Source organism: Cololabis saira, chromosome 1, assembly GCF_033807715.1.
Source record: "Cololabis saira isolate AMF1-May2022 chromosome 1, fColSai1.1, whole genome shotgun sequence".
NCBI lineage: Eukaryota > Metazoa > Chordata > Actinopteri > Beloniformes > Belonidae > Cololabis > Cololabis saira.
In genome coordinates, this window is record NC_084587.1 from 512,022 (window position 1) to 656,200 (window position 144,179).

General features: G+C 44.4%; 4 protein-coding genes across 5 annotated transcripts; 2 read left to right on the plus strand and 2 right to left on the minus strand.

Moving 5' to 3' along the window:
• The first annotated feature begins 661 nt into the window (after positions 1-661).
• LOC133446185 (ras and Rab interactor 2-like) lies at positions 662-30,633 on the plus strand. 2 transcript variants are annotated; one of them, XM_061724150.1, is made up of 13 exons: positions 662-824; positions 4,070-4,191; positions 5,467-5,656; positions 6,733-6,847; positions 6,957-7,029; positions 11,417-11,508; positions 14,125-15,297; positions 19,492-19,574; positions 22,504-22,729; positions 23,304-23,435; positions 26,631-26,794; positions 29,961-30,263; positions 30,345-30,633. In XM_061724150.1, exons 1-13 carry the CDS (start codon positions 720-722, stop codon positions 30,447-30,449), a joined length of 2,883 nt encoding a protein of 960 aa, XP_061580134.1. In that variant the 5' UTR covers positions 662-719; the 3' UTR covers positions 30,450-30,633. The 2 variants fall into 2 exon arrangements, with proteins under 2 accessions (XP_061580134.1, XP_061580223.1); XM_061724239.1 differs by lacking the exon at positions 30,345-30,633 and having other exon boundaries at positions 26,631-26,833; positions 29,961-30,093.
• A 13,442-nt stretch (positions 30,634-44,075) lies between these two features.
• LOC133446136 (potassium voltage-gated channel subfamily KQT member 5-like) lies at positions 44,076-91,553 on the minus strand. Its single transcript, XM_061724012.1, has 14 exons — positions 91,148-91,553; positions 68,362-68,452; positions 66,348-66,474; positions 60,353-60,528; positions 59,042-59,167; positions 57,655-57,765; positions 55,314-55,409; positions 54,967-55,064; positions 54,429-54,464; positions 50,617-50,876; positions 50,265-50,370; positions 47,190-47,321; positions 45,832-45,958; positions 44,076-45,438 (listed from the first exon to the last, which is right to left on the minus strand). Exons 1-14 carry the CDS (start codon positions 91,537-91,539, stop codon positions 44,653-44,655), a joined length of 2,664 nt encoding a protein of 887 aa, XP_061579996.1. The 5' UTR covers positions 91,540-91,553; the 3' UTR covers positions 44,076-44,652.
• A 6,523-nt stretch (positions 91,554-98,076) lies between these two features.
• pgap4 (post-GPI attachment to proteins GalNAc transferase 4) lies at positions 98,077-102,097 on the minus strand (the record flags this gene model as incomplete). The annotated part of the gene is made up of 2 exons (XM_061728485.1): positions 98,077-99,104; positions 101,726-102,097. Coding segments are annotated over 2 exons (1,254 nt in total), but the record flags the coding sequence as incomplete, so codon positions are not given.
• Positions 102,098-116,862: 14,765 nt separating this feature from the next.
• LOC133450214 (myelin and lymphocyte protein-like) lies at positions 116,863-127,642 on the plus strand. Its single transcript, XM_061728824.1, has 4 exons — positions 116,863-117,137; positions 122,087-122,254; positions 126,567-126,701; positions 127,464-127,642. The coding sequence occupies exons 1-4, from the start codon at positions 117,048-117,050 to the stop codon at positions 127,536-127,538; spliced, it is 468 nt and encodes a 155-aa protein (XP_061584808.1). The 5' UTR covers positions 116,863-117,047; the 3' UTR covers positions 127,539-127,642.
• Positions 127,643-144,179: the final 16,537 nt, after the last annotated feature.

Consider the following 144,179-nt stretch of genomic DNA (forward strand, 5'->3'; position numbering starts at 1 on the left):
AAAAAACGACGCTGCAAACATAAAGAAACCCCGCTGCAAATATAAAGAAACCCTGCTGCAAATATAAAGAAACGCCGCTGCAATTAAAAGAAATTTTGCACATATAAACAAACACCGCTGCAAATAAAAGAGACCCCGCTGCAAATATAAAGAAACCCCGCTGCAAATATAAAGAAACCCCGCTGCAAATATAAAGAAACGCCGCTGCAAATAAAAGAAATGTTGCCAATATAAACAAACACCGCTGCAAATAAAATAAACGCTGAAAATATAAAAAAACGACGCTGCAAACATAAAGAAACCCCGCTGCAAATATAAAGAAACCCTGCTGCAAATATAAAGAAACGCCGCTGCAATTAAAAGAAATTTTGCACATATAAACAAACACCGCTGCAAATAAAAGAGACCCCGCTGCAAATATAAAGAAACCCCGCTGCAAATATAAAGAAACCCCGCTGCAAATATAAAGAAACTCTGCAAATAAAAAAAACTACGCAAATAAAAAAGCCACAACGGAAGTGAATTACCGGGGACTATTTTTGCCGATGCACCGGTGTTTTTACGTGAGTTTTTACGTGGGACCGGGACCGGGGGGGTTTAACCCTCTGATCCTTCAGATCCAGGTTCAGGTCTCAGGTTTGTCTCTCTGTCCCCGCAGGACTCCGGTCTCCAGCGACGCCGTCCCAGAACCACCAGGGTCCCCAGGATGGGGGGACGCCATGGAACCCCGAGACCAGGACCTGGACCTGGACCTGGACCGGGACCGGGACCTGGACCTGCACCCCCCCTGCGGTCTCACCAACCGGAGCGGCAGCTTCTTTAAGGTCAGGACCGGGTTTGAGGGTGAGGGGGTTTCTAGGGGGTCCGGGTCCAGATCCTAGTGGACCGTCTTCTCCTGGGGGGACCGTGAACCGGAGCTGGAACCCGGACCTGGAGGAGGACCCGGGTTCCGGTTCCCCCGGTTCATCTGGTCCTCGATTCTCCCTTGAGACAACCAAACAAACCGGGTCGCTGGTTTGTCCTGGTCCAGCTGGTCCAGGTCCTGGTCCTGGTTCTGGTCCAGCTGGTGCAGGACTGTGTGGATCTGGCTCCCCCCAGTGGTCCAACTGTGGAACTGCAGGTCTCAATATCAGACCTGGGGCCTCATTTATCAACCGTTCGTAAAGTGTGTGTAAGAACATTCCCACGCAAAGAATGAAATTTATCAACATGTACCTGTACCTGTACTTGTACTTGTACTTGTACCTGTACAAGTACAGTACTTAATGAGTACTGTACAGGTACATGTACCTGAGGATCTGACCGGTCCAAACGGGTTCTGGACCCTCCAGAATCCTCGTTGGCTACAGAAGAACCCCTTAGTTCCAGCTCGTCTTTCACCTCCAACCGGGCCAGAACCGACCCGTCTGAGCCCGGTCTGGTCCGGAGGACAGAACCGGGTCAGAACCGACCCGTCTGAGCCCGGTTTGGTCCGGAGGACAGAACCGGGTCAGAACCGACCCGTCTGAGCCCGGTCTGGCCCGGAGGACAGAACCGGGTCAGAACCGGGTCAGAACCGACCCGTCTGAGCCCGGTTTGGTCCGGAGGACAGAACCGGGTCAGAACCGACCCGTCTGAGCCCGGTCTGGTCCGGAAGACAGAACCGGGTCAGAACCGACCCGTCTGAGCCCGGTCTGGTCCGGAGGACAGAACCGGGTCAGAACCGATCCGTCTGAGCCCGGTCTGGTCCGGAAGACAGAACCGGGTCAGAACCGACCCGTCTGAGCCCGGTCTGGTCCGGAGGACAGAACCGGGTCGGAACCGACCCGTCTGAGCCCGGTCTGGTCCGGAGGACAGAACCGGGTCAGAACCGACCCGTTTAAGCCCGGTTTGGTCCGGAGGACAGAACCGGGTCAGAACCGACCCGTCTGAGCCCGGTCTGGCCCGGAGGACAGAACCGGGTCAGAACCGGGTCAGAACCGACCCGTTTAAGCCCGGTCTGGTCCGGAGGACAGAACCGGGTCAGAACCGACCCGTCTGAGCCCGGTCTGGTCCGGAAGACAGAACCGGGTCAGAACCGACCCGTCTGAGCCCGGTCTGGTCCGGAGGACAGAACCGGGTCAGAACCGACCCGTCTGAGCCCGGTCTGGTCCGGAGGACAGAACCGGGTCGGAACCGACCCGTCTGAGCCCGGTCTGGTCCGGAGGACAGAACCGGGTCGGAACCGACCCGTCTGAGCCCGGTCTGGTCCGGAGGACAGAACCGGGTCAGAACCGACCCGTTTAAGCCCGGTTTGGTCCGGAGGACAGAACCGGGTCAGAACCGACCCGTCTGAGCCCGGTCTGGCCCGGAGGACAGAACCGGGTCAGAACCGGGTCAGAACCGACCCGTTTAAGCCCGGTCTGGTCCGGAGGACAGAACCGGGTCAGAACCGACCCGTCTGAGCCCGGTCTGGTCCGGAGGACAGAACCGGGTCAGAACCGACCCGTCTGAGCCCGGTCTGGTCCGGAGGACAGAACCGGGTCAGAACCGACCCGTTTAAGCCCGGTCTGGTCCGGAGGACAGAACCGGGTCAGAACCGACCCGTCTGAGCCCGGTTTGGTCCGGAGGACAGAACCGGGTCAGAACCGACCCGTCTGAGCCCGGTCTGGCCCGGAGGACAGAACCGGGTCAGAACCGACCCGTCTGAGCCCGGTCTGGTCCGGAGGTCAGAACCGGGTCGGAACCGACCCGTCTGAGCCCGGTCTGGCCCGGAGGACAGAACCGGGTCAGAACCGACCCGTTTAAGCCCGGTTTGGTCCGGAGGACAGAACTATTTTAATCCTGACCTTGTAATTAACCTGATAGTTACCATGTTTTACCTGGTAATCCAGGTACTTACCTTGTAGTTTCTTGCCCAGTAATTCTATTTCCTAAGTATTTACCCAATAGGTACAGAAATAATTACCTGGCTTTTACTCAGTAATTAAAGCGTAACTGGACTGTAAAAGAAAGCATGTGTTGTTTCCATAATATTACCTGGTACTTGTAGATCATAATTATAAAGATTTGAACCGGGTCAGAATCCTGAAAGTAAAAGAGACGTTAGTCGTGTTGTTATTTCCTGCTGAGTTTCTGTTTCTGTGATTGTTTCTTCCCCCGTCAGCAGTTTGTTTTTATTCCACAGCTGTTTTTCTCTCAGTGACTCAGAATGTTTCCAGGGAAGTTCTGGTTCTGGTTCTGGTTCTGTTGCCGCCGGCTTTGTTTTGACTGCAGAGCAACGAGAAACGCAGAGTCGGCAGGATTAAAATAGTGTTTAAAATACTATATATAATACATAATAAACATAAATATATATATATATATTTATATATATATATATATATATATATATATATATATATATATATATATATATATATATATATATATATATATATATATATATATATATATATACATTGTCCCCATAACTTAAAGAAACTGTGGGGACAGCAGGCAGGTGGAAGCAGCAGCGGGATGACCAGAGGGGATGGGGGGACCGGGAACACAGGCCAGCAGCAGCTCCTGAGGCTCCGGCCTGCAAACATGCACAAAAGAGAAAAAAGGGGGGCCGGCACAAGAAACTACAGGAACGATGGACAAAAATGAGATATTTATAATAAATAAAAATGGAAATGGATACATTTAATACAGAAATCAGGATTATTGTTATCAAAGCGATGGAACAGAGTAATGTATGTGAGAATAATTCAGTTACATTTTAATAGTTTCAATCTGGTGTTGATAGACTGATGTTGTGCATCATGACAAACTGGTCCTGGTCCTGGTCCAGGTCCTGGTCCTGGTCCTGGTCCTGGTCCTAGTCCTGGTCCTGGTCCTGGTCCTGGTCCTGGTCCTGGACCAGGACCTGGTCCTGGTCCTGGTCCAGGACCTGGTCCTGGTCCAGGTCTAGTCCTGGGTTTCAGGGTGTCCAGTTTCCTGTCTGGAGGAAGTGAAGCTGCTCAGGAAACGTGACTCACTTCCTGCTCCAGATCCAGAGCTTGAGCAACAGAGACGCCGCCGGCTCCTCGTTCTTCTTCTTCACTCGTTTCTCCGTCTGTTCCTGCAGCTCATCGACTCGTTCGCCCTGGAGATCGGGGAGCTGAAGAAGGAGATGGTCCAGGACCCGGACCAGGACCAGGACCAGGACCAGGACCAGGACCAGGACCAGGAGCCCAGGGGGGCACCGGGGTAGGTCTGCACACCCACCGGGTCCAGGTCTGGATCAGGACTTGATCAGGTCTAGACTCATCTCAGGAAAGACTGAACGAGATCTGAACGTGATCGTAAACAACACAAAGATTTCTTTATTTATGATTAATTTGTTTATGATTCATTTATTTATGATTTATTAATGCTATATTTTTTTATTCATGACTTATTTATTGATGATTTACTTGTGTATTTATTTATAATTGATCTATTTATGATATATTTGATTTATTTAATTTATATTATGACTTATTTATTGATTGATTTATGATTTATTTATGTATTTTATTTATTTATTTTTTACTTATTTACCGTATTGTCCTGAATATAAGACAGTGTTTTTTGCATTGAAATCAGACTGAAAAAGTGGGGGTCGTCTTACATTCGGGGTCTAGACGTTATACCCATTTACAACACTAGATGGCGCCAGATATCTTTAAAGCCAATGCTGAACTAAACTCCCCAGGCCAAAGGAACCCCTGTCACGAAGAAGAAAAATAAAAAATAGTATAAGAAAGAAAAGAGAAGGAAATAAGAGAAGAGATAACAGAAAGTGGAGACAATCTGGAGAAAAGTGGGTGGAAGTTCTGCAGGTGAACCGGCAGCTGAGGAGAAGTTATGATGCAAACTTCAAGATAATGATTTAATGAGGCTAAATAACAAGCTTTTTCTCTCCAACATATAGTTATAATCATTTGTTTCAGATGTACTGTCATTATTTTCTGTATAAAAATTGAATTTGGTGTTCAAAAAGTCTTTCTTCAAACTTGAGTCTTGAAAAAGAGGGTCGTCTTATAATCGGGACAATACGGTATGATTTATTTATTTATTTATTGATTGATTTATTTATGACCAGAGGGGTGGGGGCCGCAGGCAGGTGGAAGCAGCATCATGATGACCGGGGGGTGGGGGGGGGGGGGGGGGGGGGGGGGGGGGGGGGGCGGTGGTGGCTGGCCAGTATTGATGAGCTAGTCATTATTGATGAGCTGATCATCAGATGTTTTGATCTTCTCTTGTGTGTTAACACAAGGCCAAGCAGGAAAGACGTCAGCAACAAACCTAGCGAAGGAGTTAATGCTCTTAAATCTGGTCTGATCCAATCAGAGATCAGGAATCTGCAGGAAACCAGGACGAGGATCCTCAAATCCTGGGGGTGTTAGGGGGAACTGAGAGTTCTGCCGGGTCCGGGTCGTTACGGGTCCGGGTCGGTACGGTTCCATGTGGTTCTGATCCGGTTTCCCCCCCCTCTTCCAGGCTGGACGGGGACGTGTACCTGCGGGACCCGCTGGACCCCCTGGTCGGCGGTGAAAGGGATTCTGGGTACGACTCCCTGAGGAGGAGGATGAGCGTGATGGACCGGCTGACCCGGACCCACCCGGTCTGGCTGCTGCTGGCGCTGGGGGACGAGGAGGCGGGCCGGATCCTGCTGGGCCAGCCCAAGGGGGTAGGTAGAGTCACCGTTAACCTGACCGGGCCGTCGCCCTGACCGGACCATTACCCTGACCGGGCCGTTACCCTGACCGTTACCCTGACCGGGCCGTTACCCTGACCGTTACCCTGACCGTTACCCTGACCGGGCCGTTACCCTGACCGGGCCGTTACCCTAACCGGGCCGTTACCCTGGCCGTTACCCTGACCGGGCCGTTACCCTGACCGGGCCGTTACCCTGACCGGGCCGTTACCCTGACCGGGCCGTTACCCTGACCGGGCCGTTACCCTGCCCCTCTCACTCCCACACTGCAGGATCCGGTGTTTTGCATTCAGAGATGCTCTTCTCCACCGGCAGTGGAGGCTGCACCATGTACAAAAGAGAAGAAAGAGAAGAGAAGGGAGGAGAAGGGGGGCCGGCACAAGAAACTACAGGAGCGACTCTAACACACTAGAGTTTACACTACCTAGAGATTTACCAACACCAGCTAGAGGTTTACTAAACACTAACTATAGGCTTTACTAAACAGAAAGGTTTTAAGTTTAGTTTTAAAGGTGGAGGTGGTGTCAGCCTCCTTAACCCAGATTGGAAGTTGGTTCCATAGTAATGTCCAGACCCCCCAGACCCGGTCCTGGTCCAGGTCCAGGTCCTGGTCCAGGTCCCCCCCCCCCCCCTAACCCTCTCCTCCCCCAGGTGTTCCTGGTCCTGGTCCTGGTCCAGGTCCTGGTCCTGGTCCAGGTCCAGGTCCTGGTCCTGGTCCAGGTCCAGGTCCTGGTCCTGGTCCAGGTCCAGGTCCCGGTCCTAACCCTCTCCTCCCCCCAGGTGGTCCTGGTCCAGACCCGGTCCAGGTCCTGGACCAGGTCCAGACCCCCCCTAACCGTCTCCTCCCCCCAGGTCTTCCTGGTCCTGGTCCTGGTGCTGGTCTTGGTCCTGGTCCAGGTCCCCCCTAGACCCGGTCCTGGTCCAGGTCTAACCCTCTCCTCCCCCAGGTCTTCCTGGTCCTGACCCGGTCCAGGTCCTGGTCCAGGTCCTGGTCCAGGTCCCCCCTAGACCTGGTCCAGGTCCCGGTCCTAACCGTCTCCTCCCTCCAGGTCTTCCTGGTCCGGAGGTCTTCAGTTCTGCAGAAGAAGGTTCTGTCGGTTCATCTGGACCAGAACCCGCCGGGAACTCCCATCAGCCACTTCCCCATCCGGGAGAGTCAGTACAGTAAGTGGACCCGGTTCTGGTTTGACCAGTTCTGACCCGGTTCTGACCCGGTTCTGGTTTGGACCAGTTCTGACCCGGTTCTCACCCGGTTGTCCTGGTTCTGTTCCAGCGTTCTCCGTGGAAGGATCCGGGATCAGCTTCGCCGACTTGTTCCGCCTGGTGGCGTTTTACTGCATCAGCAGGTAAGCCCCGCCCCCTGGTTGGTTAGCCCCGCCCCCGGCCTGTTAGCCCCGCCCCCTAGAAAAATGGAGAAACATATTTTCTCATCAATTACCGGGTAATATTATGGAAACAACACACGCTTTCTTTTACAGTCCAGTTTCACTTTAATTACTGAGTAAAATCCAGGTAAAAATGTCTGTACTTATTGGGTAAATACTTAGGAAATAGAATTACTGGGCAAGTAACTACAAGGTAAGTACCTGGATTACCAGGTAAAACATGGTAACTATCAGGTTAATTACAAGGTCAATAGAGTCATTTACACCCTCGGGGGTTCATGCACCAATCCATTGATAATACATTAATCAATAATGAATGGGTAAATACCCGGTAGTTATCCATGAAATGTAGAGTAAATACAAGGTAACTACATGGTCATTGAAGTGTAATTAGCTGGTAACTACCTCAAATATAGGTTATCATTTCCTGGTAGTTTGCAGAAAAATACTAAGTAATTACCTGGTACTTACTTAGAAATAATTCATGTAATTCCAGAGTAATTACATGGTAAATTGACTGGTAGTTACCAATATTAACCTAGTAAATACCTGTAATTTCCCTCATAGTTCCATCTAATGTCTTTGTAATTACCTAGTAATGTTTAGTTTAAACAACCAGGTATTTACCATGTAATTACATGATAAATACACATAATTACATGAAAATACATATTACCTAGTACCTACTTGGTAAATTACCCGGTAGTTACCATGTAATTACCATGTAAATACAAGGTACTACTAGGCAATTACAGTGTAATTACCATGGTATTACCTGGTTATTACTGTACTGTAAAAGAAAGGGTTACCAATATAACATGAATTACTCCTATGTGGGATCAATAAAGTTCTTATTTTTGCCATCTGAGAAAACTAAACATATTATATTTGGTGCCTAACTGTTTCCCAAGTATATTAGTGCGTGTGTGAATGAATAAATGAGACGTAAAACGTACATTTCTTTGTAGAAAGGTGCTTTATGAAAATAAGTCCATTTACTTGTATTAGTTTACAGTCTTGAACATCCAATATGGCGGATGTTGATGTACGGCTCAGCGCTCGATGGGGCGGATAAGTTTGTATGTCTATGCCGGCTCCAACTCTCACTTCCTGTTTGGCTGCGCGCCAGCAGCCCAGACAGGAAGTGACAGGAAGTGACAGGAAGTGCAGGTCCAGCTCGTCCTGGCCAGGGTTGAGTTTCGTTTCTGCGTTTCCGTGGAAACGGATCGGTATCACTTCTCCGGGAGCCGGACCCACAGTGCGTCAGAAATTCCATCCCTCCTCCCTAAACAATCCGAAACACTAGTACCATTAGTACTCCAGAATGAGTATGGATAGTATGTACTATCCATACTCTATAGTATGTACTATCCATACTCAATAGTATGTACTATCCATACTCAGTAGTATGTACTATCCATACTCAATAGTATGTACTATCCATACTCAGTAGTATGTACTATCCATACTCACTAGTATGTACTATCCATACTCATTAGTATGTACTATCCATACTCAATAGTATGTACTATCCATACTCAATAGTATGTACTATCCATACTCAGTAGTATGTACTATCCATACTCAATAGTGTGTACTATCCATACTCAATAGTGTGTACTATCCATACTCATTAGTATGTACTATCCATACTCAGTAGTATGTACTATCCATACTCAGTAGTATGTACTATCCATACTCAGTAGTATGTACTATCCATACTCAATAGTATGTACTATCCATACTCAATAGTATGTACTATCCATACTCAGTAGTATGTACTATCCATACTCAGTAGTATGTACTATCCATACTCAGTAGTATGTACTATCCATACTCAGTAGTATGTACTATCCATACTCAATAGTGTGTTCTATCCATACTCATTCTGGAGAAATGTATTAGTGTGGATTGATGGACACTACCCGAGCAGAAACTTTCCGTATATGTCATAAGTATAATATTAAGTACCGTATTGTCCCGGATATAAGACAGTGTTTTTTTAGTTAAAAATAATGTAAAAACTGGGGTGGTCTCATAAACAGGGTTTAACCAGAGACACATGCTGGTGTCCAACAGCAGAGGGCGCCAGTTATCTGTAAAGCAAGTGACCCCGCCATGACTCAGCTGTCAATCACAGCTCAACTGCAGTGACAAGGGATGAGAAATGGAGACACGGTGATCGTCCGGAGCAAAGTGGATCAAAAGTTGGTCAGGTTAGCAGACAGCTGAGGCGGAGTTATGACGCTAATTTTAAGATAATGGTAGTCAATGCAGCAGAGACGTTAAACAACTGTCAGGCAGCCATGAAATATGGGCTAACGGAGTGTAACGTCCGAAGATGGCGCACCGTAAAAGAAAAAAAAAGCTTATCGTGGTCCTCAAAGCAGCCGCTTCCACGAGATTGACCAGAGAGTGTGTGAGTTTGTTATTGAAAAACGTAACGAAGGCATGCCCATTACCAGAGCCATCATACAGGTGAAGGCCTTGGAAATTGCCAAACAGCTAAACATTCCCACCACCGAGTTTAAAGCCAGCATGGGCTGGTGTAGAAGGATGATGCGCCGTAACGGCCTGGCATTACGGTGCAGAACCAGCCTCGCCCTCAGACTTTGGTGAGAAGCTGCTGTCTTTTCAGCGCTATGTGATTGGCCTAAGGAAAAAACACTCCTACCCCCTGGATCAGATTGACAATGCCGACCAAACCCCCGTGTTTTTTGACATGCCCACACCTGTGAGAAGTCTATTATTGTGAAGACAGCTGGAAGTGAAAAGAGTGGCGTCACTGTCATGCTGGCGTGGACAAAGCTGCCCCCGTGTGTGATTTTAAAACGCAAAACTGTGCCGAAAGAGGCGATGCCTGCTGGCATTGTGGTGCGTGCCCAGGAAAAGGGCTGGATGGAAACGGAACTTGTGGTGGGCTGGTTGAAAGTGGTGTGGGGAGCACGGCGCGGGGCTCTCAGAAGAAAGAGAAACATGCTCGTCTTGGATGCCTTACGCGGACACCGGACTGATTCTGTCAAAACTCAGGTGAGGAAGATGAACGGCGACCTAGTCATCACACCAGGGGGGATGACAAGCCAACTACAGTGTTGGATGTGGTGGTTAACCAGCCATTTAAGGATAATCTACACAGAGTGGCTCCTGTCCAGTGATCACGCACTCACACCGTCTGGAAACATTCAAAAGGACCGCTGTACGTTGGCTTTGCGAATGGATCCTCCAGGCATGGGATGCAGTTTCACCTGCATCATCAGGGGATTTAAAAAATGCTGCATATCCGATGCATTGGACGGCAGCGAGGATGAGGTTCTGTGGGAGGAGACAGTGGGACCGGGAGGGACAGTGGGACCGGGAGGGACATCTGTGAGTAAAACTCTCATGTAGACTGATATCTCATGAGCCAAGTTGGGACAGTTTGCATTCTACTTGGACTGTTGCAATACCATTCTACATTAAATCTGTTTTTATTGTAGTGGTCTTTATTTTAATACTGTTACATTTAGTATTGTTTACTTGCACATCTGTTTCATTGCAATATTGTGTTTTCTATTAAGCTGCTTGAAAAGTTGACCTCACTGTGATAGTTGATGAATGATGAATTAGCAGTTTTTACTTTCTAAAATGCTAAGTGAGTTGTTTGTTTACACTTAGGAATTGCATTTAACGTACAGTATAACTTGTTTTAAAGGTTTTGAAAACATGGTTGTATTTATAGGCAAAAAAAGAAAGAGTCAATAATTATTCTTTCAATCATTTTCTAATAATTTCAATAAAAAATTGTTTCTTTAAAAAAACAATATTTGGTTATGAAAGAGTCTTTTTCTGAAGATAAGTCTTGAAAATGGTAATGGTAACATGGTAACAACTCCCCCTCCCAACGGTAGGAAGTGCTGCTGTTACCATGGTAACAACTCCCCCTCCCAACGGTAGGAAGTGCTGCTGTTACCATGGTAACAACTCCCCCTCCCAACGGTAGGAAGTGCTGCTGTTACCATGGTAACAACTCCCCCTCCCAACGGTAGGAAGTGCTGCTGTTACCATGGTAACAACTCCCGTCCCAACAGCAGGAAGTAGTACGTCTGAATTAATGCTACTACTGATATTTACTCTAAAGTGTGCCCAACTTAAGTATACTTTTTAGTACGGCATCGTACTAGCTAGACCTAGCTAGACCTAGCTAGGTCTAGCTAGGTCTAGCTAGTACGGCATCGTACTAGCTAGGTCTAGCTAGGTCTAGTTGGGTCCAGCAGGTCCAGGTCCAGCAGGTCCTGGTCCTGGTCCAGCAGGTCCTGGTCCAGCAGGTCCTGCAGGTCCAGGTCTAACCCCGCCCTCCTTGCCCCCCCAGAGACATCCTGCCGGCGACACTCCGACTCCCAGAAGCCATTGCGTCGGCCAAGACCCAGAAAGACCTGGAGGAGGTGGCTCAGCTGGGACCAGGTATTGATCAGTTCATCAGTTTTGATCAGTTCATCAGTATTGATCAGTTCATCAGTATTGATCAGTTCATCAGTATTGACCGAGAGTGGAGAGCTCTGCCAGGAACATAAGGCACTATCAGGTCTTGCAAATATTGGCGTTTTTGGCTTTATATGCAAGTAATACAATTTTAAATTGGATTCTGAATTTTACGGGTAGATCTTTTTTTTTTTTTTTTAAATCTCATCACATTTAAGACAAGACTCAAAAACAACAATTTTCACCTGTTTCAAGTAGATTTTCACTTGAAATAAGTAGAAAAATCTGCCAGTGGAACAAGCTTTTTTTGCTTGTAATAAGAAGATAAATCTTGTTCCACAGGCAGATTTTTCTACTTATTTCAAGTGAAAATTTACTTGAAACAGGTGAAAATTGTCAAATAAGTTATTTTTCTGGTAATGACTCTTGTTTTAAGTGTAATGAGATTATTTGACTAAAAATGAGACATTTTAACTAGAAATAAGACAAATATTCCTGGTAAGATGTAGAGTTTTTACAGTGAGCGAGACTGCATTGTAAGAAGTTCCAGTTTTCTTGACCACACAGATCAGATACATAAACTTCTGTGATGAGTATTTGCTGGACGTGTTGATTGATACTCTAGTTAATTATGTGACTCGTAACCTTTCCGTACTTTAGTAAGACTGAACTGACGCCACTGGTTCCTGGTGTAACTCGACTCCTGGGTCTGAAACAGTTAAACTTTTCCATTTCTGCTGCGGTGAGTCATCAGGAAGGGGGCGGGGCCTCGGTGAGTCATCAGGAGGGGGCGGGGCCTCCATGAGGGGGCGTGGCCTCGGTCGCCACGGAGACCTGATGACATCACTCCCGTGGGCGTCGGCCTGTTGAGTCTCTGTTTTCAGAGTTTGTTCAGTGAATGAGAGGGAAGGGGGGCGGGACCGGGTCCAGGTCCAGCCTGAGGGGGAGGGAGTGGCCTGAGGGGGGCAGGACCTGGACCGGGTCCAGGGGCTGGACCAGGTCCAGGTCCTGCCCCCCCCCCAGGCCACTCCCTCCCCCTGAGAGAAAAAACTCCGTCTCAGTCTCAGTCTGGATCAACGAGGAGTCAGAGACCGGATCCTCTTCTCTCTCTGGAGGTACGTGGACCTGGACCTGGACCGGTCTGGATCTGGAACCAGGACCGGGTCCTGTACCGGGTCCTGTACCGGGTCCAGAAACAGGGACCGGGTCCGGGGTTGTGGACTAGATCTGCCGGATCCTTTATGTCCTTTATGCTGTTTGTCTGTATCGGATCTGGATCTGGACCAGGACCTAGACCTGGACCAGGATTGGGACCCTGGATCTGGACCAGGACCTAGACCTGGACCAGGATTGGGACCCTGGATCTGGACCAGGACCAGGACTAGGATCTAGACCAGGACTCTCTCTTACAGCAGGACTAAACCCGGCCAGGATTCTGTTCCCGTAAACACCTGATCCCTGAGAAACCAAAGTCCCCGCTTCAGTTTTTCACTTCCTGCAGGTCCTGGTCCTGGTCCAGTTCTGGTTCAGTCCTGGTTCAGTTCTGGTTCAGTCCTGGTTCAGTTCTCACCAGACCAGACATGGAGTTCCCCGTTAGGGTCCGGCAAAACCCCCTCTGTGTTGGTAGGGGGACCGAAGGTCTGGATCTGGACCCTGGTGGTCTCCTCAGGTCTGGATCTGGACCCTGGTGGTCTCCTCAGGTCTGGATCTGGACCCTGGTGGTCTCCTCAGGTCTGGATCTGGACCCTGGTGGTCTCATCAGGTCTGGATCTGGACCCTGGTGGTCTCATCAGGTCTGGATCTGGACCCTGGGGGTCTCATCAGGTCTGGATCTGGACCCTGGGGGTCTCATCAGGTCTGGATCTGGACCCTGGTGAATATAATCGGGCGAGGGAACGAGCAGCAGAAAGACCGGAATTAATTTAAAGAGGAATGAGTGTATTTTAAAAAAAATGTAATGTTTTATTTTAAATTTTTTAAAATTTTTGTATTTATTTAATTTATTCATTTATTTATTTATTATTATTTTTCTTTGAATGAGTGAATATGATCATATATCCGGATTTAAAATCAGAATAAACCAGTCACTAACGGACCCTTGCTAACGGACCCATGCTAACGGACCCTTGCTAACAGCCCCTTGCTAACAGCCCCTTGCTAACGGACCCTTGCTAACGGACCCTTGCTAACAGCCCCTTGCTAACGGACCCTTGCTAACGGACCCTTGCTAACAGCCCCTTGCTAACGGACCCTTGCTAACGGACCCTTGCTAACGGACCCTTGCTAACGGACCCTTGCTAACAGCCCCTTGCTAACAGACCCTTGCTAACGGCCCCTTGCTAATGGACCTTTGCTAACGGACCCTTGCTAACAGACCCTTGCTAACGGTTAACGCTAACGGCCCCTGCTAACGGACCCTTGCTAACAGCTCCTTGCTAACGGCCCCCGCTAACGGCCCCCGCTAACGGACCCTTGCTAACAGCTCCTTGCTAACGGACCCTTGCTAACAGCCCCCGCTAACGGCCCCCGCTAACGGACCCTTGCTAACGGTTAAGGCTAACGTCCTCCGCTAACAGCCCTCTCTCTCTTGTGTTTCAGGTTTCTGGGACTCGGCCCTGAGCCGGCAGCAGCCGTCGCCCCCCCGGCCCCGCCGGCCCCTGAGCCGGACCCTGAGCCCCCAGCGGACCGGTTCTGATCGGCCCCGGGGGCCCGGCAGGTCCCAGTGCGACAGCGCCCCCCCCACCCTGCGGCCCCGCCCCCCCCCGTTGGCCCGCGGGCCCCTGTGCTTCATCAACCCGCTGTTCCTGCAGACGCACCGCCAGCCCGGCCCCCCGGATGCTGGTCCGGGGCCGCTAGCAGAGCTAGCCCCGCTAGCCGCTCCCCCCAGCGAGTCCCCCCCCAGACCCCCTCCCCCACCCCGGCCCCCCCCTCCCCGCTCCATGCCCCGCCGCCGGCCGGCTCCGCCCCCTCCCGGAGCCCCGACGACCTCCACGACCTCGGCCCGGCCCAAGAGCACGCCCGAGCCCCAGCCCGCCCCCCCGCGCCGCCGCCCGGCCCCGGCGCGGCCGTCCTCCGGGTCCAGGCCCCCCCCGCGGCCCCGCCGGCCGGACCTGGAGGCGCACCGCTGCCACGTGGCCCTGGACGACGAGACCATCGCCCGCGCGCTGTCGCAGGCGCGGCCCCCGCCCGGCCCCGCGGCCGCCGAGGGCCCGTCCGGGACCGGCCGGCGCCAGCGCCTCAGCGACATGAGCATGTCCACGTCGTCCTCCGACTCCCTGGAGTTCAACTTCCTGCCGCCGCGGCCGGCCGACGACTCCAGCGAGGAGGAAGACGAGGACGAGGAGGACGAGGAGGAGGAGGAGGAGGACTACGGCGTCGGCATGGAGGCCGACCTGGAGACGCGGCTGCGGCCGTCCTTCCGGGCGCGGCAGCGGCGGCGCGTGGCCGTTAGCCTCGGCGGCGGCTCCTTCATCCTGAACCGGGCGCTGCGCGGCCGGCTCAGCAAGGTGGGCGGCATGCTGAGCTCGCTGATGACGCCGGAGCGCCGCGCGGTGCGGCGCGTGGAGGAGCTAGCGCGCGACAAGAGCTCGTACTTCGGCGCGCTGGTGCAGGACTACGTGGGCTTCGTGCAGGAGAACCGCAGCTGCCACCCGTCCGGCGTGGACTTCCTGCAGACGCTGCGGCAGTTCATGACGCAGATGAAGTCGTACCTGCGGCAGAGCTCCGAGCTGGACCCGCCCATCGAGTCGCTCATCCCCGAGGAGCAGATCGGTGAGTGGCTGGGGGCTTATTTTTTTATTATTTGTTTTATTTTATTATTTGTTTTATTTATTTATTTCCTTTTTTCTTTTTTAATTTAATTTTAACTTTTTTTATTGTTTTTTTATTTTATCATTTGTTTTATCTATTTATTTCCTTTTTTCTTTTTTAATTTAATTTTAACTTTTTTTTATTGTTTTTTTATTTTATCATTTGTTTTATTTATTTATTTCCTTTTTTCTTTTTTAATTTAATTTTAACTTTTTTCATTGTTTTCACTTTTTTTAATATGTTTTATTTCAATTATTTAAATTTTTATTTGTATTTTTTAAATTGTTTTTATTTAATTTTTTATTTAATTTTATTATTTTTTATTTTATTTATTTTTATTTTTTTATTTTTATTTATTTTTTTTTTTTATTTATTTTATTTATTTTTTTTTTCTGAATGAGTATACATGTAGTATAAGTAAACATGATCGTGGAATTATTCTATTCGGATTTAAAATCAGAATAAACCAGCCACTTACTTTGGAAGATTTAATTTTAATTCTGAATTAAAGAGACTCAGTATAAGGTGGATGTAGGAGCTGTTGCATCATGGGACGTGGTGTTGAGGTCACAGCTGGTCCGGTTCGTCCGGATGACTTTAGGTTGTAGGAGCCGGCGTTGGACTGTAGTTTCTATTTCGGTCGGTGCGATGAGCCGATGAGGCGATGAGGCGTCGGGTTACGGACGCCAGATGCCCTGATCAGCTGTTCTGGTTCTGGGCCCCGTTTAGTCCGGGTCCCGCTGGACTCAGAGGACGACTGTGGAAATAAAAACAGTTCCTCCAGCGTCCGGGTCGGGTTTCAGCGGCGTTGAAATGTTTACTGCCCCGCCCACTTTGTGATGGCGTTTGTGGTGAAGCTGCTCGTGTCTGTAATTACTACATCTAACTGTGTTGATATCAACGCTCCTTAGTTACTGTTGCTAAGGGGGATGAAGTGGGAATCAGTATCATGAGTACTCTAGAATCAGTATCGCGATACTCTAGAATCAGTATCATGATATTCCAGAATCAGTATCATAATACTCCAGAATCAGTATCATGATACTCCAGAATCAGTATCACGATACTCCAGAATCAGTATCACGATACTCCAGAATCAGTGACGCGATACTCCAGAATCAGTATCATGATATTCCAGAATCAGTATCGTGATACTCCAGAATCAGTATCATGATACTCCAGAATCAGTATCGCGATACTCCAGAATCAGTATCATGATATTCCAGAATCTGTATCGCGATACTCCAGAATCAGTATCGCGATACTCCAGATACTCCAATTTTAAAGAAACTCCATAAAACGGAGCTTGGGACCTTCAGGTTCTTTTGTGGAGCTCAGAGCTACAAATGTCTGTGTTCTGGTCCTGGTCCTGGTCCAGGTTCTGCTGTGGAGCTCAGAGCTACAGATGTCTGAGTTCTGGTCCCTGTGGGACTGATACTCAACAGCCATTGGCTCAGCTGTGCTGGAGGGGCGGATTCTGGAGTATCACGATACTGATTCTGGAGTATCGTGATACTGATTCTGGAGTATCACGATACTGATTCTGGAGTATCGCGATACTGATTCTGGAGTATCATGATACTGATTCTGGAGTATCGCGATACTGATTCTGGAGTATCATGATACTGATTCTGGAGTATCGCGATACTGATTCTGGAGTATCGTGATACTGATTCTGGAGTATCGTGATACTGATTCTGGAGTATCGTGATACTGATTCTGGAGTATCGTGATACTGATTCTGGAGTATTCTTGATATTGATTCTGGAGTATCGCGATACTGATCCTGAAGTATCGCGATACTGATTCTGGAGTATCGTGATACTGATTCTGGAGTATCATGATACTGATTCTGGAGTATCGTGATACTGATTCTGGAGTATCGTGATACTGATTCTGGAGTATCGTGATACTGATTCTGGAGTATCGCGATACTGATTCTGGAGTATCGCGATACTGATTCTGCAGTATCGCGATACTGATTCTGGAGTATCGTGATACTGATTCTGGAGTATCGTGATACTGATTCTGGAGTATCGTGATACTGATTCTGGAGTATCGTGATACTGATTCTGGAGTATTCTTGATATTGATTCTGGAGTATCGCGATACTGATCCTGAAGTATCGCGATACTGATTCTGTAGTATCGCGATACTGATTCTGGAATACTCGTGATACGGATTCTGGATTACTCTTGATACTGATTCTGGAGTATCGCGATACTGATTCTGGAATACTCGCGATACTGATTCTGGTGTTTTGCCACATAGGGGCGCTGTTCAGTTATCAAGAACTATTAATAATTTTATTCAACAATTATTAATAATTAATAAGGTAGATTATTTATCAAATTGAAATATGAAAATGACTTGATTTTGAAGGGGCACCACCTGGGCCGTAACCAGGAAAAATGATAACTTTTAACAGCAGAAATCAGTCTCAGAGATTAGGGATTATTCCACCAGGGGCCTCATTTATAAAGCTTGCTTGCGCACAAAACAGGGCCGGAAAATGCGCAATTAAAAGTTGCATTCCGTATTGAACCAATACTGGGGGGAAGACCAGGACCAGGACCAGGACCAGGACCAGAACCAGGACCAGAACCAGGACCAGAACCAGGACCAGGACCAGGACCAGGACCAGGTCCAGAACCAGGTCCAGAACCAGGACCAGGACCAGGACCGGGCTGGGGGGACCGACAGATCCCTAGTTTGGACTCTGCATGAATATGCAGCGTCTCTGCACTCGTCTCTCGTCCCTCGGCCCTTGTTCTTTGTAAAACCAACAGCGAGTCCTTGTTCCCCGACAGAGAAGTGAATCTTTCTGAGCTCGGATGAACCCGGTCTGGAGGAGGAAGCAGAACCGGGCCGGGCGGAGCACAAAGAGCCGGCGGAGAGGAATCTCTCTCTCTCCTCGGGGGCGTCAGTGTCGTCACAGATTCATCCTCCCACAAACACTCGCTTATTTCTCTTTTCTAAAAAGCAGAAGCGGGTCAGCTGACGAGTGTTTACTCACAGAGCCGACGCTTCAATGGGCCGATTCATCGCTTGAGTCAACGAGAAACCGGTCCAGCGTTTCCCAGCGCTGCTGATTTCAGTGGGTTTGAATGAGCTCATCCTAGTAATCTGAGGTTTTTTACGCCTGCCGGTGTTTGTTCTGCAGAAACGACGCCCACGTTGAACCTCAGACTGGAGTGTTTGCAGAGACTCACACACGCGGGGCTTTAGTTCCCGCCCACGGACGTGTGACTGTACCGGTAATTCAGTCACTTCAGCAAAACATTCATTTACAGAGAAAAACAAAAGAACAAGCGCTCGGTTTAAAAACACTCAGAAATGAGAAGCTTTCCCGAGAAAAGACTCACGACACACTGAGAACCGGCCCAGTTCCCTTCTCTAAGACCACTGCTGATGTCTTTCCCTCCTGGCATTGTTGGTGGTGTATCCAGGTGTTTGTTTCATGTCCCGATGTTTTTGGTGAATCCTGATGTTTTCTGATCCATTTGAAACACTGATGAGTGTGAGACGTGTCTGTGAATCAGTGGAACCTGCAGTCAGGTGTTCCACCGATTCACCTGAAACCTTACTGGCACACCTGTGGGGGGGTGGCAGCGGGGACGCGTACCTGTGAACCGTCCAGGTGTCGGTATTGATTAATTGATTGATTGTTTGACGGCTGCTTTCATTGCTCAACAGACGCTGACGCAGTTTCGGCGGTAAAATGTGACTCATTAATAATAATAATAATAACTTGGATTTACATAGCTCCTTCTAGGCACCCGGAGCGCTTTACAGAAATCATTATTCATCCATACACATTCTCACTGGTGGTGGTAGCTACATTGTAGCCAGCTGCCCTGGGGCAGACTGACAGAAGCGTGGCTGCCATATTGCGCCCTCCGACCACCACCAACATTCATACACATTCACACGGGGCAAGGTGGGTAAGGTGTCTTGCCCAAGGACACTACAACAGCAAACTGGGACAGAGCGGGATTCGAACCGCCGACCTTGCGATCATTGGACGACCCACTCTGCCACCTGAGCTACTGCCGCCCCCATTAGTGAGAATGAAAGTTAGAAACGCCTTGTTTACCTCTGGTATATGTGTGTGTGTGTGTGTGTGTGTGTGTGTGTGTGTGTGTGTCTCCACAGACCAGGTTCTGGAGAAAGCCATGCACAAGTGTGTCCTGAAGCCTCTGAAGAGCGTGATCGAGGCGGCTCTGCACGACTTCCAGGTGACGTAGAACCCAGAGATGCTAGACCCTAAACCTACGTAACCTAGGTTACGTAGGGTTACCTAGGTTGCCCTACCACTGTGTGAAATACCCATCCATATTCGGGGGGTCCCTAACTCGCATTTCTTTTTTGTTTTTTGTTTTTTAAACAGTGTGGCCCTGTACAATAAACCAATACAACCAGCCTACTATAGCCTATGACAAATACACGCACACTTTTAACCATTTTAGATGCACGTTGTTTTACTAACAGGAGGCAAAATTGTGCATTACGATGCAGAATGTTATTTACAAATTAAATCTGATAATTAAAATAAATAAAAGACATTAATTGGCACCACACTGGTGCACTTAATGAATAAATGCCAGGTATAGGACACTGGTGCACGACCAGTGCATTGCAGAAACGAATAAACAAATAAAATAGGCTAATTTATTTTTTTAGATAAATAAAAGAAATACAATGAAAATGAATTGTGCATTCAAATAACAGTAATAACAACAAATGTCACTATCGGAGACGTCCAATCAGTGCACTTAAACAGATCCTCAGCCTGCACAATGTTGACTGGTTATGACTGGTTACAAATCACACTCATAACAGGTCACCACGCAAAATAAAAAAAAAACATGATGGCTCTCAACAGGTGGGTTCACGCAGCTTACACATAAATCACACTCATAACAGGCCATAACGCAAAATAATAATAACAAAAATTAAAAAGAAACATTAGCTCTCAGGTGGGTTCAGGCCATATTAAGCAGGCTGGCCTCTTACCTTAAGTTAAAATACACCAAATGTGCCTTTTCTCTTTTCTTTTTTTTTTTTTTTTTTTTTTTTTTTACCTTGTTTGCACGCATATTAATGGTTAATACCATGCTGGTAAAAACCTAAGGCATATACGGTATATGTGCATTGTTACTATATTTAATATATATACGCATACATACGCATAGACATACATACACATACAAACCCAGTTTTTTTTTTTGTTTTTTTTTGCCGGGGGGGAGGAGGGGTGGGACATTTCTCGACTTCTTGTGCTTTCCGTCCTGGTTTCCATTCCAGGAAGAAGAGAGGCGATGTCCCGCTTTAATCCAGCTTCTGACAAATGGAACCGGGTGGAATTTGTCCAGAGGAGGTCCGTTGAGGTCACAAACAGGAGTGCAGACAGGCTTTCTTTGCGCAACCTGTTGCGCGCCTGGCTGTCCGTGTTATTAACTGCGGAAATGGCTAATTTGCATACATAAAGGTGCAGGACTTGTATTAAACCAATAAAAGTTTTGAATTGTGAATACTTGATATGGCGATCTCTCAGGTCAAAAACAAACAGACTCAAAAACAGTTTTTTCCGCAAAGCCATAATTGCCCTGAACAACATGTGAATTATCTTCGTTACTGTTTTTTAACCGTGCAATACTTCTCCCGGACTCTGTGCAATATTCCACTACATGTGTATATACTATCATCTGTAAATAGAATCTCAGGTCTTCATTATTCAAATGCACCTTAACCTTTTTTATATTTTTTATATTATTTATATTTCTTATATTTCTTATTGTTTGCACTATTGTTCTTATTTGTTTTGCACTGGAGAGATGATGCTGCTTCCAATCTCACTGTACCCAGGTACACTGACAATAAAGTATATTCTATTCTATTCTATTCTATTCTATTCTATTCTATTCTATTCTATTCTATTCTATTAAACATATTTAATTGACCATTAGTGACAATCAAATTATCATATTATATTATATAGCCTAATTTATGTATTTTTTTGACAACATTGAGACCCCCCCCCTAAATTTGGCTTTTGAGTCCTTCAGGGGGGCTCAAGGTTACCCTAGGTTACCCAACCTGAGATCTCGGCGGGTCTTTCAGGACCAGAGTCTCATCCAGTCATCTGGAGATAAAACTGCTCCAAACCGGTTTTTCAGGGCCGGGCCGTTACCCTGGCCGGGCCGTTACCCTGACCGTTACCCTGCCCCTCTCACTCCCACGCTGCAGGTTCCGGTGTTGTGCATTCAGAGATGCATTTCACCACCGGCATGCTGGTGCTGCACCATGTACAAAAGGAGGATTGCTGCACCATGTACAAAAGGAGGATTGCTGCACCATGTACAAAAGAGAAAAGGGGGCCGGCACAAGAAACTACAGGAACGATGGACAAAAACGATAGCTATGAGATATTTATAATAAATAAAAATGGAAATGGAGAAGAGAGGCAGGGAAAAGGAGAGGAGAAGAAGGGTGAGAGGCACCGCCCAGCGGATCATGTCGGTCCCCCCTGCAGCATAAGCCTATAGCAGCATATCTACCACCAAGCTATATTTGAGACTAACTATTATAGTCTTGTTCTATAGCTGCAACTATGACTACTGACTCTAACACACTAGAGTTTACACTACCTAGAGATTTACCAACACCAGCTAGAGGTTTACTAAACACTAACTATAGGCTTTACTAAACAGAAAGGTTTTAAGTTTAGTTTTAAAGGTGGAGGTGGTGTCAGCCTCCTTAACCCAGATTGGAAGTTGGTTCCATAGTAATGGTGCCTGATAGCAGAACGCCCGCCCTCCAAATCTACATTTAGATACTCTAGGAACTACGAGTAAACCTGCACTCTGAGAGCGGAGAGCTCTGCCAGGAACATAAGGCTCTATCAGGTCTTGTAAATACTGCAGAGCTAAGCCGTTTTGGGCTTTATATGCAAGTAATAAAATTTTAAATTGGATTCTGAATTTTACAGGTAGCCAATGTAGCGACGCTAACACTGGAGAGACGTGGTCTCTCCTGCTGATTCCTGTCAGCACTCGTGCTGCTGCATTCTGGATCAGCTGGAGCCTAAAGCTGACGGAACAAAACATTGTGTGGTCTCCCAGGCCCGTCTGGTGTTTAACCCGGTCTTTCCTCCACCGTCTCCAGGTGAACAGCGGAGCCTGGCAGCAGCTCCAGGAGAACCTGGTTCTGGCCCGGACCCGGAGGCCCCAGGATCTGGGCGTGGACGGGGTGGTGCCGCCCGACCCGGTGGCCATCCAGAAGATCCGGCACAAGTTCCTGAGCATGAGGAAGACGTACTCGCCCGAGAAGAAGGTGTCGCTGCTGCTGCGGGTGTGCAAGCTCATCTACACCATCATGCAGGACAACTCAGGTACGGGTCTGGTCCTGGTCCTGGTTCTGGGTCTGGTTCTGGTTCTGGTTCTGGGTCTGGGTCTAACTAACTCTAGTGATGCACCGATTGTTCGGTAACCGAAATTGTTCGGCCGAAAATGGCAAAAAAACACTTTCGGTGTTCGGTGGAATAAGTGGGAAAAAAAACGAACAATTAATAACGGCGTTGTAAAATAAGGAAATAGACTGGCCGCTCCGTAACGGTTGCACCACAAACATAAATCGTTGGCCAACCAAAAACTAACCCCATAAGAATTTTACCAACATTCACCAGGAGGTGGAACCAAAACAACATAATGCTGGAAATTAAAACATGTTCAGTTTTTTAGGTTCAATAAATATTTTCTACCTTGTAATTTTGTAAAAGATTTTTTTCTTTGAAAAGCCTAAATCAAATGTATTTGATTTATGCAATGGTGAAAAAATTGGCAAAATAAATGAAAAACTGCAAAAAAAGATGTTCGGTATTCGGCCAAGTGTTTATTATTATTTTCGGTTTCGGTTTCGGCCACAAATTTTCATTTCTGTGCATCACTAAATAACTCCTCTTCCAGGGAGGATGTACGGCGCTGACGACTTCCTGCCGATGCTGACGTACGTGGTGGCTCAGTGTGACGTTCCTCAGCTGGACACGGAGATCCAGTACATGATGGAGCTGCTGGACCCGTCTCTGCTGCAGGGGGAAGGTGGGTTCTGGTTCTGGTTCTGGTCCTGGTTCTGGTCCTGGTTCTGGTTCTGGTCCTGGTTCTGGTCCTGGTTCTGGTCCTGGTTCTGGTTCTGGTCCTGGTTCTGGTTCTGGTTCTGGTCCTGGGTTCGGGGGGGCGCGTTCCCCCCCGGAAAATTTTTTGAGCATAATGCATTTAAATGCATCAATCTGGTGCACTTTGGAAAGCTAGAATAACAATAATAGGGTGTCTGCTGCCTTAACTTACCTTGGAAACATAGATATTCTCTCCGGAGCTTCTCTACCCGGCTAAACTTATTCTCCGCTCCTGTTTGTGTGAGCACAGAGCATGCACAGCCTTCACCGCTAATTGGCTGTTCCCGTGCTTGTCTCTGTGTGTAACCAATCAGACGGTTTGTGGGCGGGACATTGCTGGACACAGTGCAGTGACTGCAGGCAGAGAAGCGGCTGCATCAACCCCAAAATAACGCAGTTATTTAAAAAGTTACACTTTTTTATATTATTATTGTTTTATATATATATATACGAGAGGTGCCGGATCTGCCCACATTAGTCCCAGAACACAGGGAGGCCAAAATCGAGAGGTGCCGGATCCTGTTCCAGCAGGATCCAGCACAAATTAACCCCTGCTTATACCTCTTAAAGACGGATTCTTTATATCTTTTCTTGAATGTAGTCACACTTGAGCATTGTTTTATCTCCACATTGATACTATTCCATTGCTTTACTCCGCAGACTGAAATACAGAATGATTTTAAAGTTGTCCGGGCATTTGGAGTTTTCAAATTTAATTCCCTCCTTAAGTTATAAACCCCCTGGAAAACCTGCAGATTCCTGGAAACCGTGTCCAGGAGTGTTAGCGGCGTTGGGATCAACGGTCGGGTCACGGGTTCAAATCCTCCTTCTGGGGATCGGGGGGGGCGTTGTTTCTTAAAGGAGATGTATTCTTTTTTTTAACTTAGTTTTTATTTCAGTATCAGCACTTCATACATTCCTCTACAAACACATTTTCTACCGTTTTCATTTGGCCACTTTTTCTGGTGAAAGAACCTTTTAATTACCTTCCATTTGTATTTCCTCCAGTTATCTGAATTGGTGACTAAGTGCTGCTTCTGTGTGTATTTCCTCCCATACGTCCTGTAATATATCCGTATTCATTTCAATTTCCCACCTTCCTTTTATCCTTAATGTATTGTTTAAATCTCTTATTTCCTGCTTGAATTCTTATCCAGGGCAGTTCAAACGGACTTTGACCCAAACTTTATGTCCCGTTAAAAAGTTCCTTCATTGTAAATACCTGTAGAAGTAGAGTGTCTTAGGGAGCATAAATTCCTCTCTTAACTGTTCAAACGACTTACGGCTACTATTCTTATGAAATTGAAACCCCTTTCTAAATCCTACATCCAAATGAGGAGGTACAAAACCTTTTATGAAGCCAATATTGGTCAGTGTTGGTCAGTATTGGTCAGTATTGGTCAGTATTGGTCAGTATTGGTCAATATTGGTCAGTATTGGCCAAATGATTGCTTTATTTTTCTCAAGGAGACGTATTCTGACATGGAGTTCCTCGTAGCTCGGAGGTCAAAGGTCGTGGGCTCGTTGTCCAGGAGAATGTGACGGCAGGAAGTTACCGGTCGGAAATTCCATCTTGGATTTCCAGCTTCCATAAATTCAGGGGAAAAAAATGGAAGAACACAAAGAAAAGTGGTATTTCCTCCTGGTTCCGTCCAATAATAGACGTGTGTGACACAACACTCAGACTCTCTTAGTCTGGTCTGACAACAGGAAGTGAGACAGGAACCGTGACGAGCGTCAGCGTCGGTTTCTCCTGGACTAGTTTGAGTTTTAAAAGCAGCTCTGCAGCTGAAAACAGGAAGAACGTCCAGCCAGAAGCCGTGCAGGCGGAGGACGAGGCGCAGACGCAGGGCTGATAAAGGAACTGTTTACTTGTATCGTCCTTGAAAAGCCTGCACTTCCTCAGCGTGTCTCAGAATAAAACTCCTCCCAAACTTTCAGGAATCTTCCTGGAGTCCAAACCGAAGCCTGAGGCCCCGTTTCCACGTAGCCGGGTATTTACAAAAACGGATATTTCCCCCTCTACGTTTTGAAAAATTCCATCGTTTACACGAGATCGTTTTCAAAATCTCTTCGTTTACACGGATACGCATAAATACGCTGTTAACGTCATGCTAGCCAATCAGAATCCTGGAAAAAACATCAGCAAATGACACGTGTAACTTCCAGTTAAGGCTGATTTATGGTTCCTCGTTAAATCGACGCAGAGCCTACGGCGTAGGGTACGCCGCGACGCACACCGTATGGCGCATCGCCGCGTACCCTACGCCGTAGCTCTGTGTCGATTTAACGCGGGACGCTAATTCAGGCTTAACTTCCAAGATGAACGAAAGTCTTTGGTTTGGAGTGACAGAGAAGTGGAGTTACTTTTAAGTGTGACGTTAGAATATAAAACAGGTAAAATACAAGAAAATATTGACGGTTACAAACTAATTGTAACCACAGGTGTCACTCATGACGCTGGTGACGTTTCTGTCTCATAATGTGACGTTCTGAAGAATAAATGTCCGTTTCTCTCCGTTTACAAGCAAACGTGAAGACGGAGGTTTTAAAAATCTACACTTTGGCCGGAGTTTTCAGAAATGATGGTTTTTGGAGACTTTGAGCTTCGTTTTCGTGTAAACGAACGAACAAAACGCATGAAAACACCAGCGTTTTTGATACGTGGAAATGGGGACTAAGTCTCTTCTTCTTTTGTCTAAGATTTTTAGTCCTTTTTTATAAAGGGATTCAATTGGCTTGAACGGGCAAATGATCAGCTAGCTAGGCAATAGAGGATCATTGAATGGAAAAATATTATTGCTGCGCTGTCAGTCAATGATCAATCAAACATCTCACCTGTACCTGTGTTGTTGTTTCCAGGCGGCTACTACCTGACTAGCGCCTCACCTGTACCTGTTGTTTCTGTTTCCAGGTGGCTACTACCTGATTAGCGCCTCACCTGTACCTGTGTTGTGTATTTCCAGGTGGCTACTACCTGACTAGCGCCTCACCTGTACCTGTGTTGTGTATTTCCAGGTGGCTACTACCTGACTAGCGCCTCACCTGTACCTGTGTTGTGTATTTCCAGGCGGCTACTACCTGACTAGCGCCTCACCTGTACCTGTGTTGTTGTTTCCAGGTGGCTACTACCTGACTAGCGCCTACGGAGCCCTCGCCCTCATCAGGAACTTCCAGGAGGAGCAGGCGGCGCAGGTCCTGAGCTCCGAGGCCCGGAACACGCTGCACCAGTGGCACCGCCGCCGCACCGCCCAGCGCTCGGTGCCGTCCGTCGACGACTTCCAGGTATCAGCCTGACCTGACCTGAGCCGCGCTGACCGCCCAGTGAGTCCCAGTCGAGCCCAAACCCAGCCCGAGCCGGCACCGAGCATGAAGGTTTCCGCTCCACTACCACTAATCCCACGGCAGCATGCGGACCGCGGCACGGCGCCCCCCGGTGGAATAACTGCATGAACCCACGAGCCGGTCGGACCCGGATCTTTAGAGGAGGAACCGCCGCCAGAGGTCACTGGAACTTTACTGACGCCGTTGTGAAAGTTTCAGTGTCAAGTGTCGACTAAAAGTCTGACCATTTTAGTCTCATTTTGTTCGCTGACGATATTGCATTACCATAATGGCCCGAATATAAGACAAACCTCTTTTTCAAGACTCAAGTTTGAAAAATGTCTTTTTGAACAAAAATTCAATTTTTATACAGAAAATAATTACAGTACATCTGAAACAAATGATTATAACAATATATTGGAGAGAAAAAGCCTGTTATTTTGCCTCATTCAAATCATTATCTTGAAGTTTGCATCATAACTGGCCGATCTTCAACCAGCTTTTCTCCAGATTGTCGCTACGTTTCTCCATTTTCTGTTACCTCTTCTTTTATTTTCTTCTCTTTTCTTTTTTACTGCTGTTTTGATTTTTCTTCTTCGTGCCAGGGGTTCCTTTGGCCTGGGGAGTTAAGTTCAGCATTGGCTTTAAAGATATCTGGCGCCCTCTAGTGTTGTGAATGGGTATAACGTTTAGACCCCGAATGTAAGACGACCCCCACCTTTTCAGTCTTATTTCAATGCAAAAAACACCGTCTTATATTCGGGCCAATACAGTATATATTCAATTATCGTTATCGTCACATGACCAGCATTTAGTCTCGTTTTCCTCTGGTGATAAAGGTTCGTTGACGACGATATTTAGTCATAAATAAACCCGGTGGAGTCGGAGGTTGAGGAGTTTCAGTGACCTGGGGGCGGTTCCCTCTGTGGTGGGCGGGGCCAGTGACTGCATGGTGGGCGTGGCTCCTCTGAACGGCAGTATCTCAGGTGGTAGAGCGGGTCGTCCAATGATCGGAAGGTCGGCGGTTCGAATCCCGCTCCATCCCAGTTTACTGTTGTAGTGTCCTTGGGCAAGACACCACCTGCCCCGTGTGAATGTGTTTGAATGTTGGTGGTGGTCGGAGGGGCCGTTTGGCGCGATATGGCAGCCGTGGCTACAAACGTAGCAGCCGTGGCTACAAACGTAGCAGCTGTGGCTACAAACGTAGCAGCCGTGGCTACAAACGTAGCAGCCGTGGCTACTAACGTAGCAGCTGTGGCTACAAACGTAGCAGCCGTGGCTACAAATGTAGCAGCTGTGGCTACAAACGTAGCAGCCGTGGCTACAAACGTAGCAGCTGTGGCTACAAACATAGCAGCTGTGGCTACACACGTAGCAGCCGTGGCTACAAATGTAGCAGCTGTGGCTACAAACGTAGCAGCTGTGGCTAAACACGTAGCAGCCGTGGCTACTAACGTAGCAGCCGTGGCTACAAATGTAGCAGCTGTGGCTACAAACGTAGCAGCCGTGGCTACAAATGTAGCAGCTGTGGCTACAAACGTAGCAGCCGTGGCTACAAACGTAGCAGCCGTGGCTACAAACGTAGCAGCCGTGGCTACTAACGTAGCAGCTGTGGCTACACACGTAGCAGCCGTGGCTACAAACGTAGCAGCTGTGGCTACAAACGTAGCAGCCGTGGCTACAAACGTAGCAGCTGTGGCTACAAACGTAGCAGCTGTGGCTACAAATGTAGCAGCCGTGGCTACTAACGTAGCAGCTGTGGCTACACACGTAGCAGCTGTGGCTACAAACGTAGCAGCTGTGGCTACAAACGTAGCAGCTGTGGCTACAAACGTAGCAGCTGTGGCTACAAACGTAGCAGTTGTGGCTACAGACGTAGCAGCCGTGGCTACAGACGTAGCAGCCGTGGCTACTAACGTAGCAGCTGTGGCTACAAACGTAGCAGCTGTGGCTACAAACGTAGCAGCCGTGGCTACAAAGGTAGCAGCTGTGGCTACAAACGTAGCAGCTGTGGCTACAAACGTAGCAGCCGTGGCTACAGACGTAGCAACCGTGGCTACTAACGTAGCAGCTGTGGCTACAAACGTAGCAGCTGTGGCTACAAAGGTAGCAGCTGTGGCTACAAACGTAGCAGCCGTGGCTACAGACGTAGCAACCGTGGCTACTAACGTAGCAGCTGTGGCTACAAATGTAGCAGCTGTGGCTACAAACGTAGCAGCCGTGGCTACTAGTGTAACAGCTGTGGCTACAAACGTAGCAGCTGTGGCTACAAACGTAGCAGCCGTGGCTACAAACGTAGCAGCCGTGGCTACAAACGTAGCAGCCGTGGCTACAAACGTAGCAGCCGTGGCTACAAACGTAGCAGCTGTGGCTACAAACGTAGCAGCCGTGGCTACAAACGTAGCAGCCGTGGCTACAAACGTAGCAGCCGTGGCTACAAACGTAGCAGCTGTGGCTACAAACGTGGCAGCCGTGGCTACAAACGTAGCAGCTGTGGCTACAAACGTAGCAGCTGTGGCTACAAACGTAGCAGCCGTGGCTACAAACGTAGCAGCTGTGGCTACAAACGTGGCAGCTGTGGCTACAAACGTAGCAGCTGTGGCTACTAATGTAGCAGCTGTGGCTACAAACATAGCAGCTGTGGCTACTAACGTAGCAGCTGTGGCTACAAACGTAGCAGCCGTTGCTACAAACGTAGCAGCTGTGGCTACAAACATAGCAGCTGTGGCTACTAACGTAGCAGCCGTGGCTACAAACGTAGCTACCACCGGTGAGAATGAATGAATGAATGAATGAATGAATGAATGAATGAATGAATGAATGAATGAATGAATGAATGAATGAATGAATGAAAGCTCTGGGAGTCTTGAAGGAGCTAAATAAAACCAAGCCATTATTTTTATTATTATTATTATTAACTTCCTCCGGGGGCGTGTCCCTCTCTCTCTCTCTCCCCTGGTGGGCGTGTCTCCTGTAGCCCCGCCCCTCTAACCCTGCCCCCTCTAACCCCGCTCTCTCTCCCCCCAGAACTTCCTCCGGGGGCGTGTCCCTCTCGTAACTCCGTCCCTGGTGGGCGTGTCTCCTCTAACCCCGCACCCTCATAACTCCGCCCTCTCTCTCCCCCCAGAACTTCCTCCGGGTCGCCCTGCAGGAGGACTCGCCCGACTCGGGCGACGCCGGCTGCACGGCGAAGACGCTGCAGGTGCGTCCGTACGCCACGACGGAGGAAGTCTGCTCGCTCTGCGCGCTCAAGTTCCGGGTGCCCGACCCGGAGAACCACTTCCTGTTCCTGGTCACCGCGGAGACCAGCCAGCAGCTAGCGCCCGACACCGCGCCGCAGCGCATCAAGGCCGAGCTGCACAGCCGGCCGCTGGCCGGAGCCTTCCACTTCGTCTACCGCCGGGGAACCAACCGGAACCTGGACCAGAACCTGGGGCCCGCCGGGACCGCCGGCCAGAACCTCGGGCCCGCCGGCCAGAACCTCGGGCCCACCGGGCCCACCGGCCAGAACCTCGGGCCCGCCGGCCAGAACCTCGGGCCCACCGGCCAGAACCTCGGGCCCGCCGGCCAGAACCTCGGGCCCGAGAACGGGAACTGCCTCCAGGTCGGGCCCTGAGGGCCCGCGGGGCGACTTCTGCCACCACAGCAGAGCTCTACTCCCCCACATGGTTACTACATAGGGTGGCTTTAACCCCACACTGCAAAAACTCCAAATCTTACTAAGTCTTATTTCTAGTTAAAATATCTCATTTTAGTAAAAAAAAATGTCATTACACTTAAGACAAGACTCATTACCAGAAAAATAACTTATCTGACAATTTTCACCTGTTTCAAGTAGATTGTCACTTAAAATAAGTAGAACAATAGGAATATTCGTCTTATTTCTAGTTAAAATGTCTCATTTTTAGTTTTAAAAAATCTCATTACACTTAAAACAAGAGTCATCACTGGAAAAAACAACAGTTTCCACCTGTTTCAAGTAGATTTTCACTTAAAATAAGTAGAAGAATCTGCCAAAAAGGGTTTTTTTGCTTGTAATGAGAAGATTTTTCTACTTATTTCAAGTGAAAATTTACTTAAAACAGGTGAAAATTGTCCAATAACAAGTTATTTCTTGACTAAAAATGAGACATTTTAACTAGAAATGAGACAAATATTCCTGGTTAGAGTTTTTGCAGTGTCAGGACGGAACCTGAAGCCAGTAATTATCTGTAAATGTATGAATTAGTGAAAGTTCTGGTTCTGGTCCAGGAGGTCAGCGGGGAGGGGGCGTGGCCTAAGGGGAGGGGCGTGTCTAAGGGGGGGGGGGGCGGAGTCTACTAGAGGGGCGGAGTCTCGCACCTCCTTAACCAGGCAGAACCACCGAGTGACGGGTCCAGATGTGAACAAGTTTTTGATATTTGTCATGTTAGTTATGAACATACGGTTTTCAAAAACCACCGCAAACAAATGGTGACGCCCCCTAGTGGCCGGTTTGGTGACTCCTAGTGGCCGGTTTGGTGACGCCCCCTAGTGGCCGGTTTGCAGAACATTCCAAATGGAAAAGACTAAATGTCAAATCTCAGCTCTTAGTCCTAGATTGTTGTATATTGTCACTTTCTCTCCTTTCTTGGTGCTAGGAATTCAATTCTGAGATAAATTTCCATTTTCAAGGTCATGTTGAAGGTCAAATTTAATTTTCACGGTCATTTTTTGCCCAAAAAACTATATCTATAGAAGTAAGTCACATAGAAAGATTATAGAGGATCTAGATCAGGGGTCTTCAACCCGCGGCTCTTTAGCGCCGCCCTTGTGGCTCCTGGAGCTTTTTCAAAAATGTTTGACCTTTTTTTTTCCTTTTTTCTCTTTTTCTTTCTTTTTCTTTTTTTTCTTCCTTTTTTCTTCTTTTTGTCTTCCATTTTCCTTTCCTTTTTAATCTCGATATTTCGACTTTTTTCTCAACATTTCGACTTTTTTCTCAACATTTCGACTTTTTTCTCAACATTTCCATTTTCTCAAAGTGCATAATGAAAAAAAAAATCTCCCCCCAGTTATAACTAATATAGAAACATGCAACATGTGTTTCTTCATTCAAAGATGATACAAGACTTTTCATTTTTTGCGGCTCCAGACATATTTGTTTTTTGTGTTTTTGGTCCAATATGGATCTAAAACATGTTGGGTTGAGACCGCTGGACTAGATCCTATTTTCACCCCCAAGGAATGCAGTTTTCTGTTTATTGGACAGATCACTATCTCTGTAGTGAAATAATCTGATTGGATGAGAACAGTGGCTTCATTCATTCATTCATTCATTCATTCATTCATTCATTCATTCATTCATTCATTCATTCATTCATTCAGGCTTAAGATGAACAAAACCTCAGAACTAAGTCATAGTGAAAGAATAGGATTTGATTAAAATAACCCACATTTTAAATGTTCTGCAGACCGGCCACTAGGGGGCGTCCATGAAAACCTTATATAACACCAAATATCAGAAACTGGTAAACCCGAGAGGAAGTTTGGACGGTTCTGACCCGGTTCTGACCCGGTTCTGGACCACCTGAGACCAGAACCAGCTTTTTAAACATTTATTTAAATGTCTTTTGTCGCTCCACAATTGCAGGTCGATTGTTTTTCTTGTATCTCTGTGTAGAAATATTTTTATATCCCAAACGTGACAAAGATTTGCTGAATATTTCTGAATATTTCTGATCCTGGACGTGTCGGTACCAGTTCGGTCCATTTACTCCCCGGCACCGTTTGTTCTGAGACGTGGAAATAAATTCTCCTGAAATAAAATCTCCTGGAAATAAAATCTCCTGGAGATAAAATCTCCTGAAAGAGGCTTCGTCATTTCCTGAGGGTTTAACAGTTTACACACACACACACACACACACACACACACACACACACACACACACACACAGACACACACACATATATATATATATATATATATATATATATATATATATATATATATATATATATATATATATATATATATACATATATACGTTTGAAATTTAATCTGGACTAGGTTAATCTGGACTAGTAGAACCTGAAAGGGGGGCTGATAAGAGGGGGGGCCAGGAAGGCATTGAGTTGAGGGAGGTGTGGTTATCAATAAGTGTGTGTAGCGGTAAGTCGTAAACTTCTCTCAGAGCTGCTCTCAGCCAATGTCCTTGATGTTATCAGACGGCTCGGTCAATTCTGAAACAGGTCCACAGATGTTCCGGAGAGGGGAGGGTTAGTGGGGGCAGAGCATCTTGGTTACATTCCACCAGGGAGATTGTGACTTTACATTCCACCAGGGAGATTGTGACCAGAGCGATCGGCCAAACCGCCCTGTCAAGGCCAGATTATAGAATCAACAATTATATTGAAAAACAGACAGACTCAGTAATTCTCCGTCAGCCTTCAGTCTCTGGTTCATCAATGGCAACTCCAATTAATCTGGACTAGAATAATCTGGACTAGTTTAACCTGGACTAGTTTAATCTGGACTAGTTTAACCTGGACTAGTATAATCAGGACTAGTTTAATCTGGACTAGTATAATCTGGACTAGTATAACCTCGACTAGTTTAATCTGGATTAGTTTAACCTGGACTAGTATAATCTGGACTAGTTTAATCTGGACTACTATAATCTGGACTACTATAATCTGGACTAGTTTAATCTGGACTACTATAATCTGGACTAGTTTAATCTAGACTAGTTTAATCTGGACTACTATAATCTGGACTAGTTTAATCTGGACTAGTTTAATCTAGACTAGTTTAATCTGGACTAGTTTAATCTGGACTAGTTTAATCTGGACTAGTATAATCTGGACTAGTTTAATCTGGACTAGTTTAATCTGGACTAGTTTAATCTGGACTAGTTTAATCTAGACTAGTTTAATCTGGACTAGTTTAATCTGGAATACTATAATATGGACTAGTTTAATCTAGACTAGTTTAATCTGGACTAGTTTAATCTGGAATACTATAATATGGACTAGTTTAATCTGGAGTAGTTTAATCTGGATTAGTTTAATCTGGACTAGTTTAATCTGGACTAGTTTAATCTGGATTAGTTTAATCTGGACTAGTTTAATCTAGACTAGTTTAATCTGGACTAGTTTAATCTGGAATACTATAATATGGACTAGTTTAATCTGGAGTAGTTTAATCTGGATTAGTTTAATCTGGACTAGTTTAATCTGGACTAGTATAATCTGGACTAGTTTAATCTGGACTAGTTTAATCTGGACTAGTTTAATCTAGACTAGTTTAATCTGGACTAGTTTAATCTGGAATACTATAATATGGACTAGTTTAATCTAGACTAGTTTAATCTGGACTAGTTTAATCTGGAATACTATAATATGGACTAGTTTAATCTGGAGTAGTTTAATCTGGATTAGTTTAATCTGGACTAGTTTAATCTGGACTAGTATAATCTGGATTAGTTTAACCTGGACTAGTTTAATCTGGACTAGTTTAACCTGGACTAGTTTAATCTGGACTAGTTTAATCAGGACTAGTATAACCTCGACTAGAATAATCTGGACTAGTTTAACCTGGACTAGTATAATCTGGACTAGTTTAACCTGGACTAGTTTAATCTGGACTAGTATAATCTGGACTAGTATAATCTGGACTAGTATAATCTGGACTAGTTTAACCTGGACTAGTTTAATCAGGACTAGTATAATCTGGACTAGTTTAATCTGGGCTAGTTTAACCTCGACTAGAATAATCTGGACTAGTTTAACCTGGACTAGTATAATCTGGACTAGTATAATCTGGACTAGTATAACCTGGACTAGTTTAATCTGGACTAGTTTAATCAGGACTAGTATAATCTGGACTAGTATAACCTCGACTAGAATAATCTGGACTAGTTTAACCTGGACTAGTATAATCTGGACTAGTTTAACCTGGACTAGTTTAACCTGGACTAGTATAATCTGGACTAGTTTAATCTGGACTAGTTTAACCTGGACTAGTTTAATCTGGACTAGTTTAATCTGGACTAGTTTAATCTGGACTAGTTTAATCTGGACTAGTATAATCTGGATTAGTTTAATCTGGACTAGTTTAATCTGGACTAGTATAATCTGGATTAGTTTAACCTGGACTAGTTTAATCTGGACTAGTTTAATCTGGACTAGTATAATCTGGATTAGTTTAATCTGGACTAGTTTAATCTGGATTAGTTTAATCTGGATTAGTTTAATCTGGACTAGTTTAATCTGGACTAGTATAATCTGGATTAGTTTAATCTGGATTAGTTTAATCTGGACTAGTTTAATCTGGACTAGTTTAATCTGGATTAGTTTAATCTGGATTAGTTTAATCTGGACTAGTTTAATCTGGACTAGTATAATCTGGATTAGTTTAACCTGGACTAGTTTAATCTGGACTAGTATAATCTGGATAAGTTTAACCTGGACTAGTTTAATCTGGACTAGTATAATCTGGACTAGTATAATCTGGACTAGTATAATCTGGACTAGTATAATCTGGACTAGTATAATCTGGACTAGTTTAACCTGGACTAGTTTAATCTGGACTAGTTTAATCAGGACTAGTATAACCTCGACTAGAATAATCTGGACTAGTTTAACCTGGACTAGTATAATCTGGACTAGTTTAACCTGGACTAGTTTAACCTGGACTAGTATAATCTGGACTAGTTTAATCTGGACTAGTTTAACCTGGACTAGTTTAATCTGGACTAGTTTAATCTGGACTAGTTTAATCTGGACTAGTTTAATCTGGACTAGTATAATCTGGACTAGTATAATCTGGACTAGTATAATCTGGACTAGTTTAACCTGGACTAGTTTAATCTGGACTAGTTTAATCAGGACTAGTATAACCTCGACTAGAATAATCTGGACTAGTATAATCTGGACTAGTTTAATCTGGACTAGTTTAACCTGGACTAGTTTAATCTGGACTAGTTTAATCTGGACTAGTTTAATCTGGACTAGTTTAATCTGGACTAGTATAATCTGGATTAGTTTAATCTGGACTAGTTTAATCTGGACTAGTATAATCTGGACTAGTTTAACCTGGACTAGTTTAATCTGGATTAGTTTAACCTGGACTAGTTTAATCTGGACTAGTTTAACCTGGACTAGTTTAATCTGGATTAGTTTAACCTGGACTAGTTTAATCTGGACTAGTTTAATCTGGACTAGTATAGCCTGGACTAGTATAATCTGGACTAGTTTAATCTGGACTAGTATAGCCTGGACTAGTATAATCTGGACTAGTTTAATCTGGACTAGTTTAATCTGGACTAGTTTAACCTGGACTAGTTTAATCTGGACTAGTTTAATCTGGATTAGTTTAATCTGGACTAGTTTAATCTGGACTAGTTTAACCTGGACTAGTTTAATCTGGAATACTATAATATGGACTAGTTTAATCTGGACTAGTTTAATCTGGATTAGTTTAACCTGGACTAGTTTAATCTGGACTAGTTTAATCTGGATTAGTTTAATCTGGACTAGTTTAATCTGGACTAGTTTAATCTGGACTAGTTTAACCTGGACTAGTTTAATCTGGACTAGTTTAATCTGGACTAGTTTAACCTGGACTAGTTTAACCTGGACTAGTTTAATCTGGACTAGTTTAATCTGGATTAGTTTAATCTGGACTAGTTTAACCTGGACTAGTATAATCTGGACTAGTTTAATCTGGATTAGTTTAATCTGGACTAGTTTAATCTGGACTAGTTTAATCTGGACTAGTTTAACCTGGACTAGTTTAATCTGGACTAGTTTAATCTGGACTAGTTTAATCTGGACTAGTTTAACCTGGACTAGTATAATCTGGACTAGTTTAATCTGGACTAGTTTAACCTGGACTAGTATAATCTGGACTAGTTTAATCTGACTAGTTTAATCTGGACTAGTTTAAACTGGACTAGTTTAATCTGGATTAGTTTAATCTAGACAAGTATAATCTGGACTAGTATAATCTGGACTAGTTTAATCTGGACTAGTTTAACCTGGACTAGTTTAATCTGGATTAGTTTAATCTGGACTACTATAATATGGACTAGTTTAATCTGGACTAGTTTAATCTGGACTAGTATAATCTGGATTAGTTTAATCTGGACTAGTTTAATCTGGATTAGTTTAACCTGGACTATTTTAATCTGGACTAGTTTAATCTGGACTAGTTTAATCTGGACTAGTTTAATCTGGACTAGTATAATCTGGACTAGTTTAATCTGACTAGTTTAATCTGGACTAGTTTAATCTGGACTAGTTTAACCTGGACTAGTTTAATCTGGACTAGTTTAACCTGGACTAGTTTAATCTGGACTAGTTTAATCTGGACTAGTTTAATCTGGACTAGTATAATCTGGATTAGTTTAATCTGGACTAGTATAATCTGGATTAGTTTAACCTGGACTAGTTTAATCTGGACTAGTTTAATCTGGACTAGTATAGCCTGGACTAGTATAATCTGGACTAGTTTAATCTGGACTAGTAGAGCCTGGACTAGTATAATCTGGACTAGTTTAATCTGGACTAGTTTAATCTGGACTATCTTAATCTGGACTAGTTTAATCTGGATTAGTATAATCTGGATTAGTTTAATCTGGACTAGTTTAATCTGGACTAGTTTAATCTGACTAGTTTAATCTGGACTAGTTTAATCTGGACTAGTTTAACCTGGACTAGTATAATCTGGATTAGTTTAACCTGGACTAGTTTAATCTGGACTAGTTTAACCTGGACTAGTTTAATCTGGACTAGTTTAACCTGGACTAGTTTAACCTGGACTAGTTTAATCTGGACTAGTTTAATCTGAACTAGTTTAATCTGGACTAGTTTAACCTGGACTAGTTTAATCTGGACTAGTTTAACCTGGACTAGTTTAATCTGGACTAGTTTAATCTGGACTAGTTTAACCTGGACTAGTTTAATCTGGACTAGTATAATCTGGATTAGTTTAATCTGGACTAGTTTAATCTGGACTAGTTTAATCTGGACTAGTTTAATCTGGACTAGTTTAACCTGGACTAGTTTAATCTGACTAGTTTAATCTGGACTAGTTTAATCTGGACTAGTTTAACCTGGACTAGTTTAATCTGGACTAGTTTAATCTGGACTAGTTTAATCTGGACTAGTATAATCTGGACTAGTTTAATCCAGACTAGTTTAATCCGGACTAGTATAATCTGGACTAGTTTAATCTGGACTAGTATAATCTGGACTAGTTTAATCTGGACTAGTTTAATCTGGACTAGTTTAACCTGGACTAGTATAATCTGGACTAGTTTAATCTAGACTAGTTTAATCTGGACTAGTTTAATCTGGATTAGTTTAACCTGGACTAGTTTAATCTGGACTAGTTTAATCTGGACTAGTATAATCTGGATTAGTATAATCCGGACTAGTATAATCTGGACTAGTTTAATCTGGACTAGTTTAATCTGGACTAGTTTAATCTGGACTAGTTTAATCTGGATTAGTTTAACCTGGACTAGTTTAATCTGGACTAGTTTAATCTGGACTAGTTTAACCTGGACTAGTTTAATCTGGACTAGTTTAATCTGGATTAGTTTAACCTGGACTAGTTTAACCTGGACTAGTTTAACCTGGACTAGTTTAATCTGGACTAGTTTAATCTGGACTAGTTTAATGTGGACTAGTATAATCTGGACTAGTTTAATCTGGACTAGTTTAATCTGGATTAGTTTAACCTGGACTAGTTTAACCTGGACTAGTTTAACCTGGACTAGTTTAATCTGGACTAGTTTAATCTGGACTAGTTTAATCTGGATTAGTATAATCTGGATTAGTTTAATCTGGACTAGTTTAATCTGGACTAGTTTAACCTGGACTAGTTTAATCTGGACTAGTTTAATCTGGACTAGTTTAACCTGGACTAGTTTAATCTGGACTATCTTAATCTGGACTAGTTTAATCTGGACTAGTATAATCTGGATTAGTATAATCCGGACTAGTATAATCTGGACTAGTTTAATCTGGACTAGTTTAATCTGGACTAGTTTAATCTGGACTAGTTTAATCTGGATTAGTTTAACCTGGAATAGTTTAATCTGGACTAGTTTAATCTGGACTAGTTTAACCTGGACTAGTTTAATCTGGACTAGTTTAATGTGGACTAGTATAATCTGGACTAGTTTAATCTGGACTAGTTTAATCTGGATTAGTTTAACCTGGACTAGTTTAACCTGGACTAGTTTAACCTGGACTAGTTTAATCTGGACTAGTTTAATCTGGACTAGTTTAATCTGGATTAGTATAATCTGGATTAGTTTAATCTGGACTAGTTTAATCTGGACTAGTTTAACCTGGACTAGTTTAATCTGGACTAGTTTAATCTGGACTAGTTTAACCTGGACTAGTTTAATCTGGACTATCTTAATCTGGACTAGTTTAATCTGGATTAGTTTAATCTGGACTAGTTTAATCTGGACTAGTTTAATCTGGACTAATTTAACCTGGACTAGTTTAATCTGACTAGTTTAACCTGGACTAGTTTAATCTGGACTAGTATAACCTGGACTAGTTTAATCTGACTAGTTTAATCTGGACTAGTTTAATCTGGACTAGTTTAACCTGGACTAGTTTAACCTGGACTAGTTTAATCTGGACTAGTTTAACCTGGACTAGTTTAATCTGACTAGTTTAACCTGGACTAGTTTAATCTGGACTAGTTTAATCTGGACTAGTTTAATCTGGACTAGTATAACCTGGACTAGTTTAATCTGACTAGTTTAATCTGGACTAGTTTAATCTGGACTAGTTTAACCTGGACTATTTTAATCTGGACTAGTTTAATCTGACTAGTTTAATCTGGATTAGTTTAATCTGGACTAGTTTAACCTGGACTAGTTTAATCTGGACTAGTATAACCTGGACTAGTTTAATCTGACTAGTTTAATCTGGACTAGTTTAATCTGGACTAGTTTAACCTGGACTAGTTTAACCTGGACTAGTTTAATCTGGACTAGTTTAACCTGGACTAGTTTAATCTGACTAGTTTAACCTGGACTAGTTTAATCTGGACTAGTTTAATCTAGACTAGTATAATCTGGACTAGTATAATCTGACTAGTTTAATCTGGACTAGTTTAATCTGGACTAGTTTAACCTGGACTAGTTTAATCTGACTAGTTTAATCTGGACTAGTTTAATCTGGACTAGTTTAACCTGGACTATTTTAATCTGGACTAGTTTAATCTGACTAGTTTAATCTGGATTAGTTTAATCTGGACTAGTTTAACCTGGACTAGTTTAACCTGGACTAGTTTAATCTGGACTAGTTTACCCTAACCCTTGCACTGTGACAGTGTCAAGGTGCAAAAACACCTCAGCACACAAAGCAACAAACATCACAAGACTTGCATGTGGGTGTGTGGGGGGTTGGGGGGGGGGGGAGGGGGGGAGTCCCGGCACATCCAAGTGATCGCCGCGGCTTCGTAGCGCTCGAAACCCGGAGACTGTTGGGGGGCTGATAAGAGGGGGAGCAGAGGAAGGCGTTGAGTTGATGGAGGTGTGGTTATCAGTAAGTGTGTGAGCGGTAAGTCCGTGAACTTCGCTCAGAGCTGCTCCTCAGCCAATGTCCTTGATGTTATCAGACGGCTCGGTCAGTTCTGAAACAGGTCCACAGATGTTCCTGAGAGGGGAGGGTTAGTGGGGGCAGAGTCACCTTGTTTACATTCCACCAGGGAGATTGTGACTTTACATTCCACCAGGCAGATTGTGACTTTACATTCCACCAGAGAGATTGTGACTTTACATTCCACCAGAGAGATTGTGACCAGAGTGATCAGCCAAACCGCCCTGTCAAGGCCAGATTATAGAATCAACAATTATATTGCAAAAACAGACAGACTCAGTCATTTTCCGTCTGCCTTTAGTCTCTGGTTCATCAATGGCGACTCCAATTAATCTGGACTAGAATAATCTGGACTAGTTTAATCTGGACTAGTATAATCTGGACTAGTTTAATCTGGACTAGTTTAATCTGGTCTAGTATAAGACGCCGGCCAGAGTAATCAGAGTAGCTGCTCCTCGGATTGACAACAACAACAACAACAACAACAACAACAAACTCTTAATTTCCTTTATTGATAAATGAGAATAAACTTTATTTGTACGACAGGCTTCATTCCTCTAACTGAGTTTATCACTAGTGTAAATACGTGTTCATAATTTAAATAAATTAAAGGAAACCAGACAGAATGTTTAACATTTGATGCACCGCTAACAACATTAGCACCGCTAACAACATTAGCTCTGGACAAATAAAAACAGTTACGAAATGTAAAAATACCTCAAACCAGAGAAACAGAAGGAAACGATTTAAAGGAAAGTAAACGGAGAAGGTTGAGAACCAGAGAAACAGAAGAAGGCACCAGTACCGGTTTGGCCTAGAGGCCGGAGTCTCAACCGCTAACTTCCTGTTAGCTTCCTGTTAGCTTCCCGTTAGATTCCCGTTAGCTTCCTGGTGCAACAACAGACCCAAACGTCTAAGAAACCAGGATTTGGACTGTAAACTGATCCAGACTTCCTGGACCGGCGGTCCTGGTACCCCACCGGGGGAACCGGCGGTCCTGGTACCCCACCGGGGGAACCGGCGGTCCTGGTACCCCACTGGGGGAACCGGCGGTCCTGGTACCCCACCGGGGGGACCGGCGGGGTGGTCCTGGTACCCCACCAGGACTGTTTTAATGGGTGTGGTGGGAACCAGAGAGGCGTAGCACCTTAACAGCTATTTATGCAGGTTCCTGGAAATGATGGGATTTTTCAAAACGTACAGGGAAATATCCGTTTTTGTAAGTACCCGGATACGTGGAAGCGTGGCCTTAATCTCCTGTCTGTGAATCATTATGGATGCAGCGTCTACTTTGGTAAAGGATTGTGGGTAAAGTACATATCTAACGTCAGACTTGTCATGCTTTCTCATTTTCTACTTTTAATAATTGATTTAAGTGAGTTAACAGACGAGCAACCGAACAGAAATGATGTGGAAACGGCAGGAAGGATGAACGAAGACTAAAACCCTCCGAAGGTTCTTCCAGATGTTGCTAACGTTACATTCGTGAAGAGGATTAGCTCGTAAACTAGCGGCTAATGTTCGATGTTGTAACCGCCAGACAGGTTTCTGCTAGCAGGGGTCTGGACCGAAGACCTGGTCCTGGAAAAACCGAAGCAACGCTCCCACCAGCAGGTGGCGACGATACACGACTCTGGCTGGCTGTTGTTAAGCCCCGCCCCTCCAACGCAGATCAGCCAATGGCTGCCGAATATCAGCATAGACACATATCCGTATCCGCCCCATGGAGCTGCATCGATACGTCGACGACGCCGCCATATTGGATGTTCAAGACTGCGCTGTAAACTAATACAAGTAAATGGACTTATTTTCATAAAGCATCTTTTTACAAAGAAATTTACGTTTTACGTCTCATTTATTCATTCACACACGCACTAATATACTTGGGAACAGTTAGGCACCAGATATAATATATTTAATTTTCTCAGATGGCAAAAATAAGAACTGTCATGTTATATCAGCTATAGAGAACAAGGTAGTGCCGGAAAACAATATCCCCCCTCACAAAAATAAGAAAAATACAGAAAAATAGATCAACAAAACAAATTTACAATTTTTCAAATAACAAAATAACATATTTGAACCATTTTTCAGGGAATAAAATAATTGAAAAAAATCAGAAAAACAGTAAAAATATGTTACTTAAAAATTTAAAAATGTGTTTTGTTGATGAGAAAATATGTTTCTCTATTTTTCTTATTTTTGTGAGGGGGATATATATATAATATGTTTTATTATGCGTAGCTGCTACAGGACGCCGTCATTTTGTTTTACCCCCCACCGCTAGCAGAGACGCTATCATGCTATTGCGCGAGATGCCTCACTCCGTTGGAAAAACACGTCTGGCTTTTTGTCGACAACGTTGACGAATCGTTGCAGCCCTACTGGCTGCGGCCGTGGAAGCCGTCGGGCGAGTCGCCGCTGGTGCCTGCCCGAATTAAACATTTTTTTATTTCACCGTGCCGCGCTGTGACGACATCTCGGCACATCCAATAGGAGAGAAAAGAGAGAAAGTTGTGTCTAATAGGAGAGAAGGGGGCGGAGCCTCTGCGCCGACTCTTCTCGTTGCGCCGCGGTCGCGCATACACATGAATGGAGTTGTGTTGGCTGCTGTGTTCACATGTACCAAACTAATCGATCTTTAGGGGGAAACGCTCCCTGTTTTGGAACAACTGCTCCAAACGGGACAGAGGTGAAAGTACCCTTACATTATTTATGACACAAGTGTTACAGGTTGGATAGCCATGCCCTTATATGTAGTTTAAGATGTGTGTGCTTGAAACTGAAATGTGCACTTCCTGCTGTACACCAGGGCCAGGTACCGACCCACAAACGTTCCGGGCCGACACCAAGGAACGCCCCGACCCCGTCTTCTAATGCTGGATTCACACTGAATCCGTCAAAAATCACTGTCAAAATGGTTGGGACCATACAGCTCCTCAACCATCAGTTACGTTTTTCACATGACCAGTTCAGGTAAAAACGGCAGTCAGATCTAAAACATGTCAGTTTGCTGGATGAAATATATTAATTCCTGATAAAATAAGTGTGTTAGTGTTCTGCTCCTGTATGCATGTGAAAGAGTGAACGTTTGTGTGTACATGAAAGTACAATCTGCATTGAGGCTTCTCGCTTCAGGAATCCTGGACTGTGATTGGACGCTGCCTCGGCGTCCCCGCCGCTCATTTGCATAAAGTTGAGATTTTTCAACTTCAAATTGATGCTCTGGGCGGGCTGGTCCCGAAGCCTCCAACGCCTCCGACCCGTCTCGCAGCAGCTCTTATAGACAATGAACGGCTGCTGGACACCTGTGACACTTTCAGTGTGAATCCAGGGTAACTCTCGCTCTACGGAGCCAACGACGGTGGTCAACGATGTTGGCCACCATTAAATAGTACTAAAACTAATGATTTACACTGAAAACACATTAAAGCATGAATAACTGATTTAATATTTATGTTTTTTGGTAAGTGCCCGTGGTATAAGCGGATAATGCCCAACGCCGCTCCGCCCCCCCCACCTCCGCCGGGGTCCCGGCTACTAGCGCTGCAACTAACGACTATTTTAATAGTCGACTAGTCACCGACTATTGAAATTATTAGTCGACTGATCGGAAAATTAGTCATTTTTAAATTTAGTATTTAGTATTTTAAATTTAGTATGAGTTTGCTTTAATTATGTGGCAAATGATATTAAACACAAGAAAGATGGCGACTTCAGTGAAAAATAGATATTTTATTCAACTTCTTCGGACTGCATGCATTTCATTTAAAATACTTTTGTCAGGCACAGTCAGGCGTAACGTTAAAGCTCTTTTAAAGCCAAAATACGCTTAATATCTCACCAAGGTGAGTCCGTTTCGTTCAACTGTCCGACGTGCTTTCTCTTCAAATGCTCGTGCGTTAGCGACGTGCTCCCGTGATGAGCAAGGTCTGCTTTGCAAACCTTGCAAGTAATCTTTTTATTCGTCGTATCGAGGCTAAAAAGCTCCCGAACTTTTGAAGTATTATTACCCGCAGCTGCTCTACAGGACGCCGTCATTTTGTTTTACCCGCTACCGCTAGCAGAGACGCTATCGTGCTATTGCATGACTCTCGGCAGAGATTGTACTGAAGCGAGACGCCTCACTCCGTTGGAAAAACCCGTCTGGCGACAATTGTAGACAATGGAATTCATCGTCGACATTCTTGATTATCGATTTTTGTCGACAACGTCGACGAATCGTTGCGGCCCTACTGGCTCCGGCTGTGGAAGCCGACGGGCGAGTCGCCGCTGGTGCTCGGGCTCGGAGACGACAGGCTGTGGCGGGGTTCATGGACGGGGACGTGGGCCAGGTCCTGCGCTAGGTCCTGCGCTAGCAGGGACTTGGCCGGTCCCTGGGGTCCCAGGGGTACCAAGGGCTCCAGGGGTACCAGGGGCTCCAGCTCCAGGCTACAGGGTCTCCTCCAGGGGCCGTCCCCCTTTGCGTTAAGTCCGTCCTCCCTTCGTAGGTGCAGTCCCAGAGTCCCGAGGCCGCCGCCCCCCCCAATGAAGTCGTCCATCTCAGGGGCGAACACCTCATTCGAGTTTGTTCGCCCCAACAATTCGTTCGAGGTTGTTCGGCCGTAGCTAGCTAGGCCAGCGGTTTGGGAGGAAGGGGGTGGAGGAATCCGGGCCAGGAGAGGGAACCCCGCGTCCCCCCCTCGGTATCCAGAACTGCCGGTGCTGTTGGGGGTGAGGAGCGGCGGGGAGCTACCGATAACGTCCTCGGTGCCGCTCTCCGGCGTCGAGGCGTTGAGGTTGAGGTCTAGCTCGTCGGGCGGCGCCAGGATGAGGTGGAGTCCTCGTTGGGCCGAGGAGCGGTTGGCGAAGCCGCCGCCGGGCGGGTCGTTGCCGAAGACGGAGTTGTTGTAGTCGGACGTCGGCTCCGGCTGGAACGGCGGCAGCGAGGCTAGCGTGACGCCGGAGGACGAGCCGTTACGCAAAACCTGGCGGTAAATGTCCAGGAGGGAGTCCAGCTTGGACTCGATGGACTGGACCTGGAGGAGAAGGACACGAGTTAATGGTTACCGTGGAAACAAGTACCCTGGATACTAGTACCATGGATACTAGTACCATGGATGCTAGTACCATGGATACTAGTACCATGGATACTAGTACCATGGATACTAGTACCATGGATACTAGTAACATGGATACTAGTACCATGGATACTAGTAACATGGATACTAGTACCATGGATGCTAGTACCATGGATACTAGTACCATGGTACTAGTACCATGGATAATAGTATCCATGGTACTAGTATCCATGGTACTAGTACCCTTGATGTAAGTACACTGGATATTAGTACCCTGGATGTAAGTACCATGGATGCTAGTACCCTGGATATTAGTACCCTGGATGTACAGGAAGTACACTGGAGTCTCACCTGGCGCTCCACCTTGCAGACGCGACCTAGCATGCTAACGTCCTCCATCAGGTCTCCGTCCGACAGCAGCTTCTCCCGGATCTTCTTATCCAGAGGAATCTGGCCTTTACCGAGGATCTGGTCCACCCTGGAGACACAAGGTTAACGAGGTTAACGAGGTTAACGAGGTTAACGAGGACGAGGAGGAGAAACCACAGCAGCCTGTGCAGCCCGGGACCGCAGGAGGAAGGAAGATGGTTCTGGTGACGACGTCCCAGAGGAAACAGAAACCCCGAACAGATCCATGCGGGAAAAGTTTATATCTGGGAGGGAATTCCTGAAAAAGTTTTTGATATTTGGCATGTTAGTTATGGACAAAAGGTTTTCAAAAACCACCACAAACAAATTGGGACGGCCCCTATATCTCATTCCAATTTTAATTAATTAATGACACATTTAATTAATTAATGACATATTTAATTCAAATTTTAATCAATTAATTGTACATTTAATTAATTGATTAATTATGTATTTATCTATTTAATTTTGGCACAAAAAATCCTCTATAAGTCAGCACTTAATGTGACTTTAATTATTTTGTACTGGGCCAGAACTGTGTCTCTGTTCCGGGACTGGAGCGTGCAGCTCTTCAGCCTGACCAGCAGGGGGCAGCGTTGCAGCGCCGACTCTTCAACCCACAACTGAATTACAGAGTTTAGAGTTTAATTTCCGCATCAGCTCCAGCTAAACTGCAGCTATTTATCCTTCCTGGGTTCCGACACATAAAACACAGAACATTACAACAAAAAACTAAAAGCAAACCTAAGGAGGTAGCATATAAAAAAGAAATGAAGAACAGAAAATAAAGAAAAATTAAAAAGTCATTCCGTTTAACATTTAGATAGAAATAAAAACAATACATATTCATTCATTTTATAACATCAACAAATGCAAACAATGTAGAGTTATCATAGTTTGCACCAATAACCATTTTTAATGGTTATTGCTTTTGAATGGTTTCACATTGAGAGTCATGGTGGTGTCATCGGACTTGGTTTTGAGTCCTTGAACATAATTGGTGGAAATTGCACGTGCGAGGGCCGGATCATCGCTGCTGCAGCTTTAATTAATATTTAATTATTGTTATGAAAAGTTCAAAAAAAGGGGAAAACATTGATATTTCAATATTTATTGTAAATCTTTTTTTTTTATTGCCCTCAATAAATATATCTACAAAAAAAAAGATTTTGTTGATTTTAGTGACAAATATGTCCTGCATCTTCCAGGAGGGAAAGACCCGTGAAGGCACGGCAGTACCGCCCTGGTACCAGGGCAGTACTGGTACTGGTACTGGTACTGGTACCAGTACCGGGTCTCACCTGGTCTGCAGGATCTTGATCCGGGTCAGCATGTCCAGGTGTCCTGCTGAGTACTGCTCGATCACGTCCTTCACGTCGTACGGACGCAGCGTCTCCTTGAACTTCTTCTGGGCCACGTGGAACTTCATGATCCTGCAGGAGGAGAATGAACCGACATATAAACATGTACCGTATTTTCAATTCAATTCAATTCAATTCAATTCAATTCAATTCTGGTCTTCCACACTGCAGGATCCGGTGTTGTGCATTCAGAGATGCTCTTCACCACCGGCAGAGGATGCTGCACCATGTACAAAAGAGAAAAAAGAGAAGAGAAGGGGGGCCAGCACAAGAAACTACAGGAGCGACTCTGACACACTAGAGTTTACACTACCTAGAGATTTACCAACACCAGCTAGAGGTTTACTAAACACTAACTATAGGCTTTACTAAACAGAAATGTTTTAAGTTTAGTTTTAAAGGTGGAGGTGGTGTCAGCCTCCTTAACCCAGATTGGAAGTTGGTTTCATAGTAATGGTGCCTGATAGCAGAACGCCCGCCCTCCAAATCTACATTTAGATACTCTAGGAACTACGAGTAAACCTGCACTCTGAGAACGGAGAGCTCTGCCAGGAACATAAGGCACTATCAGGTCTTGTAAATACTGCAAAGCTAAGCCGTTTTGGGCTTTATATGCAAGTAATACAATTTTAAATTGGATTCTGAATTTTACGGGTAACCAATGGAGCGACGCTAACACTGGAGAGACGTGGTCTCTCCTGCTGATTCCTGTCAGTACTCGTGCTGCTGCATTCTGGATCAGCTGGAGCCTATTCAGCAAATTACTTGGACATCCTGCTAACAACACATTACAGTAATCTAGTCTAGAAGATACAAACGCATGAACTAGTTTTTCTGCATCACTCTGCGAGAGAATTTTCCTAATTTTTGCAATATTACGGAGATGGAAAAATGCAATTTTACAAACCTGATTAACATATGGTTTAAACGACAAATCCTGATGGAAAACAACACCAAGGTTTCTCACAGTTGCACTGGAAGCCATCGCAACACCATCTAGTCCCTTCCTAAGATGCTCTGGACCAAGAATGATAACCTCTGTTTTATCTGAATTTAGAAGCAGGAAATTTCTGGACATCCAGTCCTTGATGTCCCTAAGACATGCCTGAAGTTTAACTAACGGTTCTGTTTCATCCGGCTTCATAGACAAATAGAGCTGCGTATCATCAGCATAACAATGAAAGTGTATGCCGTGATTCTGGATTATACTTCCCAACGGCTGCATGTATAAACTAAACAAGATTGGCCCTAGCACTGAACCCTGCGGAACACCATAACAGACCCGATAACTGGCCCTGCCCCTTCTCAACCTTTCCCCGACCCTGCACCCCAACCTGGGACTTGATGATTGGGCCGGAGCTTCGGGAGCTGCATGCTGGCCTGCGGTCCCCACCCCCGGTCATCCCACTGCTGCTTTCACCTGCCTGCGGTCCCCACCCCCGGTCTGGCCTTCGGCAGGAGGGTCCCCCCTTATGATCCAGGTCCAGGTCCAGGTTTCTTCCTCCTAAAGGGGAGTTTTTTCTTGCCACTGTTTGGTTTAAGGTTTTTCTCCCACTATGGGAGTTTTTACCTCCATTGTTTATGTAATAATTGCTCGGGGGTGTTCATGTTTATGTTTATGTTCATGTTCTGGTTCTGGAAACATCCTGGAGACAACTATGTTGTATTAGACGCTATACAAATAAAATTTAATTGAATTGAATTATTTGTTATATTTTTGATCATTATGGCTCACAGTTTATGAAAAACAAATCTTAAAAAAATGACATTTTATTAAATCAATAAACAATTCAATCATCAAAATGATAACAAGTAAAGGTTTAACATATCTTGCTTTGCCTGTAATGAGACTATGTGATATATTAGTTTCACCTTTTAAGTTGAATTATTGAAATAAATTAACTTTTACACCATTTTCTTCACCTGTATCTTATTCTACATCTGGGCTGATGTGGACGTACGTAGCATAGCAGGCTAGTTCAGCTGCTAGCATAGCAGGCTAGTTCAGTTGCTAGCATGGTTGTCTGTCTGTACAGTCATGCTACTTCAAGCAGTGCCGATCCTGGCTCCCAGGGGGCCCTAAGCAGGAATCGTGGCAGCCGGCGATTTGGGGCAATTTGAGCACGATTTGGGCTGATTTGGACTGATTTTGGCCAGTGTTTTTTGCAGGGTTTCTCTCACCTTAAAAACAGTTAAAATCCATATTCAGAGTAGGTAGACAAACACATCAGAATGACACACACACACACACACACACACACACACACTTGGCATAGTAACAGAATGCAAGCTAATTTTATGCAAATTTGAAATTTATAATATAATATAATAATATAATATTATTATATATATTATATTATTATATATTAGCTAGGTTAATCCAAGTATAAAAATATCCGCCTAGGATAATAACTGTATATGGCCCACTGGGATAGATACCCCAAGGCTCTGGTCATAGTCATACAGATACAACTAACAAAGTTACAGCAAAACGACAAAAAATCATGCTGTAGATTGTGCATGATTTTCTTGTGTACAACACTGTGGCAAGTTCACCACAACAATGGGATGGAATTCCACCCATTTTCATTCATACCTCCATGGTGTCCCCCCACAGATTGGAGGTATGTCACTGTTTTATTATTATTTCCACAATTCAACTTCCAAAGTTCCACACCACCACACAACATCATTCTCTAAGCCAATATCTACCGTATCTTAATTACATGATGACATAGTAAAATATAAAAAAATTGTGGAATTCCTCTTTAAAAACAAAAACACGACATTGTCTGTAGTACTCAGATAGTGGGACAATCCTATAGTACGTTCTTTGCCTAAACTCCGCAAATTCGCTCAGGCAATTGGGGGCCGCTGGCCGTCGGGGGCCTTACGCAATGTGCATACTCTGCGTATAGGAAGGGGCGGGGCTGAGTTCAAGCATTTCTATTTTACAATTTTTCGTTCTGGAGGTTCTGAAAGTTCTAAAGGTTCTGAAGGTTCTCCCGGACTCACCGGACGGCCCGGATCACCGTCTTCACCGACGGCACCAGATCCTCCACCGAGATCCGGCAGTGGCAGAACTTTTCCTCTGACCCGTCTTCACCGGCGCCAGAGTCGGCTGGTCCAGAACCGGAGAGAAGAAGAAGATTATTCAGTCACTGGTGCAGGAACCGGACCCGGTCTGACCCGGTCTGACCTGGTCTGAACTGGCAGATACCACTACCCCCTTATTGATCCTGGATCTGTAACCATAGCAAGCCCCCCCTGATCTGTAACCATAGCAACCCCCCCCCCTGATCTGTAACCATAGCAACCCCCCCCCCCCCCCCCCGATCTGTAACCATAGCTGCCCCCGCTCCCCTACCGTCGGTGCCGGAGCGGTTCTGGCTTTGGCTCTTGAGCCGGAGCGACGGCCTGAACCGAGTCCGGTCGTTGAAGCTCCAGCTCTTCTGGACTTTAACCGGGCTGCTGCCGCCGCCGTCATGGCCGCCGTTGGCGCCGCCGTCATGGCCGCCGTCGGGCCCCGGGGAGCGCCGGTCGCTCATGGAGGACGTGTGGCGGTTCTTCAGGCTCTGGCCGCGAGGACTCGCCATCTTCACCCGGTTCCTGAAGCTCAGCTTCTGGCTGTGGGGGGGGGGTAACCGGTACAGGTTAGTTCCTGGGGGGGGAACCGGTACAGGTTAGTTCCTGGTAGAACCTAACCAGTAGTTCTGAGTCCTCACTAATTCCACATCATGAATGTTCAGAGCAGGAACGGGGGGAAAGCAGCAGCTAAACTTCGTCTCCGTCTGGAGAATAATAGTAAATAACTTCTCAGAAAAATGACAACAATCCAAAGTGGTGAATTCTCCACTGGCAGGTCCGAGACGCAAACATGAAATCAAACATGGATGTTTGGACAGATAAAAATCAAACATGGATGTTTGTAGTACGGAGTAAAAGCTTCCAAAAACATGTGTCCATGTTATAACTATTCGTAATGGTAAACATTTGTATGTAAATAAAAAGGTTGTATCCAAAATTCTGCTGTCACACATGAGTCTGATCAATTATTAGGGTTAGGATTGTTTTTATGTGAGTATGAATCTAAAAGCGGCTTCGTCTTCGACACACTGATCGGTCCATTTTGTAAATAACACCGACCGAGAACAGTCAGCAAAGAGGAATTGAAACCGAACTTATACAATTAACGTTATATATATTATAAATACATAAAATGGGCCGATCTATACGCACAAGTTATAACATTAAACCATTAAAAGACATATTTTGGTCAACATTGCATCTCAAAGTAGTTTTGTTTTTGTCTTCATTAGTGCTAATTAGCTAACTTAAGCCAACGTTTAATGCTAGTCGCTAATGCAAGCGCTAGCTGGCATTTCGTTAGCTTGTAAGCTAAATCAGTTTGTCTTTACGTCCATAAACTGTTTATTATTTAAAACAGTACAATTTCATGAAATAAATAACTAAATAAGAATAAATAAATGTTGGATGGTTATTTAGCTGTGACGTGGTTCCCCTGCGTTAGCGTTAGCGACAGTTAGCTCCGGGTTCGATTGCTTTCCCCTGTTTCTGCCTGTGACGTCATTTCAACAGTTTTTAAAATCGTACCTACAAACTGGAATTTGTGTTCACCTTGAAAACTCGTAGTCGTAGAAATTAGAGTTGTATTCACAAGACTCTTAGATTCATACTCACATAAAAACAATCCTAACCCTAATCATTGATCAGACTGGTGTGACAGCAGAATTCTGGGTACAACCTTTTTATTTACATACAAATGTTTACTAATACGAGCAGTTATAACATGGACACGTGTTTTAGAAAGCTATCTTATTTAAATCTATCTTATTTAGATCTATGTTCTCCTATTGCAGCGTCTGCAGAGACGTGTTATGTCACCGGCCTTGAGCCGACGTTATGAAACCACGAACGCAGGATTCTGTAACCGGAGGACGGAGGCGGTGGACGGAAATTAGCATCCGTTTGGTGACTCAGCTCCTCTTAGCTCCTCTCCTCCATCACTCCATCCCTCCCTCCCTCCATCCTCCTCCTCTCAGCTCCTCTCAGCTCCTCTCGTCCTCCTTCCCTCCATCACTCCATCCCTCCATCCCTCCTCCTTCTCTCAGCTCCTCTCAGCTCCTCTCCTCCATCCCTCCCTCCATCCCTCCTCTCCTCCTCCATCCATCCCTCCATCCCTCCTCCTCCTCTCAGCTCCTCTCAGCTCCTCTCCTCCTCCTTCCATCCCTCCATCCCTCCATCACTCCTCTCCTCCATCACTCCTCTCCTCCTCCTTCCCTCCATCCCTCCCTCCCTCCGCGGCGGGAAACGCTGCTGCCGCGGCAACAAGTGTGTGAATTCCTGCCTGACCTTTCTGAAGAGGCTCTTAGTTCCAGCAGCGACGGTTCCTCATGTTCCCTCATGTTTTCATCCTCCTGTTTTCATCCTCATGTTTTCATCCTCCTGTTTATGTTGTTTACGACAATCACATCCAACCTTTTCTGAACCGGGACCGGTTTAATGTCTGATAATATTTTCACGGTGTAGCTGATAAAAACTAAATAAAATGACAAGATCGGCTTAAAAACTGGTATTTTCTCTATATTAATAATAATAATAATAATAATAATAATAATAAAACATCATTTTCGAAAAAATAAAATAAAATAATGGAAATTGTAAATTACCTTTTAATATATTTCAATACGTGTGTGTTTATGTTTGTTTTCTCATTAACGTTATTTAAAGCCAGGCGTTTAATTTATTTGTCTCAGACTGTCTCAGATAATTAGAATATTGTGATAAAGTTATTTAAAACAAAAATGTCATCCATTCTGGATTCATTACAAATCAACTGAAATATTGCAAGCCTTTTATTATTTTAATATTGATGATCATGGTTTACAGTTTAAGATTTGTCAGTGTGTGACATTTCCCCCAGTTTGTTTCTGTTTTGCCGCCTGTGTCCCGTCTGCTCCTCGTATCCTGTGCTCCCCGTCAAGTTGAAGTTCCCCGCCAAGTCGTCCATGCCCCCCGCCAAGTCTTCCAGGCCCCCCGCCAAGTCTTCCAGGCCCCCCGCCAAGTCTTCCAGGCCCCCCACCAAGTCTTCCAGGCCCCCCGCCAAGTCTTCCAGGCCCCCCGCCAAGTGTTCCAGGCCCCCCGCCAAGTGTTCCAGGCCCCCCCCAAGTCTTCCAGGCCCCCCGACAAGTCTTCCAGGCCCCCCACCAAGTCTTCCAGGCCCCCCGCCAAGTGTTCCAGGCCCCCCGCCAAGTGTTCCAGGCCCCCCCCAAGTCTTCCAGGCCCCCCGACAAGTCATCCAGGCCCCCCGACAAGTCATCCAGGCCCCCCGACAAGTCATCCAGTCCCCCCGACAGGTCGTCAAGGCCCCACGCCAAGCCTAGGCCTCGTGGGTGACCCCCGGAACTGTCTCGCCGGTCTGCCCGGTCCCGAGGACGGCCCCCGGAACTTTGGCGTGTGTGGGCCTTTTGGTTTGGAAAATAAACCCTTTTTGTTGCGAACTCCTGCCTCGCTCTCCTGCATCTGGGTCCTCACCACATCAGCCTGACAAGATTAAGATTCCCAGAATATTCAAATTTTTTGAGATAGGATATTTGAGTTTTCTTAAGCTGTAAACCATGATCAGCAATATTAAAATAATAAAAGGCTTGAAATATTTCAGTTGATTTGTAATGAATCCAGAATGGATGACATTTTTGCATTACAGAAAATAAAGAACTTTATCACAATATTCTAATTTTCTGAGACAGTCCTGTATATTAAGGAGACCGATATTTAGTGCTTTTATTTTGAAGGCGTCTCTCCGAGACCTTGTAAACATCCGACGCTTCGGACTTTAACGGTAAAAGTTTAACGGCAGTAGAAAGTGTGTCTGAAAGACTAAACTAGTGTCAGGAATGCTAAAGTGGAGCCGAACTGACACAAAAAGCTCCTGCTGATCAGGATTTGTTTTCTTTACAAATGTTATGCTGTATTTATGTCCAGCTTGAGTTTGGTTGCCATGGTTACTCATGTATTGCGGTTAACGGTAGCCGAGCGAGCAGGACTAGAAGGATTAGAAGGACTAGACTAGTTCAAGTGTTTCTGGTCCCCTGCACCTTCGGTCGGCGGCTCAGAGACTAACAGCCGTGTAAACAGTGAAGAGTTCAGGTCACCAACCTGGTGGTGGATTCTCCCGGCTCTCCCGGCTCCTTCCTGCAGGGGGCGACAAACGGAGGAAAGACGGGTGAGAAAACTCTTTTAACGGGTCATTTACAGCCAACGCGCAGTTTCAAACACAATGATGCTCCTGCAGGTTTCAGCCCGGTTACCCGGTTACCTGGTAACATGGTTACCTGGTTACCAGGTTACCTGGTTACCCGGATACCTTGTTACCCGGTTACCTGGTTAACTGGCTACCTGGTTACTTGGTTACCTGGTTAGCCAGTTTTCCGGTTACCTTTCAACAAGGCACCAGAAGAATTTTGCTAATCTGACAAAATGGCAGCAATCTGAGCTCACATCCGTCACCGTGAGATAAAGTAGTAGTTTTAGTTCCTGAACCTAGCGAAGTGTTTTGGTTCCTAAACCTAACCGAGTGTTTTGGTTCCTAAACCTAACCAAGTGTTTTAGTTCCTAACCCTAACCACGTGTCTTGGTTCCTTAACCTAACCACGGCGACGGCGACACCAACACCAACCCTTCTCCGCGTTTGTACCTATTCGTGGGGCTGCAGGTGTGCAGCGCCTTCAGGTGAGGCTTCCAGGTCGCGATGGAAACCGAGTTCTCGTCGGCCGCGTAGCTGCGCCAAACGCACTGCACGCAGAAGACAGAAGAAGAAAAACACAATACATAAAAATAAAGAAGGCAAAACTGGTCGTCATGGTTACCCGGATCAGGTACATTAATCTGGTCGTCATGGTTACCTGGATCAGGTTGTCATGGTTACCCGGATCAGTTACAATAATCTGGTCGTCATGGTTACCTGGATCAGGTCGTCATGGTTACCTGTTCGTCATGGTTACCTGGTCGTCATAGTTACCTGGAACAGGTCGTCATGGTTACCTGGATCAGGTAGGCCGCCGGGTTCCTCCTCTTCTCAAAGTGCTTCTGTCGGTGCTGCTCCTGGACCTTCAGGGCGAAGCCGGAGCCCAGGATGCCCTGGAGAACAGGTTCCACCTTAAGAGGGGGTTCCACCTTAACAGGGGGTTCCACCTTAAGAGGGGTTCCACCTTAAGAGGGGGTTCCACCTTAACAGGGGGTTCCACCTTAAGAGGGGGTTCCACTGTGAGATTAATTAAACGATCTACTGCGTTCACCAGTTGCAGTGAAGGCTAGTGGGAAATGTTCCAGGCCCTGAGTAGGCTGGAAGCCGGACGGTATCAAAACCCTTGTCCGCTGAAAAACTCATCTGACGCCTACTCACCAGCCATGGCTTGAAGAAGATGACTAGCCCAAACTGACTGGCTACAACAAGCTGCAGAGGAGTCCGAGAGATTGAAGAGACTTTTTCACTACTGAGTCATGCTGACATAATGACTGAAATTATGATTCCGTTCATCACTGTCATTGTACTGTTCTGTGTTTTCATTACCTGTATCATTCTGTGTCTAAGTGCAAAGTTCCATTGCAGATTTCCTTAGCCAAGTATTGTGAGGTCTATTTACCGACAACTCCAACAAACTCTAATTGATGAGAAGGAATTTTTATGATGACACTGGAGTGTTTTATTTTGGTTGCTATGAAGTTTCATAAGAACAAACAGGAGGGAAATGTGAGATTAATTAAACTTATGAATTAGTTTGTCCTTATGAAACTATCAGAGTCAAGTCAGCTTGGAGAACTGCCTGTTTTCCACATGCCTATCACATGTTAACAGACGACAGGGCGGCACTTCCTGAGTTCTGTCAGGGGGGGTCGGCTGTCCCACAACTTTCCCATTGTCAGTTGGATCATCTGTTTCAAGACCCCCATGAAGTTTCCTGTTTTTAGTCAGGGAGCCATTCGACCCCTTGACCTTTGTGTTTTTTAAGGATGTCTGTTGCTCTGACGTTCCAGATTAAGTTCCTCTTTAACTGAAAATGTCAAATGTGTGTCTTGTAACCCCAACGTCTGTTCATTGTCTGTCTATTTAACTGCTGACTATCCTTATATGGTAATGTTCCTGTCACAGTTTCTCAATAAAAGCTGATGCAAAAGGAGGAGCCAGCAAGCATTTGGTCGAGAGCCAGAGAGAGCCATGTTGCTCTGCAAGGCTCCGACTTTGCTTCCCTTCTGCGCAGAAGGCCTTAAAAATCATTCCAACAGTCTCTTGTGTTTTCCTCGTTATGAATGTTGATTTGAGGACCTTAACACCACCTTAAGAGGAGGTTCCACCTTAACAGGGGGTTCCACCTTAATAAGAGGTACCACCTTAATAAGAGGTTTCACCTTAACAGTGGGTTCCACCTTAAGAGGAGGTTCCACCTTAACAGGGGGTTCCACCTTAACAGGGGGTTCCACCTTAATAAGAGGTTCCACCTTAATAAGAGGTTCCACCTTAAGAGGAGGTTCCACCTTAAGAGGAGGTTCCACCTTAATAAGAGGTTCCACCTTAAGAGGGGGTTCCACCTTAAGTGGGGGTTCCACCTTAAGAGGAGGTTCCACCTTAATAAGAGGTTCCACCTTAAGTGGGGGTTCCACCTTAAGAGGAGGTTCCACCTTAATAAGAGGTTCCACCTTAAGAGGGGGTTCCACCTTAAGAGGAGGTTCCACCTTAAGAGGGGGTTCCACCTTAATAAGAGGTTCCACCTTAAGAGGGGGTTCCACCTTAAGAGGAGGTTCCACCTTAAGAGGGGGTTCCACCTTAATAAGAGGTTCCACCTTAAGAGGGGGTTCCACCTTAAGTGGGGGTTCCACCTTAAGAGGAGGTTCCACCTTAAGAGGGGGTTCCACCTTAAGAGGAGGTTCCACCTTAAGAGGGGGTTCCACCTTAATAAGAGGTTCCACCTTAAGAGGGGGTTCCACCTTAAGTGGGGGTTCCACCTTAAGAGGAGGTTCCACCTTAATAAGATGTTCCACCTTAAGAGGGGGTTCCACCTTAAGAGGAGGTTCCACCTTAAGAGGGGGTTCTTTCTACCACATCATCTGCAAAAAGTGGCACTTTGTGAGGTTTTTAATAAACCAGCTTTGTGTCGGATCTGTGTAAAATAATCCAATATTTAACATTTTGTATTGATTTTTTCTGTTTTTTATTCTTAATTCTTTATTAATGTAAACATTCTCACCGCTGGTAAAGCGAAGAATGAAATCCCCAGCAGAGTTACTAGTTAGTTAGTTAGTTAGTTAGTTAGTTAGTTAGTTAGTTAGTTAGTTAGTTAGTTAGTTAGTTAGTTAGTTAGTTAGTTAGTTAGTTAGTTAAACTCACCGCTGGTAAAGCGAAGAATGAAATCCCCAGCAGAGCAAATCCGGCCGACAACATCCGACCAGTCCAGGTTTTTGGAGTTTTATCTCCGTAACCGATGGTTGTCAAGGTGATCTGAGGAGACAGTTCATCCATTCATCAGTTCATCAGTTCATCCTCCATCCATCCATCATCCATCCATCCATCATTCATCATCATCCATCCGTTCATCTCACCGTTCCCCACCATTCATCCGTTCATATCACCGTTCCCCACCGTTCATGCGTTCATCTCACCGTTCCCCACCATTCATGTGTTCATCTCACCGTTCCCCACCATTCATGTGTTCATCTCACCGTTCCCCACCACATCATTCATGTGTTCATCTCACCGTTCCCCACCATTCATCCGTTCATCTCACCGTTCCCCACCATTCATCCGTTCATCTCACCGTTCCCCACCATTCATGTGTTCATCTCACCGTTCCCCACCACATCATTCATGTGTTCATCTCACCGTTCCCCACCATTCATCCGTTCATCTCACCGTTCCCCACCATTCATCCGTTCATCTCACCGTTCCCCACCATTCATGTGTTCATCTCACCGTTCCCCACCACATCATTCATGTGTTCATCTCACCGTTCCCCACCATTCATCCGTTCATCTCACCGTTCCCCACCATTCATCCGTTCATCTCACCGTTCCCCACCATTCATGTGTTCATCTCACCGTTCCCCACCACATCATTCATGTGTTCATCTCACCGTTCCCCACCACATCATTCATGTGTTCATCTCACCGTTCCCCACCACATCATTCATGTGTTCATCTCACCGTTCCCCACCACATCATTCATGTGTTCATCTCACCGTTCCCCACCACATCATTCATGTGTTCATCTCACCGTTCCCCACCATTCATGTGTTCATCTCACCGTTCCCCACCATTCATGTGTTCATCTCACCGTTCCCCACCATTCATGTGTTCATCTCACCGTTCCCCACCACATCATTCATGTGTTCATCTCACCGTTCCCCACCATTCATGTGTTCATCTCACCGTTCCCCACCATTCATGTGTTCATCTCACCGTTCCCCACCATTCATGTGTTCATCTCACCGTTCCCCACCACATCATTCATGTGTTCATCTTACCGTTCCCCACCATTCATGTGTTCATCTCACCGTTCCCCACCATTCATGTGTTCATCTCACCGTTCCCCACCATTCATGTGTTCATCTCACCGTTCCCCACCACACCATTCATGTGTTCATCTCACCGTTCCCCACCACATCATTCATGTGTTCATCTCACCGTTCCCCTCCATTCATGCGTTCATCTCACCGTTCCCCACCATTCATCTGTTCATCTCACCGTTCCCCACCACATCATTCATGTGTTCATCTCACCGTTCCCCACCACAGAGCATCCGCGTACGTAGCAAAGTCCTTGTTGAACTTGTTTTCCACCAGATAAACCAGGAAGGACGAGAAGATCAGAACCAGGAACCCGATGTACCAGGCCGTCACCAGCTCCTGGGGAGATTCACCACTTCATCAGTTCATCACTTCATCAGATCAGCAGTTCATCAGTTCATTAGTTCATCACTTCATCCATTCATCCGTTCATCAGTTCATCAGTTCATCCATTCATCAGATCACCACTTCATCACTGCATCATTTCATCACTTCATCAGTTCATCTGGAAACAACAACTTGGAGGAGTGAAAAGGCTCTACCTGGTTCCAGGTCCAGCTAGTTAACGTAGCTAGCGTAGCTACCTACCTTGCTGTGCGCGTACACCACCGACCCCAGCAGCTTCCAGGTCCAGACCTAGCGTAGCTAGCGTAGCTAGCTTACCTTGCTGTGAGCGTACACCACCGACCCCAGCAGCTTCCAGGACCAGACCTAGCATAGCTAGCGTAGCTAGCTTACCTTGCTGTGAGCGTACACCACCGACCCCAGCAGCTTCCAGGACCAGACCTAGCGTAGCTAGCGTAGCTAGCTTACCTTGCTGTGAGCGTACACCACCGACCCCAGCAGCTTCCAGGACCAGACCTAGCGTAGCTAGCTACGCTAGCTTACCTTGCTATGCACGTACACCACCGACCCCAGCAGCTTCCAGGTCCAGACCTAGCGTAGCTAGCGTAGCTAGCGTAGCTAGCTTACCTTGCTGTGTGCGTACACCACCGACCCCAGCAGCTTCCAGGTCCAGACCTAGTGTAGCTAGCGTAGCTAGCATAGCTAGCTTACCTTGCTATGAGCGTACACCACCGACCCCAGCAGCTTCCAGGTCCAGACCTAGCGTAGCTAGCGTAGCTAGCGTAGCTAGCGTAGCTAGCTTACCTTGCTGTGAGCGTACACCACCGACCCCAGCAGCTTCCAGGTCCAGACCTAGTGTAGCTAGCGTAGCTAGCTTACCTTGCTATGCGCGTACACCACCGACCCCAGCAGCTTCCAGGTTCAGACCTAGTGTAGCTAGCGTAGCTAGCATAGCAAGCTTACCTTGCTATGCGCGTACACCACCGACCCCAGCAGCTTCCAGGTCCAGACCTAGCGTAGCTAGCGTAGCTAGCGTAGCTAGCTTACCTTGCTGTGAGCGTACACCACCGACCCCAGCAGCTTCCAGGTCCAGACCTAGCGTAGCTAGCTTACCTTGCTGTGCGCGTACACCACCGACCCCAGCAGCTTCCAGGTCCAGACCTAGCATAGCTAGCTTACCTTGCTGTGCGCGTACACCACCGACCCCAGCAGCTTCCAGGTCCCGCCCCGTCGGTCCATCCGGACCATCCGGAGAATCTGCAGGAACCGGAGACTCCGCAGGACGGACGTGGCGAAGATGTTTCCCTGAGAACCGGCGGAGACGACGGCTACGGACGCTATTAGCACGATGATGTCTGGGGGGACAGGAGGGGACAAGGGGGGACAGGAGGACACGGTTAGTCCTGCAGGACCGGAACCGCTTCGGTCTAAGAACCTGGAACGTCTACGCCAGGGGTGTCAAACTCATTTTTCTTGGCCGGCCGTATTTGACCAATTCTTTTCTCGCGGGCTGCACGCTCAAAATAACAAAAACGGTGCGAAATGTTTTTTTTCTAATTCTTTTTTTTTTACTATTGTTATCTAATCCAATATCAGTTTAGTTAATTTTAAAGGAAATATGCACTTGAAATTTCTCGTTTTTTTTTCAAATTATGTAAGATACTTTTAACAAGTATGTTTTTTTTATATTTAGCTTTTTTATAGGAAATTTAATTCAAAGCAAAATCTTTCTAATTACACCCGAGAGTGTTTCTTTGTGATTTAATGATTTTTCCAGTAAAATTAAGTGTATTTATTTTTAAAAATTGGCCCGGATATTTACGCCAGTGTGCCGAAAAAGTCAGCACTTCTTTTTTAACTGTTTTACTTTGTCACTATCCTCGTATTCAAAACTGAAATTCTCCCAATAAATATCTTCTATCATCTTTTTTAGCAGTGATATTTTTCCTGAGAAAATATATAATAGTAGTCAGTTAATAAAAATAAACAACCGTCTACAAAGAAATAAAATCAGCAAATACATTCTAAAAAACTAAAAAAATGTGGAAAACTGCTCTCTTTGTGGAATAACGATGGATTTCTAGAAGAAATATATATGGCAATTATTTATGCCTTCCTTTTTAGTTAATTAACATTTCGGTTTTTTGCGTTGGAAACTTCTCTCGGGCCGCATGAAAATCTCTCTCGGGCCGCATGAAAACCTCTCGGGGGCCACATGTGGCCCACGGGCCGCACATTTGACACCCCTGGTCTACGTGAAGAGACTCAAATGTACAAGGACGAGGACGAGGACGAGCAGACTCTCAACGCTCACGTTTACGGTCCAAGCTGCTGCACCTGAACGCACAGTCCAAGTGTTCGTCTCATTAAAGAACAAAATAAAAATAAAAGACATGAAACCAACTTTTTTTTTTTTTTCAGTTTCTTAAGTCAAAACTTTAATACTCCTAATTTTCCACTAGATGGCAGCAACGCCGGGCAGAAAGTTCTATTTACTACTCACCCATATAAAAGTTACTAAATAAATAATCAGAGAAAGATAAACAAAGGTTCTTTATTCACAATTACACTGTATTTATTGCAACATTTCCCTACGTTGCCCCTTGATACCCACAAAGCCTATTCTTTACGCTAATACTTAAGTATCATGATTAAAACAGACATGTATCAGGGAACTTATTCAATAGTTTTCCTTTACGTAACTACAGACCGAGAAATGTGGTTTTATTCTCCAGTGCAAATGTATTTTGGGGAGATCTAAAAACACATCCAGGATTAAAACCACGGATACTAAATTGGTTTCCGTCTAAGCACTTTTCTGTAGTGTATAGTGTGTGTATAGTATGGATACATATCAGTGTCAAAGAATAATATAAATTCAGTTGAGAAGTCCGCTGTGGTGTAGAGAGTTTTAGTCTGTGGTGTAGAGAGTTTTAGTCTGTGGTGTAGAGAGTTTTAGTCTGTGGTGTAGAGAGTTTTAGTCTGTGGTGTAGAGAGTTTTAGTCTGTGGTGTAGAGAGTTTTAGTCTGTGGTGTAGAGAGTTTATTCAGTAGCCGGCGGTGAGCAGACCTACAGAGCGTGTCTGGGTTGGTGTGCTGACCCAGAGTGGTTGGAATCATGACTTTTATACAGTAAGTTCAAAGTACAAAAGGCAAGAATCAAGAAGCCAAAGGTGAAAGACAAAAAGCAATCAAAGGGTATTTACAGTCAGATGTGATCTGTGGCCAAATGCCGCTATCGGGGCATTCGGCATGAATATCATTCAGTTGTAAACTACCCCATAGGGAGTTCCCGTGGTTGAAGTCTGTTCCAAGTAGGAATGGGAGATATTTTGCCGTTCACGATAAACCGTCAAAAAAATTCCTCACGGTTAGAATTTGTATCTCACGATAAAAACGATAAATTCCTGTTGATGACGTTTTTGTGTAAAACTGATTTATGGTTCTGCGTTAAATCCACGCACAACGTACGGGAAGGAAGGAAGGAAGGAAGGAAGGAAGGAAGGAAGGAAGGAAGGAAGGAAGGAAGGAGGAAGGGAAGAAGGAAGGAAAGAGCAGGAGGAAAGAAGGAAGGAAGGGAAAAAGGAAGGAAGGAAATGAGCCTGAAAGAAAGAAAGAAAGAAAGAAAGAAAGAAAGAAAGAAAGAAAGAAAGAAAGAAAGAAAGAAAGAAAGAAAGAAAGAAAGAAAGAAAGAAAGAAAGAAAGAAAGAAAGAAAGAAAGAAAGAAAGAAAGAAAGAATAAATTCCCGTTGATGAGGTTTTTGTGTAACAAACATGGTGGATCTGAGAGAGAGATAGATTTATAGTTACAAAGATGGAGTTGAATTGGTATTTTTTTTATCGTCATTTTTATCGTTATCGGGATAAATGCCAGAAATGATTGTGATACATTTTTTAGTCCGTACCGCCCATCCCTAGTTCCAAGGTGTCGGCCCTGCAGGGGGAGGAAGCTGGAGTTTCACGTCAGCCACGGGTTCACAAGCCTCATCAGTCAATAAATAAACCATCTTACAGTCATGGTTCAATGTCGATAACAGTGTGGCCACATTTTGTGGACAGGGTTTCTAGTGGACACTAAGTTCCCGGTGTGTGACCTCCATCAGTGCCGACGGCCAGCTGCCTTTAGCATCTGTTCCTCCACCAAGTCCTCCATTCTGCCAACCTCCACCTCGTCCACGCGTCCATAAAACCGGACCAATCTGTCCTCCGTGTGAACGCTGCGTGGTTTCCTGGGGGTTGGGGTTAACTGAGCCGTCATGATTGGTGGTCACACAGCTGTCGCAGACGCCCAAACGTCCTGGGGAAACGCTCGGTCCAGTGAAGGTTCGCCTGCAGCTCTTACACGACACCGGCCAGGAGTGTCTGTGGACACTACGGGTACGAAGGTGGACCATGAAACCGACTTTAAAAACACCTTTTTGAATTGAATTGAAACACCTTGAATTGCTGTGGACATGAACATGTTTTATGCTGATGAACCTGCCTTGTATCTACATGGGGGTACTTAGCGTTGTTCACATGATTTTAGCTTCTCTGAGACCTCTGCTGATGTCTTTCCCTCTTGGTGTTTCCACAGACCTGAATCACGTGGTTGAGTCACGAGGACAGCGAGGTCACGCTGGTGTTTGGGTGTCAGACGGACGGACGGATGCAGGAACATGAAAACATCTGACTCTGTTCCCACGGAAACCACCGAACCACAATTACAGTAACGAGCCGCCGCTAGTCGAGAGGAAACATCGGCCTCTCCGCTACTCCGGTTTCTGTGACGCACCTTCCATGAACACGGTGGGTGAGGAGAGAAACCTTTACTGAATCCGGAGTGATACAGGAGTGATACAGGAGTGATCCAGGAGTGATCCAGGAGTGATGCAGGAGTGATCCATGCAGCCACTCAGGCTGACGGGACACAGGTGTGGCCCGTCAGCCTCTCCACCCTGCCAGCCTTATCAGAGGAGAAGCTGCTGCTGAGACGGAGAAGCTGCTGATCGTGTGGTGCTTGTGCACGTGTGTCCTGGGTGTGAGGTTCCAGTGAAATAAAAGGTGCTAAACTCTGTGTCCTCTCTATCCTGTCGGTTGGGCCCCGTAGCGCTCGCCGTGCTACACGGTTGTTCCTGTTGTTCCGGGTCGGATGGAGGAGCAGAGACTGGTCTCTTCTCTCTTGTGTCCTTGGCTCTGCGTTATCTTGTTTAGTCTCTCGTTCCCGTCCGTAACCGTGGAAACGGCAGCAGCAGCAGCTGTACTTTCCTCCCCGTCGCCGCCGGCGACGCTTCCTTACAAGGTCTCTGCCGGAGAGACGGAGAGACGGAGAGACGGAGAGACGGAGAGACGGAGAGACGGAGAGACGGAGAGACGGAGAGACGGAGAGACGGAGAGACGGAGAGACGGAGAGACGGAGAGACGGAGTGTTGGGTTTCTGTGGTTTCACGTCCAACGCCAACGTTTCCCCCGACTCTGTTTTTCTGCTCACATTCCCTCCGGCAGGAACCGTGACCTCAAAACCTCCCGGTAACCCGGTCCTGGAACCGGCTGGAACCGGCTCCGGCTCTTTCCAGGAAACCCAGAGTCTAAACACTGGAAGGAAGAAACCAGACCGGGGTCGACGTGACCTCCTCGTGAGGATCCTGGTCCGGGTCGGCGGTCGGTGGTCGTGGTCGTGTTTCCACTCACAGACAGTGATGTGCATGAACCAGTTCATTGAACACATTAATTTCTAGAGGTGGGTGCAATTCATCGATGTGTCGATGCATCGCGATGCGTCACGTGACGATTTGGAATCAATGAATTATTTATTTATTTTTTTTAAGTTATCCTATCCAGATTCCAGACTGAATAAGCTGCTGAATCATTTCATTTTCAAGAATGCACATTTCTTATTGTTCACTTGAAATATGGCAGATATGTTTACACTAAGTACATATCTGGTTTACTTGAATTAATGAACTCATTAAATCCAGGGCTTGACCGTTTTCAGTGTTTTCCGCCAATAGAGGGCGCTCTCATGCAAGTGCAGCTTTCCCTGGTCAAAGTTAAGGAATTCAAAGAGACAATGTTTACATAGTCATAAAATAAAAAATACATGTCAAATGTTCAAAAAACCTTGTTATTTACTTAATGAGTGTTGTTAGAGGAACTGAGTTCATTGATTGGATATTTATTTACAAATGTAGCCACAGATGAAGACAAAATCAATCTTGTATGGAAAAAAGCATTAAAAATCACAATAATCCAAGAATCGTGGCACCAATAATCGAATCGAATCGACAATCGTTATAATCGAAGAATCGAAGAATCGAAGCTCCAATAATCGAAATCGAATCGTAAGGTACCCTTGTTTGCACAACCCTATTCATTTCTGTGAGAACGTTGAACTGAACGCAACATATTTGCAAATAAAGAACTAGAACATAAACTTGTTCATTCTGCAGATCAGGAACTGGAATCTTAACTTTCCAGATTATGTGAGTTTCAGCTTCAATGTTTAGGTCCAATTATTACGGAATACATTTCACTTAAAATACTGGACGAGACGACGACTTCACACTACATTACCCACAATGCAGCGCACACTCTCCTACCACGGGGCTCCGTCTCCGGGGCAACGGTGCAGCTTTACACGACCGGTGGAGAGAGAGACGTTGCAGACGCAGATGATGATCCTGATCTTTATCTGAGGGAATTTTACACATCGTCTCCCAAAGAGTCCGACGGTAAAAATCTGACCTTTCTGTGACAAAGATGTCTGAGAGAACTAGTCCGAGCGTCGGCCTCGTCAACTTCACATCTGAAACGTCATGTGGAGTTAAAGCATCCGTCCAGTGGGAGGAAATATCTGCAAGTCCTTGATAATCAAACAAAGTGATCAGGAAAGACCAAGACGACCCAACCGCCCCAAACCACCCCAGTCATTATTATTATTATTATTATTATCATTATTATTATTATTATTATTATTATTATTATTATTATTATTGTTATTATTATTATTATTATTATTATTATTATTATTATTATTATTATTATTATTGTTATTATTATTATTATTAGTCCCCCTGCTGCACCTAGTTCAAAATGAAAATGGTGAACTATGAACGTGAACGTGTTCATTTTTAAACGATGTGAACTGAACTCTGAACTAGTTCCTGAGAAGTAGGAACTTGTACGGCACAGCTCACCGATGACGCAGAAGGGCTTCCTGGCGAAGCGGAGCCGGCCCTGCCAACCCCGGTACCGGCAGCAGCAGCCGGCCGACCAGATCCGGACCAGGTACTCCATCCCGAAAACCACGATCATCACGAACTCCTGGAAGAGAGAGCAGAGAGGTCACGGTGGAGCTACAAGAGTCACGGTTTCTACTAGTCCTGGTTTCAGTTCTACTAGTCCTGGTTCCAGGTCTACAAGTCCTGGTTCCAGTCCTGGTTCCAGGTCTACTAGTGATGCAGCGATGTCTTCATCTTCATCTTCACCACCAGTTACTGCTGCTCCAGTTCCGCTCAGTCTCCGTTAGGTAATTAGAGCGCCGTCCTTTGTTCGGGCCGCCGGCCGACAAAAGAGGACGACCTCCTTTCAGTCCAGGCTTTTAAGAGTCGGCCGCTCCGTCTGCCGCAGATCCCCGACCCGGGGCGACTCTCAGACTCTCAGACCCATCACGGACCCGTCACGGACCCGTCTAAGACCCGCTCGCCCCTCACCAGAACTCAGAGGAGAAAGGAAGTCGCCGTCGGAGCCGACGCCCCAACAAAGGAGCCGCTGATGCAGAAGTCCCGGGGTCGGGGTCGGGGTCGGGTGGAATGGGACAGTTTGGCTTCAATATCTCAAAAGCTTTAAACAAAAGTCTAATGAAAACTTAATATGTTGTCGTCCACAGCAAGCCGAGTCTTTACACGTTGGATTAAAGTCTCTACATATCGCGTTGCCGAGCAACAAGCGTCCAAAGTTCCGTTAGCATCAAAATAAGCATAGTTGTATATAGGCCTGTGTTGAAAAAATTGATTTTCCGATTCTTAAATCGATTCTCATATTAATTCCTAAAAATCGATTCTTATGTCTAAAGATCGATTTTTTTCATCATTTTCACCAGGTGAACTTTAATCCCAGTAGTCGGACACACAGTTTGTCGTGACACTTCTGAAAAATGCAGGTGCTTCATGGCAACATGTGTGTGTGGTGACAGAATAAATTAGATAAGCTGAAATGATTTCTTTACTGCATGAACTGTTGCAATTTCTTTCTTTTTTGCACTTTAAATGGATATTGAAAGGCCTGTTTGAGTTATTTATTTCTTAGTTATTTCACAATAATTATTGTGAAATTATTATTTCACTAGTTATTTTACAGTCATATAATTCAGGCAACAGCTCAAAAAACATTTTAAATAACACTAAGCCAAATCAATATCGAATTGAATCGAATCGAATCATGATAATCGATTCTGAAAATTAAGAATCGGAATCGAATCGATTCTTGACATTTGAATCGATACCCAGCCCTAGTTGTATATCTCAAAAACCGTAGTGGCCAGCACCGTCAACGTTTTTCAACGTTGGAATGATGTCTGTACGATAACATGTTGCCTAGCAACAAGCGTCCAAAATAAAATGTATTTTTTTTTAAATTGAAAGTTAAATATCGCAAAACCTGTATTAATCGGCGTAATGAGGTTGTACGGACCTTTAGTAGCAATTGACACGAGTCTTTGTAAATTTGAATTGTCTCTACCTTAAAGTTCGGCCGAGCAATAAGTGCCGCAATTTTCACCATTTTGCGCAAGTGGGTTTTTAGCCACTTTAGCTTGTTAGCATGAAAGCTAGATAAATGGCTGTTCTGGTTTCAGATCGACTGGTCAAATATCTGTCTGTGATTGATGACATCACGGGGGCGTGGCCAGTTCTTGTTCTACGGTCTCATGTGTGAGAAAACACTAGGCTAGCAGGCTAGGCTAGCAGGCTAGGCTAGCAGGCTAGGCTAGCAGGCTAGGCTAGGCTACAGGCTAGGCTAGCAGGCTAGGCTAGCAGGCTAGGCTAGCAGGCTAGGCTAGCAGGCTATGCTAGCAGGCTAGGATAGGCTACAGGCTAGGCTAGCAGGCTAGGCTAGCAGGCTAGGCTAGGATGCTAGCAGGCTAGGCTAGCAGGCTAGGCTAGCAGGCTAGGCTACAGGCTAGGCTAGCAGGCTAGGCTAGGCGGTTCTCACCAGGATGAGCAGGCAGTGGGAGGAGAAGTCCTGGTGGGCCGGGATGGTGGAGAAGACAGAGAGAACCAGACAGCTGAAGACCAGGACGAACCTGCAGACAGAAACCAGGGATCAGGGATCAATACTGGTGATCAGCTGAACCTGCAGACAGAGAACAGGGATCTGTCAGAACAGAACGGTTCTGGGTCATGTGACGGGTATGCTGATCCAGTATAATTATCTGCTGAATCATTCATGAACAGAACATCAGCATCTGATGAATAAAACATCCTGTATTCCCCCAAATGTGGGACAGACTAGTTCCTGGAACCTCAGGGTCGTAAACCCGGCCAGATCTGGCCCAGTTCTGTTCCCCCCGACCTCAGGGTCATTAATCCGCGGTCCGCGGGCCAACGCCGCAGCTAAATATAGACGCTAACGAGGGCCGAGGCTAAAGCGGGCGGCGCCGCCGGAGCAGCTGAAATATTAACCAGAGACAGATGTGACACGGAATCCAACATGTGTCTCTGGTGGGACGGTTCTGAGCTAACGGGTTACTGTCTTATAGCTCATTATTATCATGAATACGCCCCCGGTCATCCCGCTGCTGCTTCCACCTGCCTGCGGTCCCCCCCCCCCTCTGGTCCAGGTTTCTTCCTCCTAAAGAGGAGTTTTTACCTCCAGTGTTTATGTAATAATTGCTCGGGGGTTTATGTTTATGTTCTGGTTCTGGAAACATCCTGGAGACAACTATGTTGGAATAGACGCTATATAAATAAAATTGAATTGAACTAATACACATGTATACACACACACATACATACACATGTTTTAGTTGTTTCCTGCATGTTTTAGTTGTTTCCTGCATCAACACACCTGATTCTAATTAACGGTCGTCACCACCTGGTCATCAAAGTCAGGATAGTTCTGTTGATGACACAGCTCCTTGTATCACGGTTTGATAAAAGAAGGGAAACATCTAACATGCAGGACAGCGGCCCTCGAGGACCCACTTTGGACAACCCTGGTCTAGTGGATTCTGGACCACATCTGGTCTACAAAACACTTGCCGAATCCTCCAGACCTCCACACCAACACCAGACCTACACACCAAGGGGCAGGGCCAGGGAGAGGAGTCACCCTGACCGGGCCGTCACCCTGACCGGGCCATCACCCTGACCGGGCCGTTACCCTGACCGGGCCGTCACCCTGACCGGGCCGTTACCCTGACCGGGCCGTTACCCTGACCGGGCCGTCACCCTGACCGGGCCGTTACCCTGACCGGGCCGTTACCCTGACCGGGCCGTTACCCTGCCCCTCTCACTCCCACACTGCAGGATCCGGTGTTGTGCATTCAGAGATGCTCTTCACCACCGGCAGAGGATGCTGCACACAACATCAGACCTCCACTCCACTGGTGTCAGATAAATGGCGGTTTAGAAAACCCGAATCAGCACTTTGAAAGTGGAGAAGATAAAACCAGCCGAGGGAGTTTCCTGGCCGTGTTTACCGCCACGGGCGGCGTGTTGTTGCTCCGCGGGCGGCGTATTGTTGCTCCGCGGGCGGCGTATTGTTGCTCCGCGGGCAGCGGTTCTTTCATGCGTCTCCTTGTGGGAATCAGACAAAAGTCCCGTATGAAGGTTGTCCTCGATCAGGACGAACTCAGCCGAGGGAAAGTCAACAGAGTCTGACGGAGAAGAAAAGAGGAGCCGAACAAAGGAGGGCAGAGCCCGGCGGGAGCAGCTAACGCACCTGGAGCAGCTGGGGCAGCTGGAGCAGGTGAGGCACCTGACGCACCTACAGGTGCTGCAGGTGCTGCCAGTGCGTGACCTCCGCTGACCCTGACTCACGACTATTTACCACCTCGGCCTGTTTGTTTTCGTACAGCCCGTCATCCAGGGATATCGCTGATCGTCTTGAAATGCCTTTTTACTTTCTTAACCTTTTCTTTTAATTCCCGTTCTGGAGTTGGTCTTCCATTTTTTTATTATTAGAATTTTTTCTGTGAAAGGCCGCCTTGAAAAAAGCGATGCTATCAAGCTAGCCAAAAAAGTCAAAATGTTTAGAATAATGTTGAAATACAATTTCAAGAATAAAGTTGAAATTTCGAGAATAAAGTTGAAATACATTTCGACTTTTTTCTCAAAGTGCATAATGAAAAAAAAATCTTCCTCTAAAATATTATTTTTATTTTTCTCCTGCCTGGCCCTGATTCTCTTCCGTAGACGATTCTGATTGGATAACAAGTTTTCAGGACATGAACTTGACAGTTAACTTAATTTTAGAACATAGATGAGAGAAAATCTGTTAAATATATTGTATTAAATTAAATGAGATGAATTTTGGTGGTCCCGGCGGAAACCGAGGTGCCTGATAATCACGTTACACTCTGGAGGGAAACGAGACGCATTTTGTAATAAACGTCCAAAATGTAATAACTTTGTCATTTCATTTTGTGATAAATTGCTGAATTTTGTAATAAACTGCCCCAACGCATTTTGTAATACATTTTGCCACATTATGTAATAAGTTATTACATTTTAAGAAGATTATTACAAAATGCACTTGCAACTTTTTTATTCTCTAAAATGTAATAACATGGTGCATTATGTAATAACAATTCTAAAGCAGAGTTTATTTGTTTGTTATTGGCCTATATAATTCCAAACTTCAAATAGGCAACTAAAGTTATATTTGGAGTTTTATATATAGATTTATTGGGCTACATAGCTCTAAGGGAAATTGCATAAAAAATAATAAGAAAAAAATAAATAAACCCGCAGGATAACATTAGTGCATTCCTCCTCCTTGCTATTGCATAGCTTTGGAGGAGGAGTGCCCCTTGCTGCAGCCGTGGCACTAACTAGACAAAAGTCACTCTTGTATAAATTCATTGTTAAACAAACAATAATATTAGGTATTATTACATAATGCACCATGTTATTACATTTCCTTGAAAATAAAAAAGTTGCAAGTGCATTTTATAATAATCTTAAAAATGCAATAAAAGTTAAAAAAATGTATTACAAAATGGGGCAGTTTATTACAAAATGAAATGAAAAAGTTATTACATTTTGGACGTTTATTACAAAAGGCACCGTTATTACAAAATGCGGCTCAACAGGGTAAGGAGACGCTGCTGCTGCTGCCGCTGCTGCTGCCGCTGCTGCTGCCGCTGCTGCTGCCGCTGCTGCTGACGAGGGTGACGGGGGTGAAAGGTCGCGCCGCCGCCGCTGCGGTGTAAATCAGCGGCAGACGGCCGAGTGGAAACACGACATAAATCTGAGACGCTGGAGGTTCGAGGTTCAGCTGGAAACTCTGAGAGGTTCTGGGGGGGTTTAGGGGGGACCAGAGGTCTAGTTCTGGTTTGGGGGGGGGGGGGGGGGGGGGGTTGGGGTGAAGTCTAATTCTGGTTCTGGGGGGGGGGAGGTCAGAACGGGAGGTATTTTCCGTCCATTAGTGGTGAAGCGACAAACACTTTATTCACTCCTACACCTCATTAACCATCCAGTTAAAAACACCGGACCAGAAGTCAGAGACCAGGTCCAAAACCTGGACCTGGACCAGGACCAGGACCAGGTCCAGGTCCTGGTCCTGATCCGGACCCGGAGGAACCCAATGTTCTGATCCGGGAGGACGAGCCGGGGCCACATGTGGGGCCCGGCAGAGGACCAGTGACCCGGTCCTCCAGGAGCCGGTCCTCAAAGAACAGAAACTACAGTCACCAAACAGAAACTACAGTCACCAAACATAAACTACAGTCACCAAACAGACACTACAGTCACCAAACAGAAACTACAGTCAAACAGAAACTACAGTCACCAAACAGAAACTACAGTCAAACAGAAACTACAGTGACCAAACAGAAACTACAGTGACCAAACAGAAACTACAGTCACCAAACAGAAACTACAGTCACCAAACAGAAACTACAGTCACCAAACAGAAACTACAGTCACCAAACAGAAACTACAGTCACCAAACAGACACTACAGTCACCAAACAGAAACTACAGTCACCAAACTTTAACTACAGTCATCAAACAGAAACTACAGTCACCAAACAGAAACTACAGTCACCAAACTTTAAATACAGTCACCAAACAGAAACTACAGTCACCAAACTTTAAATACAGTCACCAAACAGAAACTACAGTCACCAAACAGAAACTACAGTCACCAAACAGAAACTACAGTCACCAAACAGAAACTACAGTCACCAAACTTTAAATACAGTCACCAAACAGAAACTACAGTCACCAAACATTAACTACAGTCACCAAACAGAAACTACAGTCACCAAACAGAAACTACAGTCACCAAACATTAACTACAGTCACCAAACAGAAACTACAGTCACCAAACAGAAACTACAGTCACCAAACAGAAACTACAGCCACCAAACAGAAACTACAGTCACCAAACAGAAACTACAGTCACCAAACAGAAACTACAGTCAAACAGAAACTACAGTCACCAAACAGAAACTACAGCCACCAAACAGAAACTACAGTCACCAAACAGAAACTACAGTCAAACAGAAACTACAGTCACCAAACCGAAACTACAGCCACCAAACATAAACTACAGCCCCCAAACAGAAACTACAGTCACCAAACAGAAACTACAGTCACCAAACAGAAACTACAGTCACCAAACAGAAACTACAGTCAAACAGAAACTACAGTCAACATAAACTACAGTCACCAAACAGAAACTACAGTCACCAAACAGAAACTACAGTCACCAAACAGAAACTACAGTCACCAAACAGAAACTACAGTCACCAAACAGAAACTGGACCCGAGTGGTCGGGACGTCGGTACCTGGTTCTGGTTCCAACCGGTCTGGACTTGCTGGCCCCGCCCCTTTTTGGAGGAAGGAGAAAGTGGGCGGAGTCAGACGGGCCGTCGTTGTTAAGCTAAGACGCTAAACGCTGGTTGGACCAGATGAGTTTTGTTTTAAAAAATTACATCGTGGTTCTGATTCTCAGACTCAGGACCGTCATGTGGGCCGTTGCCAGCCCTGAAAGGCCCGCGGGCCGGTGCCGGGCCTCCTGGGAGCAGAAGAACCCCCTGAATAATTGAGACAAAGTTAAAATCCTTTCCCTGGAGAAGGTTCTGAATGTTTGATGACCCGTCAGGATGAGTCCATAGGACCGGTTCTGACGGCCCGGTTCCTGCAGAACCAGCACTTTTTCATCGGACTGGCGCCGCCGACCCGACTCAGGGAACGAGTTGTTCCTGACGACTCAGCAGGAAACGCTTGTCTGAAACGAGCTGATGTCAGCGGTTCTGGGGGACCGACCCGGCGGTTCTGAGGGGGGGGGGGGGGGTTCTGGTGGGCCGACCCGGAACCAGAACCAGAACCTCAGAAATCCTTGGTTAGAATTGCCACCAGCTCTTCCTATTTAGCCCCAACGGAGTCAGTATTTAAACAATTGCAACTTCTCCCCATTTATGAGTCAGGGTTAGGGTTCAAATAGGAGTTCTTATGTATAAAGTAATTCCTGCATTTTTACCCATTTTTTTTCAAAGTTACTTTGAGTTTAATTCCCATTACCATGAACATTTTACAAGAGGGAAGAATGACTTGCACATTCATTTCTGTAGAAAAGATTTAACAGAATCCTGTCTCTCTTTAAATACATTTAAGATTAAATTTAAAAAATCCTTACAGATGTTCTAATCACTTTTGTATCATTTGGTATTGCATATGTATCTCTATTTTTTATTATTTTTTAAATATATTTTTCTTTTCTTTCAAAACTATTGTTCTCTGCTGTTTAACACTTATTTGTATACGATGGAAATATGCACATGTGTGTGAGGAATTGTGGTAATTGTGTGTAAAGTGTTAATTGTAATTATAGGTTTAAGAAGGTTGGGCTTCATGATCTTTCCTGCACATTTTAACTTTGTTTTATTACTGCTTCTTTTCGATGCTTGTATGTTTGTAAGTGCAAACAAAGAAAATAAAATAAAAATAAATGAATAAAACCAGAACCTCAGAAACCCGGAGGAGTTGATCTGCGTTGCCGCGGCAACTGGAGGTCGGAAACGGGAGGTTTTAACAACATCCTGGACCCGAGACCCGAGTTACAAATACAAGATAAATTAAAGCTGCAAGCATTGTGCAAAAGCGAAGCAAAGCATGTGCAAAATTTGGTGAGTTTTCGAGCATATTAAGGCCTACAAAAAGGCAATTCATTTCTCGGAAGAATAATAATAATAATAATTAAAGCTGCAAGCAGCGATGAATGGGCCCTCGCACTCACGGCCACCGCCCCCCATAAGCATATCAGACATGACACCACCCACGACTTCCTATTTCAAACCATTCAAAAGTTATGGCAGAAAATAAGAACTATGAAATATCGACCAATCAGAAGAAGGGGCGGGGCTAATTTGCACCAATTATGGTCAAGGACTCAAAACAATGTCCGATGACGCCACCCACAAGTCTTTATGTCAAACCATTCAAAAGTTATGGCAGAGAAAAGTTTCCTAGGGGACGCTGTTGAGCCATCTTGCCACGCCCATTAATGCAAACCATGAAATATCAAATTTATTGATTAAACATCCGCTCATCGCGCTTGGAGTACAGATGCATACTAGAAGACATGACAGTTCCTGGTGCCAACAGGTGGCGCTACAACCGATCCTGAATATTTCACCATAGATGTCTTCAGGCTCAGTCTACAATCATGCACATACGTTTTCAACCACATCAAATAATGTATTGCTGAATTACAGCCAATTGATGTTTGATGGCGAGCCTTAGAAATGACCTCAAACTTCGCCGGATCACTACGATCACGCCCTCTGGTAAAAACTTAAAAGCTTCGTAATTTACCATCGTCCATGTGTCTAGATTGTACAAACCAAGTTGTGAGCCAATCCGATAAAATCTCTAGGAGGAGTTCCTTAAAGTACGAGGCCTGGAAATGACCAGAATTCATAAAAAATGACATTTTCTGTTCAAAATGCCGGACTTCCTGTGTAACTTAGAGCATGGGTCCAAGAGACTTTTTTGTAGGGCTTTGTCAGATATAATAGACACATAAAGGTCATTGCTGTAAGTCAAACCATATTGTGGGGCTCTTCAAAAAACATAAAATAGGTGATACAGAGCCCATTCTTGTGGACCCATGACCTGTCGCCCATAAAATACGTAATCTTTCACGACTCTGGAAGCGTGTGCAAAATTTGATGAGTTTTCGAGCATTTTAAGGCCTCCAAAAAGGCAATTTATTTCCAGCGGGAATAATAATAATAATAATAATAATTAGAATAGTAAACACCACAAATACATTAGGGTCCTCGCACCTTCAGTGCTCGGGCCCTAATAATAATAATAATAAATATAACTAGAGAATTTCCTCGCAGAAATTTCGAGAGTGCCACGGCGGGCTGCTGCACATTTGTGTACATTTTACAAGCAATAAAGGTGAAGGACTCAATACCGAGTCCAATGACACCACCCATGACTCTCTATTTCAAACCATTCAAAAGATATTGGACTATAACGTATCGGCTAATCAGAAGAAGGGGTGGGGCTAATTTGCACCAATTAGGGTCAAGGACTCGATACTGAATAATATGACATCACCCATGACTCTGTATGTCAAACCATTCAAAAGATATTGGACTATAACGTATCGGCCAATCAGAAGAAGGGGCGGGGCTAATTTGCACCAATGAGGGTCAAGGACTCGATACTGAGTAATATGACATCACCCATGACTCTGTATGTCAAACCATTCAAAAGATATTGGACTATAACGTATCGGCCAGTTGCAGATCTGAAGCAGAGCGGTGCTCTGTTATTAGACTTCTGTGCCAGTCACAGTTTTCCTTCCAGGACCTTCCAGGACCTGATTTTCAGGACCTTCCAGGACCTTTCAGGACCTTCCAGGACTTTCCAGGACCTTCCAGGACCTTCCAGGACCTGATTTTCAGGACCATCCAGGACCTTCCAGGACCGTCCAGGACTTTCCAGGACTTTCCAGGACCTTCCAGGACCTTCCAGGACCTTCCAGGACTTTCCAGGACCTTCCAGGACCTTCCAGGACTTTCCAGGACTTTCCAGGACCTTCCAGGACTTTCCAGGACTTTCCAGGAAGAGGAGGAGGAGGAGGAGGAGGAGGAAGAGGAGGAGGAGGAGGAGGAAGAGGAGGAGGAAGAGGAGGAAGAGGAGGAGGAGGAGGAGGAGGAGGAGGAGGAGGAAATGGAGGAAGAGGAGGAGGAGGCGGAAGAGGAGGAGGAGGAGGAAGAGGAGGAAGAGGAGGAAGAGGAGGGTCAAGGACTCAATACTGATTAATATGACATCATCCATGACTCTGTATGTCAAACCATTCAAAAGATATTTGACTATAACGTATCAGCCAATCAGAAGAAGGGGCGGGGCTAATGTGCATTGACTGGGTCATGTGACCAGTTCTGGGTCACATGACCCGGAAGCCTGCTACTGTATATGTATTGGAATGACTCAGCTAGATTTTCGGTTTTGACAAGCCTCAAATAACTCCACCTGGTGAACAAACCGTAGCTCTTAGCAGAAAAACGAAAACATTTTGAGAAACAGAGAATCTAGCAGGTTCTCTAAATGTTAGCTTTATTCAGATATTCCTTAAAATGTGTTAGTAACGGCAGTTTGAAAACAAAAATTATATTTTTTTGAAGAAAACTTGTTTTTACATTGCAGTCAATGGAGACCGTGGCAAGAATTGACCAAAAATTATCTTTCTAGCTTTTACGGTTTGGCCGTAAGCTCGAATTACAAATAAAAATGATGTTCATTTTTTGAAAGTTTCTTACACTCTAATCAATTAGAACCTCCACTCTAGATTTGACAAAAAAGTGATTTCCAGTCCTCGCTTAAGGGCTCATATCTTGAAAAGTGTACATTTTAGGAAAAAACAGTTCCAGGTTCAGAGAGAGAAGAGACGTTTTCCTCTGTTTTGAAGTTTGAATGACATTTCTACGTGCAAGTATGAGAAAGATACGTGACTCAGAAAAAAGGTGAATTTCGTCTTTTTTCTCCCATCCGCTTTGAATGGTGCCATAGGAATGCATGGGAAAATGATCTCCCCATTAGTTTGGAAATTTGAAAATGTTTTTGCACTTCGTGCAAAAACTATTTGTGCCATCGCTCTGAAAATCCAGAGGACTGTAGTTAAATTCAGGGCCTACAACTTTCTAATTTGGTTCAGAATTTTTCGAGTAACGGTGTGCGAGTGGTGAGGCCCCAAAGTTCTCCCAATGCATTCCGGATGGGTTTTAGCGCGCACGTTCGCCTCCGGCCAGAGGCATTCCTCCTCCTTGCTATTTCATAGCTTTGGAGGAGTCGTGCCCCTGGCTGGAGGCCGTGGCACTAATAATAAATAATAACAATAATAATAAATATAAAAAATATAATAAATAATAACATCCATCCATCTCTTCTCTCTTTCTTCCCTCAGTCAGACAAACAGGAATAAATAAATCATCTTCCTCCTTCGTTCATTATAAAAGATTTTTTTTTAATGGGAAGCTGAACATCTTCCTCCCTTCCTTTCTTCCTTCCTTCCTTCTCTTTTATTTTAGATTGATAAATGTGGAGTTTGTCTGTTTCCCTCAGGTCTCTAAACGCTGGAAATGATTCTGGTGACGACAGGAAGCAGCAGCCGTGTCCCGTCGCCGTGGCAACGCAGATTCTATTAGCTACGGCAGCAGTGCCGCTAATGAAGATGCATCACGGGCCAGAGACGAGGAGACGGCCTCGGCTCCGGGTCTCGCCTCATCACCTCATCACCTCATTACCCCGACCTCGACCCAGATCCAGGACCGGCCGGGCCAGACAGGTGGAGGCGGGAGATTAGGGGATGGGGGGAGATCCAGACATCCGTTTAGAGATAAACTTCTGTCCTGGAACTGATGGGATGGAACACGGATCATCACCGCGACGACGTCTCAACGTTTTCACCATCATTTATTCAACAGAAACCAGGACACGACAGGAACCAAGTGGAAACAGGAAGTTCCGGCAGCTGCAGCTGGACGAACCCGGATCTGTGTGTTTCAGGGCGAAGCTTTAACGCTGGTCAGTTTATCGTCTCATCGTCAGAGACGCCGCTTCGCTGGAAGTTCGTCCGAGCGAAGACGTCGTTAGTTCCTCCGAGAGCCGGCGGATCTTTCTCAAGTTCTGGAAGAAACTCGTTAGGAGGTGAAACGTTAAACTCGTTAGGAGGTGAAACTTCAGCCGCTGGAGTCGTCTCCTCCATCATCTCCATCACCCCCGAGGCCACGCAGGCCTGGATCTGGTTCTGGGTCCCCCGCCCCCCCGCTAACCTCCACGCCTGTCATGTTAGCCACTCGTCCTCCTCTGCTGAATCTCCATCCCTCCATCCCTCCGTTTCTTTGCTCCAGTTACTTCGTCCCCAGGGGGCAGATCCGGAGCAGCGAGGACGCTAGCAGGACATTAGCCTGCTAGCCGCCACGCTTGACCGCCGCCGTTAGCCTGTTAGCCTGTTAGCACACGAGGGGCTTTGCTTTCACACCGAAACTGGTCTGGGATCAGAGACGGGTCACGTGGAAAAGTGTTGGTCAATAAAACTTTAAACATCCAACACTAAACCAGCTCGTCTCCGCTGGCATCACCTTGTAGACCCTGAGTTAGCGCTAGGAAGCTACTGCTACCTGTTCTGCGTCGGTCTCAAAGGTTCCTGGGGGTCTGGGGTCTCTTTCCTCTCCCAGACATTATCAAGCCTGGGAACGTCTAGACCAGCGGTTAGGGTTAGCTTAGCCCAGCGGTCGGCAACCCCACATGTTTTACATCCATATTGGACCAAAAACACAAAAAAGAACTGGGTCCTCGGCTGCAAATGTAGCCTCTAATGTCTTTCCACATTATTGGCCAACTTCTCCCTACAGAGCAAACGTTCAGGCAATGAATGCAAATGTCCTCTGGGAGAGTTCTGCTTCAGCGTCTCGGTTAGAAGAGGAGCGGCCGTGGAATCGGACCAACGGCTCCGAGCCTCCAAGCTAATCAGTCTGATAGCAGAGACGCTAACGGACGACCAGCGACACGCAAACGGCAATGAAACCAGTTCCTCTGCTGGGATTGGTCCCGCCACCGAGTCTTGGTCGGACCAGGTCCCAGGACCAGGTCTCCCCACCGGTCCAGGACCCGACTCAACGCTGGAACCAGGAAAGTCTAGGAGCTCCACCTGATCTGACCTCTGACCCCCAGGAGGAGCAGCGCCGCCGCCGCGACAGCGTCTAATCCACGACTCCGTTCACACGCTAATGTTGCATCATCACCCCGTTGTCACGGCAATGAGCTGTCACTCAAAAAGCCCCTTTGTTGTGACAGAGACGGCGGCCGTCACTCGTCACCCAACGTGTTTATTATCATTATTATTCAGGCAAATAATATATCAAAACGTGCGGCTCGATCCGGAATAGTGTGCTATGACTTTTGGTGTTGAAATTCCCATTTTTCCCAAAGTTATTCCCAAAGAACCGACCAAAAAAACCCATTCAAAGTGGATGGGAAAAAGTTAAAAAAAAAGCCAAAATTCACCTTTTCTCTGAGTCACCTAACTTTCTCATACCAGCACGTAGAAATGTCATTCATTGTAACTCGAGCTCACGGCCAAACCGTAAAAAGGAGACAAATAATTTTTGGTCAGAATGTAGACATAGGTGTTGGGATTCATAAAATGTGACTTTGACAGGCGGGGTATGCACAAAATTTAAACAGGGGAGGATAAAGCGGCGCCAATACCTGTCCCAGTCCCCATTGACTGTAATGTAATCAAAAGTTTTCTTCAAAAGAATCTCACTCTGTCTTCACACTGAGCTTACTCACTCATTTTAAGGAATATCTGAATAAAATTAAGATTGTCAGAATCTGCCGGGTTCTGTGTCTCTCACGATGTTTTCGTTTTTCTGCTACGAGCTACAGTTTTATCACAAATCAGAGTTATTTGAGACCTTGTCAGAAGCCAAAATCTGGGTTTTTCTCACAGCCAAACCGGAAGGTTCTGAAGTCGAGGTTCTTGTTGCCGGGGCAACCAGAAGTCACTGCTGACTCATTCAGCCAGAACTGGTCACATGACTCAGTCACTAAAGTCTTCATATACTTTAACCTGTAAAATTCCTCTGAACCTGGTTATTTATCACCACGCCACTTAGCCGTAGCATTAGCTGCCTCATTAACGACTTTACTGGTGTAGTTAGCGGAAAAACATGGACACAGCTAATGCTACAACTAGCGTTAGCTGCCTCATTAACCGGCCAACTAGCTGAGCTAGCTCAGTTAGCAGCTAACAGTCCAAAAAGATTGTTTCTGTTTTAAAAAGAAACAACTCGTCTGTGGCGTTAGCGTTAGCAGCTTCACCTAGCCAGCTCACCGGTATGACTAGCTAAAACACAGCAAACACTTCAGTTAAGTTGTTTCTGTTTTTTCTGAAGAATCTGCTTGACGGTAGCGTTAGCTGGTCCTGGTCCTGGTTCAGGACCAGGAGGACCAGGACCAGGACCAGCTGGGACACTAATTCCTCTGCCGGTTCTCCGGGTCACGGAAACCACATTCCAGCAGAACCGGCTGCAGAAGCTGATGGGGGGGGGGGGGGGGTCTCCGGGTCTCCGGGTCGTGGGGGGCCCAGCGGTCCCGGGTCCCAAACACGGTCTCTGCTGAACCGGTTCACAGCAACGCCTTGATGTCACTCAGGTGCGTCTTGGGGAGCCAATCAGACGAGTCTCTGTGGGCGGGGCTAACGGGACAATCTGGATGTAAAGAGTGTTGAGGAGCAACGTGGGCGGTCTGAGGTCCAGGTTCTGGATCAGGACCTGGACCTGGTCCTGGACCAGGATCAGGTCCTGATCCTGGTCCTGATCCTGGTCCAGGTCCTGATCCTGGTCCTGGTCCAGGTCCTGGACCTGGTCCAGGTCCTGATCCTGATCCTGATCCTGATCCTGATCCTGGACCACAACAGGAAATTGGTTCTGGCTGGACGTGTTTAACAACCGTCTGCGGTGACGACGAGCTGCAGTTCTAAATATAAGTTAGGAATAAAGTCTCATTAAAACATATTTAATCCTCCAATAAAACCAGTGAGACGCTCCGTTTCCTCCGTTTCCACCTCAACGCTGCCAGAGCCGTAACTCAGTCTGCTCCCCCCGCTAACACCGCTAACGCTGCTGCAGGAACGAACCGTAACTCACTAACTCAGTCTGCTCCCACTAACGCTGCTGCCGCCGCCATCGAACCCCTGACCCCCCCGCTAACACCGCCGCCGCTAACGCTGCTGCTGCTGGAACGGACGTAAATCACTCTGACAAATATGTTTCGAACCTCAGTCACCGAGTTCAGCAGGGAGACCAGGGACAGGTCTGGGACCAAGTCTGGGTCCTGGTCCTGGACCAGGTCTGGGATCAGATCCAGGACCAGGTCTGGGTGATGAGACCAAACCAGTAGCATCCGTGGCCTACGTTAGCGGGTAAAGCCGAGACTGAACGTTGTATTATCTTAAAATATTGCATTTTCCAACAAAAATAAAATGAATGTCACCTGACACCGTGTTTAGTTACTTGTTATGTTACTATGTTACAACTTAACTATCTTAAAATAACGAGATAGAGTAACTTGACAAACTGACAGTAACAAACAGTAACTTGCGCGTCAAAAACTCATAATTTAGCCACTATAATAAAGAATAATATATAAATAATAATAATGTCATAATCCGTGTATATATCACGACAACGGATCCCATTGACTTCACATGGTACAATATCCGTGGTGTCACACGGATATTGTACCAGTGTTTTCCGTGTTGGAGCCACGGATAATAGCGGTGAGAGGTCGTGGACATTTCACGGATTTTTTGATTTTTATGATCAGGTTGTTCTAATGGGCCTGAAGAAGCGTCGTTTTGACGAGTCATTTTTTGATTAATTATTAACAACTATCGAAACACAGTTATTATTAATAAGCCCCCGGCTGCAGCTTGTTGTTGTTGCCGTGGGAACGGATGCTGCGTCGTCCAGCCGGAGTCAGTGGACGGAGATGAGTGTGTGAGGGGGGGGGGGGGGTCGTTGTAAACCAGACAGGTCATTAAGGGGGGGGTCAGAGGGGTCAGGGGGGGCCGTGTCTCCCAGAATCCCCGGCTGCTGCTGAGGTCGTGTTACCCAGAATCCCCGGCTGCTGCTGAGGTCGTTGCGTGTTCAGCTCCGTTTTTCTCTGTGATGTCACAGATGTCAGAGACCCGCCGGGGGGGGGGACGGAAATAGCAGCAGCCTGTCCTGCTGGGGGGTTGGTGGGGGGGGGGCAGCTCCAGCCGAACCCCCACCTCACCCCCCCCCCCTCATCCCGGCGGCCATCTTGGCTCAGGCCCGGTCCTGCTGCTGCTGCAGGTCCAGAGGAGCTGACCTCCCGTCTTACCCGGGGGGGGACGGGGGTCCAGCTGGACTGATGACCTCACAAGCCCCGCCCCCACGAGCCTCACGCCCCGCCCCCACGAGCATCAAGCCCCGCCCCCACAGGCTACAAGCCCCGCCCCCACGAGCTACAAGCCCCGCCCCCACACGTCCCTGAAACAGGGCCGGGCTGACAGGAAGTTCTCTGACGTCAGAGACGGAACTTCCTGAGACTCAGACCTGAAACCAAACCGTCGTCTCACCCCCGTATCCGGGCCTGGGGGGGAAAGTTCTGACTCTGATGAAACAGGAAGTGAAGCTTCTGGTTTCACATCATGACTTGGAAACAGAAAAGAGAAGCTTCAACGGCTGAGCCAGCTGTCAATCGGGGGGGGGGGGGGGTACAGACATTCAGGCGTGTTAACACAATGCCAATAGGGAATGACATCAGCAGTGGTCCTAGAGGAGAGACGACTGCTGCAGGTCGTCGGGGAAACTTACAGCTACACTACACCGTAACATTATAGTAACATTATTTATTATCATGTTTTGGCGTAAGCTAGGCTAGCCGAGTTAAACTCGCTAACTGTGACATAAAGTGGGCGTGTCCCCGCTCAATTAGCCCCGCCCACTCAAAACATGGCCCCGCCCACTAGGATGAAAAAGACGCGTCCAAAATGCCAAACTAAACAGTACATACTAAACAGTATATACTAAACAGTATATACTAAACAATATATACTAAACAGTATATACTAAACAGTATATACTAAACAGTTTATACTAAACAGTTTATACTAAACAGTTTATACTAAACAGTTTATACTAAACAGTATATACTAACCAGTATATACTAAACAGTTTATACTAAACAATATATACTAAACAGTATATACTAAACAGTATACTTAAGTTCGGCACACTTTTGAGTAAATATCAGTAGTGTGTATTAATTTGGACGTACTACTCAGAGACACACGGCACTTCCTGTATAACACCCAAGATGACATTATATAATATTATAATTTATGAATATTATAATATTAATATTATATGATATTAATATACTTAATATTATACTTATGACATATACGTATCACTTAGCAACCAAACACCGCTGCATTGCATTGTGGGAAGCTTCTGCTCAGCTAGTGTCCATCAATCCACACTAATACATTTCTCCAGAATCAGTATGGATAGTACATACTACCGAGTATGGATAGTACATACTACTGAGTATGGATAGTACATACTATTGTGTACGTTCTAATGTTTCGGACGCACTAAAAAATCTCCCATACTCATTTTGCTGCTCATTAGGAGGAAATGTGTGATTTCGGACGCAGCCCAAAAGCTTTATGCAAAAACCTGTGTCGTGACATCAGGGGGCGTCGCACATGGTCACAGAGAAACGTGGCCCCCCATCAGGAGGTTTTGAATGAATCTATAATTAATAAATGCTTAAAGGAGCTTGAGGCTCCTTTTAAGAAATGAGACTCTCTAGCGCCACCCTTCACCACGACGGCCGTTGGGGGTACTGCAGCCAACAGTGAAGCCGGCACGGGAGAACGGGGAGAACGGGGGAACGCTCATGCAGCGTCATGTGACGTCACATCTGCAGGACCGCGGGAAATTCCGGCCCGGAATTGCTGCACATTTTGCAGCAACAGCCTGTTCAAGGCAACGGAGGGTCTGGGTTTGGGTTTGGAACGCTTCATCTGACATCATTACTAGAAAACTTAAAACGGATAAGAATTTTTTTCATGAATCCTGCCTCAATCCTGACTCATGCTTTAAAAACAGATAAATAAAGTCAACGATACAGAAGACACAGAGTTACTTTCCAGGATCTTTGTGGTTTTCTCTGATTTCTTCCTCTGCTGCAGGACGTTGTTCTGACCCGGTTACGTCACAGCAGGACAGTTCATGTACGGCGGCGGTGGGGGGGGGTTGTGGGGGGGCCGGGGGCCCGATACGTCTCTCAGATCTGACCAGCACTTTAACGTGTCTGGGGGCCCGGCAGACGGGAACCAGCCCCCCCCCTGTAGGCCCCCCCCCCACCCCGAGTTTCCACCGCTGGACCAGGCTCGTTAATCCAGAGGTGAGATGAATGGATGAATGGCAGCACTGTATCGGTGCACCGGCAGGAAAGAGGGGCCCTGCCGCCCCCCCGGCCCACCGGGGCCCCCCGGCCCCCCCCGGCCCCGCACAAAGACGGCTCAGTGCTGCTGCCGTCACTCGCCGGCGGACAGAAATATTCTTTGTGCAGCGACTCGGGACCAGATTTCAGAATAAAAGGGAGCAAACAAACGTGAGAAGGCAGGCTTTTATTCTGAAAATCCTCCACTCACAGATAGTCTTATATTAATCTGAAATACAGCCGGAAGTAGGAACGTAACATTTATTAGTAACGTTTTTTAGTAACGTTTTTTAGTAACGTTTGTTAGTAACGTTTGTTAGTAACGTTTGTTAGTAACGTTTGTTAGTAACGTTTGTTAGTAACGTTTGTTAGTAACGTTTATTAGTAACGTTTGTTAGTAACGTTTGTTAGTAACGTTTATTAGTAACGTTTGTTAGTAACGTTTATTAGTAACGTTTATTAGTAACGTTTGTTAGTAACGTTTATTAGTAACGTTTGTTAGTAACGTTTGTTAGTAACGTTTATTAGTAACGTTTGTTAGTAACGTTTGTTAGTAACGTTTGTTAGTAACGTTTGTTAGTAACGTTTGTTAATAACGTTCGTTAGTCACGTTTGTTAGTAACGTTTTTTAGTAACGTTTTTTAGTAACGTTTGTTAGTAACGTTTGTTAGTAACGTTTGTTAGTAACGTTTATTAGTAACGTTTGTTAGTAACGTTTGTTAGTAACGTTTGTTAGTAACGTTTGTTAGTAACATTTGTTAGTAATGTTTGTTAGTAACGTTTATTAGTAACGTTTGTTAGTAACGTTTGTTAGTAACGTTTATTAGTAACGTTTGTTAGTAACGTTTATTAGTAACGTTTGTTAGTAACGTTTGTTAGTAACATTTGTTAGTAACGTTTGTTAGTAACGTTTGTTAGTAATGTTTATTAGTAACGTTTGTTAGTAACGTTTGTTAGTAACGTTTGTTAGTAACGTTTGTTAGTAACGTTTGTTAGTAACGTTTGTTAGTAACGTTTGTTAGTAACGTTTGTTAGTAACGTTTGTTAGTAACGTTTATTAGTAACGTTTTTTAGTAACGTTTTTTAGTAACGTTTGTAAGTAACGTTTGTTAGTAACGTTTATTAGTAACGTTTATTAGTAACGTTTGTTAGTAACGTTTTTTAGTAACGTTTATTAGTAACGTTTGTTAGTAACGTTTTTTTAGTAACGTTTATTAGTAACGTTTATTAGTAATGTTTATTAGTAACGTTTGTTAGTAACGTTTGTTAGTAACGTTTGTTAGCAACGTTTGTTAGTAACGTTTGTTAGTAACGTTTGTTAGTAACGTTTGTTAGTAACGTTTGTTAGTAACGTTTGTTAGTAACGTTTGTTAGTAACGTTTGTTAGCAACGTTTGTTAGTAACGTTTGTTAGTAACGTTTATTAGTAACGTTTGTTAGTAACGCTTATTAGTAACGTTTGTTAGTAACGTTTGTTAGTAACGTTTGTTAGTAACGTTTGTTAGTAACGTTTGTTAGTAACGTTTGTTAATAACGTTTGTTAGCAACGTTTGTTAGTAACGTTTGTTAGTAACGTTTGTTTGTAACGTTTGTTAGTAACGTTTGTTAGTAACGTTTGTTAGTAACGTTTGTTAGCAACGTTTGTTAGTAACGTTTGTTAGTAACGTTTATTAGTAACGTTTGTTAGTAACGCTTATTAGTAACGTTTGTTAGTAACGTTTGTTAGTAACGTTTGTTAGTAACGTTTGTTAGTAACGTTTGTTAGTAACGTTTGTTAATACATTAGTAACGTTTATTAGTAACGTTTGTTAGTAACGTTTGTTAGTAACGTTTGTTAATAACGTTAGTAACGTTTATTAGTAACGTTTGTTAGTAACGTTTGTTAGCAACGTTTGTTAGTAACGTTTGTTAGTAACGTTTATTAGTAACGTTTGTTAGTAACGCTTATTAGTAACATTTGTTAGTAACGTTTGTTAGTAACGTTTGTTAGCAACGTTTGTTAGTAACGTTTGTTAGTAACGTTTGTTTGTAACGTTTGTTAGTAACGTTTGTTAGTAACGTTTGTTAGTAACGTTTGTTAGCAACGTTTGTTAGTAACGTTTGTTAGTAACGTTTATTAGTAACGTTTGTTAGTAACGCTTATTAGTAACGTTTGTTAGTAACGTTTGTTAGTAACGTTTGTTAGTAACGTTTGTTAATAACGTTAGTAACGTTTATTAGTAACGTTTGTTAGTAACGTTTGTTAGCAACGTTTTTTGTAACGTTTGTTAGTAACGTTTGTTAGAACCCGGCTGGATAAATGCATCTGCCTCAGCGGTTATAATGATGTCATACTGATGTCATAAGGGGCGGGTCCCACTGAGGGGGCGGGGTCAGGTCTGGCCCCGCCCCTAACTCCAGCTGCCGTACCAGAACCCTGAAACCAGAACCCTGAAACCAGAACCCTGAACCAGAACCCTGAAACCAGAACCCTGAAACCCGTCGCAGTGATGTCGTTAAGACCTCATAATACCGTTAATGAGGGGGGCGGGGTCAAACAGGTGCTGACTCCGCCTCCAGAAGCCGTGAGGTTTCAAACTAAAACACTGTTTGAGTCAGATCTGAGAATCAGCAACCGCCGCGGAGCCGGCATGGGCGGCGCGGAGACGGCGCAGAGCCGGCGTGGGCGGCGCGGAGCCGGCATGGGCGGCGCGGAGCCGGCGTGGGCGGCGCGGAGCCGGCGTGGGCGGCGCGGAGCCGGCGTGGGCGGCGCGGAGCCGGCGTGGGCGGCGCGGAGCCGGCGTGGGCGGCGCGGAGCCGGCGTGGGCGGCGCTGAGACGCCGCCGAGACGGCGCAGAGACGCCGCGGAGGCGACGCGTAGACAGCGTGGGCAGCGCGGAGCCGGCGTGGGCGGGGCAGAGACGGCGTGGGCGGCGCGGAGCCGGCATGGGCGGGGCGGAGACGCCGTGGGCGGCGCGGAGCCGGCGTGGGAGGCGCAGAGCCGGCGTGGGCGGCGCGGAGCCGGCATGGGCGGCGCGGAGACGCGTGGGCGGTGCGGAGACGGCGTGGGCGGCGCGGAGACGGCGTGGGCGGCGCGGAGACGGCGCAGAGACGGCGTGGGCGGCGCGGAGGCGATGCGGAGACGGCGTGGGCGCCGTGACAACGCTCTCATCACAGCTGTCAATTTACATTCTTTGATTCAACTTTACAGGAAAAAGCTGCTGACAGACAGGAAGTAAACAGAGCTGAGCGTCTCTGATGAGAGAGGAGGACGATCACCAGGGGAGGATGGGTTCCCCCCCGAATTCTACAAAGAGTTTAAGGACTTGCTTATACCTCTTCTTATGGATGTAAATAACCTAGCATCTAAAACACAAAGCCTGCCTGATTCTTTTTCAATGGCTATAATTACAGTGATCCATAAAAGAACAAAGACCCCTTAAAATGCTCCTCTTTTCGGCCAATTTCACTCTTGAATGCGGATTTCAAGTTGATTTCTAAAGCTTTAGCAAATAGGTTGAGTAAATTCTTACCAAAATTGATAAACCTAGATCAGGTTGGTTTTATCCAGAAGTGATCCTCTGCCAGTAACATGTGTAGGTTACTTAATATTATTCATATGGCAACCTCGGGTGCTGAACCTAGTATAGCTGTCACCCTGGACGCTGAAAAGGCCTTTGATAGGCTTGAATGGGCCTATTTATTCAAGGTTCTATCTAAATTTGGATTGGGCTCTTATTTTATTATTTGGGTCAGAACGCTTTATAAGAAACCACAAGCCAAAATAATCACTAATGGACAAAAGTCCACTGCTTTCCCTTTGAGTAGATCGAGCAGACAAGGGTGTCCCTTATCCCCTGGGCTCTTTGTTATAGCTGAAGACACGGATACAAAACCTTCCAGAACCTTCCAGGACCAACACAGAACCTTCCAGGACCTTCCAGGACCAACACAGAACCTTCCAGAACCTTCCAGGACCTTCCAGAACCTCCCAGAACCTTCCAGGACCTTCCAGAACCTTCCAAGACCAACACAGAACCTTCCAGGACCAACACAGAACCTTCCAGGACCAACACAGAACCTTCCAAGACCAACACAGAACCTTCCAGGACCTTCCAGGACCAACACAGAACCTTCCAGGACCAACACAGAACCTTCCAGGACCAACACAGAACCTTCCAGGACCAACACAGAACCTTCCAAGACCAACACAGAACCTTCCAAGACCAACACAGAACCTTCCAGGACCAACACAGAACCTTCCAGGACCAACACAGAACCTTCCAGGACCAACACAGAACCTTCCAGGACCAACACAGAACCTTCCAGAACCTTCCAGGACCATCACAGAATTCCCACCTCGTTCACGGAGACCGCTGTTGGGAACACCGTTGGGAACACTGTTCCCAACCAGGAAGAGGACCAGAAACCAAACCAGGAACCGGACAAACCAAGAAGAGAGTAGACGACAACGATGGACCAACGCAGAGCTGTGATTGGTCCGTACCGATCTCTGCCCCCCCGGTTCATAATCCGGTTCAGAATCCGGTTCAGAATCTGGTTCAGAATCCGGTTCAAAATCCGGTTCAGAATCTGGTTCAGAATCTGGTTCAGAATCCGGTTCAGAATCTGGTTCAGAATCCGGTTCAGAATCCGGTTCAAAATCCGGTTCAAAATCCGGTTCAAAATCCGGTTCACAATCTGGTAAAATTCCAGCACTTTCAAGGGTCATTTTCAAAATCTTCCAGCACCTTAATCGCTGAGGTAAAATATCTACAGGAATATATAAACTCATAATTATTTTTTACGCTTTTTACCACAATTATGTTCATTGTATCGTGCTGTAAACATCTACTTATGTTTTATCTGACTGGTTTTATTTCTCCCTGTAATAACTAAACTACAGTCTGATCCCAGAGTTATAATTTCAAGCACTTAAACTAAAATTCAAGCACTTTCCAGGATCGAGGAAGGAGGATAAAGGGTAGAGATGTTTAAAAACCAAGATTCATCAGGACTAAACTGATGAACGTTGTGTTTCTGTGAAAGGAATCCGTTTATGGAACAATCTGAACAAAGAAAACAAAGAATCAAATCAAACATTACATTCAAAAGAACAATTAAAGCCAGTATGTTAAGAAATATAATGAATATGTTAGTTACGTTTGATTGCCCGGCATTTTATTTTATTTTAGTTTTTTATTTACTTAGTTGTTGTTTTTTAATTTTTTAATTTCTTTGTAAATTGATTTCTTGGGAAAAAGGAGCAGATTAAATAAGAAGTTTGTTGTTTTAATTAATCCATGAATGAAATAAAGAATAAATAAATAAATAAATAAATAAATAAAGAAATTAAATAAATAAATAAATAAATAAATAAATAAATAAATAAATAAATAAATAAATAAATAAATAAATGAATAAATGAATAAATAAAAAAAAATTAAAATACAGGACTGTCTCAGAATATTAGAATATTGTGATAAAGTCCTTTATTTTCTGTAATGCAAAAATGTCATACATTATGGATTCATTACAAATCAACTGAAATATTGCAAGCCTTTTATTATTTTAATATTACTGATCATGGTTTACAGTTTAAGAAAACTCAAATATCTTATCTCAAAAAATTAGAATATTCTGGGAATCTTAATCTTAAACTGTAAACCATGATCAGCAATATTAAAATAATAAAAGGCTTGCAATATTTCAGTTGATTTGTAATGAATCCAGAATGGATGACATTTTTGTTTTTTTAATTGCATTACAGAAAATAAAGAACTTTATCACAATATTCTAATTTTCTGAGACAGCCCTGTAAATGAATGAATGAATGAATGAATGAATGAATGAATGAATGAATGAATGAATGAATGAATGATTTCCAGCCCCCGTAGGAACCCAGAGTTATAATTTTATATAATTTCAAGCACTTAAACATAAATTCCAGCACTTCCCAGGCCTTGAAAACACAACATTGAAATTCACGCACTTTCCTCTCAAGAAAAGTTCTGTTTCAGGCGCGTGCGCGTGTTCCAGGCGCGTGCCCGTCACAGATCAACCACTTCCTTCCTCCGGACACGCAGACGCATCTAGCGCCCTAGGGTGTCAAGAAGGCGCTTTAGAAGAACAAGTTATTATCATTATTATCATTATTATCATTATTATTATTATCTGTAACCCCCGCGCACGCGCCTCGCGTGCCCGCTCCCTCCAGACCATCAGTGACCGTTTCTGTGTGCACGGCGCGCACACACACAGACACACACGCACGCGCACACTTACACGAGCGCGTGGTAGGTGAAGGCCCACGCGCGCGGCCGCTCCAGCACGTTGTACAGGTAGTTCTGCAGGCGGCGCGAGCGCGCGCTCCTGCGCCCCCCGTGCGCGCTGTAGAGCAGCGGCTTCCCCAGCAGGGACAGGCGCGCGCCCGGGGGCGCGCCCCCGACCATGGGGGGGGGCAGCAGCAGACCCTCCATCAGCAGCACCCCCCGGGGGGGCCGGGGGCCACACTCCAGGTCCCGGGTCCAGATCCCGGACCCGGGTCCTGGTCCTGGTGGTCCGGGTCCTGGTCCTGGTGGTCCAGGTCCTGGTCCGGGTCTCTGAAGTCCTGGTCCTGGTGGTCCCGGTCCCGGTCCGTCCCCGCTGCTGCTGCTGCTGCCGTGGTTCCGCGGCATCACCGGCGCGCGTGTCTCCGGCTGCGCGGAGTGGAAGTGGCTGCGCGTCTGAGCGCTCATGTCCGCCCCCCCCATCACTCCCCCCCTCCCCGACGCGCGCCTGTTGCTTCTGCAGAGGGGGGAGTCAGTCTCATGTACAGTACAGTGATCCCTCGTTTTTCGCGGGGATTACTTTCCAAAAAAGAACCCGTGATAGGTGAAATCCGTAGTAACCTTTAATTTTTTTATTTACAATTTTACAATTTTTTTTTTTTACAATTATTATACTTTCTGTTTATATTGTTCTTTCTGTTTATATTGTTCTTTCTGTTTATATTGTTCTTTCTGTTTATACATTTTATCTGTCATCTGTCATCCTACGTCACTTTTTGTAAAGATTCATATCCGGCACTTTTTAATCCTCATATTGTACATTTCTGTTTATTTCTGTTTATACATTTTATTTTATTCTATCTCTTATTTTATCTCTATATATTTGTTTGCTTTTATATTTTTATTTTTACTGTATTGCACCAATCACCACAACAAATTCCTTGTGTGTGTTAACAAACTTGGCAATAAACCCCTTTCTGATTCTGATTCTGATTCTGATTATTATTATACCCCCTAACTATTATACATTTATACATTGCTCATTTTTTATATTGCTCTTTTTTTTATTATTTAGCTATTTATTGATATTATTGATATATTTATTTCAATTTTTTTTGGATATACTTTTTTTTTTATACCTTTTCATACTTCGTGTGTATTTTGTAAAATTGTAAGAGTGTGTATGTTTGTGTGTGTGTGTGTGTGTGTGTGTGTGTGTGTGTGTGTGTGTGTGTGTGTGTGTGTGCGTGCGTGCGTGCGTGCGTGTGTGTGTGTTTGCTGCTGCACAAGTACATGTCTCCTCTGGGGGATCAATAAAGTTTATTCTATTCTAAAAAGAACCCGTGATAGGTGAAATCCGTTAATCTAATTTAATTTCCCCCAAAAAGTTGGAATGAGTTTAGGAACAGAAGAGGAGGAGGAGAGATCAGGTGACCCGGTTCTGGTTCTGGTTCTGGTTCTGGTTCCGGGAGGGTTTTCCACTCGCGGTTCCGCAGAAAAAACTGCGGAGAAAAAAAAAGACGCAACATCTGCAGAAAAACATCTGCAGAAAAACATCTGCAGAAAAACATGAGCAGCAGAGACGGAGTTCAGGTTCAGGTTTCTGGTCCCGGTCCTGGTCCTGGTCCAGGTCCAGGTTTCTGGTCCCGGTCCTGGTTCAGGTCCAGGTTTCTGGTCCCGGTCCTGGTTCTGGTTCTGCCTCAGTTCCGGGTCTGCAGCTGAAAGTGTTCTGTAGATTCAGTTGCGTCTTTATCATGAACTTCCTCCTCCTCGTTCACGCGCCGGTGCCGCGCACCCGCAGATCTGGGCCATAGACACACATATGTCTATGGTCTCGGTTTCCTGCAGGACGGCGCCCTCTAGCGGCGACCGCAGGACCGACAGACCGACAGGCCGAACTGATCAGTCTTTCTCCGTCCCAACGCGCGGCTGTTTGTGGCCGATCTGGATGTGAAAGGTTCGGGTCAGCCAGGGGGGGGATACGAACATCCCCAAACATCTCCAAACATCTCCAAAACACCTTCAAAACTCCACAAAGATCTGCAGAACAAGCCCAAACAGACCCTCAAACTTCCCTCAGGAGTTTCCAGCTCAACATTATTCTTGTCAACTCTCCAGATTAGTTTTAAAGGATCTGAAAACATTTAGATGGTTTTCAGTAAAATAACTTTTCAATCCTGTCAGAGACTTAATAGACTTAAAGAGACTAATACATAAATAAATAAATAAATAAATAAATAAATAAATAGGATCTTTGGGGTGTTTTGAGGATTTTTGAGGATGTTTGGGGATCTTTGGGGTCTGAGCTGGTCTCTGCTGGTCTCTGCTGCCCCCCTGTGGTGGCGGCAGGTACTGCACCAGTCTGGTGTAGTACCCGCCGCCACCACAGGGGGGCAGCAGAGACCAGATCAGACCAGATCAGACCAGCTCTGAATAAACGGTGGAAAAGGTTCATGTTTTTGTTGATCCCGGTTATTTTAATGGTTTTTTTTTTATTATATTTATCTTATTACCATCAGCCATCAGACGTGTAGCTGTCTTAATAAGCCAGAAATGGTAATTTGTTCTATTTTTATTTTATTGGGTTTCTAAAAATAATAATATGTACCATGTGTGTTTCTTTTGAGCAACATTGTATCCGTGTGTGTGTGTGTGTGTGTGTGTGTGTGTGTGTGTGTGTGTGTGTCCTTCAGTACTCCAGTGCTGCTGTAGGGGGCAGCAGAGCCACGCCTCCTCCTAATTGGTGCTGGGTAAATTGAGCACCTGATGAGCCGAGCTCATTCTGAACTGACTTCAGTAGCAGTTCTTGTGTTGAACAAGAGTTGCCGTAAAATAAATAAAACTACTTAACTATCCTAAAAACGTGGTAGAAGGCTTACACGGGACGTTGTTGTCTTTGTTTGTATACATTTATTTAATTTCATTGTTTGTTTAAAAATGTAAAGATTTCACTCAAGGTGTTAAAAATATATTTGTTTATGTTTGCAGTTTTTCACGTTGTCTGTGGGGAAATAAAATCCCTTCAGATGTCAGTGGAGCGTTGTCTTTATCTACCATTTTAAGAAGATTTAGGAGCAGTTACAAGACGGATGATGAAATAACGTTAAACCTGATGAGACAGGAAACAGACAAGGATGAATCTGGTGGAACTTTATTCACTTTATTAACTTTATTCACCTCAAAGACAAAGTCACATCAAACTCAGAGTTTTATTATTTAACCGTAGAAAACTGTGAAAGAGTCAGCTTGAAATCAAATCAAATTAAAGGTTCTTGAAAAACCTTAAAGATTCACAGTCAGAGTAAAACTGTGTTTATAGTTTAGATGCAGTTTATTCATTTATACAATTTAATTCAGTGTTTAAAGTTGTAAAACAGAAAAAAAGAACTGTACAGAAGTTCATCTAAACTTAAATATAAATCCCAGTAAACAGCAATAATTCATCACCTAAATATAAATGATATAGTTTGTAGGTCCGAGATCAAACGTAACAAACAAAGACACATTTATGATCAAGAATCTCAAACTTTCAGCAGAAAAACATCAGAAAGTTCAAATTCTCCTCATTTACTCGATTTCTCAGCTTATTAAACCAAAGTTTTTCACTTTCTGAAGAAGGCCGTTAGTGTTTAAAGGTCCAGCGTCTGGTTCTGGTTCTGATCTCAAGGTTCTGATCTGAAGGTTCTGATCTGAAGGTTCTGGTTCTGAAGGTTCTGGTTCTGAAGGTTCTGATCCGGCTGATAAAGTCCAGTGTAAAAAAAGTTTAGAGTCGTGAAAACGATTAGAACCGTCCGTGAAAACGTCTAGATCAGGGGTCGGCAACCCGACATGTTTTAGATCCATATTGGACCAAAAACACAAAAACAAATATGTCTGGAGCCTCAAAACATGAAAAGTCTTGTATCAGAATTAGATTGAAGAAACACATGCTGCATGTTTCTATATTAGTCAGAACTGGGGGAGATTTATTTATTCATTATGCACTTCGAGAAAAAAGTCGAAATTTCGAGAAAAAAGTTGAAATGTTGAAAAAAAAAGTCAAACTTTTGAGAAAAAAAGTTGAAATGTCGAGAGTAAAAGGCAAGGAAAAAGGAAGAAAAAAAGGGAAAAAAGAAGAAAAAGGAAAAAAAGGAATGAAAGAAAAAAGAAGAAAAAAAGGAATAAAAGAAAAAAAGGAAAAAAAAGGTCAAACATTTTTGAAGAAGCTCCAGGAGCCACTAGGGCGGCTTTAACCCTAACCCTGATCTAGAACCGTCCGGCTGCAGTTCCCCCTCCGGCCAGGGGGGGGCAGCACATTTCAAGACGCGTCAGCGGCCTTCATGACGGGACGAAGTTAGAAATTCACCTAAATCAACCGGCGACGCCCCGGAACAACCAGAACAACCGGAACAACCGGCGACGCCCCGGAAGCTCTCCTGTCGTCCGCTAGCTAGCTAGCTGTCGTGTCTCACGTGGACGTGTCAATAGTCAAGTCAATAGTCAATAGTCAACAAGTTTTTCAGCCGAACTGTATCGCGGCTCGTTGGCCGTCCGTGTGACGTGTTTGAACAAACCGAGCCGCGCGGCGTCGCATTCCAGCGTCCCGTCTGGGTTAGGTGAATGTCGTAAAACTAGCCGCTACTCGTTAGCCCTGGCGTTAGCTTCCGTCCGGTTACAGCTGACGCTAATACGAGCTTCGTGCAGCATTTTTTATGTACTTTCGGAGCAGCGGATGCGTCGCAGGCTACACATTCGTAGGCAATTCGTAATTCGTAGGTTCCCTTAAAATATATAAAGAATAAATATAATCTACGTGTTTACTGCATTTGTTTATCCGGAAAACATTCACAATAACCGTCATCAGAATATTTAATGATTGAAATGATTGTTCCCTAAAGTGTGATTGTGTTTTATCTCTGACTCCTCCCACCTGTGTCCTGTAGGTTTAACAACGAATGCTAACAATGCTAACAACGCTACGACGTGAAACTTAAAGTAAAAGAGGCACATCCGTGATTCCGAGGTCTCGTCTCGTAAATGGTCCGAACCTTCGGGAGAATCGGTTCTGTAAACGAGGACTGGTGGTTCTGGCCCAGACGAACCGGACGACCCGGACGACGGCGGGTACGGGGGCCGGTTCTGTCCTGGAGAAAACACTCCAGCTGGTTCTGTCCCCGTCCCGGGTCGCGGGTCAAATAGTTACCGGTGTAAACTGTGTACGAGCGAGGAACCGGTCCCAACGAGGAACCGGTTGGTCTAGAACCTCTGACCTCCGACCTTTACAGCGTAGAAAGGTCAAAGGAAACGGTTCGGTCCTCAGGAAGGCGTTTGGTCACGTCACTGGCCGCATGAACGTTTAGAGGCGGCAGGTACCGGCGTGGCAGCAACTGCGTCACGGCGTCATGGCAAACGGCGTCACAGCAACGGCGTGGCGGCAACAGCGTCGTGGTAACGCCGTCGCGGCAACAGGGTCGTGGCAACGGCGTCGTGGTAACGGCGTCGTGGTAACGCCGTCGCGGCAACGGCGTCGCGGCAACGGCGTCGCGGCAACGGCGTCGCGGCAACGGCGTCGCGGCAACGGCGTCGCGGCAACGGCTTCGTGGTAACGGCGTCACGGCAACGGCGTCGTGGTAACGGCGTCGTCATGGTAACGGCATCACGGCAACGGCGTCACGGCAACGGCATCGCGGCGACGCCGTCGCGGCGACGCCGTCGCGGCGACATGGCCGTCATGGCAACAGCAAAGTGGCAACGGCGTCGTGGCAACAGCAAAGTGGCAACGGCGTCGTGGCAACGGCGTCGTGGCAACGGCGTCGTGGCAACGGCGTCGTGGTAACGCCGTCGCGGCAACGGCTTCGTGGTAACGGCGTCGCGGCAACGGCGTCGTGGTAACGGCGTCGTCATGGTAACGGCATCATGGCAACGGCGTCGCGGCGACGCCGTCGTGGCGACGGCGTCACGGCGTCGTGGCGACGGCGTCACGGCGTCGTGGCGACGGCGTCACGGCGTCGTGGCGACGGCGTCACGGCGTCGCGGCGACATGGCCGTCATGGCAACAGCAAAGTGGCAACGGCGTCGTGGCAACGGCGTCGTGGCAACGGCGTCGTGGCAACGGCGTCGGCAACGGCATCGTGGTAACGGCGTCGTGGTAACAGCGTCACGGCAACGGCGTCACGGCAACGGCGTCGCGGCAACGGCGTCGCGGTAACGGCGTCGCGGCAACGGCTTCGTGGTAACGGCGTCGCGGCAACGGCGTCGTGGTAACGGCGTCGTCATGGTAACGGCATCATGGCAACGGCGTCACGGCAACGGCGTCACGGCAACGGCGTCGCGGCAACGGCTTCGTGGTAACGGCGTCGCGGCAACGGCGTCGTGGTAACGGCGTCGTCATGGTAACGGCATCATGGCAACGGCGTCACGGCAACGGCGTCGCGGCAACGGCGTCGCGGCGACGCCGTCGTGGCGACGCCGTCGTGGCGACGCGGCGACATGGCCGTCATGGCAACAGCAAAGTGGCAACGGCGTCGTGGTAACGGCGTCGTGGTAACGGCGTCGCGCCAACGGCTTCGTGGTAACGGCGTCGCGGCAACGGCGTCGTGGTAACGGCGTCGTCATGGTAACGGCATCATGGCAACGGCGTCACGGCAACGGCGTCGCGGCGACACGGCGTCGTGGCGACGGCGTCACGGCGTCGTGGCGACGGCGTCACGGCGTCGCGGCGACATGGCCGTCATGGCAACAGCAAAGTGGCAACGGCGTCGTGGCAACGGCGTCGTGGCAACGGCGTCGTGGCAACGGCGTCGTGGCAACGGCGTCGTGGCAACGGCATCGTGGTAACAGCGTCACGGCAACGGCGTCGCGGCAACGGCGTCGCGGCAACGGCGTCGCGGCAACGGCGTCGCGGCAACGGCGTCGCGGCAACGGCGTCGCGGCAACGGCGTCGCGGCAACGGCGTCGGCTCTGCGTTGGTTTAACGCGGGACCATAATTCAGGCGGCGGACGCTTCACCTGCAGATTTACCGCACCGGCGCTCACGTTGGCAGAGTCTGAAATATCCAGGAAGGACAAACGAGACGTGGCAGCTGAAGTTTGACCCGACTCCCCCGGTTCCGTCAGAGCAGTTTGGGCCGGGCCGGGTTGAGCCGGATGGAGGAGTAGGCCCCGATGTGGGTGATGAGGTTTGGCTCCACGCTGTGGGCCCGCTCCCCGGGAACCTCCCGCGCCATCCGGTACAGCACCATGTCCTTGGCGTTGCCCTTGAGGCAGACGGAGCCGTCCAAGTAGCGGGCGGCCCGGGCCGAGGCGTTGCCGGGGAACAGCATGGCCGGCGTGCAGCACTCGGTGGCCGGCGACACGGCGTACAGCTGCGGCGACACCCGCCGCGCCTCCAGCAGGTAGTGCCGGCCCAGCAGCTCCGCCGCCGCCATGAAGTAGAGCGTGAAGAAGAGGAGGTGTCCGGCCGACGGGCCGGAGGACGACGAGGACGAGGAGCAGGGGCCCGGGTTCCAGAGCGGCAGCGCTAGCACCGCGGCGGTGGAGCACACCACGCCCAGGCCCACCCACTCCAGCAGCCTGTATGGCTCCGGGTTCCAGTAGCGCTGCAGCCGCTCGGGGTGGTACAGCTTGACGTAGAGCGTCCGCAGGGCGAAGCGGCGCGACAGCAGGTCCTTCACCACGGCGAAGAAGTCGTGGCGCGGCAACGCGTCGTCCTCCAGCACCACCACGTTCCGCGGCCGCGCCAGCTCCCAACCGCGCCGCAGGCAGAACACGTAGTCCCGCTTCTCCCGCTCGAAGGTGTTGACGCGCTCGCGGGCGGCGGCGCGCCGGTCGCGGGCGGACCGCCGGATCACAGTGAAGTGTCGCTCCAGCAGACGGGCGTCCTGGTTCTCCAGGGGACCGCTCTCCACGTCGCACAGCAGCACCTCGGCGCAGCGACGCCGCCCGCCGTCGCCGTCATCGCAGCTGCTCAGGAGGGAACTCAGCCGCCGCATCACCTGCAGCAGGGAGTGGAGATAGATATATGGGTCAATGACGTGACACCTATATTTTCTTTTCAATTCAAAAAAGGTTTAAATGGATAAAAAAATACCAGATATATGACTGACATATAACTGTCCCACATATGGACTCACTTGAATTTTACAAAAAAATACTAGTTATTTGGGATTTTGTTGTTGTTTTAAGCGTCAAAATGTCATGTGGTGCGACCGTCCGACCAGGACTCTGGTTTGAAAACTTTTTTTGAAATCACTCTAAATGTTTTTAAATCAATCTTCTTCTATCTGGCATGATCCCCCCCCTGCAGCTACACCTCCACCATCCCCCCCCTCCCCCCCCACTGCCCACCTTTTCACACCTCACCTCAGCCAACCCCCCCCACCTCTAGTCTACCCCCCTCCCCCCACCCAAGACCCTGCCTGCACTGAAGATCTCTGTGGAAGACGTGTGCCGGCTGTTCAAAAGGCAGAAGATCAGGAAGGCTCCAGGCCCGGACGGCGTGTCGCCCTCCTGCCTGAGAGCCTGCGCCGAGCAGCTGCTCCCACCTTCACACGGATCTTCAACCGGTCCCTGGAGCTGTGTGAGGTGCCCTCATGCTTCAAACGCTCCACCATCATCCCAGTCCCCAAGAAACCCACCATCACAGGTCTAAATGACTACAGACCCGTCGCCCTGACGTCTGTGGTCATGAAGACCTTTGAGCGACTGGTGTTGAGCCACCTGAAGGACACCACAGGCTCCCTGCTCGACCCCCTGCAGTTTGCCTACCGGGCAAACAGGTCGGTGGATGACGCAGTCAACATCGGACTGCATTACATCCTGCGTCATCTCGACACCTCAGGGACTTATGCAAGGATCCTGTTTGTAGACTTCAGCTCGGCGTTCAACACGATCGCACCCGCAATCCTCCACCAGAAGCTCACCCAGCTCACCGTGCCTGCCCCCACCTGTCAGTGGATTACCAGCTTCCTGAGTGACAGGAGGCAGCAGGTGAGGCTGGGGAGCATCACATCCAGCACCCGCACCATCAGCACTGGCCCCTCCAGGGGTGCGTCCTCTCACCACTGCTCTTCTCCCTCTACACGAACGACTGCACCTCAGGGGACTCTTCTGTGAAGCTCCTGAAGTACGCGGACGACACCACCATCATCGGCCTGATCCGGGAAGGTGACGAGTCCGCGTACAGACGGGAGGTGGATCAGCTGGTCCACTGGTGCGGTCGGAACCACCTGGAACTGAACCCGCTCAAGACTGTGGAGTTGACAGTGGACTTCAGGTAAAACCCACTGCCACTCCTCCCCCTCACCATCCTCAACAGCACCGTCTCCTCCACAGACTCCTTCAAGTTCCTGGGGTCCACCATCTCCCGGGATCTGAAGTGGACCACCCACATCAACTCCGTCAGGAAGAAGCTCAGCAGAGGTTGTACTTCCTGCGGCAGCTCAGGAAGTTCAACCTGCCACAGCAGCTGCTGATCACGTTCTACTCTGCCATCATACAGTCTGTTCTCTGCTCCTCCATCACTGTCTGGTTTGCATCAGCCACCAAACTAGACAGGCACAGACTGCAACGGACCATCAGGACTGCAGAGAGGATAGTTGGGACTAACCTCCCATCTATCGACGACCTGTACCGGTCCAGGACCAGGAAACGGGCAGGTCGAATCTCTGCAGACCCCTCACACCCGGGACACCGCCTGTTCCAACTCCTCCCCTCTGGACGGCGCTACAGATCACTGTACGCCAAAACCTCCAGACACAAAGACAGTTTCTTCCCGCAAGCGGTTGCTCTGATGAACTCCCACAAATAATAAGTCTCAGAGTAACCAAACACGTGCAATAAAAATCATCCAGCACCCTCTTTAATAATCATGTCTGCCTCACTCTGCTGCACCTCTCACTGTTGTACTTCCTTTTGTATAATTTTTTGTATTTTTTGTAAAATTTGTCTGTTAAAATTGTATATAGGTTATACTTATACTTATTCTTATTTTTATTCAGAACTATCCTTCTTTTATCACTACCTCAAACTGCTGCCCCTTAAAATGTTAAAATGTTTATATGTATATAGTAATACCACATTTGTTTATTGTTTATTTGTTTATTGTTTATTTTTTATTTTTTTACTACCAAAGAGCGAAATAACCGAATCAAATTCCTTGTTGGACAATGTTCGAACCTGGCCAATAAAGCTGATTCTGATTCTGATTCTGATTCTGATTTCCGAACTGTTTTAAAGTGTGTAAGATTTATACACATTTATATTTATATTTCCATCATAATATACAAACAAAGTTTGACTAATGTCCATTTTATGAAATATCATGTGGCGCGACCATTAAAATAACAATTTTTGTACAATACTGAAAACTTGTTAAGGAAATTAATTTATTTTAATATGAATCATGGTTATTTTTAAGGCTAGTGCCAATTCATCTTGACAAAAAACTGACCTGTTGAAAATCCTTATTCGTCATTGACCCATATATATATAAATAAAAGTGCAGGATATGTAAAAAGAATAAAAATAAAATATATATACACATTCAGACGTCAACTCCGTCAGACGTCAACCCCGTCAGAGTAAAGTAAAGTAAAAAGAATAAGAAGAAAATCACCTGCAGCAGGTAGTGGGAGTCTCGGCCCTCGCGGCGCCGGGCCGTCACCACGGTGACCAGCAGCTCGGGGTTCTGGGCCACGTGGCTGAAGGCGGGCGAGGCGGGGCTAGCAGGGCTAGCAGGGCTAGCGGCGGGGCTAGCGGTGGGCCGGTCCCGCCAGAACCGCAGCGCCTCCTGGCCGCGCTCCACGCTCTGCCGCAGCACGTCCTCGCTCATGGAGTCCAGGTACACGGAGCGCAGGAAGTAGTAGGAGTACAGCAGGCGGTGGCAGCACAGCGGCAGCACCACCAGGAAGGTGAGGGCCACCAGGGCCAGCGGCTGGGCCAGGGCGGGCCACCGCGCCAGGGGGCCGGGCCACCGCGCCAGGGGGCACCGCAGGGACTGGCCCAGGTACGACCTCCATCGGGGCATCGGTGACGGAGGGACGAGGAATCAGTCAAGACCCAGGCTGCATCCAAACTCCTCACTTCCTCCCTAATGAGCAGCAAAAACAGTATGAGATTTTTTAGTGCACTCTGATTATTGCTCAGGGTTATTATTATTATTTATTATTTATTCTTCCGTATAAACTTCGGCGCGTAACTAGTCCCGCAGCTAGAAATGTGCGCCCTAATCGGGAATCGAGTGGTATGACTTTTATTAACGATTGGTACGCACATTTTCGCGCAACGTGCGAAAACGTGCGCTTTTGGCTCCATCCGGAACGCATTGGGAGAACTTTGGGGCCTCACCACTCGCACACCGTTACTCGAAAAATTCTGAACCGATTTAGAAAGTTGTAGGCCCCGAATTTAACTACAGTCCTGTGAATTTTCAGAGCGATCGCAGAAATTGTTTTCGCACATTTCCAAATTTCCAAACTAATGGGGAGATTTTCCCATGTATGTGTGTGGTGCGGAATGTCACACTGTGGATGGGAGGAGGTAAAAAAAAAAATTCACCTTTTTTCTGAGTCACCTAACTTTCTCATACCTGCACGTAGAAATGTCATTCAAACTTCAAAAACGGAGGAAAACTTCTCTTCTCTCAAAACCCCAAGTAGATTTTTCTTAAGATGTAAACTTTTCAAAATATGAGCACACAAGTGAGGACTGGAAATCACTTTTTTGTCAAATCTAGAGTGCGGGTGTCGGTTGCTAGAGTGGCAGAAACAGTAAAAAAAATAACCTGAAGTTTTATTTGTAACTCGAGCTCACGGCCAAACCGTAAAAATGAGACAAATAATTTTTGGTCAGAATGTAGACATAGGTGTTGGGATTCATAAAATGTGACTTTGACAGGCGGGGTATGCACAAAATTTAAACGGGGGGGGGGGGCTAGAGCGCCGCCAGTACCTGTCTAAGTCCCCATTGGCTGTAATGTAATCAAGTTTTCTTCAAAAGAATCTCACTCTGTCTACGCACTGAGCTTACTCACTCATTTTAAGGAATATCTGAATAAAATTGAGATCAGATGTCAGAATCTGCCGGGTTCTGTGTCTCTCACGATGTTTTCGTTTTTCTGCTACGAGCTACGGTTTTATCACAAATCAGAGTGATTTGAGACCTTGTCTGAAGCCAAAATCTGGGTTTTTCTCACAGCCAAACCGGAAGGTTCTGAAGTCGAGGTTCTTGTTGCCGGGGCAACCAGAGCTCAGCTGCTGACTCATTCAGCCAGAACTGGTCACATGACTCAGTCAGTACAGACTTCATATACTTTGACCTGGAAAATGGAGACGCCTCAAAGTATTCTGTGAAATCTGACCCCTGACCCCTGACCTTTGCCGACCCCCAGTCCTGCAGCCTCACGTTCATGGTATATATATATATATATATATATATATATATATATATATATATATATATATATACACATTGGACTCGGTATTGAGTCCTTGACCATAATTAGTGCAAATTAGCCCCACCGCTTCTTCTGATTGGTCGATATGTGATAGTTCCTATTTTCTGCAATAACTTTTGAATGGTTTGACATAGGAAATGTCATCAAAATCACAATCATCCAGCAGTAGTCCCATGGCACTTCAACATTTACAGGAATTTTGTGTCTAGTTTTATATAATGTCATCTTGTTTCGGCCAGGATAAGCGGGAAAGAGCCGAGTGGTGCTGCTACTGCTGTTACCATGGTAACAACTCCCCCTCCCAACGGCAGGAAGTGCTGCTGTTACCATGGTAACAACTCCCCCTCCCAACGGCAGGAAGTGCTGCTGTTACCATGGTAACAACTCCCCCTCCCAACGGCAGGAAGTGACGTGTGCGCTCTTAATAGTATGTCTGCATAATACTGATATTTACTCAAAAGTGGCCGAACTAAAGTATACTTTTTAGTAAATACTGTTTACGGCGTTTCGGACGCACTGCTGGTTCAGGTCACATGGGCCTCGGAAGCTCCGCCCCCCCAGTGATGTCACTGATGTCGCTCCTTGTTGCTATGACGCCGCAGAAAGAAACTTTATTAGTAATTATCATCAGACAAAAATGTCCCTTTAAGTTGTAACTTCAACTAGCTACTTTAGCTCAACCTAGCAGTTCAGCTTAACTTTCCACTATCTTTACGTTCCTTTGTTCCTTCGTTTTTATTTATTTTTATTATTTATATATGTATAACAAAAAAAGATAAGAAAAACAAATCCAGGTTCATTCCACCACATAAAGAAAAAAAAAACACATCAAAACACAACTAAACATAAATTATATCTGTATTTACTTTTTATACTATAAACTAATTAGTATAAATAAATATATATAATTTTTACGAAATGAACCTGTTTAATACCAAATGTAAGCTCTATCATAAATATAATATAAATATAATATAAATATAATACGTATATCTATACAAACATACAAAGACAACATGACCAAATATCAGAACACAAACAGCTGCTGATCTTTAAACACAGTCTTCACTTTTATACCTCAAATAAACCCTTTCTTTATATTTCTTCTTAAATTGTTTTATGTTTTCAACTTAAACACCTAAAAAACAAAAAAAAATGTTTCTGGTACTTCTGAAATTTCAGTTATTTTTGGTTCCTAGTTTGATAGGGATAGTTTGGTCACTTTTTATTCCTTAAAAGATATAATTTTACCAAATGACTTATTTCATGGCAAAATAAGAACAAGAAAAGACACATAACACGTAACACTTGTGTGTAGTTTAAACGAGCAAATAGTAACAAACAGCTACAGATCCTTCAAATCCATTATTCCTTCAGCTAAACTGCTGAAAGGTCTTGAATTAGTGGAACCACAGAATTCTGCAAATTATGCGGAAATAAGCTCATAAGAAGATTTTGCCAATCAATATACAGAAAAAAATTTTAAAAAGAGAAAATAAGTATAACTTAAAAACAGAAAAGCCACCTTACTTAACAATTATCATGATATTTCTTCATCAAACTGGCTTTTATTATTCTTTTAAATGTAATGTTTGATTTGCATTGTTCGGCTTCTGTATCCAGATTGTTCCATAAACTGTAAATATACGAGTTTTTCTTTGTATTTCCAGCAGAGAAACGTGCAGTTTCTTTTCACGTCTCAAAAGAGTAGAAAAACAAAAATGCAAGTAAAATAAGTCCAGACATTGCTCGTTATTTGTTATTCTAATTTAATAATTCCTCTCCGTTTCTATGCTCCATTATGTGAATTTAAATGCTTAATTTATTTTGTTATTCATATGCACCTTTTAATTCTTAGAGCGCCTTGTTTTTTTGTTTTTTTTTTGTATTCCTTACAAGAATCCCCATTTTTTTTAATTTGACTTTCTTTTCATATTGCATTTAAATAGATATTTGTCCATTATCGTCTTTGAGAGTTTGTACATTTTCAATAAAGTTTTGTTCCCAAGAACAACAATGACGATCTGTACAGAACTCTGAATATAATTATAATTATCATTTATTTGTTTTTACTTCCACTATCATTTTATATATTTTACTTTAAAGTCAATTCCAAATGTGCCTTGTATTTAACAGGTTGTTAATTGTTTTGAAGAAAAAAAAAGAAAAACCTTTGGATGACGTCACAGGGCTTGTCCCGTTCTTCTTCTTCAGTTTAAAAATACATTTCTTTTTTATTTTTGTTCTCCACTCTGACTAAACTAGGATATGAAATGACCACTAACTCTGTTTAATAAACTGAATAATCCTGACAAACATCTGCTTCAGGAAACCACGTCATAATTTACGTTTTCTTTATTGAATTAAATTAATGAGAATTAAGTCTTTTTTAGATTTAACCTTATTTCAGTTCTCTGTCTTTTACTGTCGCAAAGCCACGTGATGTTTCTGTTTTAATCATGTGATCAAAGTTATAAAAACACCAGAAACGTCCCGGTGTCAAATATTAACCTCCGCTGAGCAATAAACTCGTTTATTTCCATTCTTTTACCTCCGGATGAAGAATAAGGTTAAACTCCAGCCGCAGCTCCGGTTCAGGGTCGGGTTTCGGTCGTTTTTCTTCGTTTTTCCTCGTTTTTCCTCGTTTTTAACCGAAACCAGTCCGGTGTTTGACTTTTACTCTGACAGGTATCTCAGCACTTCCGGTGCGGCGGAGACCAAAGAGCAGGCTCGCGCCCGCGCGCGCGCTCGTGCCCGCGGCGGGAACTAGAGGGAACCGTCCCAGGCCGGGGTCTAAACGAGGTTTAAACGAGGTTTATATTAGGTTTAAAGGAGGTTTAATCGAGACTCACGGATCTCCGCGGATCTTTAGCAGCGCGTCGCTTCCGGACCCGGGTGTTCTGCCAATTTCTGCTACCTGCCGAGAAATGCCCCTTTGTGGTTCTGCGCATGCGCACAGTGGAAGTTTGATTGCCACCCATTTCATTTTTTTTTTCATTTTATTCTTTATTTCATTCAAAAAACAAAACAATTCAATACAAACACAAATACAAATGTTCTTAACTTGTGAATGAAAAGGGAGCAGAAAGAAGAAGAATCTTATCTAATCTGCCCCTTTCACAAACAACAAATTAAAAATAATAATAAAAAAACAACTAAGTGAATAAAAACAACTAAAATAAAATACAATTAAAATAACATTAAAATAAAATTACCGCCGCCTAGGGGGATGTCAATCAAACTCAACATTTTTCGTTATATTTCCTTAACATACAGGCTTTAATTGTTCTTTTGAATGTAATGTTTGATTTGGATTCTTTGTTTTCCCAAACATTTCTTGCACGATGTAAAATTGATAATATGGGATGTTGAGTATTTGATCCTTCAAAATAAACTATAAAGAAATAAAGAGGAACAAAATAGAAAAAAACTACAATTCAATCGCTTAATTTGATATTCATTCAGTCATTCGCCTTTATTTAAACAGGCAGGTCATTAATAACACATTCTTATTTACAATGACGACCTGGCAAGAGACAAGGAAGTGGTTTAGGGAGTAAAACACAGTAAAGGAAGTGGTTTAGGGAGTAAAGGAAGTGGTTTAGGGAGTAAAACGCAGTAAAGGAAGTGGTTTAGGGAGTAAAACACAGTAAAGGAAGTGGTTTAGGGAGTAAAACACAGTAAAGGAAGTGGTTTAGGGAGTAAAACGCAGTAAAGGAAGTGGTTTAGGGAGTAAAACACAGTAAAGGAAGTGGTTTAGGGAGTAAAACGCAGTAAAGGAAGTGGTTTAGGGAGTAAAACACAGTAAAACACAGTAAAGGAAGTGGTTTAGGGAGTAAAACGCAGTAAAGGAAGTGGTTTAGGGAGTAAAACACAGTAAAGGAAGTGGTTTAGGGAGTAAAACGCAGTAAAGGAAGTGGTTTAGGGAGTAAAACACAGTAAAGTGGTTTAGGGAGTAAAACGCAGTAAAGGAAGTGGTTTAGGGAGTAAAACGCAGTAAAGGAAGTGGTTTAGGGAGTAAAACACAGTAAAGGAAGTGGTTTAGGGAGTAAAACACAGTAAAGGAAGTGGTTTAGGGAGTAAAACACAGTAAAACGCAGTAAAGGAAGTGGTTTAGGGAGTAAAACACAGTAAAGGAAGTGGTTTAGGGAGTAAAACGCAGTAAAGGAAGTGGTTTAGGGAGTAAAACACAGTAAAGGAAGTGGTTTAGGGAGTAAAACACAGTAAAGGAAGTGGTTTAGGGAGTAAAACGCAGTAAAGGAAGTGGTTTAGGGAGTAAAACGCAGTAAAGGAAGTGGTTTAGGGAGTAAAACGCAGTAAAGGAAGTGGTTTAGGGAGTAAAACGCAGTAAAGGAAGTGGTTTAGGGAGTAAAACACAGTAAAGGAAGTGGTTTAGGGAGTAAAACGCAGTAAAGGAAGTGGTTTAGGGAGTAAAACGCAGTAAAGGAAGTGGTTTAGGGAGTAAAACGCAGTAAAGGAAGTGGTTTAGGGAGTAAAACACAGTAAAGGAAGTGGTTTAGGGAGTAAAACGCAGTAAAACACAGTAAAGGAAGTGGTTTAGGGAGTAAAACGCAGTAAAGGAAGTGGTTTAGGGAGTAAAACGCAGTAAAGGAAGTGGTTTAGGGAGTAAAACACAGTAAAGGAAGTGGTTTAGGGAGTAAAACACAGTAAAACACAGTAAAGGAAGTGGTTTAGGGAGTAAAACACAGTAAAACACAGTAAAGGAAGTGGTTTAGGGAGTAAAACGCAGTAAAGGAAGTGGTTTAGGGAGTAAAACGCAGTAAAGGAAGTGGTTTAGGGAGTAAAACGCAGTAAAGGAAGTGGTTTAGGGAGTAAAACACAGTAAAGGAAGTGGTTTAGGGAGTAAAACACAGTAAATTGGTTTAGGGAGTAAAACACAGTAAAGGAAGTGGTTTAGGGAGTAAATACATACTCCCGACATCACTGTACCTTAAAACTGTTAGCTCTATCGGCCCCTGCATTGTAGAGATTATAAATAAATCTCTCCAAACTGGTGTTGTCCCAGTGTCCTTTAAACAGGCAGCAGTGGAACCTAAATTAAAGAAACCAAACTTGGATCCTGCTGATTTAAAAAATTATAGGCCCATTTCAAAGCTCCCTCTTCTAGCTAAAATCCTGGAAAAGGTAGTAGCTGAACAATTAAATGCCTTGCTGGATGCAAATCTTATTTTTGACACCTTCCAATCAGGCTTTCGGAAAAAGCACTCCACTGAGACTGCTCTAACTCGAGTTTCAAGCGATGTCCTGATGGCAGCAGATTCTGGTCAATTTACAGTTCTGGTACTCTTAGATCTCACCGCTGCATTTGACACGGTGGATCATAAAATCTTACTAGATAGACTCAGAGACACTTTTGGGATTTCTGGTACCATCTTAAATTGGTTCCGGTCCTACTTGACTGACAGGAGTTTTTTGGTCCATGTCAATGAGTTCCTATCTGACCCAACAGAGTTAGCCTGTGGGGTCCCACAGGGATCAGTCCTTGGCCCTTTATTCTTTTTACTTTACATGACCCCTATTGGACAGATTATCAGTGATTTCAGTGATGTTTCTTATCATCTATATGCTGATGATATTCAGCTCTACTGCTCCTTCAAGCGGACAGAGCTACACAAATTAGATAACTTAATAGCCTGCTTGACTGCCATCAAAAAATGGCTAAATAACAATCTCCTTCAACTGAACTCCGCTAAAACGGAAACACTGATTATTGCCCCAGATGCCGCTATTCCCCTCATAAAACAGCATTTAGGTCATTTAGGTCCCTCTGCCCAACCTAGCGTACGTAACCTAGGAGTTGTGTTTGACAAGGACATGTCCCTGGATCACCACTGTAAACAGTTGGTGAAGAATTGCTTTTATCATCTCCGGAATATTGCTAAACTGAGGTCTATGATCTCAAAAACTGAAATTGAAATGATAATTCATGCCTTTGTGTCATCTCGCATTGATTATTGCAACTCTCTTTTTATGTGTTTTAACAAAAAGGCTGTAAATCGCCTTCAGACTGTGCAGAACGCGGCAGCAAGGATCGTAACTGGAACAAGGAAAAGGGATCATATCACCCCGATTTTATACTCTTTACATTGGCTACCAGTTAATTTTAGGATTCATTTTAAGATTTTAGTACTTACTTTTAGAGCCCTAAATAATCAAGCTCCCGTGTACATTGCTGAACTGCTGAGACCCTACTCTCCCTCACGTTCATTAAGGTCATCAGATCAAAAACTCTTGATGGTCCCCCGCACCCATTTTAAAACGCGAGGTGACTGCTCTTTCCAGGCCGGTGCCCCTCGCCTCTGGAATGCACTTCCACTGACCTTACGCAGCATTGAGTCCACTGACAGGTTTAAGAGAGAACTTAAAACATATCTCTTTAGACAGGCTTTCCCCTGATGTTGATGTTTCCCTGGGCATCTGTGAAGTTACCTGTTGTTGTGCTATTGTGTGTTTTATATTCTACTGCATTTTATCCCTGATGTAAAGCACTTTGTGATTGTATCTACGAAAAGTGCTATATAAATAAATTTGACTTACTTACTTACTTACTTTAGGGAGTAAAACACAGTAAAGGAAGTGGTTTAGGGAGTAAAACACAGTAAAACACAGTAAAGGAAGTGGTTTAGGGAGTAAAACACAGTAAAGGAAGTGGTTTAGGGAGTAAAACACAGTAAAGGAAGTGGTTTTGGGAGTAAAACAGTAAAGGAAGTGGTTTAGGGAGTAAAACGCAGTAAAGGAAGTGGTTTTGGGAGTAAAACGCAGTAAAGGAAGTGGTTTAGGGAGTAAAACGCAGTAAAGGAAGTGGTTTAGGGAGTAAAACGCAGTAAAGGAAGTGGTTTAGGGAGTAAAACACAGTAAAGGAATTGGTTTAGGGAGTAAAACACAGTAAAGGAAGTGGTTTAGGGAGTAAAACACAGTAAAGGAATTGGTTTAGGGAGTAAAACACAGTAAAGGAAGTGGTTTAGGGAGTAAAACACAGTAAAGGAATTGGTTTAGGGAGTAAAATGCAGTAAAGGAAGTGGTTTAGGGAGTAAAACACAGTAAAGGAAGTGGTTTAGAGGGTAAAACACAGTAAAGTGGTTTAGGGAGTAAAACACAGTAATCCTGATTGGTTGGTCCAGGTCATTCCTGCTCCTGATTGGTCCAGGTCATTCCTGCTCCTGATTGGTTGGTTTAGTCACATGGGGTCAGAAATAAGGAAGTTGTTGGTTGTCATGGTGATTTCTGATTTCTTCAGTAAAAGTTCTGCTGGAAAACTCTTATCGAACCCTCACATTACACTTATTATTATATTATTTATATTATACTTATATTATTGATTTTATTTGAGAACACGTTATATTGTTAGTATGTTGAATATGTTGCTTTTCAACGTTTGTGGAAGTGGCACACCCAGTCTTAGCTGGTTTAAACCCAACGTCTCTTTTCTGGCTCCGCCCCTGATCTGATCTCTGATTCTACGACACTGATCTGATCTGATCTCTGATCCTGGTGATGATTCCGCTCTGACGTCGGCGTGACGTCAACGCGGACCAGACGGAATGTTCTCCAGATTCTCCAGAAGTTTGTCAGGAATGTTGCAGCTGATCGATCTGACGACAACAAACCGGAGGAGCGGCCGTTAAAACTAAACTGATCTAAAGCTCTGCATTCCTGGACGAGAAGAAGAAGGTGTGACTGAGATGAAGGATAGAATGAGCTGGAGGAACCTGCCCTGACGGGGCGAGGCTCAACAAAGGAGTGTGTGGCAGGGTGGAGGAGCTACAGCCACTCAGGTGATGGGTCACAGGTGTGGCCCATCAACCTCTCCACTCTGCCAGCCTTGATAAAGAAGGAGCTGAAACACGTCGGGGGCTGATGCTGTGGGAGAAGGGTGTGCAGGTGTGTGGCGGTGTATGCTTTAATAAAAGGGTTCTGCACAAAACTCTGTGTCCTCTCTTCTCCATCCCGTCAGGCCCCACGTTGGGTGCCAGTGTAGCAGGGCGAGTGCTACGGGGCCCGACCGACAGGATAGAGAGGACACAGAGTTTAGTGCAGAACCCTTTTATTCACTCACACACGTGCACCAGCTTCAGCAGCCTCTCCAACATCACCAGTTTCAGCTTCAGTCTCTCCCTTATAAGGCTGGCAGGGTGGAGAGGCTGACGGGCCACACCTGTGTCCCGTCAGCCTGAGTGGCTGCAGCTCCTCCACCCTGCCACACAATCAAACAATGCTGCTGTTTTATTACCTAGTTGCTGTTGTTAATTGTTTTATTCTCTTTTCTGCCATGTCTTGACTTTTTATCCCTTTTATCTCTTATCTTGATCTTATTATTTCTGTTTCCTTTTAATTATCAAAATGTAGCACTTTGAGATTTTCAGTAATGTAAAGTGCATTATAAATAAAATGTATTATTATCAGGGCCCGAGCACTGACAGTGGGAAGGTTCTATTGTATCTGTAGGAATGGTTTTCCTCGTTTTTCTTCCGACGAAATGAGGGCCTTTTTCCCCCCTAAACGTGCCGCAAAAGTCACCAAATTTTGCACCAAGCCAGGCCTGGTGAAAAATGTGATATTTAATGGTTTGTATTAATGGGCGTGGCCTAACGGCTCAACAGCGCCCCCTAGAAAACTTTGTGCCTCAAGCCCCACAATACGGTTTGACGTACATGAACGAAAATCGGTACACACCTGTATCATGTCACAACTTAAAGAAAAGTCTCTTGGCGCCATGGCCCAAACCCAACAGGAAGTCGGCCATTTTGAACATTCTGAATTAATCGTGGATTTTGGCGCAATTTATGCCATTCCTTCGGCAGTTAATACGGCCCGAACCGTAACGTGCACCCAGGTGTGTTATACATCAAAATGTGCGTCTCCATCCTCCGACTACACGCATTACTTTTCTCTTTCAAAAGCGTTACCGTGGCGACGCTAGACACCAAAAAGTGCGCCCACCCTTCATCTAATTGGTCCATATTTGATAGTTCCCCAAAAGTCACAAATTTTGCACGCAAGCCAGACCTGGTGATAAATTTGATATTTCATAGTTTGTTTTAACTGTACTTCAACATTATTCTCGATATTTCAACTTTTTTCTCGAAGTGCACAATAAAAGAAAAATCTTTTTTATTATATTATTTTATTATATTTTTTCTCCTGCCTGGCCCTGATACTACCCTAATAAGTTATTTTCGTGTCCAACAAAACATTCCTTTTTTGGGCATAAACCAAAAAATACCAAAAGTTGAAATGTAATGATGAAAAAAATTTGATCTTTAGACATATGAATCTATTTTTATGTATTAATAGGAGAATCGATTTAGAATCGGAAAATCAATTTTTTTCAACACAGGCCAATAACTTTTGCACTGTTTCTTTTCTTTCTACTGTACATACTGCTCATATTTTTGTAATTATATATATCTTATATATATTTTTTTATTTTTTTACTTTTTAGTCTCTTTTTACCCCTCCCCTGCATGTGTGTGCTAAGTTACTGCTGCCAACAAAGTAAGTTTCCCCACTGAGGGAGAAATAAAGGATTATTTTATCTTATCTTATCTTATCTTAATAATATATATTATATTTTTTTTCAGTAATCGGACTAGTTTGCCTCGTGGACGAGGTGTCAGGCGTCTCCGAGTGTTTTCTTTGAGTGTTTTCTCTGAGTCTCCAGGCAGCAGCTCGGGTGACGGCGGGACACCCGATACACCTGATACGCCGCGCCGTTTACGGAGGTGTTTGTCCGCCGGCTCGCCGGCCAGGTGTGATCTCAGGTGTTTCCACGGTTCCGTTGTTTACAGACAGACGTGTGAAGAACCAGTGCAAGGTCACCGGCTAGCGGCACCTGAACCGGCGACTCGTCTCCGGTTACTACGGCAACCGGAAGGTAAGGAGTTTCAGCGCCGTCAACGTCGTTCATGTTGATCTGAGAAGTTTCATTTTGGGAAAATACGACTAAAATCCCAGGATGCAACAGTTTACTGATTTGGAATATTATTAATTATTTAATTATTAATAAGTCACACACATGCTACTTTCTTCATCCTCATCCTCACTTCTCCTCCTGAAGGATCTCATCAGGTGTCAAGGCCGACACATGGTCCAAGTTCGGGGGGCCGGGCCGACCGGTGAGACAGTTCAGGGGCGGGGGGGTCGCCCTCGAGGGGGGATAACAAGACACAGGGGATAACAAGACACGGGGGATAACGAGACACAGGGGATAATGAGACACGGAGGATAACGAGACACAGGGGATAACGAGACACAGGGGATAATGAGACACAGGGGATAATGAGACACGGAGGATAACGAGACACAGGGGATAACGAGACACAGGGGATAATGAGACACAGGGGATAACAAGCCACAGGGGATAACGAGACACAGGGGATAATGAGACACGGAGGATAACGAGACACAGGGGATAACGAGACACAGGGGATAACGAGACACGGGGGATAATGAGACACAGGGGATAACGAGACACGGAGGATAACGAGACACAGGGGATAACGAGACACAGGGGATAACGAGGCACGGGGGATAACGAGACACGGGGGATAACGAGACACAGGTGATAACGAGACACAGGGGATAACAAGACACAGGGGATAACTAGACACAGGGGATAATGAGACACAGGGGATAACGAGACACAGGGGATAACGAGACACGGGGGATAACGAGACACAGGTGATAACGAGACACAGGTGATAACGAGACACAGGGGATAACGAGACACAGGGGATAACGAGACACAGGGGATAACTAGACACAGGGGATAATGAGACACAGGGGATAACGAGACACAGGGGATAACGAGACACAGGGGATAACGAGACACAGGGGATAACGAGACACAGGGGATAACGAGACACAGGTGATAACGAGACACGGGATAACGAGACACAGGGGATAACGAGACAGGGGATAACGAGACACAGGGGATAACGAGACACTGGTGATAACGAGACACAGGTGATAACGAGACACAGGGGATAACGAGACACAGGGGATAATGAGACACAGGTGACGACAATCAGGGCAGATGAAAACAGGAGGGAAAGAACTGAAACACAAACTGGGGGAAATGTCAAAACCTGACAAGATGTATATTATGGATATAAATTTGTTATATGTAAGTATGTATATGGATATATTGAGTTGTATTATACGTACAGTATTTATATATCTATATCTTTAATAATATATATTAATGATGAATTGATTTATAGTTATATGTAGATATGTCGATATATAGATTTATAGTAATGTTTATGTATATAATTGGAGGTAAATATATGAACCAGTATATAAATCATATCTACTCTATTGTATATTGTATATTGTTATACCATTGCTGTCTATTGCTCTCTATTATATTGTAGTATTATAGTAAAGTAATGATAATGTAATACTATATATTATAATTACTTCTATTATTACATACATACATAGTAACAACTAAATGCTGGACGTTTGTGTTGTTTTCTTTTGGTTGCCTTGATTTATTTTGTTTTTGACTATATTTATATTTACATATAATTGAGTATTATATCACTATATAGAACAGTTATTAAAGTAGGTATGTGTGTTTTATAAGTAAGTGTATTGAAACTCTTATGTCAGATTCAGGGCTAGGACTGGATAACACAAGGTAATCAAAGTGCTTTACATCAACATTAAAAGCGGCAAGATACAATTAAACAGTAAATAACAAATAAAATGATAAAAAAGGGGTAAAATAATAAAAAGCACCAGTTGTTAATGTTAGGCAGTAAGGGCAGTAGATCCAGCAGGTTAGTATTTAATTTAAGAGTAGCTTCAGTAAACAGTAATGTTTTTATCCTGATTTAAAGGAGCTAAGACAAGTGCTTATGTATTTCCTTGTTTTGTTTTTTTGCATTGTATGAAGACACATCAGTAAGTGAATAAAATGCAGGTTTTTATTGTTTTTATTGAGATTCAGATTCAGGACGTGACGGTCAGTGTTTGTTGTTGCTGCTGCTGCTTTGACTGGAAACAGAGCTGCGTCTGGTTGCCATGGCGACCAGAGGCTTTGACTGGAAACAGAGCTGCGTCTGGTTGTCATGGCGACCAGCCCTGCGTCTGGTCGCCATGGCAACCACCCGTCAAACATTGATAAGTCTGTCCCCAGAGGTTTATAAAGTACTTGAAAAAAGTAACTAAGTAAAAGTTAAAGTTAAAGTCACCCATAAGAAAATGACTTGAGTAAAAGTCTTAAAGTAGCTCACATTAAATGTACTCAAGTATCAAAAGTATCTAATAATATACTCAACAAGTAGCCTACAAGTATTTTAGAAGCAACACAACCAAAAATGATCCTTCCCATCCGTTTTTTTATTTCACTTTCAGGTGAATGAAATGTGGTTTAGAATAAATACAACACCAAAAATAAACTAAAAATATAATGAAATAGTTACGTTTGATTGACAAACCCATTGTCATGAAAGGTTGTTTGTTGTTGTTGTTGACTGGGATTAACTGAATTGTAACTGAATTGTAACAGTTTCTGTCTGTGTCGCCGGCAGATATTTTATTTTAGTTTTTTATTTACTTTGTTGTTGTTTTTTAATTTTTTAATTTACGTTCTTTGTAAATTGATTTTTTGGGAAAAAAGGGGCAGATTAAATAAGATTCTTCTTCTTTCTGATCCTTTTCATTCACAATTTAGGAACGTTTGTGTTTATAGCCTATTAAATTGTCTATGTAGCCTATATTTATTTTATCAATGAATGAAATAAAGAATAAATAAAAAAAATAAAAAACTTAAGCAGTGTAACAACATCCATCTACTTCGTTACTATACACCTCTCTCTGTAACACCCCCCGGGCCCTGGTCGGACCCCCGGGACTCTGAACCGCGGGTCCCCGGACTCTGGCCCGGCGGGGCCGCTGCAGCGCCGCGGCCCCGCCGGACCCCCGGTCGGACCCTGCAGGGCGGGGGGTCCCCGGTCGGACCCCCGGGACTCTGGACCTCGTCCCCCGGGTCCCGGACCCTGCAGGGCGGCTGCTGCAGCGCCGCAGCCCCGCCGGCCCCCGGTCGGACCCTGCAGGGCGGGGGGTCCCCGGTCGGACCCCCGGGACTCTGGACCTCGTCCCCCGGACCCGGACCAGGCAGGGCGGCTGCAGCGCCGCGGCCCCGCCGGGCGTGTCCGTCCGTCCGTCCCTCCTGGTGGGGATTCCGGTTTTTCCGGTCGGCTCCTCCTGTTGAAGCCGCGGGAGGTCCGAGTGGCGTCAGTCTCGCAGTTAGAGCTGCAAGAGCAGGAGCGCAAGGAGCGGCTGGAGCTGCAGGTGCAGAGGGAGCGGGTTCAGGAGCGGGTTCAGGTGGATCAGAGGGATCAGGTGGAGCAGGTAGAGCAGAAGGAGCGGCTGGAGCTGCAGGTGCAGAGGGAGCGGGTTCAGGTGGAGCAGAGGGAGCAGCAGGTGCAGAGGGAGCAGAGGGAATACCGGGATGGCGTCCAACACGGCCACCATGGGGAACCTGCCCAGCGGGGTCGGGATTTGCACCACCATCCCCGACATTCTCTACGTCCCAGAACTGGTGAGAACCTGCAGCAGCGAGACCTTTACTTCATTCCTTCCTTCCTTCCTTCATTCCTTCCTTCCTTCCTTCTTTACTGACGGAGGAGAGCAGATACAGGACTGTCTCAGAAAACTAGAATATTGTGATAAAGTTCTGTATTTTCTGTAATGCAATTAAAAAAACAAAAATGTCCTACATTCTGGATTCATTACAAATCAACTGAAATATTGCAAGCCTTTTATTATTTTAATATTGCTGATTATGATTTACAGTTTAAGATTAAGATTCCCAGAATATTCTAATTTTTTGACATAGGATATTTGAGTTTTCTTAAGCTGTAAACCATGATCAGCAATATTAAAATAATAAAAGGCTTGCAATATTTCAGTTGATTTGTAATGAATCCAGAATGGATGACTTTTTTGTTTTTTAATTGCATTACAGAAAATAAAGAACTTTATCACCGTATTCTAATTTTCTGAGACAGTCCTGTACAGGGATTCTACCTGCGGATATAGTCACACCTGAGCAGGTGAGGGGCCACGGGGCCCGGGGCCCCGGCTCCTTCACCTGCTCAGCTCAGGTGAATCAGTCCGGTTTAATCTTTAATCTGGTTCCGGTTAGTTTGTTTCTGCTGCTGTTTCTGCTTTTAGGAAGAAAACAGAAACTCATTTGAAGTCAAACGGCTCAAAACTAGAAAACTGAAATGGTCATTTCCTGCATCGGGAGCATGTTGTGATTGTTGTGTTGCTGGTTGTGCAATTTGTGAGTTTACACAGGAAGTTGAATTCCTCTTTAATTCAGAATTAAAATTAAATCTGATTTTAAAATGAGTAAAAATTAATTCCGAATGAAAATGGCCATTCTGAATTAAACTTAATTCCGAAGTAAGTGTCTGGTTTATTCCGATTTTAAATCCCAATAGAATAATTCCGCGATCATGTATACACCCATTCAAAGAAAAATAAATAAATAAATAAATAAATAAATAAAAATGAAAGAAAAGAAAAAAAGAGAATAAAAGTAAAATAAATAAATAAATAATAATAATACAATAAAATAAAAATTCAATTAAAAAATTAAATTAAATAAATTTAAAAAAATAAAAATTTAAATAAAATAAAAAATAAAGAAAGAAAGAAAATTAAAATTAATAAATAAAAAAAGAAATGTAAACACTCATTCCTCTTTAAATTAATTCTGGTCTTTCTTTCTGCTCGTTCCCTCACCCGTCTGTCTCCATGATCTTATATTCCACTGGGCTGGTTTTCTAACAAAGTTTCAAAATGCAGCAGCAGTAAACGCTGGTCAAGAGCAGAGACATTTATTTAATAAATAGAAATCATTAAAAGAACACATGGAAACAGGAAACATCAGAATGGTGATCTTTTCAAAGTTGTAGCGGCTAAGTTAGTTTTTCTTCCGGTAGTTTAACTTCCGGTCCCCCCCCTATCCAATCAGAACCTTCCCAACCCCCAGACCTGGAGAGGAATTGGAGAAAGACCATCGAACGTGTTTCCATGGAAACCTCAATTCAGAATTACTATTTCCATGTAAACTCCAAGGAAAATAGCATCATGTAACCTTGGCCAATTATCATTAATGTAGTTTTAGTTAGTTTTATTTTGAAAGGACGTACTCCAGAACTTCTATATGTGGCGTTAGAGCTGGAAGGGCGAGGCCACGGATTAGTGACGGGAGAACCGGTCCGTGTGTTGAGATACGATCTCCAGAAACGCTCCAGAAACGTGCGTACGTGTCGGCGGCCGATAACGTTCCTGAGCTTCGTCCGGCCGGACGAACCGGCAGCTGCAGGAATGCTGCAGGTGAGTCCAGGTGAGTCCAGGTGAGTCCAGGTGAGTCCAGGTGAGTCCAGGTGAGTCCAGGTGAACTCTGGCTGCAGCTCAGGCGTGAACACACATGCACACGTGCACACGTGCAAACATGGCTGCGCGTAAATGGAGCGTGAAGCAGGTGGAACCCGGAGCAGGTGAATGAATAATGGATAATGAAAAATGCAGCCGTCAGTCAGCGGAGGTGTAGAGTGGACGGAGGAAACGGAGCGGTGGAAACCCGAGCTGTGGCAACGTGGAGGCTCCGACCAGGACCCCCGGGGCCCCCTGGAGCTCCAGGACCCCCGGGACCCCCGGGGCCCCCTGGAGGTCCAGGACCCCCGGGACCCCCTGGAGATCCAGGACCCCCTGGAGTTTTATTTTTAGTAACAGTTTCAATATATTTTTATATGACTGTTTTTAAAGGGACAGCTCTATGTTGGTTTAAATCATACCTATCTGACAGGTTCCAGTTTGTTCATGTACATGAGGTTTCTTCAGAACAGTCAAGGGTCTGTTATGGTGTTCCGCAGGGTTCAGTGCTAGGGCCAATCTTGTTCAGTTTATCCATGCAGCCGTTGGGAAGTATAATCCAGAATCACGGCATACACTTTCATTGTTATGCTGATGATACGCAGCTCTATTTGTCTATGAAGCCGGATGAAACAGAACCGTTAGTTAAACTTCAGGCGTGTCTTAGGGACATCAAGGACTGGATGTCCAGAAATTTCCTGCTTCTAAATTCAGATAAAACAGAGGTTATCATTCTTGGTCCAGAGCATCTTAGGAAGGGATTAGATGGTGTTGCGATGGCTTCCAGTGCAACTGTGAGAAATCTTGGTGTTATTTTCGATCAGGATTTGTCGTTTAAACCATATGTCAATCAGGTTTGTAAAATAGCCTTTTTCCATCTCCGTAATATTGCAAAGATTAGGAAAATCCTCTCACAGAGTGATGCAGAAAAACTAGTTCATGTGTTTGTATCTTCTAGACTAGATTACTGTAATGTGTTGTTAGCAGGATGTCCAAGTAATTTGCTGAATAGGCTCCAGCTGATCCAAAATGCAGCAGCACGAGTACTGACAGGAATTAGCAGGAGAGACCACGTCTCTCCAGTGTTAGCGTCGCTCCATTGGTTACCCGTAAAATTCAGAATCCAATTTAAAATTGTATTACTTGCATATAAAGCCCAAAACGGCTTAGCTCCGCATTATTTGCAAGACCTGATAGTGCCTTATGTTCCTGTCAGAGCTCTCCGTTCTCAGAGAGCAGGTTTACTTGTAGTTCCTAGAGTATCTAAATGTAGATTTGGAGGGCGGGCGTTCTGCTATCAGGCGCCACTACTATGGAACCAACTTCCAATCTGGGTTAAGGGGGCTGACACCACCTCCACCTTTAAAACTAAACTTAAAACATTTCTGTTTAGTAAAGCCTATAGTTAGTGTTTATTAAACCTCTAGCTGGTGTTGGTAAATCTCTAGGTAGTGTAAACTTTAGTGTGTCAGAGTCGCTCCTGTGGTTTCTTGTGCTGGCCCCCCCTTCTCCTCCCTTTTCTCTCTTTTGTCCATGTTGCAGCATCCTTTGCCGGACACCGGAACCTGCAGGTGGTCGTGGGTGGCTTGTAGCTTGCATTACGGAGCACAAGTCTTTCCCCGACCCTGCACCCCAACCTGGGACTTGCTGATTGGGCCGGAGCTTCGGGAGCTGCGTGCTGGCCTGCGGTCCCCACCCCTGGTCATCCCGTTGCTGGCCCCCCCTTCTCTTCCCTTTTCTCTCTTTTGTCCTGCAGGTGACCGTGGGTGGCTTGTAGCTTGCATTACGGAGCACAAGTCTTTTCCTGACCCTGCACCCCAACCTGGGACTTGCTGATTGGGCCGGAGCTTCGGGAGCTGTGTGCTGGCCTGCGGTCCCCACCCCCGGTCATCCCGTTGCTGCTTCCACCTGCCTGCTGTGCTGTTGCCGTCCCTGACCCACCAGTCTGGCCCTCGGCAGGAGGGTCCCCCCTGATGAGCCTGGTCCTGCTCAAGGTTTCTTCCCTCCTAAAGGGGAGTTTTTCCTTGCCACTGTTTGGCTTAAGGTTTTTCTCCCACTAGGGGAGTTTTTACCTGCCATTGTTTATGTAATAACTGCTCGGGGGTCATGTTCTGGGTATGGGTCTCTGTAAAGCGTTTAGAGACAACTCTGTTGTATTAGACGCTATATAAATAAAATTGAATTGAATTGAATTGATCTTGTGGCTGTTGTAAAAGACTCAGGAATCCATAAATGTGGCGTAACTGAAAGAAAATATTGAGATTTTTATCTTCAACGTATTTTATGTAACAAGGAAAAAGAAAGAAGGTTTGATTCTTATGATCTTCATATCTTTTGTCTCCTCCTCCTCACTGAAATCACATAAAACACAATGGAAGTAAACTAACAAAGAGTGAGTGCAAACACCATCATTGCTAATATATACCGCCCTCCTAAACCGAACGATCGATTCATCAGTGATTTTGCAACAGCAACCCCCCCCCTTTCCACATGGATTCTCCCACACACTCAAACGGCCACATCCTGGATCCTGATGACCTGGTTTTTCATGATAACACTGGACTCAGCAGCATCCGTAACCCTTGTACTGTCTCTGGGTCAACATTACCTAATTCTCGTGTTCCTTCTTTCCTCCCTCCCTCCCTTCCTTCCTTCCTTCTTAGGGAGCGCATTACTTTTCTCAGTCAAAAGCGTTACCGTGGCGACGATTGACACCAAAAAGCGCCCCCCCCCCCCCCCCCCCTCCTTCATCTGATTGGTCCATATTTGATAGTTCCTACTTTCTGCCATAACTTTCGAATGGTTTGATATAAAGACTCGTGGGTGGCGTCATCGGACTCAGTATTGAGTCCTTGAACATAATTGGTGCAAATTAGTCCTGCCCCTTCTTCTGATTGGTCGATATGTGATAAATCCTATTTTCTGCCATAACTTTTGAATGGCTTGATATAAAGAGTCATGGTGGTTCATCGGACTCGGTATTGAGTCCTTGACCTTTATTGGTGGAAATTGCACGCGCGAGGGCCCGTTCATCCGTTCATCACTGCTTGCAGCTTTAATTATTATTATTATTTTATTCCCGGATGTTTCTCTCCCCCCCAGATCTTTGGGGGTCTGGTCTGGATCCTGGTGGCCTGTACTCTGGTGGTTCCCCAGAACCCCCAGGGTTGGGTCATGTTCGTGTCCGTGTTCTGCTTCCTGCTGACGTTCATCTGGCTGGTTCTGTTCGCCTGCGGGGGACACCACAACAAGGGCAGCTGGGCGACCGCGGTGAGTAAAAAGCACCGTAAGGCCCAATCCCAATTCAACTTCACACGCCCTTCTTTTCTTCTCTAACCCCTAAAAAAGAAGGGGGAGATTTTAGGGCACTTGAAATCTAGGGCACTTGGCCCAGGTGCTGTCACAATTCTCCCTCTCGTTTTCATCCCTACCCTGATCAGGAAGCTGAGAGCCAAAAGCTGTTTTAATTTCCGCTGTAGCGCTGTTAATATGCCACTTTATTAAGTTTTAATATTTTTCCAGGCGTAAAAGTAACCGTTAAGATCCCCAACCTGGGCTCAGTTTATCCAAATAACGCCTGTTAAGAAATTTGCTCCGAAATTTCAAGATTTCTGCCTGCCGGCTCCGGAGCTTGGGTCGGCGTACATCGACGCAGAGCCTACGGCGTAGGGTATGGCGTACGGCGCGCGTCGCCGCGTACATCGACGCAGAGCTTAGGGCGTAGGTTACGTAACCGTCCATTGGGACGCAGCCTAAACCACCGCAACAAGGGCGGCTGGGCAGCCGCGGTGAATCAAAACTCTGATACTGAAAACCACCAGATTCTGTCACAGAAACTGAAATATTTGCATTTATGCTGTCTATTGTTTTTTTATGGTAATTGTATTACTGACTTTTTAATATGTGCTAAATAAAAAAATAAACCCCGTGCCGGCGGAGCTCGTCTCCAGAGGTCTGGTTGACCCGTTTAGGTCTCTCCAGAGCTGGACTAGGGGGAGGGGGGTCTGTTACCCCGGGGGAGGGGGGGGGGGGGTCTCAGGCCGCTGCCCCGTCTGTCATCAGCAGCAGACGGCGACTACACCCTCCAGAAACTAGAGCTGCGTTAGCTTTCACTCTGATGGATTACGGCCTGTCAGAGTGTTGGGGGGGGGGCTTTCCAGACCCCCCAGACGACCGTCAGGGACTTCAGATATGACTGACGTTTGAAGCTGTTACCGATTCCCCCAAATAAACAAAACAAAGTTTATGATTTTTGGGTAAAATAGATAAGGTAGTTAAATTGAGAATAGAAGATACAGAAATAGAAAGGGTGTTTGAAACAAAATTTTTAGGTGTCATCATGGACCATAAATTAAATTGGAAGACGCATATTAATCATATCAAATCTAAATTAGCTAAATCGATAGCCATATTATACAAGGTAAAACATATGTTGAACCAGCGTGCTTTATATATTTTGTATTGTACTATGTTTATTCCCTACATTACATACTGTTTAGAAATATGGGGGAGTGCATATTTTACCCATACTAAACCAATCTTTATTCTTCAAAAAAGAGCGGTAAGGATTATCACAAAATCAAATTATAGAGAACCATCAAATGAATTATTTATTAAATTAAAGCTGCAAGCAGCGATGAACGGGCCCTCGCACTCACGGCCACCGCCCCCCATAAGCATATCAAAAATGACACCACCCACAACTTCCTATGTCAAACCATTCAAAAGTTATAGCAGAAAAAAGGGACAACCAATCAGAAGAAGGGGCGGGGCTAATTCAGGCCAATGAAGGTCAAGGACTCCATACAGAATGTGATGACACCACCCACGACTCTCTATGTCAAACCATTCAAAAGTTATAGCAGAAAATCGGGACAACCAATCAGAAGAAGGGGCGGGGCTAATTTTCGCCAATTATGGTCAAGGACTCAATACCGAGTCCCATGATACCACCCACGACTCTTCATGTCAAACCTTTCAAAAGTTATGGCAGAGAAAAGTATTCTAGTGGGCGCTGTTGAGCCGTTAGGCCACGCCCATTAATGCAAACCATGAAAAATCTAATTTATCGCCAGGCCTGGCTTGCCCATAGGAAAAACAACACCAACCGCCGCTGAGTTTGTGTGCAGTTTCCCATTGAAACAATATCTCACACTACTGAGGTTAGATGAAAAACATTAATTAGATGAAGTTGGTAATTAAAGGAGCATAAGGCAGGATTGAGGCAGGATTTATGAAAAAAATGTGTATACGTTTTAAGTTTTCTAGTAATAATGTCAGATGAAGCGTTCCAAACCAAAAAGAATGAGCCCTCTAGTGTATCTCTCCGTTGCCTTGAACAGGCTGTGTGCTGCAAAATGTGCTGCAATTGTGCCCGGAATTTCCCGCGCTGTCCTGCGGATGTGACGTCACATGACGCTGCATGCGCGTTCTCCCCCTCTCCCGTGCCGGCTTCGCTGTTGGCTGCAGTACCCCCAACGTCCGTCGTGGCGAAGGGTGGCGCTAGAGAGTCTCATTTCTTGAAAGGAGCCTCAAGCTCCTTTAAAGATTACAATATTTAGATATCACTCATCACACCAGTAAACAGGAGAAACCACAATGGTCAATTCTCGCCAAATTGAGTAAATTCCAATTGTCCCTGAACGCACCAGTGGATGAAAGATGCAGTAGATGAAGAAATAATCATCAGTTTCCGAATTCCGACGGTGTATATTTTTATTTGCACCTTTTGCTATAAAAAAAAACAAAAAACAGTCAATGAAAAATGGAGAGGAATAGTAAGCCAAGAGGACTTATAATATTACAAAGTTCACTCTCACTCTCAAATAAATAAATAAATAAATATATATAAATAAATACAACAACACACCCCTCTCCCCTTCAAATAAATTCAAATGAACAATCAAACTTGTTTCTTTATACAATTAATTAATTTATACATTTATCAATATTCCATACCATGTCTTTGTAAAAGAGCATAAAAGTACGTATTTTTAATGTGTGACAGCGTCCTGTTTCATAACTAAATCTCTGCCAGCCTCTCCCATGGATGTATTAAAGAAAACTGGATGGGGCGTCAAAAATGGCCGCCCATTCATTTCAATGCATTCTGCTCAGCCAGCGCATCCGCTGAAAAAATCTCTGACTTCCGGGTTTACTTCCGCATACAGCGGCCCATAGAGCATGCGCAGTTGAGTCACCTCCCATGATGCTCTGGGGCCTCCCATCATGCCCCGGGGCAATGACGCGATTATTAATATAATATGTATTAATATAATATATAAATTAATGTATATTATTACATGTATAGTATTACATATATTATTAATGTATTAATATAATATAATTACATAATATATATTAATATAAACATCCGTGGAATGCACGGACACGGCTGTGACGTCAGCCGTGACGCCCAGAAAGAGACTTTTCTTTTACTTTTCTGGCCGTTATAAAACATTTTTGACGGATATAAAGTCCATGACTTAAAAATATAGAATACAAAGATTAGTAATTGCCGGTGATTACAGCTGGAGGTGTCCTGTGAACAGTTTTAGAGGCTTCTCTTTTACTATTGCGGTCTATGGGAAAAAAGCTTTCTGGGCCGCATGGGATTTTTGGTTGCAGTACCGCGGCTGGCCACTGGAAAAAATCGGCGCGCCTTCTGACTGCCAGACCCGGGGGCTGGCCTCTCCAAGATGGCCGTCGGTACCTTATCCAAGATGGCGGCCGCGCTGAACGTCAGCTCCAATGCCCCGCCCCCCCGCGGGAGATGCGCGCGCATAACAAGCCCCCGCCTCCCCCCTCTTCATGGGGCTCTTCAAAAACATAAAATAGGTGGCGCTATAGAGCCTAATCCTTTTTGACCCATGCCTGTCGCCCATAAAATACGTAATTTTACGCGACTCTGGAAGCGTGTGCAAAATTTGGTGAGTTTTGGAGCATTTTAAGGCCTCCAAAAAGGCAATTTATTTACGGCGAGAATAATAATAATAATAATAATAAACATCACAGATACAATAGGGTCCTCGCACTTTCAGTGCTCGGGCCCTAATTAAGGGCATTCAACAGATTGTTACCTAGTAAAATTGTAAGCATGTTTAAAATAAGGGTAAGTAGATATGAGCTTCGAGGGAAACGTATGATTGAAAAACCAAAGTCTAGGACTAAAATTAAAGATCATTGTATTACTGTAAGGGCTGTAAATACATGGAATGCACTTGATGAAAAATTGAAGATGTGCCAGTCGATTCATGCATTCAAACATTTGTTTAAGTTAATGTGTTTGAAAAATATGAGGGATTCAGTAGATGATACTATTACGGAATTATGTTCGGGATTGTGTAAACAATATGATTTTTTTGTATGATGTTTTGTATGTTTGATCTGAATAAGTTGATCATGTGAGAAGGGTAGGCGTAAATAAGCAATAGCTTCAGCCTATTCCTTTTCGGTTAGGTCTTTTTATTATGTGAACTAATGCTTTCTGTTGGAGTCTAAATTCTGAATGACCTGGCAAAATAAATATATTTTCATTCATTCATTCATAAACCCCGACCGTCTCTGTCCTTCTCCCCGTCAGGACTTTGCGTACCACGGCATCGCCGCCTTCTTCTACCTCAGCGCGTCGGTGGCGTTGGCCAAAGTGACGCTGGAGATGAAAAACGACACCACGGCCTCGGGTCAACAGAACTACAAGCTGGACATCGCAGCCGTGGTGAGTCGTTGAGGCTGAATTATTGGAATTTCCACAGCATTTCAGTGTCAACAGCGGTAGAACTATCAGATTCTGAGCACATAGTTGTAGTTTGTAAATGTCTGACAGGTTGATATTTTAGATTTCTTGTAAACCTGCCTTAAATGTAACCTAGGTTGGGCTGGTGGTGGAAAATGTCCTTTATTTTTAAATCTAAAATTTGACAGGTCTGGTATACATGCCGGAATAACTCGGATTAGGACGAATTATCTGGCACTAAAAGCTCCATCTCAAGAGCTTCAGTTCGGCTAAGGTGTAAACACGGCTGTTAAAACTTCTATCATCGGTCGGATTAAGGCAACAATTCCACTTCCTGTTAGTGGATGTAAACGTACCGACTGACAGGTGCTTGTTGGCCGGACGTAGGGCTGGGCGATTTGGACCAAAAGTCATATCTCGATATTTTCTAGCTGAATGTTGATACTCGATATATATGGATATTTTTTCTGTGCCATAATTGGGGTTTCCCCCAAAGCATTATAGCATAGCATCTCTGTTAGCATCTCTGTTAGCATCTCTGTTAGCTTCATTTCTTAAAAAAACAGTCAGTTTTAATACAAAGCCTCGTGCCACATGTCACACAAGTTCCTTTATTAACAGAGGTCTGCACAATACGTGATACGGGGAGTCCCCCCCCCCCCCCCCCCAGATCTGTGCTGGAGGACTCGGTACTAAACTCCTCAGATGAACAAGTTTCCTCTCCTGTTCTCTTTGTCTCTCCAGGTTTTCTCGTACGTGGCGACGCTCCTCTACTTCGTCCACGCTATACTCTCGGCTATCCGATGGAAATCTTTCTAGACGCCTCCTTCCTCCCGCAGACCTTTGTGAGCTGCTCCGGACCAGAACCCCCTTTTTATTTTTGTACACAAAGCTGCAGCGTTCTGACGTGAAGAGGAAGCTGATGAAGAGGAAGCAGATGATGAAGGAACCAGCCCATGATGAAGGAACCAGCCGACGATGAAGGAACCAGCCCATAATGAAGGAACCAGCCGATGATGAAGGAACCAGCCCATGATGAAGGAACCAGCCGATGATGAAGGAACCAGCCGATGATGAAGGAACTGGTGTAGCAGTTCCACCTCTGACCACATGGGGGGGCACGACTCACGAACGTCCCTCTAGACCAGGGGTGGCCAACCTTGAATGATAATATTTAAGCAAGTCATCAGGACCGGCCGTGGTATACGCTCATTTTATCACAGCTGAGCGGCGTCTCCAGCCCGACGCCAAGTAATGCTTTTATAAAACGGTTACCAATAATGTAAATATGAAAGAAGAATACACAATCTATTTATGTAGTTTTTAATTAATCATAAATACATATTATCCAGTAAAAATATCCCCACTGTGTAAAACAATAGTCCATCTCTCCAGATGTAGCTCCGCATGTCGGAGACAGGAACTCCTCCATCCATCCATCCATCGTTAGCTCCTCCCCGCTAACGTTAGCTCCTCCCCGGAGATCAACGTTTACCCTCAACATGCCTAATAATTGTTAACGAAAATAAAAACTAAACTTAACACCAGCTACTTTTTGCTACCTGCTGTAACCGTCATAAATCTGTAACAGTTGGTTGTTGTCATGGAAACATTGTTGCTTCCCTGACGTGGAATGATCTGCTGTGATGAGACTTTAGAATAGAAGCCGGGGTATAAACTCATTATACCACAGTTAACAACCAATCAGATCATTATACCACAGCTAACAACCAATCAGATCATTATACCACAGTTAACAACCAATCAGATCATTATACCACAGTTAACAACCAATCAGATCATTATACCACAGTTAACAACCAATCAGATCATTATACCACAGTTAACAACCAATCAGATCATTATACCACAGTTAACAACCAATCAGATCATTATACCACAGTTAACAACCAATCAGATCATTATACCACAGTTAACAACCAATCAGATCATTATATCACAGTTAACCAATCAGATCATTATACCACAGTTAACGACCAATCAGATCGTTATACCACCTCTGATTGGTCGGCCACCGCTGCTCTAGAGGAACTCAGCGGTACTGCAACGCCTGTCAACACCAATGACCAGTGTTCAGGTTCATCACAAACAGGCTAAAAAGCCTGAATCTTGATATTCTGTCACCTCGGATTCCTCGTGAGTTTAGTTTCCTACGACGCTCCGACCGGCGCCGCTAGGTTTTACGTCCTTTAATGAAACGCTGCGTTCCTCCTCTCTTCTGTTGATCACCGACGTCTCGTGTTGCTGGTTGGGTTTTTGTTTTTTTATCTTTGTAGAAATTACCGATGTTGGCCGGGTTTCCCAGATCAGTTAAGAAGCTCTTAACAGCAAAGAGCTTCTTTCAACCCTTCTTAAGGAGCCTGTGAAAGAAAAACGCGTTTCCCAGAGTTGCTCTTAGCTTAAGAAGCTTTCATTAAGAAGGAAATGTAAGATGCTGCTGACCCAGTCTTTACAGCCATCTTAGTGAACAAAGACTCACAGATCCAGCCGCGTCAGGCAAATCAATATCACACCAAGCAATGAGATATTACAACAATACACACTGCACAAATGTTGATCTATTTTATACTTTAGATTTATATTGTTTAGCATTCATTGGTGACAGCAAAGGGGGGGAAAAAAAGAAAAATAATGAATAACAAGTGTGTTCCTGAATATGCTTTATGCATTATGCAGAAATAAAACGATCATCATGACTGTCATTTATCATAATTTGTCTGCACACATCCCACATCTGGGTGCACATATGAGATAATGTACCACACTCAAAAATGCTTCAGGGCACATCAAAAACACACACATTTAACACATCAGGCAACTGACAGGTGTGACTGATTTCAGCTGGAACCTCATTATGGGAGAATTCATCCAATGCTCCATATAGACCCTTTTTCAGCCTACGTCAAATAATGTTGCATGTTGGCAACAGAAGTGGCGAAGCTCCCAGCATCAACATGTCTGGTTGTTGCGTATACGGTGGTACGAATCGCTATTCCACCGGCGGACTCAAGTTTTATAGGATTCCGACAGGAATCACGACCATTTCCGAGCAACCGGTGCTCCTGCGGCGCCTCGTACCTTCAGGGACAGCGGGACATCCAAGTCTCTGGCCCGCAGGAACTTGAGGAGGAAGCGGTCGGAGAAGCCGGCGGGGTCCGGCCCCGGGGACCTCTCCGGCCCCAGGGACCCCGCAGACCCGCTCCACCCGCCGCCGCAGGCTCTCCAGGGCCGGCCGGAGCCGCTCCGGATCCTCCGGGAGCTCGGGGATCCGCTGGCCGCTCATGACCCTCTCAGTCCGGGTTGGAAGCTCCGCAGCTCCACGGTGAGGGGGGAGGGACCGCCCCGGGACGACAACCCATTTGGCCACTGGCTAACGTCTTCAACCCAATCATTAATAGAACACGGATCTGGAAGTCGGACACATTGTTTACAAACACAAAAAGGGTCTATGAAGGCGTTGCCACATCACACGTGTGAGATACCATGGCTGCTATACAGCATATTCTCGCTGCAAATCAACCGCGTCGCCGTGCGCGAAGCAGAACGGTTTATATGAACGCTTTGGTGCGTCAGCACTTCAGTCCCCTGGACGTGCTGTCGGACCGGGCTGTCCAGATGAGGTACCGGCTTCCACGGGCTGAGATACAACGCCTCATCACGTTGGTGTCTCCACATATCCGGAGGGAAACCCGGTGCGACTTCGCCCTGAGCCCGGAGGTCCAGTTACTGCTGCACTGCGTTTTTACACGGTGGGGAGTTTCCTGGAGGTGGTGGGGGACAGTGGGGAGCTTCCTGGAGGTGGTGGGGACAGTGGGGAGCTTCCTGGAGGTGGTGGGGGACGGTGGGGAGCTTCCTGGAGGTGGTGGGGGACGGTGGGGAGCTTCCTGGAGGTGGTGGGGGACAGTGGGGAGCTTCCTGGAGGTGGTGGGGGACAGTGGGGAGCTTCCTGGAGGTGGTGGGGAACGGTGGGGAGCTTCCTGGAGGTGGTGGGGGACAGTGGGGAGCTTCCTGGAGGTGGTGGGGGACAGTGGGGAGCTTCCTGGAGGTGGTGGGGGACAGTGGGGAGCTTCCTGGTAGTGGTTGGGGACAGTGGGGAGCTTCCTGGAGGTGGTGGGGGACAGTGGGGAGCTTCCTGGAGATGGTGGGGAACGGTGGGGAGCTTCCTGGAGGTGGTGGGGGACAGTGGGGAGCTTCCTGGAGGTGGTGGGGGACAGTGGAGAGCTTCCTGGAGGTGGTGGGGGACAGTGGGGAGCTTCCTGGAGGTGGTGGGGACAGTGGGGAGCTTCCTGGAGGTGGTGGGGGACGGTGGGGAGCTTCCTGGAGGTGGTGGGGGACGGTGGGGAGCTTCCTGGAGGTGGTGGGGGACAGTGGGGAGCTTCCTGGAGGTGGTGGGGAACGGTGGGGAGCTTCCTGGAGGTGGTGGGGGACAGTGGGGAGCTTCCTGGAGGTGGTGGGGGACAGTGGGGAGCTTCCTGGAGGTGGTGGGGGACAGTGGGGAGCTTCCTGGTAGTGGTGGGGGACAGTGGGGAGCTTCCTGGAGGTGGTGGGGGACAGTGGGGAGCTTCCTGGAGATGGTGGGGAACGGTGGGGAGCTTCCTGGAGGTGGTGGGGGACAGTGGGGAGCTTCCTGGAGGTGGTGGGGGACAGTGGAGAGCTTCCTGGAGGTGGTGGGGGACAGTGGGGAGCTTCCTGGAGGTGGTGGGGGACGGCACCGGACTGAGCAAGGCGTCGGTGTCACGGAGTGCGGCAGCCGTGACACCGATCCTCCTGCAGCATCCCCGAGCGCAACGAACGCAACGTTGATGAATGCAAGATTCTGCTTAATAGTGGCGAGACAGTTCGGGGGGGGTCGCCCTCAGGGCCGGGCCGACCGGCGAGACAGTTCGGTAGTTAAAGTTCAAGCAGCTAAATAAACTTCAGAATATTTTTTTGAGGTGAAGGATTCTGTTTTACTAGAATACAATGTGGTCCAATATGCTGATCGTTAAGTTAATTTCTCCTTTTGTCCATCTTTCACATTTAATAAAAACAATACATTTCCTCATTATTCTCTTACCAAGACTACTTCTTATTTAGTTCCAGCCTTGTTTTCATCATGAAAAAAGGTAATTAAAGTAAATTTATCATCTTAGGTTTTCCTTATGACACACATAACGCACAGGCAGCAGGGATTTAGTGCGTTAGCTAGCAGTGCTGCTGATAGTGATCGGTGATCGATTTGCCTGGCATCGATTGATTTGGTTTCAGAACCGCGGTGGTGGACAGCTCCTCCAAAGAGCTTCTTAAAGAGCGGTCTCAAGAGCGGTCCTAAGAACGGTGTTAAGAAGTCATCTGGGAAACACCGTATCTTAGGGCCCCTTCTTAGTTGAACCCTTCTTAAGAGCCTTCTTAAATCCTTAAGAAGGGTCCGATCTGGGAAACCCGGCCATTTTATTTTTTTTTAACAATAAAGTTGCCATTTGTGAACATTCAGTGTTGTGATTTCTTTACAGTTAACATGATTCATCTGTCTTGTAACATAAGAAATGAAATGATGAGAAATCGGAGTAAAGAACTGGTGTACCTGTTTAGAATTCAAATAAATATTCCCGTGTGGGCCGCTCGGCGGCGCAGTGGGTTAAGCAGCGGCTCACATACTGAGGCTACAGTCCTCCTGCAGCGGTCGCAGGTTCGAATCCCGGCCTGCGCACCTTTGCTGCATGTCATCCCCGATCTCTGTCTCTACCCCCTTCCTGTCTGCAACTTGAATAAAGGGCCACTAGAGCCCAAAAAGAATCTTGAAAAAAAAAAAAGAATCTTCCTGTGTGAATGAGTGTGAAGACGAGGTGACCCGTTCCCTCTTCAGGGAACTAAAGGCTGATTTACGGTTCCGCATTTCACCAACACAGAGCCTACGGTGTAGGGTACACGTCGATTTAACGCAGAACTGTAAATCAGGCTTTAAGATCCCAGGGAGTCGTTTACACCGTGTCATAAATGCATTCAAGCGTAAGTAAGTAAGTAAGTAAGGCCCCGTTTACACGGAGCAAAAACGCTGGTGTTTTCATGCGTTTTGTTCGTTCGTTTACACGAAAAAGGAGCTCAAAGTCTCCAAAAACCATCATTTCTGAAAACTCCGGCCAAAGTGGAGATTTTCAAAAACTCAGTTTTCACGTTTGCGTCTAAACAGAGGAAAACGGAGATTTAGGCTTCAGAACGTCACATTATGAGACAGAAACGTCACCAGCGTCATGAGTGCGACCTGTGTTTACAATTAGTTTGTAACCGTCAATATTTTCTTGTATTTTACCTGTTTTATATTCTAACGTCACACTTAAAAGTAACTCCACTTCTCTGTCACTCCAAACCAAAGACTCTCGTTCCGTCTTGGAAGTAAAGCCTGAATTATGGTCCCGCGTTAAATCGATGCAGAGCCTACGGCGTAGGGTACGCGGCGATGCGCGCCGTACGGTGTGTGTCGCCGTGTACCCTACGCCGTAGCTCTGCGTTGGTGTAACGCGGAACCATAAATCAGCCTTAACTGGAAGTTACACGTGTCATTTGTTGATGTTTTTTCCAGGATTCTGATTGGCTGGCATGACGTTAACAGCGTATTTATGCGGATTTGTGTAAACTAAGAGATTTTGAAAACGATCTCGTGTAAACGATGGAATTTTTCAAAACGTAGAGGGGGAAATATCTGTTTTTGTAAATACCCGGCTATGTGCAAACGGGGCCTAAGTATTTTATTTGTACAGCTCCTTCAAAGACCATGGTCACAGAAGCTTCACAGTTACAATAAAAACACAGTTAAAAGATACATACAAATTTAAATTTAAAAGGCCAAGACAACACATTGACGATCATAACAGCCCCAGGAAAATTAGGCAAAAGCTGCAGGGGATCAACAGACTCCATGGAACCAGTATCTGGTACCATCAGCAGGTTCTGGTCCAGGCATTTTAAAGGCGTTTAAAGGCAATTTAAAGGCGTTTTAAAGGAATTTAAAGGCGTTAAAAGGCGCTAAAAGGCAATTTAAAGGTGTTTTAAAGGCGTTTTAAAGGTGTTTTAAAGGCGTTTAAAGGCAATTTAAAGGCGTTAAAAGACGTTAAAAGGCGTTTAAAGGCGTTAAAAAGCGTTTAAAGGCGTTTCAAGGCGTTTAAAGGCATTTTAAAGGCATTTAAAGGCGTTTAAAGGCGTTTTAAAGGCGTTTTAAGGCGTTAAAAAGGCGTTTAAACCAGTACCTGGTACCTCCAGCAGGTTCTGGTCCAGGCGTTTTAAAAGCGTTCAAAGGCATTTATTTGCCCTCTAGTGGACACAGAAATTACTGCATTTAAATGCATTATTTGCCCTCTAGTGGACACAGAAATTACTGCATTTAAATGCATTTATTTGCCCTCTAGTGGACATATAAATTACTGCAATTAAATTAATTATTTTGCCCTCTAGTGGACACATAAATTACTGCATTTAAATGCATTTATTTGCCCTTTAGTGGACATATAAGTTACTGCATTTAAATGTTTTTATTTGCCCTCTAGTGGACATATAAGTAACTGCATTTAAATGTTTTTATTTGCCCTCTAGTGGACATATACGTTACTGAATTTAAATGCATTTATTTGCCCTCTAGTGGACACATACATTACTGCATTTAAATACATGTATTTGCCCTCTAGTGGTCATATAAATTACTGCATTTAAATGCATTTATTTGCCCTCTAGTGGACACAGAAATTACTGCATTTAAATGCATTTATTTGCCCTCTAGTGGTCATATAAATTACTGCATTTAAATGCATTTATTTGCCCTCTAGTGGACATATAATTTACTGCATTTAAATGCATTTATTTGCCCTCTAGTGGACACATAAATTACTGCATTTAAAAGCATTTATTTGCCCTCTAGTGGACACATAAATTACTAAATTTAAAAACATTTATTTGCCCTCTAGTGGACATATAAGTTACTGCATTTAAATGCATTTATCTGCCCTCTAGTGGACACATAAATTACTGCATTTAAATGTATTTCTTTGCCCTCTAGTGGACATATAGGTTACTACATTTAAATGCGTTTATTTGCCCTCTGGTGGACACATAAATTATTGCATTTAAATGCATTTATTTGCTCTCTAGTGGACAAAGAAATTACTGCGTTAAAATGCATTTATTTGCCCTCTAGTGGACATATAATCTATTGCATTTAAATGCATTTATTTGCCCTCTAGTGGACATATAATTTACTGCATTTAAATGTTTTTATTTGCCCTCTATTGGAGATATAAATTACTGCATTTAAATGTTTTTATTTGCCCTCTAGTGGACATATAAGTTACTGCATTTAAATGCATTTATTTGCCCTCTAGTGGACATATAAGTAACTGCATTTAAATTATTTATTTGCCATCTAGTGGACATAGAAATTACTGCATTTAAATGCATTTATTTGCCCTCTAGTGGACACATAAATTATTGCATTTAAATTTATTTATTTGCCCTCTAGTGGACATATATGTTACTAAATTTAAATGCATTTATTTGCCCTCTAGTGGACATATAAGTCACTGCATTTAAATTATTTATTTGCCATCTAGTGGACACAGAAATTACTGCATTTAAATGCATTTATTTGCCCTCTAGTGGACACATAAATTATTGTATTTAAATGTATTTATTTGCCCTCTAGTGGACACATAAGTTACTGCATTTAAATGCATTTATTTGCCCTCTAGTGGACACAGAAATTACTGCATTTAAATGCATTTATTTGCCCTCTAGTGGACATATAAGTAACTGCATTTAAATGCATTTATTTGCCCTCTAGTGGACATATAAGTTACTGCATTTAAATGCATTTATTTGCCCTCTAGTGGACATATAAGTTACTGCATTTAAATGCATTTATTTGCCCTCTAGTGGACACATAAATTATTGCATTTAAATTTATTTATTTGCCCTCTAGTGGACATATATGTTACTACATTTAAATGCATTTATTTGCCCTCTAGTGGACATATAAGTTACTGCATTTAAATCCATTTATTTGCCCTCTAGTGGACACATAAGTTACTACATTTAAATGCATTTATTTGCCCTCTAGTGGACACAAAGATTACTGCATTTAAATGCATTTATTTGCCCTCTAGTGGACATATAAGTTACTGCATTTAAATGCATTTATTTTCCCTCTAGTGGACATATAAGTAACTGCATTTAAATGCATTTATTTGCCCTCTAGTGGACATATAAGTTACTGCATTTAAATGCATTTATTTGCCCTCTAGTGGACATATAAGTAACTGCATTTAAATGCATTTATTTGCCCTCTAGTGGACATATAAGTTACTGCATTTAAATGCATTTATTTGCCCTCTAGTGGACACATAGATTATTGCATTTAAATTTATTTATTTGCCCTCTAGTGGACATATATGTTACTACATTTAAATGCATTTATTTGCCCTCTAGTGGACATATAAGTTACTGCATTTAAATGCATTTATTTGCCCTCTAGTGGACATATAAATTATTGCATTTAAATTTATTTATTTGCCCTCTAGTGGACACATAAGTTACTACATTTAAATGCATTTATTTGCCCTCTAGTGGACACAAAGATTACTGCATTTAAATGCATTTATTTGCCCTCTAGTGGACATATAGGTTACTACATTTAAATGCGTTTATTTGCCCTCTGGTGGACACATAAATTATTGCATTTAAATGCATTTATTTGCTCTCTAGTGGACAAAGAAATTACTGCGTTTAAATGCATTTATTTGCCCTCTAGTGGACACATAAGTTACTGCATTTAAATGTTTTTATTTGCCCTCTAGTGGACATATAATTTACTGCATTTAAATGTTTTTATTTGCCCTCTAGTGGACATATAATTTACTGCATTTAAATGCATTTATTTGCCCTCTAGTGGACATATAATTTACTGCATTTAAATGTTTTTATTTGCCCTCTAGTGGACATATAATTTACTGCATTTAAATGTTTTTATTTTCCCTCTAGTGGACATATAAGTAACTGCATTTAAATGCATTTATTTGCCCTCTAGTGGACATATAAGTTACTGCATTTAAATGCATTTATTTGCCCTCTAGTGGACATATATGTTACTAAATCTAAATGCATTTATTTGCCCTCTAGTGGACATATAAGTTACTGCATTTAAATGCATTTATTTGCCCTCTAGTGGACATATATGTTACTAAATTTAAATGCATTTATTTGCCCTCTAGTGGACACATAAATTATTGCATTTAAATTTATTTATTTGCCCTCTAGTGGACATATATGTTACTGCATTTAAATTATTTATTTGCCCTCTAGTGGACACAGAAATTACTGCATTTAAATGCATTTATTTGCCCTCTAATGGACATATAAGTTACTGAATTTAAATCCATTTATTTGCCCTCTAGTGGACACATAAGTTACTACATTTAAATGCATTTATTTGCCCTCTAGTGGACACAAAGATTACTGCATTTAAATGCATTTATTTGCCCTCTAGTGGACACATAAGTTACTACTTTAAAATTATTTATTTGCCCTCTAGTGGACACATAAATTACTGCATTTAAATACATTTATTTGCCCTCTAGTGGACACAAATTACTGCATTTAAATGAATCTAGTGGACACATAAATTACTGCATTTAAAGGCATGTATTTGCCCTCTAGTGGACATATAAGTTACTGCATTTAAATATATTTATTTGCCCTCTAGTGGACACATAAATTACTGCATTTAAAGGCATTTATTTGCCCTCTAGTGGACACATAAATTATTGTTTTTAAAGGCATTTATTTGCCCTCTAGTGGACACATAAATTATTGCATTTAAAGGCATTTATTTGCCCTCTAGTGGACATATATGTTACTACATTTAAATGCATTTATTTGCCCTCTAGTGGGCATATATGTTACTACATTTAAATGCATTTATTTGCCCTCTAGTGGACATATAAGTCACTGCATTTAAAATATTTATTTGCCCTCTAGTGGACACAGAAATTACTGCATTTAAATGCATTTATTTGCCCTCTAGTGGACACATAAATTATTGCATGTAAATGTATTTATTTGCCCTCTATTGGACATATATGTTACTACATTTAAATTATTTATTTGCCCTCTAGTGGACATATAAGTTACTGCATTTAAATGCATTTATTTTCCCTCTAGTGGACATATAAGTAACTGCATTTAAATGCATTTATTTGCCCTCTAGTGGACATATAAGTTACTGCATTTAAATGCATTTATTTGCCCTCTAGTGGACATATAAGTAACTGCATTTAAATGCATTTATTTGCCCTCTAGTGGACATATAAGTTACTGCATTTAAATGCATTTATTTGCCCTCTAGTGGACACATAGATTATTGCATTTAAATTTATTTATTTGCCCTCTAGTGGACATATATGTTACTACATTTAAATGCATTTATTTGCCCTCTAGTGGACATATAAGTTACTGCATTTAAATGCATTTATTTGCCCTCTAGTGGACATATAAATTATTGCATTTAAATTTATTTATTTGCCCTCTAGTGGACACATAAGTTACTACATTCAAATGCATTTATTTGCCCTCTAGTGGACACAAAGATTACTGCATTTAAATGCATTTATTTGCCCTCTAGTGGACATATAGGTTACTACATTTAAATGCGTTTATTTGCCCTCTGGTGGACACATAAATTATTGCATTTAAATGCATTTATTTGCTCTCTAGTGGACAAAGAAATTACTGCGTTTAAATGCATTTATTTGCCCTCTAGTGGACACATAAGTTACTGCATTTAAATGTTTTTATTTGCCCTCTAGTGGACATATAATTTACTGCATTTAAATGTTTTTATTTGCCCTCTAGTGGACATATAATTTACTGCATTTAAATGCATTTATTTGCCCTCTAGTGGACATATAATTTACTGCATTTAAATGTTTTTATTTGCCCTCTAGTGGACATATAATTTACTGCATTTAAATGTTTTTATTTTCCCTCTAGTGGACATATAAGTAACTGCATTTAAATGCATTTATTTGCCCTCTAGTGGACATATAAGTTACTGCATTTAAATGCATTTATTTGCCCTCTAGTGGACATATATGTTACTAAATCTAAATGCATTTATTTGCCCTCTAGTGGACATATAAGTTACTGCATTTAAATGCATTTATTTGCCCTCTAGTGGACATATATGTTACTAAATTTAAATGCATTTATTTGCCCTCTAGTGGACACATAAATTATTGCATTTAAATTTATTTATTTGCCCTCTAGTGGACATATATGTTACTGCATTTAAATTATTTATTTGCCCTCTAGTGGACACAGAAATTACTGCATTTAAATGCATTTATTTGCCCTCTAATGGACATATAAGTTACTGAATTTAAATCCATTTATTTGCCCTCTAGTGGACACATAAGTTACTACATTTAAATGCATTTATTTGCCCTCTAGTGGACACAAAGATTACTGCATTTAAATGCATTTATTTGCCCTCTAGTGGACACATAAGTTACTACTTTAAAATTATTTATTTGCCCTCTAGTGGACACATAAATTACTGCATTTAAATACATTTATTTGCCCTCTAGTGGACACAAATTACTGCATTTAAATGAATCTAGTGGACACATAAATTACTGCATTTAAAGGCATGTATTTGCCCTCTAGTGGACATATAAGTTACTGCATTTAAATATATTTATTTGCCCTCTAGTGGACACATAAATTACTGCATTTAAAGGCATTTATTTGCCCTCTAGTGGACACATAAATTATTGTTTTTAAAGGCATTTATTTGCCCTCTAGTGGACACATAAATTATTGCATTTAAAGGCATTTATTTGCCCTCTAGTGGACATATATGTTACTACATTTAAATGCATTTATTTGCCCTCTAGTGGGCATATATGTTACTACATTTAAATGCATTTATTTGCCCTCTAGTGGACATATAAGTCACTGCATTTAAAATATTTATTTGCCCTCTAGTGGACACAGAAATTACTGCATTTAAATGCATTTATTTGCCCTCTAGTGGACACATAAATTATTGCATGTAAATGTATTTATTTGCCCTCTATTGGACATATATGTTACTACATTTAAATTATTTATTTGCCCTCTAGTGGACATATATGTTACTACATTTAAATGCATTTATTTGCCCTCTAGTGGACATATATGTTACTACATTTAAATGCATTTATTTGCCGTCTAGTGGACATATATGTTACTAAATTTAAATGCATTTATTTGCCCTCTAGTGGACATATAAATCACTGCATTTAAATTATGTATTTGCCCTCTAGTTGACACAGAAATTACTGCATTTAAATGCATTTATTTGCCCTCTAGTGGACATATAAGTTACTGCATTTAAATCCATTTATTTGCCCTCTAGTGGACACATAAGTTACTACATTTAAATGCATTTATTTGCCCTCTAGTGGACACATAAATTATTGCATTTAAATGCATTTATTTGCCCTCTAGTGGACATATAAGTTACTGCATTTAAATGCATTTATTTGCCCTCTAGTGTTCATATAAATGACTGCATTTAAATGCAATAGTTTTTATGTCCACAAGAGGGTAAATAAATGCATTTAAATGCATATATTTGCCCTCTAGTGGTCATATAAATTACTGCATTTAAATGCAATAATTTTTATGTCCACAAGAGGGTAAATAAATGCATTTAAATGCAGTGACTTTTTGCCCTCTAGTGGACATATAAGTTACTGCATTTAAATGCATTTATTTGCCCTCTAGTGGACACATAAATTATTGCATTTAAATTTATTTATTTGCCCTCTAGTGGACATATATGTCACTACATTTAAATGCATTTATTTGCCCTCTAGTGGACATATATGTTACTAATTTTAAATGCATTTATTTGCCATATAGTGGACATATAAGCCACTGCATTTATATTATTTATTTGCCCTCTAGTGGACACATACATTACTGCATTTAAATACATTTATTTGCCCTCTAGTGGACATATAAGTAACTGCATTTAAATGCATTTATTTGCCCTCTAGTGGACATATGAGTAACTACATTTAAATGCATGTATTTGCCATCTAGTGGACATATAAGTCACTGCATTTAAATGCATTTATTTGCCCTCTAGTGGACACAGAAATTACTGCATTTAAATGCATTTATTTGCCCTCTAGTGGTCATATAAATTACTGCATTTAAATGCATTTATTTGCCCTCTAGTGGACACAGAAATTACTGCATTTAAATGCATTTATTTGCCCTCTAGTGGTCATATAAATTACTGCATTTAAATGCATTTATTTGCCCTCTAGTGGACATATAATTTACTGCATTTAAATGCATTTATTTGCCCTCTAGTGGACACATAAATTACTGCATTTAAAAGCATTTATTTGCACTCTAGTGGACACATAAATTACTAAATTTAAAAACATTTATTTGCCCTCTAGTGGACATATAAGTTACTGCATTTAAATGCATTTATCTGCCCTCTAGTGGACACATAAATTACTGCATTTAAATGTATTTCTTTGCCCTCTAGTGGACATATAGGTTACTACATTTAAATGCGTTTATTTGCCCTCTGGTGGACACATAAATTATTGCATTTAAATGCATTTATTTGCTCTCTAGTGGACAAAGAAATTACTGCGTTAAAATGCATTTATTTGCCCTCTAGTGGACATATAATCTATTGCATTTAAATGCATTTATTTGCCCTCTAGTGGACATATAATTTACTGCATTTAAATGCATTTATTTGCCCTCTAGTGGACACATAAATTACTGCATTTAAAAGCATTTATTTGCCCTCTAGTGGACACATAAATTACTAAATTTAAAAACATTTATTTGCCCTCTAGTGGACATATAAGTTACTGCATTTAAATGCATTTATCTGCCCTCTAGTGGACACATAAATTACTGCATTTAAATGTATTTCTTTGCCCTCTAGTGGACATATAGGTTACTACATTTAAATGCGTTTATTTGCCCTCTGGTGGACACATAAATTATTGCATTTAAATGCATTTATTTGCTCTCTAGTGGACAAAGAAATTACTGCGTTAAAATGCATTTATTTGCCCTCTAGTGGACATATAATCTATTGCATTTAAATGCATTTATTTGCCCTCTAGTGGACATATAATTTACTGCATTTAAATGTTTTTATTTGCCCTCTAGTGGAGATATAAATTACTGCATTTAAATGTTTTTATTTGCCCTCTAGTGGACATATAAGTTACTGCATTTAAATGCATTTATTTGCCCTCTAGTGGACATATAAGTAACTGCATTTAAATTATTTATTTGCCATCTAGTGGACATAGAAATTACTGCATTTAAATGCATTTATTTGCCCTCTAGTGGACACATAAATTATTGCATTTAAATTTATTTATTTGCCCTCTAGTGGACATATATGTTACTAAATTTAAATGCATTTATTTGTCCTCTAGTGGACATATAAGTCACTGCATTTAAATTATTTATTTGCCATCTAGTGGACACAGAAATTACTGCATTTAAATGCATTTATTTGCCCTCTAGTGGACACATAAATTATTGTATTTAAATGTATTTATTTGCCCTCTAGTGGACACATAAGTTACTGCATTTAAATGCATTTATTTGCCCTCTAGTGGACACAGAAATTACTGCATTTAAATGCATTTATTTGCCCTCTAGTGGACATATAAGTAACTGCATTTAAATGCATTTATTTGCCCTCTAGTGGACATATAAGTTACTGCATTTAAATGCATTTATTTGCCCTCTAGTGGACACATAAGTTACTGCATTTAAATGCATTTATTTGCCCTCTAGTGGACACAGAAATTACTGCATTTAAATGCATTTATTTGCCCTCTAGTGGACATATAAGTAACTGCATTTAAATGCATTTATTTGCCCTCTAGTGGACATATAAGTTACTGCATTTAAATGCATTTATTTGCCCTCTAGTGGACATATAAGTTACTGCATTTAAATGCATTTATTTGCCCTCTAGTGGACACATAAATTATTGCATTTAAATTTATTTATTTGCCCTCTAGTGGACATATATGTTACTACATTTAAATGCATTTATTTGCCCTCTAGTGGACATATAAGTTACTGCATTTAAATTCATTTATTTGCCCTCTAGTGGACACATAAGTTACTACATTTAAATGCATTTATTTGCCCTCTAGTGGACACAAAGATTACTGCATTTAAATGCATTTATTTGCCCTCTAGTGGACATATAAGTTACTACATTTAAAAGCATTTATTTGCCCTCTAGTGGACATATAGGTTACTACATTTAAATGCGTTTATTTGCCCTCTGGTGGACACATAAATTATTGCATTTAAATGCATTTATTTGCTCTCTAGTGGACAAAGAAATTACTGCGTTTAAATGCATTTATTTGCCCTCTAGTGGACACATAAGTTACTGCATTTAAATGTTTTTATTTGCCCTCTAGTGGACATATAATTTACTGCATTTAAATGTTTTTATTTGCCCTCTAGTGGACATATAATCTATTGCATTTAAATGCATTTATTTGCCCTCTAGTGGACATATAATTTACTGCATTTAAATGTTTTTATTTGCCCTCTAGTGGACATATAATTTACTGCATTTAAATGTTTTTATTTGCCCTCTAGTGGACATATAATTTACTGCATTTAAATGTTTTTATTTGCCCTCTTGTGGACATATAATTTACTGCATTTAAATGTTTTTATTTTCCCTCTAGTGGACATATAAGTAACTGCATTTAAATGCATTTATTTGCCCTCTAGTGGACATATAAGTTACTGCATTTAAATGCATTTATTTGCCCTCTAGTGGACATATATGTTACTAAATCTAAATGCATTTATTTGCCCTCTAGTGGACATATAAGTCACTGCATTTAAATTATTTATTTGCCATCTAGTGGACACAGAAATTACTGCATTTAAATGCATTTATTTGCCCTCTAGTGGACACATAAATTATTGCATTTAAATTTATTTATTTGCCCTCTAGTGGACATATATGTTACTGCATTTAAATTATTTATTTGCCCTCTAGTGGACACAGAAATTACTGCATTTTAATGCATTTATTTGCCCTCTAGTGGACATATAAGTTACTGAATTTAAATCCATTTATTTGCCCTCTAGTGGACACATAAGTTACTACATTTAAATGCATTTATTTGCCCTCTAGTGGACACAAAGATTACTGCATTTAAATGCATTTATTTGCCCTCTAGTGGACACATAAGTTACTACTTTAAAATTATTTATTTGCCCTCTAGTGGACACATAAATTACTGCATTTAAATACATTTATTTGCCCTCTAGTGGACACAAATTACTGCATTTAAATGAATTTATTTGCCCTCTAGTGGACACATAAATTACTGCATTTAA

Excerpts from the sequence above, each read along its gene's own strand:
- LOC133446185 (XM_061724150.1), top strand. The coding sequence starts at position 720 with ATGGAACCCCGAGACCAGGACCTGGACCTGGACCTGGACCGGGACCGG. Across the intron at positions 11,509-14,124 it reads GGTGGCTCAGCTGGGACCAG|GTTTCTGGGACTCGGCCCTG; the intron begins GTATTGATCAGT and ends CTTGTGTTTCAG. Across the intron at positions 19,575-22,503 it reads CGGCTCTGCACGACTTCCAG|GTGAACAGCGGAGCCTGGCA; the intron begins GTGACGTAGAAC and ends CACCGTCTCCAG.
- LOC133446136 (XM_061724012.1), bottom strand. The coding sequence starts at position 91,539 with ATGCCGCGGAACCACGGCAGCAGCAGCAGCAGCGGGGACGGACCGGGA. Across the intron at positions 66,475-68,361 it reads CCCACTGCCTGCTCATCCTG|GAGTTCGTGATGATCGTGGT; the intron begins GTGAGAACCGCC and ends TCTCTCTTCCAG. Across the intron at positions 55,410-57,654 it reads CATTCTTCGCTTTACCAGCG|GGCATCCTGGGCTCCGGCTT; the intron begins GTGAGTTTAACT and ends CCTGTTCTCCAG.
- LOC133450214 (XM_061728824.1), top strand. The coding sequence starts at position 117,048 with ATGGCGTCCAACACGGCCACCATGGGGAACCTGCCCAGCGGGGTCGGG. Across the intron at positions 117,138-122,086 it reads TTCTCTACGTCCCAGAACTG|ATCTTTGGGGGTCTGGTCTG; the intron begins GTGAGAACCTGC and ends TCTCCCCCCCAG. Across the intron at positions 126,702-127,463 it reads AGCTGGACATCGCAGCCGTG|GTTTTCTCGTACGTGGCGAC; the intron begins GTGAGTCGTTGA and ends TTGTCTCTCCAG.